The sequence below is a fragment of the Triturus cristatus genome, chromosome 5_2 (assembly GCF_964204655.1).
Source record: "Triturus cristatus chromosome 5_2, aTriCri1.1, whole genome shotgun sequence".
NCBI lineage: Eukaryota > Metazoa > Chordata > Amphibia > Caudata > Salamandridae > Triturus > Triturus cristatus.
The window spans coordinates 956530763-956674941 of record NC_140588.1 but is presented as its reverse complement, the minus strand read 5'-3'; positions in this window follow the sequence as shown (position 1 = coordinate 956674941).

Sequence of the window (144179 nt, the reverse complement as noted above, 5' to 3'; positions counted from 1 at the left end):
TTTCCTCAAGATATGGGAACTACAGTTTACAAATAGACAATCCGACTTTCTTATGCTCTTTGTTTTATCCAGGTAGAAATCTAGAACCCTTTTAAGGTCAAGAGAATGCAACTCTCTCTCAGGAGGGGTGGCAGGGTTTGGAAAAAAGGTGGGGAGAGTTATTGATTGATCAATATGAAAATCTGAAACAATCTAAGGCCGAAAACTAGGGTGGGTTCTCAGGCCACTCTGTTAGCATGGAAGATGAGATAAGGTTCTTTAGAACATAGCGCCTTGATCTTGCTCACTCTCCTCGCTTCTTTCAGAATATTCATACAGTCTGACGAGAGAACTAGATGTCCATATTGGCGGAACTCAGGAGCCATGTCGTTAATCTCAGAGACGGAAGGTTGGGGTGGAACACCCTCCTTCCGAACTTGGATTGTAGGTGAGGACGGCATGGTAACCTACTGTGTGGTATGTCGGAGAGGTGAAGAAGGTCCGGATACCACCACTGGCGAGTCCACTCTGGTGCGATCAGGATCATCTTTGTTCTGTATCTGTAGCGTTTGATGATCACCAGTGGTATGAGCTGAATTGTTGGAAAAGCGTTGAGTAATGTATCTTACCAATTTATCAAAAGTGCATTCCTCGGGTAGCCTGGTTGGGGATACCTGGATGCAAAGTCACGTATTTGGTATTTGTGCGTTTGCTGCATACGCAAAGAGATCGATGTCTGAAGAACGCCATTGTTGAAAAATATTCTGTGTGACTTTTTCATTTAGCACTCAACAAAGTTGCGGTTTAGGGCCTCCGTGGGCATATTAAGAGCACCTGAGAGGTGGATCGCAGAAATGGTCAACTTCCTCGCCAGTAGCCATTTCCAAATAACTTGGGCCTCTTGTGACACAGGTCTTGTCCTTGTTCCTCCCTGTTTGTTCAGGTAGTACATGGTTGTGGTATTGTCAGTCTGCACTAACAGGGAGCGTGTCTTGATGGAAGGGAAGAATGACTTCAGCGCCAGGTGTACAGCTCTTAGTTCCAACATATTGATGTTGTATCCCTTCTGACCACATCCCCTGAACCTGGAGAGGACCCATGTAGGCTCCCATCCCTGGAGGAAGGCGTCTGTGAAGAGTGTCTGTTTGGGAATTCCTGCTGGAAAGGGACCCCTTTCAACAAATGATGACATTGCATCCCCCATTTCAGGGAGTCTTTGGCTATCTGAGGAAGAATTATAGTGTCCTCCCAGAGGCTGGAGATTTGAGACCTCTGATCCTCTAATGCCTGCTGAAGAGGTCTCATTTGCAGCCTGGCATTGGGAATGATGAAGATGCAGGAAGTCATTGAGCCCAGCAGAGAGGATACTTGTCTGGCCGTCGGATTAAGTATACGGAGGAGAGTGTGACATTTTTACTTGATTTAGGATAACCTCTCCTCCAAAGGACACACTCTTGCATCTGCTGTGTCCAAAACCACACCCAGGTAGCGAATTCTCTGAGTTGGATTGAGAATGGACTTTTTGTAGTTGACGTACAGACTCAATTGATTTAACACTTGAATGCAGGATTGCAGGTGTTTTTGCAGAAGACAGGGTGATGCTCTCTTGAGCAACCAGCTGCCCAGATATGGATAGATAAAGATTTTTTTGCTTTTGCAGAAAAGTCGTTACCACCAGCGTGTGGGGGGCAGACTTGGGCCCGAAAGGATGGACTTTGTACTGGAAGTGTTCTGATGCCACCTAGAACCGTAGAAATTTTCAGGAAATCAGTATATGAAAGTAAGCATCCTGAAGGTCTATGGATCACATCCAGTCTCCATGATGAAGATGGGGTTGTTTAAGAGCCTCAGATCGAGTATCAATCAATTAATCAATCAATGAATTTGTAAAGCGCGCTACTCACCCGTAGGGTCTCAAGGCGCTGGGGGGAGGGGGATCCGCTACTGCTCGAAGAGCCAGGTCTTGAGCTATTTCCTGAAGGAGATATGGTTCTGGGTCAGTCGTAGGTGGGTGGGGAGGGAGTTCCATGTATAGGCCTGTACTGACTGGCTGGGCCTATCTTTAAAACCAGGAAGTAGCGGGAGTAGATCCTCTGCCAATGTTGTGGCCAGGGAACATTTTCAATGGCTTGTCTTTGCAACAGGATGGTTACTTCCGCCCGAAGCAGCTTTTTGATGGACTGATGATTTCTGAGGTGGGACTGCCGGCGGAGGGGACTTGAATCTGATTGAGTACCCATTCTGCACAATATTCAGCACCCACTTCTCCTTTGTGATTTTGTGCCACTCGTCCAGATGTACCATGATACTTCCGCTCACCGGAGTGGGGAACAGAGCTGTGGCAAGTAAGCTGTCATTGTTTTGTCTGCTGATTAGCAGAGGAAGCTGATTGCCTGGAAGCACCTCGTCCCCGTTCTGATCTGATCCACGCTGATGATAGTGGGACCTGCAGTGATAAAGCGGTTGCAAAGCCCAGTGAGGGGTTTGAACCTCCTGTTGGTATTGGTGATGGTCGTAAGGACGGTATCGGCATCTAAAGCACTTGCGTTTCTCCAGGCCCACCGCCTTCAGGGTGTTGAGCTTAGAGTTCATCAGGGCATCTCATCATCGGCATGAGTGCCGAAAAGTGAAGTTCCGCTGAAGGGCAGGTTCAGAATCCTGTGTTGGGCCTCAAGTTTCAGACCCGTAAGCTGCAGCCAAGAGTAACGCTCAGCGCAGATGCCATGTGAGTATCCATGGGCCGCCAGATCCGAAGCATCGGCTGCTGCACTTATTACCTGGTTCGCTACAATCCTCCTTCCTTCCTTTGTTGTAGAAAAAAGATGTTAGTAGCACAACTGGTACTCAAAGACATCGAAGGAAGTAAAAAACTCAACTTCAAAATATCAATTAATGACAGAAAGTCAAAAACTGACAAGCTCAATGCTCCAGGATCCTCACAGAAGGAGCCGGAAAAAAAGAACTGACCTAACTGTCACCTGTAGGGCATGATGGGAGTGTGGAGGTCTAAAAGGCACAGGGCCAGTTTTAGTCTGTTGTTCTTTTCTCTATGCAGCCTATGGGCTAACTGCCTGCTACTACCTTGCATTTTCCTTGAAAATAAAGGCTATGTTGAAACAGTGAAAAGTGCATGTTTCTATTTCACAGAAATGTTAAATATATATATCTTTTATTTTAAATAAAAATACAATGCAATTTTGGCAATTTAGCCTATTTTGTGGTTTAGGCTGCATGTATTTGTATACAAATATATAAAGCCTTGAGACCATCACGGGTGAGTAGCGCCCTTACAATTCCCTTATTGACTGATTGATATATCCATATCTGTATATCTGTATATTTCTTGGTACTGCATACTAGATTTGGGTTAAACATACATTAATATACATGTATTTTTGTATATGCTCCCCGGTCCCCGGCACGAGGGCATGACTATTCAGTGCTCGTGACTTATGTATGACGTTACTATGCATACATTCACCATGCATGGCTTTACAACGTGGTTGTTACACCGACCGCGTTGTTACCACACGTGCCATTACATCGGCTTCCGGTGATACTGTTTATTCTATGAACCCCTCCTTCGAGTTTTACTTATAACTAGTGATGCAGCTCACTATGGTTTAATCTTTTGGTTGAAACATCTGTCTAGGGTTTGGATTTATATGCACCTTGTAAATCTCATCTGATATACCCTAGGTAAAAAACATGTATGTGTCAGGACCTGGTATAAATGTTACCTTTTCCCCCCCAACAGTAATTGTATTTTAGTTTCTGTCATCTCTTACCTGCCTTTATCCTGTTAAACCTCCAATAGGTTCACTGGGCTTTAAAGTCCCTAGTGGAACAAACTTAAACAAACAGTGGCACAGATTTCAAATCCTGTTGCGCTGAAGTTTCCAGATTAAACAGTATGGTGAAATTCACGCACTATTTAGAGCCCTTTTGCTCGTAAGAGCATTAGTATGTTTTCAAAGGGTCATTTCTTATCTCAACTGCACCTTATCTGTGACATCCCAATCAAAAGCAAGTTAGGATAAAGATAATACATGCTGATTATATTTGTGCTCAACAGCATAGTGCTTGTCACCACAAAAACCAACAAAATATTGTTTCTCAAATACTGTCTTTAAATGAGTTCCACAAAGTTACAAGTGCATGCTCTTGGTTTGTCTGCCTTGGAGATAAATTCACACTTGCTGCTGTGGTTTCACTTTCAGGCAGGCTCAATTCTCATGCAGGAATCCGATTTAACCCCTTCGGTGCTCACGACGGCCGGGAGCCGTCATGTGTCACAGTGGGGCTGTGCTCATGACGGCTCCCGGCCGTCATGACACCCACCCACGGGGGAAGCGCTGGCGCTCCCCCCGTGGGACATCGATCGTCATGCCTGCACCGGGGAAGGCAGGGAAAGCCCTTCCCCTGCCTCCCCCCACCCCTCCCTCCACGTCACAAATGACGTCAGCACGCGAGGCGCGCTGACGTCATTGAGGGTTTCCCTTTGTTTCCCGACGCGCAGGAAGCCATTTGCTTCCAGTGCGTCGGGAAACAAAGAGGTGAATTTCTAGTCGTGTAGGGTTGGGGGTATTTTTTAAAAGGTATCGGAAGAAAGGAAAGAGTTTTCCATTCCTCCGATGTCTTTTAAAAAGCATTCCTGCTGCACGATCGCGCCTGAGGCGTGATTGTGCAGCAGGAATGCTTTTTTTGTAAGTGGTGTCATAATGGCAGCCTACTTAGTTAGTGTTTTGAGCATGAAATTCTTTGCGATGTGTTTTGCATTGACTTTTGTGTAATTTTCTTTTCTTTTTCTTTTTTAGTGGAATGTTGTTGGTCCATACTGTGTCTGTACAGAGTAGGTGGTGGTGAGTCTAGCTGCTTCTGGCAAGTGAGCGGTATCGTTTTGGAGTATATAGGTCTTTCTGATAAAGACGCATTTTGTCTATTACTTATTTGACAAAGTGTTTGTCGTTGGTGACTTGTTTGACAATTTACTTTTATTAATAATGATTATGGCTAGCCGTAGAATGACTGCTCAGCAGGTTGTGGGTATGCTTCTTGAATCTTCCTCTGAGCAGGATTATGAGACTGACAGTGCGTCTGAGGGAGAGGAGGGAGGGGAAGATTCAGGCAGTGAGTTTTCTCTCCACGTGGAATCATCGGATGATGAAGATACTCTCAGTGCGGATGAAGGTACTCACAGTGCGGCTGAAGTGCCTGTTTTAGAGGGGGGCACTGATGTGCCAATGGTGCAGCAAGAGACATCGGTATTGCAGCCTGAGGCTGCAAGGCTTCCTACTGGAAGTGCTGGACTCTGGGTTGATCCAAACATGGTGCAGCTGGTGTTGCCTGCCTTTAGTGTGGATGCAGGGTGTAGAGTGGACTTCGAACATTTTATGCCTATACAGTTCTTTCAGTTGTTTATGGATGATGTATTTTTGGCTGAGATTGTTGAGCAGACTAATTTGTATGCTGAACAGTGTTTGAGGGACCACAGTGCCACACTTAAGCCCCACGCTAGAGCTACCCGGTGGACTCCCACAAATCTGGATGAGATGAAGTAGTTTTTGGGTTTCACTTTTTTGATGGGCTTGATAAGGAAGCCGTCCATGGCTTCATATTGGTCTACCAGTCCCTTGTTGGCAACGGCAATACTTCCTGCGATTATGACCCGTGATCGGTATTTACTTTTGCTTCGGATGCTGCATTTTGTTGATAATACTTTGGAGTTGCCACAAGATCACCTGACTGTGACTGTCTTTTTAAGATTCAGCCTGTTCTTGATCACTTTGTAGATCGATTTTCAGAGATCTATACTCCAGGTAAAGAAATAGCTATTGATGAGTCTTTGGTCCTGTTCAAGGGCCGTTAGGTTTCTAGGCAGTACATCCCTAGCAAGAGGGCACGTTATGGAATTAAGCTGTATATGTTGTCTGAGAGTAGGACAGGATATGTTTTTAATTTCCGTGTGTACACTGGTAGGGATTCCACTATTGACCCCCCTGGTTGTCCGTCCACTTTTGGAGTTTCAGAGAAAATTGTGTGGGATCTTGCTAGAGGACTGTTTAACAGAGGCCACCATTTGTACCTTGATAACTTCCTTTCTGCTGTGCAATTGTTTAAAGAATTGTTCAAAGTGGACACTTTTGCTTGTGGCACAATCCGCTCTAACCGTAAAGGTTATCCAAAAGAGCTTGTTTCCAAAAAACATAAAAGGGGACAGTGCAGTTCCTTGCGTAGTGATGAACTACTAGCTGTGAAATTTGTGGACAGGAGGGATGTGTACATGCTGACTACCATCCATAATGAGAGTACTTCACCTGTGGCTGTTTGGGGTCAGTTTGCTGAAGTACGCAAACCTGTGTGAATGTTAGACTACAATAAGCACATGGGTGGTGTTGATAGAGTAGATCAGAGGTTGGAACCTTACACCGCTATTGTTAAGGCTTACATTTGGTATAAAAAGTTGGCCATCCATCTCTTCAATTTAGCAACTTTCAATGCTTTTGTTGTGTACAAGGAGTGTTCTCCTGAGTCAAAGTTGACTTTTGTTCAGTTTCAGCAGTCTGTGATAGGCAGCCTTGTTGTTGTGGAACAGGCAAGTGTTCCTAGAGTTAGAGCGGTGGAGGATGTGGCTAGATTGAAAGATCGCCACTTTTCTGATTTAATTCCTCCCACGCCCCAAAAAAACAATCTCTGTAAGAGATGTAGAGTCTGCTTGCGAAGAGGTGTGCTGAAGGAGAGTCATAAGCACTGTGCCGATTGCCCTTCTAATCCAGGGCTGTGTGTGCCCTCATGTTTCAGATTGTATCACACTAAAAAGAGTTTTTGGGAGCAACCGTGAGTCTAATAGTGTACTGCCTGGTCTGTATGGTTTTATATAGTTGTTCAGTTTCACGTTTGGCAATAGAATGATGTCTATAGTTACCGCTGTTGTTTTTGTAGTTATAGTTTGGTATCTAGTTGCAATTGGTTTGGGTTTTCTTTCTTGTTTAAAAAAATGTTATGACGGTGTGCGTGGGCTGGCGGTGTGCGTGGACTGGTGCTTGGCTGGCAGTTTGTGTGGACTGGCACTTGGATGGCGGTGAGTGGACTGGCGCTTGGCTGGCAGTGTGCGTGGACTGGCGCTTGGCTGGCAGTGTGCGTGGACTGGCGCTTGGCTGGCGGTGAGTGGACTGGCGCTTGGCTGGCAGTGTGCGTGGATGGGCGCTTGGCTGGCGGTGTACATGGACTGGTGCTTGGCTGGCAGTGTGCGTGGACTGGTGCTTGGCCGACGGTGAGTGGGCTGGCGCTTGGCTGGTGGTGTGTTTGAACTGGCGCTTGGCTGGCGGTGTGTTTGGACTGGCGCTTGGCTGGCGGTGTGTGAGTAGTGACTAGCTGCTGGTCACTACACACACTGCTAGCCAAACGCCACTCCACGCAATCCGTGAGCTGGTGTGGTTGCTGTGTCAGGAATGTGGGCATGTGAAGTGAAAGTGATGGGCCCTTGAATGGCGCTGTCTGCTGGTGTGAGTGTTGTAATGTGCTGGGCCCGCGGCTGGCGGTGTGAATGGTTTTGTATGTATCACACGTATGAAAGGTGTATGAATGGCCTATAAAGAGGTTGGTGCCTTGTCGTTGCTTTACAGCTCACGAGCTGTGAGTCAATGGTTCAGTTTCTCGTCCTTTCAATTATTAACAGTGCATTTCTTTTTTGTGAAATCTCTGGTTAATACAACTATTTATACTGAACCATCGCTCACCCTCGTGCCAAATCCAACCAGTATGTATGTGTGCTTGAGGAATAGGTGGTTGTGTAGAAAATATTTTCTTTTCTGTTTTTGTCAAGCAGGGTGTACCTTGTCCCTTTTTGAGAGTGTTGTAATGTGTTGGTTTTGTGCCTGGTGGTGTGAACGGTCTTGTGTGTATCATGTATGAAAGGTGTGTGAATGGCCTGTAAAGCGGTTGGTGCCTTGACGTGGCTTTACAGTTCACGAGCTGCGAGTCATTGGTTCAGTTTTTTGTCCTTTCAATTACTGACAGTGAATTTCATATTTGTGAAATCTCTTGTTAATAAAATTTTATATACTGAACCATCACTCGCCCTCGTGCCAAATCCAACCAGTATGTGTGTGTGCTTGAGGAATAGATGGCTGTGCAGTAATCTTTGTCTTTTTAGTCTCTCTGCCAAGGTGTACATTTCATCCTAGAATAAACTACCAACTGTACATTTTGTCGTGAACTAAACACCCATGGGAGTACATGGTGATATCTCTCTTGTGGATCCCAACAAGTTATCTTACCCACAATGTCCTGCAAACCTCAAAATGTGACTGTGACATTTTCCTTGCATTATTGTGCTCAAATGTTCACGCTGCAGAAAGTAACACCAAATTTCCAACCTCTCAGCATTTCTCAAAGTATCCCAATAGAAATGGTACCTCACTTGTTTGGGTGGGCCAAGTACCCGCGGCAGGGAAGGGCCCAAAACCTATTGATGCAACATCAAAATTACCTATCACAAACCGACCTGGTTTTGCAAGGGGGGGTCCCATGTATTTTTGGCCTGGGGCTCGGCGGCCATCTAGGGAAACCTACCAAAACCACACATTTCTGGAAAGTAGACACCCGTGGGAGTCCAGCGAGGTATGGCTTGTGTGGGTCCCCCAACATTCTCCTACCCAGAATCCCCTGCAAACCTCAAATTTTGCTGAAAAAATCACTTTTTTCTCAAATTTCTGTGTGGGCAAATTCTGGAATCTGTGTGGATCTACAAATTTCCTCCCACCCAGCATTCCCCCAGGTCTCCCGAAAAAAATGGTACCTCACTTGGGTGGGTGGGTCAAGGACCCGCGACAGGCAAGGGCCCAAAACCTATTGAGGCGACATCAAAATTACCTATCATAAACCAACCTGGTTTTGCAAAGGGGGTCCCATGTGTTTTTGGCCCTGGGCTCAGCGGCCATCTAGAGAAACCTACCAAACCCACACATTTCTGAAAACTAGACACAAAGTGAGGTATCATTTTACTCGGGAGACTCAGGGGAACGCTGTGGGGTAGGACATTTGTGCCGGCATGGTGACTCCGCACAAAAATATGTGGAAAATGTGTTTTTTCAGCTAAATTTGAGGTTTGCATGGCATTCTGGATAGGAAAATGTTGGGGGATCCACATAAGCCATACCTCATTGGACTCCCCCGGGTGTCTAGTTTTCAGAAATGTTTGGGTTTGGTACTTTCCCAAGATGACCGCCAATCCCGGGGTCAAAATCTCAGCTGCCCCCCCCCCCCCCCCCTTAAAACCAGTTTGTTTTCTTATAGGTAATTTTGAAGTCTCCACAGTACGATTTGGGCCATTTCCTGTTGCAGCCACTATGCCTACCCACACAAGTGAGGTACCATTTTTATCGGGAGACCTGTGGGAACGCTGGGTGGGAGGCAATTTGTGGATCCACGCAGATTCCAGAACTTTCCCACACAGAAATTTGAGAAAAAAGTGTTTTTTTCAGCAAAGTTTGAGGTTTCCAGGGGATTCTGGGTAGGAGAATGTTGGGGGAACCACGCAAGCCATACCTCGCTGGACTCCCCCGGGTGTCTAGTTTCCAGAACTGTGTGGGCTTGGTAGGTTTCCCTAGATGGCCGCCGAGCCCAGGGCCAAAAACTCATGGAACCCCCCTTGCAAAAGCAGGTTGGTTGTGATAGGTAATTTTGATGTCGCCTCAATGGGTTTTGGGCCCTTGCCTGTCGCAGGTTCTTGACCCACCCACCCAAGTGAGGTACCATTTTTATTGGGACACCTGGGGGAACGCTGGGTGGGAGGAAATTTGTGGATCCAAGCAGATTCCAAAACTTTCCCACACAGAAATTTGAGAAAACATTGATTTCTTTCAGCAAAATTTGAGGTTTGCAGGGGATTCTGGGTAAGAGAATGTTGGGGGACCCACGCAAGCCATACCTCGCTGAACTCCCCCGGGTGTCTAGTTTCCAGAAATGTGTGGGTTTGGTAGGTTTCCCTACATGGCCGCCGAGCCCATGGCCAAAAACTTATGGGACCCCCCTTGCAAAGCCAGGTTGGTTTGTGATAGGTAATTTTGATGTCGCCTCAATAGGTTTTGGGCCCTTGCCTGTTGCGGGTCCTTGACCCACCCACATAAGTGAGGTACCATTTTTATCGGGAGACCTGGGAGAACGCTGGGTGCGATGAAATTTGTGGATCCACGCAGATTCCAGAACTTTCCCACACAGCAATTTGAGAAAAAGTGATTTTTGCAGCAAAATTTGAGGTTTGCAGGGGATTCTGGGTAGGAGAATGTTGGGGGACCCACGCAAGCCATACCTCGCTGGACTCCCCGGGTGTCTAGTTTTCAGTAATGTGTGGGTTTGGTAGGTTTCCCTAGATGGCCACCGAGCCCAGGGCCAAAAACTCATGGGACCCCCCTTGCAAAACCAGGTTGGTTTGTGATAGGTAATTTTGATGTCGCCTCAATAGGTTTTGGGCCCTTGCCTATCGCGGGTCCTTGACCCACCCACCCAAGTGAGGTACCATATTTATCGGGAGACCCGGAGGAACGCTGGGTGGGAGGAAATTTGTGGATCCACGCAGATTCCAGAACTTTCCACCACAGAAATGTAGGGAAAATGTGTTTTTTTTTAAAATTGTTTAGGTTTGCAAGGGATTCTGGGTAACAGAACCTGGTGAGAGGCAGTCAAGTCACCCCATCCTGGATTCCCTTGGGTGTCTAGTTTTCAAAAATGTATAGGTTTGCTAGGTTTCCCTAGGTGCCGGCAGAGCTATGGTTAAAAAACTACAGCTAGGCACTTTGCCAAAAAAGGGTCATTTTTCACTGCGAAATGGAGGTGTGTCCACGTTGCATTTTGCGCCGTTTCCTGTCACGGGTACTAGGCCTACCCACACAAGCGAGGAACCATTTTTCTCAGAAGACTTTGGGGAACGCGGGGTGGGTAGAAATTTGTGGTTCCACGCAGATTCCAGAACTTTTCACCACAGAAATGTGGGGAAAATTTGGTTTTTTTTGACAATTTTTTAGGTTTTCAAGGGATACTGAGTTACAGAACCTGGTGAGAGGCAGTCAAGTCACCCCATCCTGGATTCCCCTGGGTGTCTAGCTTTAAAAATGTATAGGGTTGCTAGGTTTCCCTAGGTGCTGGCAGAGCTATGGTTAAAAAACTACAGCTAGGCACTTTACCAAAAAAGGGTCATTTTTCCCTGCGAAATTGAGGTGTGTCCACGTTGTGTTTTGCGCCGTTTCCTGTCGCGGGCACTAGGCCGACCCACACAAGCGAGGTACCATTTTTCTCTGAAGACTTTGGGGAAGGCGGGGTGGGTAGAAATTTGTGGTTCCACGCATATTCCAGAACTTTTCACCACAGAAATGTGGGGAAAATGTGTTTTATTTTACAATTCTTTAGGTTTGCAAGGGCTTCTGAGTTACAGAACCTGGTGAGAGGCAGTCAAGTCACCCCATCCTGGATTCCCCTGGGTGTCTAGTTTTAAAAAATGTATAGGTTTGCTAGGTTTCCCTAGGTGCCGGCAGAGCTAGGGCTCAAAAACAAAAGCTAGGCACTTTACCAAAAAAGGGTCATTTTTCACTGCGAAATTGAGGTGTGTCCACGTTGCGTTTTGTGCTGTTTCCTGTTGCGGGCCCTATGCCAACCCACACAAGTGAGATACCATTTTTATCAGGAGACTTAGGGTAATTCAGATTTGTAAAGCAACTGTTATTACCTACGATGCATTTCTGCCAAATGAAAGACATTGTGTAAAAAAGAAGTCATTTTGAAAAATGACCCATAATTCTCATGCTAGTATGAGTATTCCCGATTTCGAAAATGTGTAAATATCTACTGTTTCTAAACTCTATATTTTGTTTCAGAAATACATAGGGGTCTTTCATACCGATTTTTCCATGTATACATTTTCCCACAATAATTGCTATATACCCAGTACATAATAAAAAGCCATTGCAAATTGCTGCTCAGTTTTTGGCTCTGGGTTCGTCGGGTTCTTGGTGAGCCTACAAGTCCTATATATCCCCACAACCAGTAAGGTCCAGCGAATGTAACGGTGTATTGCTTTCAAACAGCTGTCATAATTAGAAGAAGTTACAGGTGAAAATGTTGACACAAAAGGCTGTTTTATTCCAACTAATTTTCAATTTCTTCCTATATTTAACTGTTAGGGCACGATTCACAGAACTAACTTAAGCCAAAATCCTAAATTTACTACCATTTTCGTATTCACAGAATGCACTTACTCATTTTGGTATTCACAGAAGACACTTACTCAGTTCGGTATTCACAGAAGTTAGGAGTCCTAACTTTAGGACTCCTAAATGCCTTCTGTGAATACCAAAAGTCTTAAAATTATGATTTTTCTCAGTTTATGAGTCCTGACTTTACTACTACTAAACTAAGAAAAATCCTAATTTTAAGGCTTTTGGTAGTCACAGAAGGCATTTAGGAGTCCTAAAGTTAGGAGTCCTAACTTTACTACTACTAAATTGAGAAAAATCCTTATTTTAAGACTTTCGGTATTCACAGAAGGCATTTAGGAGTCCTAAAGTTAGGAGACCTAACTATACTACTACTAGACTGAGAAAAATCCTAATTTTAAGACTTTCGGTATTCACAGAAGGCATTTAGGAGTCCTAAAATTAGGACTCCTAACTTCTGTGAATACCGAAATGAGTAAGTGCCTTCTGTGAATACCAAAATGAGTAAGTGCCTTCTGTGAATACCAAAATGGTAGTAAGTTTAGGATTTTGTCTTAAGTTAGTTCTGTGAATCGGGCCCTCAGTTTCTATAAAGAAACCTTGATGGATCTACACAAATGACCCCTTGCGGAATTTAAAATGTTGTCTAACTTTTTTAAATGTATAGCTTTCCAGGATCCATTATTGCTTTCATACCCATTTCTACCATTAACTGGAAGGAGGTTGAAAGCACAAAAAATAGCAAAAATAGGCCAAGTCCCAGAAAAATGCCAAAACTGTGTAAAAAATGTTGGTTTTCTGACAAAAGTCTGTCATTCCCTAAAAGCTGGGAAAATGGTGACTTTTCGCCCCACCAACCATTTTTTGATCCCATTTGCAGGGAAAAACCCAGACGCTTTCATTTGCAGCACTTTTTCCCATTTTTCCACCCCAAAAAACAACATTTTGCTGTATTTTGGCTTATTTCTGGTGTGGAAATATGGATTTTTCTGGTCAGTTATGTCCCCTATCTTGGACCCCAACGGTTCTATGTGCATGTTACAAGTACATGTATGTTCCCTCCAGTTCCAGTTATGAAGACGCAAATACATGTGCGTCCACCGTTAACATGTCCTCTGTTGATCCGCCATGAATGGACCGGATATTCCATTCCTAAGTACGAAAGGCCACCGCCTTTATATGGTTCACTTATGCCATTTTACAGTCCAGGCAAGTAGGCCCTGATTCTGTCGTCAAACTCTTCTTGCCTTCTGCCTCTGAAAACTCCAGTCTGAGCCTGCATCTGTGACCATGAACTTTGTCTCATTCTCTGCGCGGCTCACGAAGCCTGACATCAGCCTATTCTCTGCCAAGAACTGTATTTCACCTTCGAGTTATCTGCTTCACCCCTTAGCCGATGCATTCCTGTCTAGTAGTTTAAATAAACATTCTTCCAGCTACCGAGCAATGGCTCGGCTTCTCTGTCTTTATGCAAGTAATTCATAGTCCTGTTACCATGGAATATTCCTACCCCCTCGCATTTAGTGTAGACACTTAGACGCTTGTACACGCACGCACAGTCAGTATAGAATAGATTCTGTCCGAGAGTCCTTCTTTTGTGGATAACATAGTTCTTTAAACATAGGATGTTAGATATGATTTGGGATTAGGTTGACTTGACCCCCCAGACTTTTCGTCTCCACATGTAGAGCTAAATGTCAAGTCCCCTTCACCCCCTAGTTGCACGTCAATCACACGTCATGCTGCTGCGCGCGCATCTATGCCAAGTATTATCTTATGGATCCACCTATATATGACATCATAACCAATTATGTTCCTTTTTACTCCTTATTACACCCATTTTCGGTTACGCATATGAATCGTCATTTTCCTTATCAATTGTTACGCCTACTGCATTCGCCTCATTGTAATGTATGTACTATAAAAGTCATTTCTTGTCAATAAAGTATGTACTTCACTTCCTGAACCTCCGTGGTGATGGAACTTGGAGCAACCGATTATAATCGTTCATTGGAATAAAGCCCATTCCGAACCTCTGATACCACGGATTCTGCCTCTCATTTTACTGAGCTGTTTTATTATGTTTCCGTATCAAATTAAGTCCCGGTAATGAATTTTATTTACCACATGAATGGCGCCCGAATAGGGACACTTTCTCATCTCACGCGCCGGCGGTGAGTTGCAGGCCCGGTCTCCTGCCACAGCTGGACGGACAATAACGCGTACCAGCAGGATTTCCTGTATCTCCCTCCGGTCAAGCGGGGGCGACTGAGGCTGCGATCAACACCCAGACGAGGCGGTGAGAAGTGCGAAGTATCCCGACCAGAGCCTAGCTGAGAGAGCAAGATCCGAGGTATACAGAGGCCCACCAGTTCGAAGTCGAGTCCAGTTTCCAACGAGTCGAGTCGAGTCCAGTCCGGTCCAAGTTCAGTCTCCGAGGCCTTCCGTTTCCGAAGCTACCCGGTGAGTACCATTGCTGGGGAGGCATTTCTGACGTGCACATAGGTTGTGCCGGTCAAGACGGGTTTGGGTACACAAATCCGGTCTGCACTGTTTTAGCAGTGTATATGTACTGTTTAGCAGTATATCAAGTATTCCGAAGTATCTAGTTATTGTCAAAGAATTATGCTTGGTGATTAGTTATGCAGACGATCATCATTGTTGGTTATTTTAAAGGTTAAAAAATGTTTAATGTTTAATGTTTAATGTGTTAAACGTCCTGCATATTGTGGTATGAATGGTTGTTCATTATTGTGCTTTTGTACTAAGTGTGTTCAAGATTAAGTATCAGATCAGTTCTCAATATGCCGCTCTTTTCGAAACTAAGACAGATCACTACAAGAAAAGGGGTACTCGAAGAAGCCGTTCCTATTCCTCCTAGGGACACTCCAGGGTACTTCATGTATCATAAACATGGCTTAGACGCTATATTATTTCTTGATTTATGGGTAGACTACACCAAGGAATTACCAGAAAGTCAGAGGTGGCCCACAGCGGGAACCTGGGATGCAGAGTGCATCATGAAAGTAGAAGAAGAGTTATGGAAAAGGAAAGTCAGACAGTCACAGAAAGATGCCGTTGAGTTATGGCGTAAAGAATCTCATAGACGTACAGAAAAAGTACGTAGACAGGAGGAGAAGAGTAAAGAGAATTCCAATAAAGTTCGAGAAAATCTATTAATTGAGGAAGGTATCCGAGTGAAATCAGAACAAGTAGACAGACAAAGAAATGCCCTTATGAATGGTATGTATCCCCTTCTGGCCGAAGGATTACCTAAAGCTACTCCAGAAACACCGAAAGACTTGCCGCCCCCATTATTCCCAATAAAGGTACATCCTAAGGGGCATCCTAGAACCGCAGAAGATGTTTTTCTTTCCTCATATTTAGATGACGCAGCTCCCGAGTATGCTAATTCCGCCCCACATAGACCGCCTATCAGGGAGGTTCAACGCCAAGACCCAGTACCCGTATCCCTACAGCAACAGATCGTGTCACAAGTTCCGACAAGCACATCTGTTTCTACATCTGTTCCTACAGCTGCTTCTATAGCTGTGTCCACACCTATAGTTGCTGTGTCACGTTCAACGAATCCTTTCACACCCGACACCCCAGATGGGGCTACGGGAGGTGTTAGTAACATTTTTTCTACGCCACCCAGAATAAATAAACTTACTTTTCAAGAGTTAGCACATTCACGTACCCCCAAACTCATAAATGCCCGTACGCTTAAGGAACTTCTTATAGATTGCAGATATGACCCTGTGCCCGGCAAAGAGGACGAAATGACCCTGGCATCATTGCGTATCAGACGAGCCGCAGTGTACTTAGGGAAGTTACCAGGAATGACTGCGCATCTAGATAAAATATACCATTTTGTCCAAACAGGGCGAGATCCAGAATGTATTAACAGAGCTATGGAATACCAGAAAGTGGAGATACAGGGGGAACTGTTACGTTTCCTCATAAAATTGTGTGATCAGAAATGAAGACCGACCGGGGGTAGACCCGGAAGCAATGCAAATTCTTACCAGATGGAGCCAGAATATATCAGAAGGTAGACATGATAAACAAAATTGTATAATAGCCATGTGCCGAAAGATCCGTAAAGAAAATGAACGCCTACACGAAGAAAGATTAGCGGTAGACGAGTTCGAACAAAACGAGGAGGAAGGGTCAGGACTGCCCGCAGGACAGTCAGACACCATAGCCTATGTAGGTAAAGGAAGATCTTGTAATAGTAATAGATGTCCTATTGACCCGATACGTCCGATATGTCCAGATAATAACAGGAATTTCCAAATACCTATAATTAACATCAGGTCTAACGAGCATTCGTTCCAAGCCGCCGACAAACTACTCCGAGAACGAAGGGGTTATCATTTCCTCGATTCTATGGATGAACAAGATTTAGCTAGGGCAGCTGTCCATTGGGTGGACAGTCCCGGAAAATATAGTGATGATACAGTAGCACGCGCATTTTTGAATCTCACCCCAGATGAACAGCGGTTAGCTGGGATTTATATGATTCAACAACTCATTATACTATATCAGAGTCAGCATTCGGACCCTGGTCCCTTACCTGACATATTGACTGAATTGCTTATGAATAGATGGAGAGGTTCAGGTACTAAATTAATTAAAGAAATACTAGAATCAAGAAAGCAATACATTCTTTTTGTATGTTCAGACCGTGTCTCATTGCCCATCAAGGAAAGAACCACGTATTACATGGATAGACAGAATCCCTTACGAGAAGTGCACCCAATAAAGGGCGAGGACAACGAGTTTAAGCGCGTATTTGTATATACGCCCATATCAAAAATAGAATTGTTAGAAATTAAGAAAGTGGTACCCAGTCATGACAAAGATCCAGCGGGTTTTCACCGAGAAATTAAAGACATGTTACTCATGGGAGAGTATACCTATCCCGACATTATGACAATATTAAAGGTATTGATGCCTGCTGGCATTTATGAGAAACTCAGGGAAAAAGAGTGGGAGGTAGGAGACCAAAAGATAGAATGGTCAGTATTAGAAGCAGAAGAAAAGGCCCGAACTGCAGGAGCAGGACTTGGGGATAAAACTAAAGCACTACCAGGTTTATTAGTACAGGTACTGCCACGTTTACTAACTACAAAAAAGGAAGATTGGGGTACAATTTCAGCCTGTAAACAGAAGCAAGATGAAGACACTAGTGATTACTATGCCCGATTTGAAAAATGTTTTGGTATAAATAGTGGCATAAAAGCGAGTAGCGAATCATACCCACATCTGTTTGTAACAAAATTAGTAGAAAATGCTCTGCCCCAAGTAAAGAATAGAGTATTAAAATTCGAGAGTACCTGGCAAGGTAATACCCCATCACAAATGTTACAAATGTTACAGTACCATCACAATAGAATTAGAGAGGAACAAGAACATGAACACAGACGCATGAAAGACACGAAAATGAAAATGTTAGTTTCTCAGACAGTCCCAGCTGAAGGACATAAAAAGGGTATGACACATTCCGGTGATTCAGCCGGACCTGTAAAAGGGACATGCAATTATTGTAAAAAGCCAGGTCATTACGTACACGATTGTCCAGTTTTGAAACATAATATCGCCATAGGTAAAACACAAGAAAGACCACGGCCACCTAGACAGGACCAGAATGAACAAGGAGCTCCGCAGCATGCACAGTCCATGCCAGCTTCACAACAGTCTATACAGTTTGTGCCAGCTGCACCAGCGCTGCCTGTTGCTGCCACACAAACCACGACACGACAACTGTACCAGACCGCACAGTACGACTATCCTGATTATCAACGATATGCATGAACCAGCCTAGAGAGGGAAGTTGACTTACCCCTTATCGAGATTCCTGTAGATCAAGAAGGACCTTATGTACATAGTGAATTATTAGGCCAAGACAGAAAATTTTTACTCGATACAGGGGCAAGTCGAACAACAATAAAACGTAGTGAAGTTCCAGGGGCACCCCTCTCAGGCTCACAGAATATTTCCCTTGGTTTTTCAGGAAAACCTATTGTTAATGAAGTGTCACAGCCTCTCCCACTTACGATAGGACCTTTGACCCGAACTACAGATTTATTGCTTACTAAATCATGTCCAGAAAATCTGTTAGGAATAAAAACACTGAAAGCTCTAGGAGCTATAATATGTTGTTCTCCGGAAGGAGTAAGGTTGTTTTTACGTGATTTTAAAGGTCATTATGTGTCTAGAGACATGGATCCCCGACTGCAGACTTTACCTACACATCTATGGGCACAAGGCCCTACTGATGTTGGATGCATGAATATTACACCATATCGAGTCACATTAAAGGCAGGAGTGGTGCTACCACGAATGCGACAATACAAGTTACCACCAGATGCTGTAGTGGCTTTACTACAAATCATTGACGAGCTCATTACCCAAGGAGTAGTTGTAGAAACAGACTCCAATGTATGTAATTCACCGATAATTCCGATTCTTAAACGAACAGATCCAAAGGCCCCGCCAGTATATCGATTGGTTATTGATCTGCGCGAATTAAACAAATGCATTGTGCCATAATTTCCTGTGGTCCCAGATATCTCGTCATTACTGACAGCTATTGATTCCGAAGCGACATTCTTTACTGTAATCGACCTCAAGAATGCCTTTTTCAGCGTCCCAATAGATCCGGAAAGCCAATATTTGTTCGGATTTAGTTTAAATGGACGTAGCTTTAAATTCTCACGCGCACCTCAAGGATTTACAGAAAGCCCCAGCATCTATAGCCAAGCACTGAAACGAGAACTCGACAGTATCCACATGCCAGTTAACACTGCTCTGCTTCAATACGTCGATGATCTGTTGATCACCGCGAGAAGTGAACCGGAATGTGAAAAAGCATCACTGACAGTTTTACAATTTCTAGCCGAAAAGGGGCACAAGGTGTCCCCTTCTAAGCTGCAATTCTGTGTCCAGCGAGTTATTTATCTTGGACACTCGCTGTCCAAGGAGGGAAGGCAGCATACACCCGACCGCATTCAGTTTAAAAGCTAACACGCCAAAACCAAAGACACAAAAGGAGGTGCGGGCTTTCATAGGCCTCACTTCATACTGTAGACAGTGGATCCCTCAATATGCATTTCTAGCAAAATCGCTCATTCAGTTGACAACACAGGAGGCAGCCACATCGACTGTTCTCCCTTGGACCCAGGAACATACACAAGCTTTTGAAAGCCTAAAGAAAGCTTTATGTCAAGCACCTGTTTTAGCAACGCCATGTTACAGAAAACAGTTTACACTTTTTGTTACAGAACGCGAAGGTACTGCCTTGTCAGTACTCACACAGGAACAAGCAGGAGCACACAAACCATGTGCTTATTTTTCTAGTACATTAGATCCAGTAGCTCAGGCTCTTCCTGCGTGCCTGAAATCAGTGGCAGCGACAGCTTTAGCAATCAGACAAAGCGATGCCATAGTGTTAGGACATCCATTGACAGTTCAAGTACCACATGCAGTAGAGGTTCTTGTAAATAGAACGCAAACACAACACTTGACTATAGCGCGACTTACAGGGTACGAGCTTACATTGTTTCAGCCACATATAGAAATCAGACGCTGTAATACATTGAATCCTGCCACACTTTTGCCAGTAACCGGAACAGACCCACTAGCCCATGACTGTATTGAAGTTATTACTATAACGACGAAACCCAGACAAGACTTAACCGATGTCCCATTGTCAGATCCAGACCTGACATTGTATGTAGATGGTTCATGTATGAGAACAAATACAGGAGAGTTGGTGGCTGCTTACGCAGTCACAACAGATACTGAAGTCATTGAAACTAATCGTATAAATACTTTGTCAGCTCAAGCCGCAGAGCTCATCGCTCTGACACAAGCCTGTATTCAAGCCACAAATAAAAAAGTCAACATATACACTGATTCACGTTATGCATTCGGAGTTGTACATGACTTCGGCGTGCTATGGCGAGAGAGAGGTTATTTAACTTCCCACGGTGCCCACATTCAACACGGACCCCTCATTCATGCCTTATTAGATGCAATACATCTACCTACTGCAATATCAATTATGAAATGTAAGGCTCATACGAAGGTTATTGATATCATTTCTCAAGGCAATGATCTAGCCGACAGAACAGCTAAACAGACTGCTCAAACCCAAACATCCGACATGACAAAGACAATAGTCCCGATGCCGACACATTGTATGACAGTTAAAGATCCTACCCTTGACGTAATTGACATACAGACACATGCTACACCAGACGAAATAAAGAAATGGACTGAATTAGGAGGGATCCAAACGGACCAAGGATGGATGATGAAGGAAAAGTCTGTGTGGTTCCTTCCTGATTCAATGGTCCAAGTTATAGTTAACACTATACATAGTCCAGCACATCTAGGAGAAAAAGCTATGCTAGACAGCATTCAACACATTTGGTTCAATAAACATTTACGGGCAGCAGCGAAACAAAAGGTCCGTACCTGTATGATCTGTTGCCAGTTCAACCCAGGAAAAAGTGTTCCCGTAGAACAAGGTGGATTTCATCCTCCTAATCACCCTTTTGAAGTACTCCAGATGGATTATATCCAGATGGAACGATGTCGAGGATTCAAATATGTTCTCGTAGTTGTCTGCGCTCTGTCCCGCTGGACGGAGGCATACCCGGTTTCAGATTACACTGCCCCGACTACTGCCAAACAGTTAGTTCGAGAATTCTTCCCACGATACGGTTTACCACGTGTTGTTCACTCAGATAACGGCCAGCCGTTCTCATCCGAATTAATGAAACATGTTTCACTTTTGTTAGGTTATCAGTGGAAATTTCACTGTGTCCGACACCCCGAAGCAGCAGGTCTCGTAGAAAGACATAATCAGATACTGAAAATCAGACTGTCCAAAATATGCAGAGAGAAAGGTGTCGACTGGGTAGTAGCGTTACCAGTTGCACTCTTCTACATGAGAATGGTAGCACACTCTCGAACAGGGCTATCCCCGTATGAGGTGATCTTCGGCAGACCACCAAATATGTGGGGGACGCCTATACCACGCAAAATAACTGATATTGACTGTAATATGCTGACAGATTACTTGGCTTCCTTGATGTCTGCACTACAATCTTGTCGTTCACAGGTAGCTGCAGCCTTTCCCGACAACACTGAGGTGAAACCCCATGACGTAGTTCCGGGGGACCTTGTGCTTGTGAGAAATTTCGACCGAAAGACTCAGCTGGAGCCCAGGTGGAAGACACCCCAGCTGGTCCTGCTGACCACAAGGACAGCCGTGAAGATCGAGGGCAGGAAAGGATGGGTGCATTCAAGTCATATCAAGAAATTTCATGGACTTCCTTCAGATGTAAACAGCCCACCTCGTGTGTCCTCACCAATTGACTCAAAACCACCTCTGGCTGAGGCCGACAGTAAAGAACTTTATAAACTAAAATTAAGGCCTAGGCCGTCGGACGATTTGATTGTTTAAGTCCTCTCCTAGGTGAAGCGGTTGAATCTGTCTCCGACATGTATCGCCTAGACCTGAATCATGGACAGTCGCGACAAATGATGAAACGACAGGCGTATTGTAAATCACTGCGTAGCCATTGCATAGTGACATTATTAATCTTGTTTTTCTTAAGTCTTTTAATAATTACTGCAAGTATATTGTTGCACATATATTACCCTATTGCCAGAAACGTTTACAATGTTACTGCTGAACATTCTTTTAGTGACTTACCCCCGCATGAATTGTCTTATAGACTTGCGCTGCGCAATAACACTTTCATTAGTATGTTACATCATTCCCATCAGACTAGTAATGCAACTAATTGTTGGGTGTGTGGCCGGCTCCCTCCCTATCAGAATTATGAAGGAGTCCTGCCTTTCTTTCCACATCCGTTTACACATAATGGCTCCTGTGGAGCATGGTTTAGTTTAATCAATTCCATAGACTCAGATACAGCCGTTTACCAAGACCAGTGGGTATGGGGAAATCTGAACCTAGTTTTATTCAAAGTCTGTTACCCTGACAAGGAGGGTCGCCCCAAAGGAACAGGAACTGATCTAGAAAATGAAGTATATGGATTAGGTAACTTTACTCCTAATCTCATGGTTCTAAATGTCGAATCCGAAGTTGAACTAGTTTTACCAACAATGTCAGTATTCCCAGCGAAAGGTGAATTGTGTGTAAGAAAGGTTGGTTCCATACATATGGGCCATAGTAAATGCACTACTATAGTAGAATTCAGTGATCAAGGCAAATCCTCATTTAGAGCTTATCGCCACTCCTACTTTATATGTGGTCAGACTGCATATATGCGTCTACCCCTAGATTGGGATGGTACCTGCTACATTGCATTTCTTTTGCCACCTGTTTTTCTAGCTCCTCCTGATTATTATAGAAATATTCATTTAGTACACAACAGAGAGCGGAGAGATCTCCCAATTGTCGATTACACTGAAACAGCATGGGAAAAATACACAGATTTCAATAAAGGCATCTTTCCCTATATAGGTACTGTTACTAATAGTAAGCTGATACGTAGATTAACTAGAACCCTTGAAGCGGTAGTGAATGAAACTATTTCCGCCTTAGGCAATTTAACAGAAGAGCAGTCTGCTATGCGGATTGTTGTGCTTCAAAATCGTCTTGTCCTTGACGTCATCCTGGCTGATAGGGGCGGAGCTTGTAGGGTCATCGGATCAAGCTGCTGCGTATTCATACCAGAAAATTCGCCATCTGTATATAAAGCTATAACTCGCCTTCATAAGATTGTAAGCCAGATACACCAGAACCCAGGCACTTGGACTTGGTCCGGTTGGTTTTGGAGTGTGATATCAGCCTGGGGATGGAGAGTTCTATCATTCCTAGGTATTGGCCTTCTCATACTATTCAGTTGCTGTCTATGTCTACAATGTGGACCAGCGATCTGTGGCCTGTGTGCCACATCGTGTATTCCACCACCAAGATTTTATTCGTCACGGAAGAAGAAAGAAGAAGAAATGATGCTATATGAACAGATCAATGGATTAATGAAGATTGATATCTCTTGACGGGCAAGTAGGGGACAAGGAGGGAATGTGGAAATATGGATTTTTCTGGTCAGTTATGTCCCCTATCTTGGACCCCAACGGTTCTATGTGCATGTTACAAGTACATGTATGTTCCCTCCAGTTCCAGTTATGAAGACGCAAATACATGTGCGTCCACCGTTAACATGTCCTCTGTTGATCCGCCATGAATGGACCGGATATTCCATTCCTAAGTACGAAAGGCCACCGCCTTTATATGGTTCACTTATGCCATTTTACAGTCTAGGCAAGTAGGCCCTGATTCTGTCGTCAAACTCTTCTTGCCTTCTGCCTCTGAAAACTCCAGTCTGAGCCTGCATCTGTGACCATGAACTTTGTCTCATTCTCTGCGCGGCTCACGAAGCCTGACATCAGCCTATTCTCTGCCAAGAACTGTATTTCACCTTCGAGTTATCTGCTTCACCCCTTAGCCGATGCATTCCTGTCTAGTAGTTTAAATAAACATTCTTCCAGCTACCGAGCAATGGCTCGGCTTCTCTGTCTTTATGCAAGTAATTCATAGTCCTGTTACCATGGAATATTCCTACCCCCTCGCATTTAGTGTAGACACTTAGACGCTTGTACACGCACGCACAGTCAGTATAGAATAGATTCTGTCCGAGAGTCCTTCTTTTGTGGATAACATAGTTCTTTAAACATAGGATGTTAGATATGATTTGGGATTAGGTTGACTTGACCCCCCAGACTTTTCGTCTCCACATGTAGAGCTAAATGTCAAGTCCCCTTCACCCCCTAGTTGCACGTCAATCACACGTCATGCTGCTGCGCGCGCATCTATGCCAAGTATTATCTTATGGATCCACCTATATATGACATCATAACCAATTATGTTCCTTTTTACTCCTTATTACACCCATTTTCGGTTACGCATATGAATCGTCATTTTCCTTATCAATTGTTACGCCTACTGCATTCGCCTCATTGTAATGTATGTACTATAAAAGTCATTTCTTGTCAATAAAGTATGTACTTCACTTCCTGAACCTCCGTGGTGATGGAACTTGGAGCAACCGATTATAATCGTTCATTGGAATAAAGCCCATTCCGAACCTCTGATACCACGGATTCTGCCTCTCATTTTACTGAGCTGTTTTATTATGTTTCCGTATCAAATTAAGTCCCGGTAATGAATTTTATTTACCACACTGGGACCCCTCCAGGGGAATCCACAAACCCTGGGTATCTTTAGAATCCCCATCCCCACAGGGGCCTAAGCGCGCACTACCCCCAAAAGCCAAAAAAAGGCTTAGCACAGGGAGGGAAAAGGCCTAACAGCAAAAGGGTTGAGAAACAGAACTTAGGGCCTGATTTAGAGTTCGGCGGACAGGTAACTCAGTCACAAACATGACAGCTATTTAGTCTGCTGTATTCCAAGTGCATTATATCCAAAGGCACTTGTAAGATGGCAGACAGGATATCCATTATGCTTGTGAGGGAGTAACCCATTTGCTGAACTCTAAATCAGACCCTTAGTTCTAAGACAAAACCCTAGGTCCAGCCCTCGAACTGCTCACCAGCGTTGATTTCGAGGACCCCTCAAAGTTCTTGATTGTTTTAGTGCTCACTGCTGCCTCTCTGGTTTTTCAGTGCAAAGGTTCGAGAAATCCCAGCGGCCTAGTTTAAATAGATTGCCTCACAAAACAGCGGTTGAGATTTGAAGCTCTCACGAGAGCTCACTCTCCTGGTGCGTGTACAATCTGATCTTCGCCTAAAAGACACTTAGTAGAGGAGCATGCTAAGCTTTGATGATGCAGTTTTTTCTGTATTTAGGGCTTTGTGTGAATGAAAACATGAGCTTTGACTAACATGCATATTTTTGGCCTCAGACTTTATCTTTTTGTGACGTTTCATTTCACCACGTGGACAAGTTTGTATCAGTTTGTCTCAGCAGAATAAAGTTTGAACATGCTTCATTTGCAAGGACAGTGACTTTCACATACTGTTCTGATGAAATTTGCACTGATTCAAGGTTGCAACTATCTGTGTTAGCAGAATCACACGCAATGTAACAATATTTGTTCCAGTACAGGTGGTGTCAGGGAGAAGCTTCATGCTTTAGTATTATGAGAACTTTACTAAATGTATTAGTTTCCACCTGTTTCTCTCTGTTTAATTGTGCTAGGCTCAGACTATAAGAACACGTTCAACTGTAGTAAATGTAAGAAATCCTTTGTTCAGAACCCCATAAAATGGTACTCTTGCATGTGGGAAGAGACCCCTTTCACTGACCCTACAAGGCGAATCCAAGCTGGCTTGTTCTCCCATTTATACTCTGTATTTTGCTGATCTGAACTTTACTGAGTTCTTTGATGGATTTCTGTACTTTAACTGAGCTTTGCACTTTAATTGATTAACTGATTGACTGTTCCAATCGATTTCTGTAAAACCAAAATAAAGAAAATGAAACCTATAGGGTTTAAGTCTTCCCTGTCTGTCATTTATGAAGGACCGAATGGGTCTACATTCTGAATTGAAATTGTAATTTAAATGCTCCAAATAGAGACACAGGTTCAGTAGGGAGCACCAAAATCTGTATAGGGATTACATTACTCAAGAGTCCAGCTGTGCAAAGGGTAAGAACTGTAGCGCCACATCAAAATCTGGTAGCAGAGGATGGATCTCACTGCGATTGGTTGACCTTTGCGCTTGTCATGCTGGGACTGGCAGAGCCTGCGCTGTGATTGGTTGGTTCCTTGAGAGATCTGCATGAGGGTTGGGTGATTTTTGTGTTTAGCGACAGTTGAGAACAACATGGGAATCTTTTTTTACCTGCCTCAAAATCCGAAACTAAGATGGATGTGTTGACGGATGAGTGGAGATTTAATTAGTTGGAAAAAAAGAAACTGCAAATAAATTTCAGAATGACAGTGAGTGACAAGGACCTGAAGGAAATGAAGTTGCAAGTATTCGCAACTGAGGTTAAGGAGATGATAGATTGTATCACAAAGTGGAGAGAGTTGGAAAAATTCAGGGAGCAATAGATGGAAAAAAGAGAGGTGGAAGGAGAGAAAGAAAAGAGTAACAGAGACCGAGAACAGAGGAGACAGAAGCCAAGGAATACCCTCTGATGAAAGTGCAGGGAGTCCCATGGACTTAAGTAGATCTCTTCCATGTCTCAAACAGTCTCCCAAAACCTAGATAAATGGTATACCCAGGTGGACAGAATTGTTACCATCTCAAAGGTCTTGAGTGAGGATTTAGACATGTGCTTTGAAGTGGTGGTTAAGAGGGATCAGTGGACAGAATGTAAGAGAGCCGTTGACTGGCCTACCCAAGAGCCCTTGTGGGTGGCCAATGCGAACAGCCCATCTCCTTTGATAAAAGTGTAATATGACCCTGTAATTGAACATCTGTAAACAAAGATATCACAAAAAAAGGGGAATGGGTAAACATTTTGAGCAAAAGCCAGGAAAGAAAAGAGTCAGTCCATGCTTTCTTCAAAAGTATAGTGCAGGTTAATAGAGAGCAAGTGGCATGAATGATCAGATTTCTGAGAATGTAAGCAGATTTGTTTTGGGCTTTGTTCTTGGTTTGCACCCGGAGATTAGCTTTCAGATACATGTTAGCAGACTGCACACACAAAACTGTCCCAAAATGGTGGTCATAGAGGTTCGGTTGTGGTAGATTCCGGTATGGACCTTGCTTTTGGTGTGGGTGCGAACACGCAGGCAGTTGCCATTCAGTGCACACAAGGAGGGTATGTAGTCCTGCAAGGGAGAGGCAGTGGGAATGTTGGTGGTATGAACATAGGTGCCTTGAAGGAGGTATCCCTTGTCACATCTGCAATAAGGTCAGCCATTGGAAGAGGGAATTTAAATACAGTCCTGACAGAGTGCAATTGAATTCTCAAGTACAGAATATCATGTCGCAAGAGGGGGCGATGCAGGTGGAAACCCCGATTCCAAAGGCTGCTAGGCACAATCACAGATACATGAGGCTGAATGTGCCTCAAGCTCCTATTACCCAACCACAGATACAGAACGGAGGTCCAAATTTCCCAATCCGGAGTCTAGAATCCGTTCATGATAATCAATCACAGATCTCAGGTCCTAAAGATGTGTGAGAATCCCATTGGACTCAATCAATCATAATGACTGTGTTTGAGGGGGCGAAAGGGACACTGTGGTTCTGTTGCTGGGGTGGGACTAAGTCCCCCAGCAACCACTTGTAAGCCCAGCAGGAGGGGCATGCCAGCACACCCAGTGCTACAAAAGCGCCTTGTTACTCCCACGGGGCGAAAGGGACACTGTGGTTCTGTTGCTGGTATTGGGGCTACGCCTCCCAGGAACCCCCCCCCTCCGTAAGCCTAGGAGGAGGGGAACACCCAGTGCTACAAAAGTGCCTTGTTACTCCCAGGGCGAAAGGGATACTGTGGTTCTGTTGCTGGTTTGGGCCAACATCCACCAGCAACCACCTTGTAAGCCCAGGAGGAAGGGCACAATAGTACACCCAGTGCTACAAAAGCACCTTGTTACTCCTACGGGGTGCACCTGGGCTCGTTCCTGGGGGAAAAGCTGGCGCGTCTTTGCTAGTCATCGGCAAGAAAAGCAGGGCCGGACTACCGCTCTTGGCTCAGTGGGAGAGATTTGCCCCCTGCATTGTAAGGCAGGGCTTTCTGTTTGGTTATGCAGAATTTTAAAGTAAAGTCCTGTTTAAGCTCTGTTGAGTCTTTACAGTCGAGTGGACTATGGGAAAGAGGAAAGCCACTGCATGCAGTGTTGGGAGAGAGCCCCCGAATAAGCTCGCTCCATCCATTACAAATGATGTGTCCTCTGTTATGTGCATCATCGAATCTGAGATCGGCCACGTTGAGAAAAGGATTGATGCTGCTTGACGCCTCTCTGTTCATCCTGTGAATAGTAACACAGGAAGCCCTGATCCTCTAACTATTCCCAAGGTGATATCTAATGTAGTGATGCAGGCGAATTATGGTCACACAGTTAATTCCAGCTCAATAGACCCGCTGATCTTGGCAACAGCAAATCTAGCAAACTTTCTGTGAGTGTAAATACACCATCTGAGGTTTTGAAAGTTATTGACAATATCCATCCACCCTCAACCTAGTTTACCCCCTTTAAAAAAAAGTCAGAAAAACACTCAACTTGCAATGGAAAATCATGTCTAAAACTCCAACTGATCTTCAGAAATCAAGCCACTCCATGACTACCAATGTCCAAGTGGGGGACCTATTTGTGGATCCTTTTAACTCCATTGTAAAGGAACACTGTCACAGACTGCTTGTGAAATTGCAGACCATGCTCAACACTTTTAACTCTGACATTTGTACGCAATTTGTAAAGGAAACATGAACATTTTAGCCTTAACTCAACCTTCTCATGTTCAACCACTTCTTGCTGAGGCTTCTAGGCCCATCCTGGTTACTTCAATTGCAAGGACGGCCAGCATCTCCAGCAGTGGTTCTGCATCTGCATTAGCTCATGGTCTGTCTTTAAAAGCACACTTTACAGCCAATATGGTTCCTCCTACCTGTAGAGCTGTCCAGCATCACAATTATCAGCAATTCCACCTACCCAAAGCCAGATCCTCTTCTCTTCCTGATGATCATCAGCTTAGCCTACACCTATCCCTTGAGGGTACTCCTTTTGTTATTATTGTAGACCAAGTTCTGCCCCTGCACCAAAATAAGAGGAAATCCTGGCTAGTCTTAAAGCATAATTCCATTCATTGGTTTAAGATAAACTCAGGATGCCCTGGTGACCTTTTAAGGAGATGTTGACAGTGAGGAGAGTTCTTTGGGTAGGTCACAAACCAAAAAGTGATTGTGTTGTTGTAAATCTTAGAAGACCTTTTTTTGGTGGGGAAATTACTAGGTGCGCTACATCATCTGAGAGGTACACAAGGAAGAATCAGAGCCTTACCTTTGGGTTTATATTAAAAGCCAAACCATTGACAGGCCAAGTAACAGGTGACCAACAGGAACACCCATGTTAAGACACCCAGTTTGGATCCCAGTACGACCTCCTCTATTTCTTTAAGCAACTGTTTTTCTCCATTGAGCAGTCTTCAGGAGATTGATTGAAATCTAAAGGCGACTGAGCCCTCAATCTTCAATACCCTTTTTCCAACACTTGACACTAAAATTATTAAAGTCATCACGCACCCTTCATAGGCTATTGCCTTCGATCAATCAATATCGGGGGGGATTTTCAAAATCTAAATGAAGAACCACCATGTCTTCCATGCCCCACAACCTGCTTGCTTGGAATGTTGCAGGAATTTATTCTAAATTGTCTAATGAAGACTAACTTTCCTTTATAACGAGTTTTGAAACAATTTGTCTTCGAGAGACTTGCGTCACAATGGACGTTTATGTGGATGATTTTCAATCCTTTTGTACTCCAGCAATTCCATCTCCCTCTAGAAAGGTAAAGGGTGGGTTGGCTAGTTTGACCTTGGTCAATTTTTCTTGCCCTAAAGTAAAGTTTTTGAGCTCGTCCCCTTGGTTTCAAGTATTGCTACTGTCTGTTTTAGGTCCAACAGATTTGATTATTATCAATTTTTATTATAATCTGTTTGACCATCAATCTTCAGATGTGGTAGGCATGTTAGCTGACAATGTTGTAAAAGTGAACAGTAATATGAGTGTTTTCTGTATGTTATGGATGGGCGATTTCAATTGTACCCTGTGCCCTTTAAGTGGGTCTCCAGTCTGTGGCCTGGAGAACCATTCCAATCAGGAGGGGACTCATTTTAAGCATATGGTGTACAGGGACGCACTGAGCAATTTAATTGTAAATAATGACCTCTTCCTCAAATCCTTACCCAACTTTTACGTTAATCGCGAAAGATTATGTTAATCGCGAAAGATTATAGTTTTTTTCAACGTCAGAATTTAAAACTTCATCAAATTGTATGAGTGATCAAAATCCCCTTATTCTTATTTTCAACCGTCAGCCATTAAGAGTGGGTAAAATCCCAGAACTAGCCCCTTTTGCCTTTACAGCAAATTGTGGTCTGCGTATAAAGTGGGACTCAATCACTCAGTCACAGTTTTAATGTCTATAATGTCCTAAAACTTAGATCAAATGAACAAGTGTTTATCTATCAACACATCCTCCAGTTGGATAATAGATAGTTTTCATAAGATATGTCACACAGTCTCCTTAGCATTAACTTCAAAAAGCAAGCCTCGTACTCTTGGTTTAAATTAGCTTGTTCTGAAGCCCATAAGGCGCTGAAGTTGGCCTTAAAATCTCACCCGAGAAAGCAGGAGAACATTCAGTTAGCACAATTGTTTTATAAAGCTGCACTTAGGGAGGGGAAACTTGGACTCAGAGAATCATCATGGACCGACCTCCTCACAGCAAGGAAGTCAAAGTACTCCAGACTTTTCTGGGAGTTTGTCAACCAACCTGTGTTTACATCAGGGCCCCTGACCAAGATAGATTGTTTAATTTCAGCTGAAATTTGGGTTTCTCATTTTTCTCAAGTATTCAATTCCAAGAGTAAGCCCTATACAGGACAATGCCTTTGGAAACCGATTCAGAATGATAGGGAGAGGGCCCTAGAGTTCAGTTTCACCATTGGAGTGGAGAACGACGCTTTAGCTATTAGAAAGAGAAAAAGTGGCAAAGTTCCGGGCCCGAATGGTGTTAATGTGGACATTTTTTAAAGAAAATGCTGAGGTGTGGGCCCCATTGCTCAGAAATGTATTTTGTGCTGCAATAACTGGACCTGTTATACCCACTTGGAAGAAAGCGGTAATTGTTAACATTTTTAAGAAAGGGGACACATCTAGTCCTATCTGCTATCGTCCAATATCTCTCTTAGACTAAACAATGAAGATTCTAGGCAGGGTTCTTTTGGCAAGATTAGAGGACTGAGCATAGACAAACAACAGCATTTCAGACGTTCAGTATGGATTTAGACCAGCGACCGGAACTATGGAGCATTATTTAAATCTTTCCCTTTTAATTGGTACATATGTTTAAGCTAAAAACAGCGCCTTGCACTAGACATTTATGGATTTGTCAAGCGCTTTTGACACTGTAAACAGTTCTAAAGTATGGAATATTTTAAAAGTTTGGGGTGGAAACACCTTTAGTTATACCCTACCATCTACTGCATTAGGATACTTTGATATGGATCTGCTATTCTCCTACTGGAGACTTCTCATCCACTATAAACTACTGCATTTTAGCTCTGTCTTTATTTCGAATTTACATAAACAGCCTTGAGGGGCACCTTCTCCAGATGGGGTTAAATAGTCAGAGGGTGGGTAACAGTCAAATCTCCACACTTCTTTATGCCGATGACACAGTCCTCATAGCTAAGACTGCAAATGCTCTTCAGCGACGGTTTTATGGAATTTATGACCTCCTAAGTATAAAGGTCACCCAGTCAGAATCTTTTATCCTAATTTAGGGGCACAATAGTACCAAACTGAGAAATTATTATATTGAGGGATCCCCAGTTTTAAAGGTGGGCAGTTTTTTTTTGTTTTTTTTTTTAAACCTTTATTACAGAATGCAAAAGATATACAAAGATGGGCCTACAACCTTCAGGCCGGCCGCTAGCAAACAGTGAGAGCATAAAATACAGTCATTAAACACAAGCGGCAAGTGATAAAAGTCACAGAAGTCGAGGGAAGCGTTGGCGGCCACACCGGCCAGACCCCCCAAATGGCGGTTCCATTTTTTATATAAGAAACCACAAACAAATCCACAAGGCAGCAAAAGTCAAAGCAGCATTATGAGCTCCCCTGGGGAGGACCCTACCGATCCACAGGAATAGGGGGGGGGGACAGGCCGGGACAGAAACAAAGTAGACACAATGCCCAGAACCAAGGTGACAAGCAGACTAGGGAGACTGGGCCACTGCCAAGTCAGGCGTCAGCGGCGGGGTACAAATCCCGCCACGATAGGAGTTCCAGGGGCCCCACACCTTCACCCATTTCCCAGGCTTACCTCTCGCCACATACACTACCTTCTCCCGAAACATACACCAATCCATGTTGTCCTTCCACACCGAAACCGTTGGTGACCTCTGGGAGCCCCACAATTGTGCTATGTCACGCTTGGCCACCATATATCCCAGAGTCACCCACCACGTCTGCGGCACCGTATAATCAGTCGGCTCCCAAACATTTAGCAGACATCTCCTAGCCTCGGGAAACAGCGCCACATGCGTGACCGCTTGCAACACCGCATGTACACCACGCCAGAATCGAGCCACCTCCGGGCATTCCCACAAAATATGGATAAAGGTCCCTAACAAACCACACCCACGCTTACACAGTCCATCCACGGCATATCCCATACGCATCAGACCCGGCCCCGAAACATAGACCCTGTGGAGTATTTTGAGCTGGACGAAGCGAAGGCGGGCCGGTATGGCCACCTCTTTCGGGGAGGCCACCGCAGACACCCAGTCCTCGTCATCCAGCTCCAATCCATCGGTGACCCATGCCTCACGAAGGCCAGTCAGCAGTCTGGAGCGATCGTTGATGAGCTTTTTATAAATCAATGAGATAGTGCCATCCGGTACATGCCCATCTAGCACTCTATCTTCCAGAGGGGAGCACTCCGGGATGGAGGCAACATCCGGGAATACAGAACACAGCGCGTGACGAACCTGTACATATAGGAAGTACTCCCTGTCCTGCAACTGGAATTCCTTCTGCAGCACATCGAACGTTTTGAATCCCCCCCTCGTCCAGAGATCGCCCACCCTGCTGATGCCTATCATGTCCCACTTCTCAAAGCCTTTTGAGGTCCACAAGCAGCCCAGTCGCTCAGATGCATACAGTGGCGTCGCCCGGGTCAACCGATCCTTCCACCCCATAGCCAAGTTTGCCGCGTGCCACACCCGTACCGCGACCCGCGTAGGGCCCGTCAAACGTGCGTCGAGCGATGTAGAATAAAGAGCACGATTATAGTCACCACCCGGCAGTAACAGTTTGTCCATTTCAAAAGCCGGGTTAAGGGCGGGCCCATAAAGGCCGTGGTTTATTGCAGCCAGCTGGGAAGCCCAGTAATACCGTTTGATGTCTGGGAGGGCGACCCCCCCGTCATACCACGGGAGCGTCAGCTTCGCGAGGGCGATACGCGGCCTCCCATCCCAAAACAGGTGGCGCTGCAGACCCTCCACCTCACGAAAGTAGCGCGCCGGGACGACGTCCATCGTGTTTTGTAAAGCGTATAAGAAACGTGGCAACAACATCATCTTAAACAGTGCCGCACGGCCGAGCGGCGAGAGCGGCAAGCGCCTCCAACGCGCCACATCCTCCTTCAGGCGCTGGAGGGGGGGGAGTAAGTTCTGTTTATATCGGGCCGCAGCGTCCAGGGTAATAAAGATACCCAGATACTTAAATCCCTGCGGAGCAACCTGGATAGGACAACCCCGCGGAAGGATAGGAGCCTCCCCCGAGAGGACATACACACAGGATTTAGCCCAGTTGATAACTAAGCCGGAGTTGCGGCAAAAGGAACGCAACACATCCACTAACACAATCAGTGATTTGCGCGGGGAAGCAAGGTACAAAAGAATATCGTCCGCGTAAAGGGATACGCGATCCTCATACTCGGGGGTCCATCGGAGACCACGAATCGAAGGGTGCCACCGCAGCCACTCCGCCAGGGGCTCCAAGGCAAGCGCAAAAAGGAGCGGCGACAGCGGGCAGCCCTGCCGCGTGCCCCTGCCCAGTTCAAACGGCGCCGATACTCTACCATTCACCGCCACCTGCGCCAGCGGTCCGGAATACAACAGTTTAACCCAGCCAATGAATCCCGGGCCAAACCCAAACTTAGCCAGCGTCGCCCAAATATATGGCCACTCAAGCGTGTCGAACGCCATAGTGGCGTCCAAGGACGCCAAAATGGCAGGTTCTCGTATGAACGGGACCCTCGCGAGCACCCCGTGCAGACGCCGCAAGTTAAGCGCGGTGTTGCGATGAGGGATAAAGCCGGACTGGTCCTGGTGGATCAGATCGCACACCACGCCAACCAGCCGATTAGCCAGCACCTTGGCGAGAATTTTCGGCTCCGCATTCAACAACGAAATGGGCCTGTAAGACGTGACCCGATCCCGCGGCCTCCCCTCCTTATGAATAACCACAATAGTGGCAAGACGCTGGTCCAGCGGGAGGGAACCCGCCGACCGGGCCGCGAGGAACATAGCGCGGAGATGCGGAGCCAGCGTATCCGGTCGTAATTTGTACAATTCAATGGGAAGGCCATTAGGACCCATGGCCTTGCCAGAGGCGACCGAACGTATGGCGAGGGCAATCTCCTCAGATGTCGGGGCCGCGTCCAACGACAATTTATCCTCCTCCGAAAGGGAAGGCAGCGCAATGTCTTTAAGCAGGTCATGGGAATCCTCTTCCGAGCGGGAAGATACCGGGGAATACACCCCACGGAAATACTCAGCGAAACATTCAACAATTTCCTCCGGCTCAGTGACACACACACCATCCAGTCTCTCAATCGACGGGACAACTCGACTCGCTCTCTCCTTTTTATCCAGCCACGCAATCAATTTACCAGCCTTATCACCCACATCATACAGTCGCCCCTGTTGCTCTCTACTCAGGCCCCTGGCTGCCTCCATGACTAGGGCCTTGTAGTCCGCCTGTTTGAGTCGGAGAGCATGCAGTTTATCATCCGTTACCCCACACTCCAGATCACCCTCCAACTCAGTTATCTCAGATTCGATACGGGTCACCTCCTCCCGCTCGCGCCTCCGGGAATGGGAAATGAGGGACAGGGCCTCCCCCCGGAGTACCGTCTTAAACGCCTCCCACAAAGAAACCGCAGACGACACAGACCCCACATTGTCTTCAAAATATCGCTCAAGAGATTTAACCAAATCAGCGCGAATTGTGGGGTCACGCAGGTACCAGGAATTAATCGGGACCACCCTCCCCTCCCCCCTCGGGACAATGTCGAAGTACAACAGGAGCGGGGAGTGATCCGAAATACCCCGAGCCAGATGTCGTACCTCCCCGACCCTCCCTGCCTGTGCTGCTGGCATCAGAACATAATCAAGCCTCGAAAGACTACCATGAGCCCCGGAATGAAAGGTGTACTGTATCTGCGTAGGGTGTTTCAGCCGCCAACAATCCACCAGCCCCAGGGTATCCAAGAGGCCAGATAACCAAGCTTGGGCACGGGGGAGATCCCTGGGAGGGTGACGATCCTCAGTTCCGGAAATTACAGCGTTAAAATCCCCCCCAACCACTAGAATCCCCTCCGGCAGGCCAAGAAGAAGGCGCCCCAAATCAGCAAAAGTAGTTGTCTGCAACCCTGGCGGGACATAAACAGAAACCAAAACAATCACTTTACCCTCCAATCTACCCACCAGAGCCGTATATCGTCCCCTATCATCATGGAGCACCTCATCAACCTCCAACGGGAGCGAGGTTTTAACCATAATGCCCACACCCCTCGAACCAGGCACGAAAGGAGTTTCCAATGAGGTGTGTTTCCTGCAGAAATACTATATCGGGTGAAATTCGTTTTAAGAACTGCAGGACCACTCCCCGTTTTATCCTGTCCCCCAGTCCGTTGACATTCCAGGACAAAAGGCTCAGTCCCCTACCCCCCATCATAGCCAAAACCGATCAATCTCCCCCCAGAGAGCACTTTAGCGATAGCACAACAATACTTCTGCCTTGTGGTACAAATAAACAATACCCAACCCCAACCCAACATCCCAAACAAAACTCCCCCCTCCCTGCACCCCTGCATGAGCCCAAATAGCCCCCCCAACTTGCAGTGTGCCTGTCGCCCCTGTGTAAACTAAACTACAAAGACCCCCTAGAGGAGGAAAGTGAACCCCCACGAGACACAGCACCACCTCCAACGGAGGGGAAACAAGACACAACAGTCAAGAGACCCTAAGCCTGGCCGAAAGGTGGCATCATCAGGAATGGGCCCCAGTGTCAATACCTCAAACCCGGTCCGGTGGGCACTCTCCTCCCGCCGCCCCCATCCCATCCCGATCATGTCCCCCGGACAAAGTGTCCAACCAGTCCCCGGCCACCTCGGGACGGTCAAAAAAGTGAGTGCGACCATCAGCCTCCACACGCAGCCTGGCCGGGAAAAGCATGGCGTATTTTAAGTTCGTGTCTCGAAGCCGCCGCTTGACGCCCATGAAACTCAGTCTCTGCTTCTGGACCGCCTGCGTGAAATCAGGATAAAAGTTCACCTCCATGTTCTCCAGCTTAAGCGGCCCTTGCAGTCTGGAAGCTTGCAAAATCGCATCCCTATCCCGAAAGTTGAAGATACGGGCAATAAGAGGCCGCGGAGGAGCTCCGACCTTCGGTCTGCCGCCAGGAACTCTATGGACCCTCTCCACCGCGAAGAATTTACTCAGTCCTCGAGGCTGGAGATGGGTAGAAATCAGGTCCTCCACAAAGAGATCCGCCGCCGAGTCCTCCCGTCCCTCGGGCACTCCGATAATGCGAATGTTATTCCTCCGGACCCTGCTCTCGGAGTCCTCCAGGCGCCGATCCGTGAGCGCACTTGCCTGCCGGAGCCGGCGCACCTCCGTCTGAAGGGCCGCTACCTCAGTCGTGAGGCCCGACGCGGTATGGGCCAAGGAGTCAACCCGGTCATTTGTCTGAGATAGATCTGCTCTAACAAGGTTGACATCGATGAGGACCGCATCGAGTTTGTGCGCCAAGGTGTCGAATTGTTGGCCTACTGAGGTCTTCATCTCAGCAATGGCGCCCATGACGTCCTGCAAAGTCAGATCCGTAGGCAAATCCGGGGCATCCGGGGGACACTCGGAAGACTTATGCGATCCACCGGGAGACCCCTTCGGGAGGGTGTAGCGATCCATGATGTTGACTTGAGGTGCGGTGCCATGCCGGGTCGATTTGGCCTTCAGCCGATCTCCATCCTGCTTCGTGGCCATCGTCGCGTATCTCGCACCCCCTCCAGTCACGCAGTGGAGAGCAAGCAATCAAGGCCGTGAGCCCCGGGGGTCACCTCAGGAAGGCGGAGCGGGTCCCCGCAGGCAGGCAGGCAGGGTCCCCCAGCGAGGCCACCACTACACAAAGAAGCGCCGTAATCCCACTCGCGATGACGGCAAGGGGACTCAAAAGCGAAAGTGAAAGTGTGGGGTACGCGACTCGCCAGGCCCGGCCCGCCGTTGTTATTCACTTCGCCACTGGGTCACCCCCAAACTCGAGTCCGGGGTCAGGAGAGAAGAAGGCCGCAAACTTCAGTCGATGCTCACCCCGGCCCCCGGGGTCCGATTCAAAAACGGAAAACGGGTACCACCTCGGCTCAGGTTCACCGACACAGTCCCCTCAACCGATTCAGGATGAAGACAGGATAAACGTAGGAGGTTGCGGAGGTCCTCGGGAGCCTCGCACCTACGCGGCCATCTTGGTTGCGCGCTAGGCTCCCAGGTGGGCAGTTTTAACTATTTAGGTATCCCATTCGACTCTAAGCTTAAGTGGGCACCTTTGCTGTCGTTAAGACCACTTTCATTCTCAAGAACCATTAAAGAAAGTTTCCCTTTGCATCAACATTGGCACATAGGCCTTTAAAGGTGCTGCCAACTTTGTTTCAATCTAAATATGTCTCAGTCATCTCTAATGGGGCGGGTGTGGGTGCATTGCAATAGAAATAACCTTCAGAAATGACAAAATAGCTTTTTGCATAGATTGTTATCAGTTCCCTCAGGCACAGACACTTTTTTGTCATTCTGAGGTTGGCATAACTTATTTAGAATATCTACTAGGGCTGACTCCCCTTTTGCTTTGGGTAAAAATATGGCAATCGTGTGAGCTGGGTCTCACCAGAAGTATAAATATTGATTGCATGGCCCATGATAAGGTGGCTAACATCCCATGGCTAGCCTATGTTTAGAGCACTTTTCTAAGCCAGGAGGTACCAGAGTTATATACCAATCCTGAAATACCAAACCCAGCAGTGACAGCTCGGATAAGGCCTCTTTTTTATGACCAATGCCAGAGCTTTTGCAGAGCAAATGCTTTACAGATGGCCTCTCTAGATCAATATTTTGCTCTAGCTCCTTGTTATAAGGTAGTGCTTGACTTAAAGTTTGTAGATAAACCTCAACACAAACTTTACCTAGACAGATTACGCTTGGGCTCTCTACATTTTTTTCTCGCTTTCCCTCAACAAGGCACCTTGTTTGATAGGTTTCCTTATTGTCCCCGCGACAATCGTTCAGATCAAACTACAGTTCAATTCAATTCAATTCATCTTTATTCGATTCACGCAAGGTGCATCATAAAAGAATACATAAAAAACGATAGTATAAAAGACAGTAGTATAAAACAGATACAATAAGATACAAATCACACTTTAACATACAGCGGGTCAAAACTTTCTTCTCATTAATATAGCCCTAAGGAATCTTGCAAGTAGCACGCATGTATACAGATTTGGAAGAAATTGCAAGTATAAAAATGCCAGCCTACATTGTTTAAAACTTGTAGATTTCATTAAAGGTATAATAAAAGATTTTCTCAGGTCTGTAAAAATTTTTACAAAAGAACACTGAATGGTTGATTGTTTGGACACGTTGTCGCAAGGACAGGGTATTAAATCGTTTGACCAATTGTTGAAATTTTGGAAACTTATTAGGCGGTGGAGCATATTTAACCTAAAACGCGTTAAAACAAATCTGTGATGAACATTAAGAAGGTACTGTTGCATTAAAAAGGTGGTTAAAACCATTTGATTTTATGTTGAACAGATGTTTTGGTCGTTTCCACACACAAACTCAGTTCCTCCAATAAATTTAAACACTCTGTGTTTAGTGCTTTTCCGGGAGATGTGTCTCAAAGTTTCAGGTTAATCATAGAAATTTCAGGCGATTTATATCTGACATAAAACTCCTAATTCATTTTAACCAGGAGATTCTTAAAGCAAACTCTGAATCACAGCAGTCCTTTACTATGGCACAGTTCAAATCCATGTAGTCCGAGGTCCATATTTTGTGCCAAAGAATGACTGGCTGAATCTTAATCAAATCTATTAAATATTTAGCTCCCAGTTCAGAGTGACATACAAAGTTTGAGCAACTTTTTTTTTAAAAGCATTTTTCACCACCTGTAGTGATTCAACATTTGTGTATCCCCATATTTCAGAACCATACATTGCAATAGTTCTACATTTTGCATTGTAAATGGTTAACATTTCTTTCGGTTGACTATTCCCCAGTTTCCTTGCGAAGTTACGAAGAGCCATAATAGATCTAACAAATTACAGCCTTTTCGAATTATTGGTGCTTTTCCAATTCCCTTCACAGTCAAATAAAATTCCCAGGTATGAGAAGCTTGGGGTTAAAGGTAAAATGGCTTTTCTTATGAAAATGTTATGTGGCTCAGATCCCGGCACGGCTCACGGAAGCCGAAACCAGGATTTCTCAATTAGAGGACCAGGTGACATCTACAAATCTCAAAGTAGCCAGCTTTCAGGCCCAGAGAACCACACTGGAATTTAAGTTGGAGGAGTTAGAGAACCATTCCAGGCGCTCAAATCCTCGAATCCTCGGCCGCCCGGAGCAGATTGAGGGTCAACAGACACTACAATGGATTGACTCATTCATAAAGAAAACTGTCCTCCCAGAATTTGATGGTGACCTGACGATAATGAGAGCCCATCGTGTTCCAGCACACCTCCCTCCTAATGCCAAGTTTCCACGGACTATCCTGGTTAACTTTGTGGACTTTAGGGTCAAGGAACAGATTTGATCAAGAGCCATTAAACAAAGACAATTTTCCTCTGCAGACGTCCCAGTATGACACATTTTCCCAGACATGTCAGCCTCTGCAGCAAAAAGGCGGAAGGAATTTGTCAAAATGCTACATTTGTTTAAGGCACAAGGGGCGCAAGCTATGATAGCCCAGCAGAGTAAGCTGAAGGTGCTAGTTAAGGGGAGATTCCATATCTTCTGCAGTGTCCCAGATCCGCAGGAATAACTGCAGCAGATATCTATGGATAAGCCCTAATGGCTTTAAGTTAGTCTTCAGCTAGGTGGCTGTGGGGGCTTTTCTTAGAAAGGCAAAACAGCTACTTGTTTATAGAGGGCTGTTATTGCTTCTTCTAGTTTTGGTTTCTTCCTAGTTGTCTTCTTTTTGATGTCAGAATACTGTTAATGCGTTTTTTTTTTCTCAAGATGGGGGGAACGTTAGGGGGGAGGGCTGATTAGCATCACTAGGCACTAAGTCATTGTGCCAGTTGAAGGGTGGGTGGGTCCGGTTGTCTGAGCAGGGGCGGCCATCTGCTCAGGAGACAATGGGCCAAGGGAGGGAACACGGAGGTGGAAAGGGAGCACGTAGGGAGCATGGGGGAAAAAATGAAATCCATATTTTAAGTTCCTATTTATTTATCTACTGCTATGCAAAAGCAAAAAACAGGAGAGCTTGTTATTTCTGCTACATTCGGGTTGGAGGTCTTTCTCAGAGTTAGTTAAAGGAACATTTTCAGAACATGGGGACATTCAGAAACTTGTTCTGTTATGTAATGGGAAATATGGAAATATTGAAAGTAGTTTCGTTCAATGTGAATGGTCTTAATAACAAGAGGAAAATGCGGGTCATTGAGGCTTGGATTAAAACAGAGAATCCCTCGGTTATTCTAATACAAGAGACCCATATACCAGCGGGGAAAATCTCAGATTTTGCAATGTTTAGATCTTGAGCAGCCTACAGGGGGTTCTCTTCATCCTCAGCAGCTCATAGGGGGAGGCTGAGGTGGTTAATTCCTAGAGCGATCAAAGTGGTAGATGGTGCTTGGTTACTTGTAATGTAAATCATCGGCCTTTGACGTTTGCTATTATATATGCCCCAGTTAAGGATAATCCCTTCCCATACGAGGAACTCTTTCATTCATTAATCCAAGTCCTGGGAGAGTTGATCGTGGGAGGTGATTTTAATCTGCTAATGAGTCTCAAGATCGATTCCTCATCTAACTCAAAAAAACAGTTAAAACAACAAAACTCTTAACACGGTACATAACTATTATTAGTAGGTTTTTGTATTATTAGTAGGTTTTTGTAAAGCACGTAGTCACCCGTAAGTATCCCAGCGCTAAGATCCAGACAAGCCAGAGGAAAACAGGGGGGAGAGAAGAGGAAAAGGAAGTCAGGGAAACAGGTGAGTTTTTAGCCGCTTCCTGAATCGGAGATATTCTGGTTCTGTCCTAAGGTCACGGGGGAGGGAGTTCCAGAGGCGGGCTGTGTTGACTATAGTTCAATACTTGATATTATTGACCCTTAGCGAACGGCATTTCCCACGGAAATTGCTTACACTTGTTTCTCAGGGAGATTTCACACTTTTTCACATATCGATTTTTTTCTTATCTTCAGGAAATTGGTCTTTTTACAGCAGAAAATACTTCAAAATGGATTTTCAGACCATGCACTGGTGGGTTTAGAGTTAGCATTGGGTAAAGGCAGTACATTCTTTAAAAGGTGGTCGTTACATCGACAATATTTGCTAGAAGAAAATTGGGTGTCTTCTAGTAAAACACAAATTTTAGAGTTTTTTAAGCGAAACCTTGGCTCTGCTCCATCCCACGTGGTATGGGATTTGTTCAAAGCTTTATTTCGAGGCCTAGCCATAGGTAAGGATGCAGAAAACTCAAGGAAAAGGAAGGGAGAAAAACAGATATTAGAGCAAAAAGTGCAAGAATCATGTGATAGATTTCTTTCTAATCCCTCGGCCTTAAATAAACGTCAGTGGGATCAGGCTAAGCGGAACCTGACTGAAGTAGATAATGCTAAAAGTGACACCCTTTTCCAGCAGGATAGGCAAAACAATCTATGAAGAAAGCAATTACACCGGGAGATTTTAGGCATGGCAGGCTAGGGAACGGGCCGCAAAGAATCAAATATTGGCTTTGAGATGCTCCACCTCCGGATCTCGTACTGAGGATTTGGGAGAAATAGGAGATATAATGGTCCAACACTACAGAAATATCTATGGCCACAATTACCAACTGATATATCATCTTTGGAAGAATTTCAGCAGGAATATGAATTACCCGGGCTATCTGAGGAGGATAAAGGGCACATGATGAGCCCTTTTACAAAAGATGAGTTAGGGGAGGTCATTAAAAATCTTCCAAATGGTAAAGTCTGCGGCCCGGATGGACTGCTGGCCGAATTTTTTTAAACGTTTTTTGGTGTAATTGGGGATTTTTTATTACTAGTTATAAATTCAATTTTTGAGGGCGGGCCTCTGTCATTTAGAATTAGTTAGAAGTGTAGTTAGCATTTTAAAAAAAGTCAAAAATAGTGAAGATCCCAACTCATATCGCCCCATTACGCTTTTAAACTCTGACTACAAAATAGTAACAAAACTTTTAGCTAATCGTTTTAATGGAATTGCTTCATATTTAATTCATCATGATCAAAACGGTTTTATTGCTGGAAGGCAACTTGGCACGAACACACACCTTTTAGTGGAGGCACTTGACTATTTTGATACCAAGAAGATACCAGCATTAGTGCTTTTTTTAGATGCCGAAAAGGCATTCGATCTGGTGATATGGGAATCTTTATATTGTATCTTGGGTAAATTTGGTATTCCCTCTAAAATTACAGGGTTGGTTGAGCAGTTATAGTCAAATGCTGAGGCCAACATTATTATTAATGCAGCTAAGGCTGCCCAAGTAAAAGTCAAAAGAGGAACCAGACAGGGATGTCCGTTATCATCGGTGCTATTTGCCTTTTTTATTGAACCTCTTGCGATAGCCATTAGGAATAATATGGATATTTGCCCCCGATTCCTAATCTGGATAAAATAAAATTATATGCTGATGACATTATGCTCATTATAAAGCCAGAGAAGGAAGTACAGTCAAAGGCCTTCCAGATTTTTGAACGGTATGAGGCATTGGAGGGTATAAAATTATTTTTTTTAAAACAGAAATATTACTTTGCGGTGGTGGGGCATCGAGGGATTTGCACCCCGATATATTCTCATGTTTAAACACAAATCTGAAGAGATATTTAGGGGTTTATTTCTCACCATTGATTTCGGAATTATATGATTTAAATTGTGTCCCATTATTAGAAAAGTTCCAGAACTGTTTACCCGATGGCATTCTCTCCCATTATCAATTTTAGGCAGGGTGACTTTGATCAAAATGTCAGTGCTCCCACTTTTTAACTTTCTCCTTTCAGCAATTCCATGTGTTTTAGTCAATTCCTTTTTTATAAAACTAGAGTCTATGTTTACATCATTTCTCTGGGGCAAAAAGGTCCCACAAATCGCACTGAGCACTTTATATGAGGAGCGGGCAGATGGTGGGTTACCTCTCCCAATTTGAAGGAATATTACTATGCATACTTTGCACGATATATGTCTAGATTTAAGCAGGAATTACATTCAGGGTTTTTTGTAAAAAATTTTATGAATTTGATTTGTAAAGAAAACCAGATCCATTGCCCACTATCAATTTTTAGATCTCCTAAATTAGTACGTTATAAGTGTCTACATTGGTTCTATCATAAACGTCAGGCTTTCTATAGAAGATACTCTATCTTAGCAATTAATAGTTCAACTCCTATAGCGGGTCTTATTTCCTCCACAGGAATTAAAGATTTGTCTACAATCATTCAAAATTGCACTAAGGCAGGGTTCCGGAAACTTTCAGATTTCCTGCGGAACGATAGATGGTTGAATATTGATGAAATGTCTCGTTTAATTCCCTGTAATTTTCTTTTCCTGGGGTCATATAATGATCTTAGGAAGTTTTTTTAATAAGCTGGACTTGGTCAGATTATCAATCAGAAAAGTTTAGTTCATGATTTATTAGAAGATACGGGTTTCAAAAAAAACGGGGAAATGGAAAAAAGTCTAGCCTCAATCAAGGGGATAGATTTAGAGGCTAAGGCTATTATTAAATGGGGAGTTGGAAATTACGGCAAATATTTGGTCTACAGTAAATAAATTAAATTTCAGCACGGTCAGAGGAGCTAATTAGCGAAGGATGCTATTCTTTAGTAAGTGGCTACTGTAGAAAACAAGCTTTATAGCTAAGGCCTATACAAATCAATCGGGGCAGTGTTTTCGGTGCCACAATCACCCTTCTGCCAATTGGACGCATATAATATTACAGTGCCCCCTGATCCAGAAATGTTGGATCAACATTTTTGATTATTTAACATCAGAAGGTATATTAACAAGTGGGTCCAATGCTCTGTTGATAGTGCTTGGTTACGATCCAGACCTCAGCCTACCTGACAAAACTATTAAACTCCTCTATATCGGAATGGCTGTCGCTAGATCACTTCTTCTTCAAAGATGGCGATCGGATCTAATACCATCAAAATATGAATGGGTCCCGAAAATGGCACAGGTTAAAAGAAGTGAAAGCGTGTATGCCTTTTGAACGGGTGGGCTGAAGAAGTTTGATGAGATCTGGGCTGAGTTTTTTAATGGTGATGCTCAATCGGCAGAATTGGTATGGGAATCTTTCATTGGTGGTATCCTGACTTTTATGATCTTTAGGAAAAAGGTAGTAGCACTATATTCCGTTTAGAATAGTTTTTGCAATCTTAGTGAACTATATTGGATCAAGTTACACTTTTGATATATGTTTTTACTAGGTTTATATTTTAGGAATGTAAGATCCGAGTATATATTTAAAATTGATGAGAATATGAGGCAATGGACGCTGTTTTAAAATAATATGTATTTTATCTCGTTGGATTTAAAATACAGTGTCTGATTTGTCAGCTTGTTGAATCTTTGATTAAGTGTTCCATTTTAAATTATAAGTCCTGCTGATCTAAATGACATTGATGAATTTTGATGTATGAATATTAAGATGCTAATTTGTGTAATATATGGATTTCTATAAAAAAAAATTAAAGAAAAAAAACAAGAATAGAAAATGTTATGACATTTGTGTGAGTTCTGGCCCACTTTCATAACAAATGTCTTGCTTAATTCGTAACCCCAAATTTTCCATAAAAAGGACAAAGCTGTCAAGGAGAAGCTGCAAAGCCAGAGGGGTGCGCTCCATAAGTACCGCGTCGTCCGCATAAAGCAGAACAGGTATTGGCCGGTACTTAATTTCTGGCAAATCCATGCACATACTAGCGAAAGTGTTGCTCAAATTGTTAATGTACAGGTTAAATAAAAAAGGGGCAAGTACACACCCCAGATGTACTCCTTTTTCAATGCTAAAGGGACGTGTGCAACTGACCCTTTATACCAAAACGTATCCTTGCGTAACTGCTTGAATATAAGTATCTTAAAAAGTTAAAAATGATACAATCACTACCCATCGAACTCATTACAGACCAAAGCTTGTCGTGGATTACACAATCGAAAGCTGATGATAAATCAACAAAAACCATATACAGTTTGCCACTCTTAATGTACACATATTTGCCCAGTAGCAGGTTCAAGTTGATGGCTTGTTCTGTGGTCCCAAGTCCCTGGCAGAATCCATATTGTAAATCAGAAATCTTGTTATTACTCTCCGCCCAGCTTTGTAATCTGCCTAAGAGAATGTGGCCCACCACCTTAACTAGCGAATCTAGCAAGGAGATGGGTCTGTAGTGTGCTGGGCAGTTGCAATCACCTTTCTTAAATATTGGTACAATCTAAGACTCCGCCAAAGAAGAAGGGAACCCCGCACTCTGACAAGATCTAAATACATGGGTGAGAAGGGGGCCCCAAAGATCAATATTAGCTTTAAACAGGTTAATTGGGACCCCATCTGGGACTGGAGCTTTATTTCCCTTACTTGAGCTGATTGCAAAGGAAACCTCTTCCACGTGGTATGGGATTTGTTCAAAGCTTTATTTCGAGGCCTAGCCATAGGTAAGGATGCAGAAAACCAAGGAAAAGGAAGGGAGAAAAACAGATATTAGAGCAAAAAGTGCAAGAATCTTGTGATAGATTTCTTTCTAACCCCTCGGCCTTAAATAAACGTCAGTGGGATCAGGCTAAGCGGAACCTGACTGAAGTAGATAATGCTAAAAGTGACACCCTTTTCCAGCAGGATAGGCAAAACAATCTATGAAGAAAGCAATTACACCGGGAGATTTTTGGCATGGCAGGCTAGGGAACGGGCCGCAAGGAATCAAATATTGGCTTTGAGATGCCCCACCTCCGGATCTCGTACCGAGGATTTGGGAGAAATAGGAGATATAATGGTCCAACACTACAGAAATATCTATGGCCGCAATTACCAACTGATATATCATCTTTGGAAGAATATCAGCAGAAATATGAATTACCCGGGCTATCTGAGGAGGATAAAGGGCACATGATGAGCCCTTTTACAAAAGATGAGTTAGGGGAGGTCATTAAAAATCTTCCAAATGGTAAAGTCTGTGGCTCAGATGGTCTGCCGGACAAATTTTTTTAAACGTTTTTTGGTGTAATAGGGGATTTTTTATTACTAGTGATAAATTAAATTTTTGAGGGCGGGCCTATTCCTCTGTCATTCAGAATCAGTTAGAAGTGTAGTTAGCATTTTAAAAAAAGGCAAAAATAGTGAAGATCCCAACTCATATCGCCCCATTACGCTTTTAAACTCTGACTACAAAATAGTAACAAAACTGGGACTGGAGCTTTATTTCCCTTATTTGAGCTGATTGCAAAGGAAACCTCTTCCAGGGTAAAATTTAGAGCAGACCAATCTAAGGGGGGAGTAGGCATCGAGGGAGCAGTGTAAGAATGAATAATATCACATTCTGTAGTAGCTGCATACAAGCTGGAAAAATGTGCTACCCAGTCCTCTTCGGTCATCGCAACCTCTATTTTTGGCTTATCATCTTCATTAAAGAATGGAGAAATAATGACACACCAGACTGCGGTGCCGTCGTTGCTACGGCTAGCCTCATACAATTTTACCGAGGCCTCCGCTTTTAGGGCTTTTTTACAACTTTTTTGCGTAAGCCTGTATAGCTGTCTCCAATGTTGTACATCCCCATGATTCCTAGGTTTGTTTTTCACAGCTCTTATGAGTTGTTTATGGGCATCACTGCATGCATGGTCAAACCAGCCCTTCTTCTTTACCACTCTTGTCTTCTGTTTTGATGCGAACCCCACTTTAATAGCTCTAGTAATTTGTCTGAAAGACTCCATGACGACAGAGGCTTCCTCCGAGTTATCCAGACAAACCTCAAAGGGACTCCTTTGTTGCTGGATTAATTGCTCTAGGATGCTAGTAGGATCAATCAAGGACCATCGTAAAGTATAGTCATTCATGCGAGGGAGCTCTAAGTTCTCCAAGGCTAACGTGTGATGGTAGGCCCTTTGAACTTTAGCTAACCCAGAGTTCAGCTCTAAACTCTGAGGATAATGGTCACTCATGGCACAGTCATGTAATGTAGAGTTTGTGACTAGGGCCGACTAACAATTGTAAAATAACAAGAAAATCGATGAGACTTTTACCAATAGTGCCATCGAAGGTACATGGGCTATCCCCAAATTCATTACTGAAGCCTAAATCATATTTAAAAATAAGCGTGTTAAGTTTCTTACCATAACCTGAGTGTAGGAAGTGAGTGACTTCATTGTTTAATGGTGAGGTCATGCCACAAATACTGTTAGAAGGCAGTTTACAGGGTCGAATATTAAAGTCCCCCCCATGTTAGGATTTTGTCCACATTCCCCTTAGAAAGTATAGATTCCAACTCAGTATCTAGTAGGCCCAATATAACCAGTATGTCAGGATCACAAGCATTGTTGTAAAAATTAACTAAGATCAGCTCAGTGGATACAGAAACCTCAACAGTAACAATGGTAAAAAGCTGCTAGGTGACAATATTTATAGTAGAAGAGGGTAGTTTATTTGACACGTAAATGCAAACCCCCCCACCCCCTTGGGTCTGCCATGCCTTAATGGAATGCCTGGGGATTTAAATGTTTTAAAACCATTCAGGTGGCATGGTTCCGTGACCCAGGTTTCTTGTAAACAGATAATAGTACAATTAGTTGTAAATTCAAGCCATTCTGGTGAGTGGAGCTTACTACGCAGCCCTGCTACGTTCCAACATAAAAAACATGATTTTGTTTAGATCTGGGGTTATAGAGTCCGCAGTTATTTCATTTCCCAACTCAAATTGCTCCATGGTCATTAGGACATTTATACCCACCTCTGGATGGATATTGATAACAAAAGTTGGAATTATGGATGCGGGATTTTAGAAAATGGTTCCCACTAATGATTTGTCCTTCAGTCAATCTACCCCAGTTACGCTTGAGAAACTATCAAACCTGTTGGACGTTGTAATAGAGTACAAAAGGGGATTTACATAATTTGGATTCGTGGATGGTTGTTGCAATGTACATTGTATTTGGGGAAGTCGTTGTGTCAAAGCATTTGGCTGACTGAATAGTTGACTGGGGGGCTTATAAAAGAAGCCAAGTGGAAGAACTGAAATTTGGTTTTGAGTTGGAAACATTAAATTTGCCCAGCCCGTTATTTCGTTTACTAGGCCTGGGGTTTTGAAAGAGAGCACCACACAGTCACCCCGAAAGACTCAGGTACCCTTTCCGATTCACCCAACCCGTCTGTCCATCTTGAAATCTGGAAAAAGTGCTCCCCCAAAACCACTTCAGAGTTTATCCAGTTGAGCAATTTATTTCTCAATGAGTCTCACGTTTCATAGTGCTGGGATTCCATGGGCGGAATGTTTGCCAAAATGACCACATACGGGGTAACATCAGGAGGGAGGTCTAGTCGATCCATAACATTCGGGGGGTATGTAGGGGCAGTTCTCCCTGAATAGGTATTAAACATGGAGACTGAGGAGCGCTAGGTGGCGCCAATCAAGATGGCCGCACCGAGGTGAGGCTCCTGGATGCTTGCCCCTCGCATCCGTCCTGTCTCCTGCGGAGCCGTCCTAGGGTCGATCTAATGTCCGCCGATCACTGAAGACTTGCTGCCCCGCCTCCGGTGAAGATTTCGGCCGCCTACGGGCCGCCGGAGCCGAGATACGCGGCCCGGGAGAAGCACCGGTGACTGGATCGCACTCGGCCGGTTCCTCGGCCGGCAGTGCACTTCAATAGAGCCCGCGGCGTGCCACGAAGGATGTAGGCCGCGACATGGCCTGAGGCTGACCGGGAGGCGGAGGAGAGTGACGGGAGCGGGCAGGAGACCTCAAGTAAGCCGGGGGGGGGGGGACTGCGAATGGTGCGCAGCCCCGGAGCTGTTTCGGGATTGAGGTCCGCGAGGGGTGACGGCGGGGCCCTGTCCGGCGGGCGGATCGGCCCGAGCGGGGCTGGGCTGTGCTAGGAGTGTCTGATCTTGCTGGAGCTGATGCCCGCTTCCCCCCTGGATGCTAAACCTGGGCTGCTGCCGTCTGAGGAAGCTGGCTCCTCCCGGCCCCCCATCTACCTGCCTGGGCTGCCCGCGGGGGGACTCAGACCCCTACCATCGTCCCTGCGTGCAGAGTTGTAGAGTTTCCCTGGAGCCTGCAGCGCCGGGGTGTGGAATCGCTGTGCCAGACCTTCTGCGTTGCGCCACTGCCTGGGCGCCATCGTCGTCGGAGGGGAGGCCCCCCCCCACCACGCCTCATATCCCTTGCCCGGTGCCGCACCTGGACTGACGGTCATGGAACTCCGTGCTGTGTGGGCCGTACGAGTGTCCTGGAGCGGGGGACGGCGCTTCGGAGGCCCGTGGGCGGCGTGCTGTGGGACGAACTTTGCGGGCAAGGGCGTCAAGGCGGGACCTGGGGTGCGATGAGGGCGGCTCGGCCCTGACCTGGCTGGAGGGGGTGCGTGCCCAACGGACTTGGGACGCTCCCGTGCTGGGGCCGGGAGGCTTTGCCCCCCTTTCCTTCTCCGCGACGTCTCTGTTCTTGGCCCGGAGTGAGGAGCTGTTTCACTTGGCGGGGGGGAGCAGTCTGCTGGTCCACTACACAGGCCTGCGTGTCGGGCGCGTGCCCCGGGAAGCCCACCATGGGCAAAGAAAGGGGCCCCAGGCCGCCGGCGGCATCCCACCAGACGAAGATCGACCAGTTTGCGAGCTCGGAACCACCGGGTGCAGGCGGAGGGGGGGTGCCGGCCCTGAACAAGGACCTGGCCACCATCCTACAGGCCATTGACACCTCTCGCACATCCTTGGAGGGGATGGTTGGAGAGGTGAAGGTGGACGTTGCGCTCTTGCGGCAGGACCTCCGCAATGCCATGGCCCGCATCACCGAAACGGAATCCCGGATCTCCACGGCGGAGGACGACATTCGCCAGCTGCAGGACCAGGTCCGGGAGCTCACCACCCATTCCAAGGAGCTGCACCGACGGGCGGAGGATGCCGAAAATCGTGCCCGTCGCAACAATCTCCGCCTGGTGGGCTTTCCGGAGGGGGTCGAATCGGGCCGTGCCGACGATTTCCTGGAAGCCTGGTTTAGGTCTTGGATACCGGCGGCCAATCTGTCAACTTGGTTCGTGGTGGAGAGGGCGCACCGGTCACTCGCGGCCAAGCCTCCTGTGGGAGCCACCCCGCGCCCCTTTATTCTTAAAATCCTCAATTTCAGGGACAGAGACGCTATCCTGCGGGAGGCGCGGCCCTTTGACCTTCCACAACCATACTATCATGGTCTTCCCGGAGTACACCCGGGAGGTCCAGGAACAACGCCGCTCTTACACAGAGGTAAAGCAGAAACTGCGCTCCCTGGGCCTCCAATATCAGCTTCAATTCCCGGCTCGCCTGCGCGTGGTTTTCCAGGGCAAGACTCTGTTCTTTGATACTCCCAGAGCGGCTTGGACTTGGCTCACCGAGGAGAGACCTCTGCATCAGCCCGGAGGGGGGTCGCCCACCACTGTGCCCCGGGCCCACGGTGCAGCTGCGCCCCCACGACAGCGGCGTATGAAGCGCACGCACTCCCGGCAGAGACGGGGCGCGACGTTGGCCCGGACCCGGTCTGCGAGCCTCTCTGGAAGGACAGTGAGAGACTCCTCTGTCTCATCTGGAACATCATCTCAGGCGGCTGGGGTGTCCCGGCGCTGTCTGTCATCTCGGCCGAGCGAGCCTCTTACCCCCCACAACGCGCAGATTGATTTGTCAGACTTATCCCGCAGCCCTGCTATATGATTCCATATTTGTATCCCGTGTCTGCCTGGGGAGGCGACGACCTTGCCCGAAGGCGGGGGTGGGGAGGCTCAGCAGTCTCTCACTTTCTCCCGTAACAACCTAGGACGCTTCAGTGGAATCCGTGCCTCAGGAGGGGTCCACCACGCTCTCTATACCCGAACATCCACGTTTGGGGTTCTGTGACTACTGGTTTTAGTTAGGGCGACAGATGCTTCCGTTCTTGAAGTGTAGGGTGGGGGTTGGGGGGTTGGTGTTGGGGTTTTGTTGGTTGTTCCTCCTTGGGGGATTGTTTTGTTGGGTTTGGGTTTGCTTTCCATTGAGCCTCCTATGCAACACTGCGCATCGCATGTCACCACTGTGCCCCGCGCAGCCGCCCCTGCGCGCTCCACCGCCGCTCGCACTGAACCTCTTGTACAACGCCGCGCTTCGCGTGCCACCCCACTGCCCCATGCAGCCGCCCCTGTGCGCTCCTACGCCGCTCGCTTCCCCGCGCTGCCCGCTGGCTTCCCATAGAGCGGGGGCCGTAACTCCGACGTCCCCTGGCAGCTTCACTCCCGGCGCACTCTCCTCCTGTCGTTACCATGGATGACATAGCTCCCAAGGCCCAGCTGCGTATCTTGTCCTGGAACGTGAATGGCCTACTGGACCGGCACAAGCGCACCGCCGTCCTTAAATATGCCCAGCGCGCGGAGGCAGACGTGCTCCTGATTCAGGAAACCCACCTGCTCGGCGAGAACTGTCTCTTTCTGGCGCTATGGGTTTGATCGGGTGTGGCACTCGGGGTTCGCACGCGGATCGCGGGGGGTCGCAATCCTGCTGCGCCGCTCCCTCCCTTTTGTGTTTGCTCGGGTCATCCATGACCCCCTTGGCATGGGGATTGCTCTCTGCGGCGCACTGGAGGGCCGGCCGCTCAGCCTCATCTCCCTCTACGCGCCGCCTTCCGGGCTGTCCCAAGCCTTGTCGCAGGCCTCCTCTCTGCTTGCGACTCTACCGCCGGGTACTGTTGTTCTTGGGGGAGACTTCAACGCCGTCATGGCCCCACAACTCGACTCCTCGGGTATGGTTTCGGCGCCCCGAACCGCGCGGGCGAGGCAGCTGGCGGGCTGGGCGGAGGCTCAGGGTTTATGCGATGCTTGGCGGACCTGGCACCCGCGCGCACGGCAGTACACTCATACCTCGGCCGCCCACCACACCCACGCGCGCATTGATGCGATCTTTGTCCCCCCCACTGATTGTGTGAGTATTCAGGACGTCCGCATCCTCCCTAGGGGCATATCCGATCACTCTCCGGTCTTTCTCGGCCTGGGACCCCCGCCCCGAGTGGCTCGTCAGATGTGGCGCTTCAACGCTTGGTTCCTCCAAGACAAGACGCTCCGTAAGGAGGTGGGGTCCGCGTTGGCGCACTACTTCAGCGACAACGATGGTTCGGTCTCCTCTGCGGGCACCCTTTGGGAGGCCTGCAAAGCCACCATTCGGGGGGCAGCCAAAGCCCATGTGGTACGGCACCGACAGAAGCAACTCCAGTGCCTCACCGCTTGTGAGGCCCGAGCGCAGCGACTTAAACGCTCTCTCTCTCTGAGTCCGACGACCCGGCTGGGACCCGGCAACTGCGACTTCTGCGTGAAGAGATTCGGCAACGGTCGCTGGATGCAGCTAAGCTCCTTTGGCAGTCCTCGGTGGCGAGGGTATACGGGTGGGGCGATAAGAATGGGGCGCTGCTGCATCGGCTGGCTACTTACCCCAGAACATCGCGCATCATCCTGGCGGTGGCCGACTCGGCCGGAGTGCTTCACTCCTCTTCTGTGGCAATAGCGGACGCTTTCGCGCAGTATTATAAGCAGCTTTATTGGGCTCGGGCGCCAGATCTCTCCCTGGCCTCCTTGCTTGCCGCTAGTGACCTGCAGCTCCCCCGCCTTCGGTCGGACGAGTGGGAGAGTCTGGAGGTGCCCATTTCTCCCGAGGAGATTGGGGAAGCGATAGGGCGTATGTCCGCCGGGAGGACCCCGGGACCGGACGGCTTCCCCCAGGAGTTTTACGCCACCTACAGAGAGCACCTGGTCCCGCGGCTGGGTGCTCTCTACGCGGAGGCGGTCGCCAAGGGTTCCTTCCCTCCGGAAGCCGACATAGCCACTATTGTGGTCCTGCCTAAGTCTACGCCGCCTCCGTGTGATCGGTCGGCCTATCGGCCGATCTCCCTTATCAACACTGACATCAAGCTTTACGCAGCGGTCCTGGCCCAGAGGCTCCGGCCCCTCTTGTCGTCCCTGGTGCATCCGAACCAATGCGGCTTTATGCCAGACCGGAGCACTCGTCATTGCCTCCGTCGCCTTCACGTCGCCCTGGCCCATCGTCAGTGTATAACTCCCTATCTTACCCTTCTGCTCGCCGATTTTGAGAAAGCGTTCGACTCGGTTGGGTAGCCCTACTTGTTCGATGTCCTGGCTCACATGGGTTTCGGCCCCAAGTTTGTGGGAATGATACGGGTCCTTTACGCGCACCCCTGTGCCAGAGTGCTTGTTAACGGGGCATTGTCGAGACTGTTTCGGATCGGCAGAGGAACACGGCAGGGGTGTCCGCTTTCGCCCCTCCTCTTTGCACTTGCAATGGAGCCCCTTGCCGCCTTGATCCGAGCGGACCCTCTCCTCCGGGGTTGGGAATGGCCGGGTCTGGAGCCGGACAGAATAGCCCTCTACGCGGACGATGGCAATCGCTCCCGCTCAATCCGCTGGGGCGGGTGGCGTTATACAAAATGATGATTCTCCCCCGGTTCCTTTATGTGTTGCAGAATGTCCCCGTTTCCTTCCCGCGGCCTTGGTTTCGCGAGCTCGATAGGTTGGCGACCAGATTTCTTTGGGGTGGCGGGAGACCGCGGCTAGCCCTGTCGGTCTGTCGCATGCCTACCTTTGATGGAGGGCTAGGCATGACCAATCTTTACCTCTACTACCTGGCCACCCGCCTCCTGGTCGTCCATGACTGGTTCGGGAGGGGATGGTCCGATCCGGCCTACAGAGTGGAGTTGGATGCCCTGGGTTTTTCCCGTCTACAAGACCGCCTGTACGGCGCCCCTATCCCCACCTCCTGCCCCGACATAACTAAGGCGGTCTTTCTGGCTTGGCGAGCGGCGCTCCGCCATACCCGGTGGACTGGGAGGCTGACCCGCGCCACCCTGCTCTGGCATGGGGCGTGGATGCGGGAGGTCGCGGAGCTGGAGGGTTTTAAACCTTGGGATTTACTCGGCATCTCCCAGCTGGGAGATGTCTGGCGGGGAGGGCGCATGTGCTCATTTTCGGAGCTACAGGCACGCTTCTCCCTCCACTCGTCTCAATTTTACAGATACCTGCAACTGCGACACGCTATACGCACCTACACCCCACTGGACGTTAGATTGCCGGACCATAGCCCCCGGAGGCACAGGTCCTGCTGGGCAACCTGAGGAGGGGGGGTATCTCCAGGATACACCGTTCCCTTGTCAACAATACCCCCACGTCCCGGGAAGGCCTGAGGGAAACCTGGGAGGAGTGGGTGGGTCCCCTGGACGAGGTCGACTGGCGAGATACCCTCATGGCCCCCAGGCTGGTCACGGCCTCGGCTAAACTGAGGCTCATTCAAATCTATTACCTCCACACTGCATATCTCACACCGGCTCGTCTGCACCGAGCGAGCCTCTCAGTTGACGCAGCTTGCCCCCGTTGCGGCTTCGCCCCGGCGGACTTTATCCATATGGTGTGGTCTTGCCCGGACTTGGGGGGCTATTGGAGTGGCATAGAGGCTGACCTCACGGACGTTTTGGGGTTGGTGGTGCCACATAACCCCCGTCACAGCCTACTGGGTATCACGGATGGCCTAGACGGCACGCGCGCAGAGAAATTGTTTCTTATGACGGCACTCATGGTGGCGAAGCGAGACATTGCAGCAGCCTGGAAGAGCCCACAGCCGCCTAGCTTGGCCAAATGGAGTGCTGGAGTGGACTGGTTCGCGGCGCAAGAACGGGCTCTCTACCAGGCGAGGGGCTGTCTTAAGAAGTATCGTAGGGTCTGGGGGAAATGGCTGGGCAATGTATTATGATCATGCTATTCGGGGGGGAGGCGGGGGAGTGCTCGGGGGGTGGGGGAGGTGAAAGAGTAGACTTGGGCTGTGTGGTTGTACGCTGGGGGTTCGACAGGCTCACTGTGGTTTTTTCTGTTGTATCAATCAAAACAATAAAACTTGTTTATCAAAAAAAAAACATGGAGACTGATGATGCCCCCTGGTTATGAACCCTTACTGCATCCGTAACAGGAATGAGTTGAGGCTGGGGCACTGTAGTTATCACTGGTTGTAAGGGTTGAGGGGGTTGAAGGGACACCTCACTAATCCCAGGAACAAGTTGTAGAACTGAGGGGGTTATAAAAGTTCTCGGGACAGCATCAACGGTACTGCAGTAATCATTTGGCCCTTCCCTCCCGTTATCCAAGTGCAACTTGTCCAGACCTAATCTTTCTGCACATGCTAAAACAGCACATTCAACAGCTTTAAGTTGATCTGTAAGACTACACACAGAGGATTTGATAAGATCTATCAATGTTTGCAGTGAGGTTGTTAATAAAGAACAGTCCGGGGAATCAGAAAGTACAGGAGGCAGTGATTTACTAACTTCTCTCTGGGGCTTAGAACTTGAGCCCGGTTTTAAAACAGATGCCCTTTCTGAACTTTTATTTTCCCATCACATGATACTATGTTGGTATTAACAGAACGGGTTTTGGGGATTTTGGGCCATTTAGGTGGAGGGATAGCATTTGGAGTACCCGATGAGATGAGGGTGAGGTTATGAATGAATGATCTTTATTCGTTATATCTATAATCGTGGGCTGCAATTCAGGCAATTGGTTGGCATTTAAGGCAGTTATAAATGTATTTGAAGGTTCAATGCCACTCTCAGAATAATTACTTAGGGTTTCCTGCACACTTAAGATTTGCTTCTCGATGGCCCCCATTGCCCCTGTTATATAATTCATGATGGACTGCAGCGATTTTGGAGGTGATTGTGCTAGGGTAGAGCTCGGATGTTTCCTCTTCCCCATGTCCGAAAAGAGACACGCCACTGATTAAATCCAGAAACCAAACGTACAGACGATAGGGCAGTGTAACTATAGAACTGACAACCGTAAGAGAAGATCAAAGTTACAGTACCATAGAGCCGAAGTGGTCGTTGAAGAGCGAGAAGGCGGACGACTAGGGGTTGCTGCCAGAACACGTGTCAAAGGGGGCGGGGGGGGGGGGCAACCCTGCCTCCTCCTGCCGCTGACAAGCGCAGACCCGGGCATGCTCGTGCGCGTCCGGCTGCGGGAGCCTCGAGCTATCTTTATGAACCTCCAGGTGCTGGCTGAGTACGTTGGATACGTTGGCGCCTCCTGGCGCAAGTGCCTCTGGGGATTGGCTGGTGTGGCGGTTCGGCGACTGTGAAGTGCTCCCCTACAGTTCATCTAGTGCTTTTTTGCTCTCTTTATAAATCAGCACGATCCCTGTATTTAGTGCCAGTTTTATGCCCCATGAATTTTAAATCACATAATTTGGTTTTTCAGCATCTTCAGCAGTTCACTCTGTTGAGATGTGTTGTGCACTTATGAATTTTATTAGAGGCACACTTAGAATCAAAAAAAGATATTCTTGATCAGGCCTACCTGCAGTTTATAAGTAGAAAATGTTTTTGCACTTTCTTCACTTCAACATACAGTTTGTTTTGTAATTCAACGATGTAGTTTTTGTTTTTAAAATGTATCATGACTTGTTTACCTTTATGTGCTTTTAAATCTGTTATAATATATTGCTGCTAAATCATTTATATGGAAACAATTTTTAATGATGTATTTTATGGCATTACTTTGCTGTATAAAGCTTGTTTCGACTGTGCCTGAAGACGGAGGAGGGTTGTGTACTTAACACAATTCTAGAGGTACCCCAAAGCAGCCCTTATGTGCAAGAAGAGGCGAATGGCCACCACGTATCACTTCTGATCAATAATGAAGCTACCCGCTTGCCCGTTAGAATGGTCGAGGTTCCAAACCTGCTACTCTTGGGAAAAGAGATCCAAGGCATTAGAAACCAGCAGTGCACAAATAAGGTTTCAGCTCAAGTCTGGGTATAAATAAGTTCAATCAGAGACAATCACTAATTTTTTTGATTCATGATTCAAGTCCTGTGAACCTACTGAGAGGGAACCTGCTTTGCAGGCTCCTCTGTGTGATTTGCTGCTAGCTAGAAAGTGTGGGGATGGAAACTCAGGCAGCTGATGCAGAATTCAAAATAATTTCCTAAAGAGTTGATAACCAGGTTATACCCTGTCCTCACAAAGGAGGATTTGCTACCTAACTTAAAGGAGACAGTGAAGGAAGAGGTGTGGGACTTCACAGGAAAGGAAATTGGGCTGATCAGAATCACAAAGCCCTTGAAGATGAATGTGTACCAAGAAGCAGTCTTCCCAAACACTCCACTACAAGCTCTCATCAGAAGCGATAGTTGGCATAACACCAATCATCGAAAGCATGTTAATATAGGGCATTCTAAAGGAAGTTCTCAGAAGTCAATGTGACTCTCTGATCACAACTCTTTAGAACTCAAACAAAAAAATAGAAAATAGTAAAGGACCTGAGAAAAATGAACAAAATAGTTGTTCCCTGCAAACCAGTGGTACTGTACCCTGCTGTAATTCTTTTCCAAATTCACAGGCAGGGTGAGTGATTTACAGCAATTGACCTGTCTCAGGCATTCTTTTCCATCCCGCAACATGAGGAAGCCAGTACATTTTCGTGGTCAGATTCCAAGATAAAACTCTTGTGTGGTGTTGAGCTCCTGAGTGGTACACAGAAAGCCCATCATACTTTAATCAGACACTAAAGAAAAACCTAGAGACCCTACAGGTGCTTTGCAGTTTGACATTAGTCCAGTACATTGATGATCTGTTGGTGGTATCTGTAAATCAAGAGGCCTGCAGACAGGACACGATAACCCTGCTCAACCACCTTGCTGAGGTTAGGCACAAGGTCTTCTCCAACAAACTTCTGTACTGTCAGAAGGAAGTCTGTTACCTAGAAAACTAAATTGAAAAAGGAGCTAGAACAGTGATGCATGAGCACATCTCTATAGTCTTCAAAATGAAATGACCTTCCACACAGAGACGTGAGGATGTTTTAGGTATGGTGGTCCCTGTTGTCTGTTGATTCCCAACTTTTACCGTGTGGGGAAGCGCTTACAGAGGCTCACACACAATGACATCAATGACCCGGTACAATTTGATGAAGAATGCATGGAAGTCTTGCTAGAGCTCAGAATGCACACCAGCTCTAGTAATGCCGGACTACAACAAGAAATTCATCTGTGTTGATACAGACGCAGAAAGGTGAAGTGGCATATTTTTCAGCTACACTTGTTTCAGTGATGCAAGAAATATTCATTTGACATTTAGGTGTCAAACTAAAATAAACCAGTTCTGCCCATTGCAATGTTGTGAGCTATGATCTGACACTTACGTGACTGGAACCCATGTCGGTCGAGATGGGACGGTGAGGTCCTATTGGAACCACCTACATTTCCATGTCATGGCCGAAAGCTTATGTGAACAATGTATAGTGTGTCAGAAAATAAACACAGAAAGAAGAACTGTTGTGACCATGAGTCGTATAGGGAAATCAGATGGCCCCTTCAATCAGCTTCAGATCAACTTCTTGGAGATGCCCGCTGTAATCAGCTGTGGTATATTCTGCTTGTCGTGAGCTTGTTTTCAAGTTGGGTGGATGTGACAGTTAGACGGTGGCTAAACTACTCTTGAGGGAGATGATCCGGAGGTTTGGCATGCCAGTTTATCTTGAAACAGATCAAGGCAGTCACTTTAAGTGTGTGGTGGTTCAGCTGTTGTGTACAGATACATGCATCGACCAGAAATTCCATTGCAGTTACAGACCAAAGGAGTGGTAGAGAGGGTGTAATGGACAATCAAGACTAAACTAGCAAAAGCATGTGTCTCAACATCTCTTAACCCCTAGAGTGCTAAGGACGAGATGGTGTTGTCTTCAGCACCATTAAAGCTGACTGTGCTGAGGATGAGATCATCTTGTCTGAAGTACTTAAGTGGTTAAATGGCCAGATGAACTATTGTTGGTATTTATGAGCATCTGAAGCACCCCCTACAAATGAGATACTGATGGAGAGACAGATGACAATTCATTCTGTTCCTGCGGGGAGGTGTGAATATTACAGATGACAGAGTCCTTTACTACTGCAAATGACTGGCTGATGAGGTGCATTCTGTCTCTCAAAAGATCAACTTGGCAACACCAGCGGTGAAGTCTGGCCAGTGTCATGACCCGAAGCCAGGGGACTTGATCCTTATTAAAAAGCGAGTACAGAAGTCGTGCTTGGAAGAGCATTGGGGAGGATCTCACCAAATAATCCTCATGAACAACACCGCTATGAAATTTGCAGGCCTTCCTAACTGGATCCATCCCGTGCATGCTAAGAGAGTGATATATGCAGAAAACGAGGTGGGAAAACACCCACTGGTTCTCCAAATCCAGCTTGCTTAGGAATTTCTGAGGCATCAGACGAAGAAGGAAAAGAGGCTCAACCTCAGAGCCTGGAGAAGCACGCACCTGAACAACATCCAAAGCAGAGCGAAGGCTTCAAGCACAAAGGGCGACACAGAAAACCAAACTGAAACTCTGTATCCGCTGAGTCCCTGGAAAAACCTGGAGGAGCAAGTCTGATCACACAGAAACAAGTGAATTGGCAGTTGGAAATGATGCTTGAGAAGCAACAGAAGTGAATTCTGTAGCAGAAACTGTACTCCATTTAACCGGAAGTGACAAGTACCTCGAAAGGAAGAGTGCATCAGGAAGATGGATAACCAAAGAATGAAAGCAGGAGGAGGAGAGTACTGATGAAAGCAAGGAGGCTAGAGTGTATTAAGAAAGGAGAGGAAGCTAGAAGAGGGACCAGAATAAGGGGCCAAATGCATCAAGAAAATGTTTTGTGATTCCCTAATTCCAAATCTTTGCGATTCGCAATTAGGGAATCGCAAAACGGCATGCATGAAAGTGTGCAGTACACTTTCTGCGATTCCTAAGGGGCTGCAAATGACCTACCCCATGAATATTAATGAGGTAGGTCACAATTTGCGAACCCCTAGGAATCGCAAAAATCACAGGGATGGTGGCCTGCTGAGATCAGCAAACCACCATGTCTGTGATTGCTTTTAAATAAAGCATAATTTTTTTTTGCAAAGCAGCCCGTTTTCCTTCAAGGAAAACAAGGTGCTTTACAAAAAGAAAATTGAAAAGTTTTCTTTTCATTTTTTAAGAGCAGGCAGTGGTCCGTGAGACCACTGCCTGCTCTTGGGGACACCTTCACATTTGCGAATGTCTTACCACCTACTTGAAGTAGGTGGTAATATGCAAATGATTTGCGACCGCATTCACGGTCACAAAACATTCATGCATACTGTTAGGACTCGCTATTTGGCAGGGACGCCCTAAACACGCCCCTTCCAAATAGTGAATCGAAAACCCATTTTACGATTCGGTAACAGATTACCGAATCGCAAAATTGGGTTTGATGCATTGCAAAAGCATTTTTTGTGATCGTAAACGGGCCGATTCTGCGAATTGGCCCGTTTGCGAGAAAAAAATGCTTGATGCATCTGGCCCAAGGAGTACTAAATAACAGTGATTCTGACCAACCAGAGTTAAGCCAACCAAAAGTACTCAGGCTCTGACTGAACTTACATAGACTCAGACGACTTTAAAACAGATGCTGAGGAGCCTTCATGAAATCCAGAAACAATAGATGAGCAAAGGAAATGTTGACTGTGAAAATTCTGAGATTTGCAGAGCCTCACTGAAGAATGGTTGACTTCTGGGATAATTTTACCCAGGCCAGCATTTACAGGATTAGAGTGCATGGGTATCCAGCTGACTCATGCTCTATAATCAGCGTAGATTTCGAGATAGGGTAGAGATGGCAGGGTAGAGTGCTTGAAAATCATAAAAGCGAAAACTAAACTGAGAGACAAATCTATCCTTTCCTGCCTTGAGCTGTAAATAGATTAACATGGCATTTTAGGCAATAGTGCTACAAAAATGTCCAAGTAGTTTTGGCCATTGCCAAAATGGTCTCTGTAGTTGGCTTGCTAGTAGACTTCCATCTCCTGGAGGGAGATGCCTGACCAGATAGCAGAGTAAATCACACACTCATAATTAACAAAGAAAAACAAAAGGAAGAATTTCACATAAAGCAAATTCTGAAAGCATTTTTGGGCACAATGTTTTTTTTCAAATGTTAGCTGAATATGAGAGGCTTGTACATGTAGAAAATTGTTTTGTTTGCTCTTATCTTCACACTTCTGCCGCTGAGGACCCTACCTATTTTAATCTTCCTTTATTGTATGCCTTTTTGTGCAGTGTGTTTTTGTAGATGTCTATAATCAAGATATGATTAAGCCGCCTTATTCTGAATATGAATTGACCTTGGAGAAAGTACCTGTTTCTAATTCTTCAAACCTGTACACATGGATGGCAAACCCTACTTCTAGATTTTCGAAATTTTACAAACATAAAAAGTAAAAAAGATTACATGGTGAAATATTTAAATCCTTGTGCAAGCTCTAATCCAACTAACCCAAATGATGATGCACTTTCATGCAAAAGTAATCCAGAAGAAAGTGTCTTTATAGACAAACTTAATAAGATAATAAGGACGCAAAATTAGGTTTTGGAGGAAAAAGCAATGGAAGACCCAAGAGAAGGGGCAAAAACAAAGACTTACACACAAAGTTAAATTTGGGTCTGGCAAACAGAGAGAAACTATGCCTCATTTGCGAACAGGAATGAAATGAGACGGCAGAAATGGTGGGTTGGAGTGACTGTGACCAGAACTATTTAGTGAAGGATCTAGCACTAACCGGGCACAAATCCAATATAAGGGTAATATATTATGAGTGGCAAAGCTGCTTATTTCTAGTGGCCGCATAATTGGGTGGAAAGCTGTAATGCCGCTTTAGTCTTTGCAAAGGATATACCCTACAGATAACCTGAATATAGGAAACAACACTTTCATTAGAAAAGTAGACGTAGGTTTGAGCAAATATTGGAAGATACCTTTGGCACTTTGAAGCCTTTGGTAGGAGTGGCTGTAAACGATGTGGAGATAGGGAAATTATCCAACCTGGTAGATCGACGCGCAACTAACAGTGCCGGTTATTAACAAGGAACTGCTTGATATGAGAACTATGACAATGCAAAACAGGCTTGCATTAGACATGCTCCTCGCAAAAGAAGGTGGAGTTTGCAAAGGGCTGTGCTTGAGGTAATGTGGGGGATGGCTTCCTTAGCTAGCTCAATCGGAAGACAATCTTCAAAAATAGGCAGGTGGTTTGGAAATATAGGAGGAAGAATCCTCAAACTGATCTTTACCCTTGTTTTAATAATATTAATTGGAGTTGCATGCATTTTTCTATTCCTAAGAGGGTGTGGATATATTTCATCAAAAGGTGGGTCAAATTGTGTGAGAAAGAAGCTTTCAGTAACAAGCGGGGAAAAAAGGAAAAGAACTGAGACGGAATTGGAAGACCTACAAAGCCATGTGTTCCACGAGATGAAGGAAGAATCCAGGAGAAAGTGTCCATAGCTGATGACTACTGTCTTATGAATTTTCTAGACAGAACATTTGTGATGATTCTAGTGAATCATCAAAGGGGGGTGGGGGTGCTGTTTTTCTGAATGTAATACTTTGTGCGAATGAAAACACAAACATTGGCTAACAGATATATTAGGCCTCAGACTCATCTTGTTGTGACGTTTCATTGTACCAGGGGGCCAATCTCGTATTATAGCTCAGAAGAATAGAGTTTGAACATGCTTCATGTGCAAGGGCAGTGACTTTCACACTTTGTCCTGAATATCATCTGCATTGATTCAAGGTTGCCAACACCACCTAACAATGTTTCTTCCAGCACAGCTGGTGTCCGCGAGAAGCTTCATGTTGTAGTATTATGAGAAGTTGTGTAAAGATATTAGTTTGAAACTTTTTGTCTGTGTTTAATTGAGTTTGGCTCAGACTATGATAACCACATACATCTTTAGTAGATGTACGACATTATTTCTTCAGGACCCTGTAAAACTGTACTAATTTGTATGTGTAGAGAGACTCATTCCCACTGACCCTCGGAGGTGAATCCATGATGAATTGCTCTCCCATGTATAGTCTATATTTTGCTGCCCGGAACTTTACTGCGTTCTTTGATTGATTTCTGTACCTTAAACAAGCTTTGATTAATTGATTTGCTGATTTTGACTATTCCAACCGATTTATGTAAGACTAACATTTTGAAAATAAAACCTTTAAGGTTTACGACTTCCCGGTCTGTCATTTTTGTAGCACCAAATGTGTTCTAAGTACTGAATTGAAATTGTCATTTAAATACTCCAAATATAAACACAGGCTTGCCGCTTCCTGGTCCATCTGTCGCGCAAATGGTAAGAGCTGTAGCAGGACGTCACCTTCTATCGAGGGCACTTACAAGGCACCCCATCCCTGAGCTAGTGAACATTTAAAGACCTCAGCTTACACTGGGATCACTGCCAAAGTAGTGTGCTCAAGCAGAGCTGGCTCATAAAAGATAAATACAGAATGGGTTGTTTCCCACGAACTGGACGGAGAAAAAAAAAGGGGGCCAGCATCCACAATAGGACTAGCTAAAGAAAATCAAACTAACTTCAAAACAAATTCATGTTCTAAAATGACCTTAACCAGATGCGGAAGGCGACGTGTAAGATGTCCTGAACTACAGTCGGATAGAGACTTCTTCACAAATCTTTTTAAACACGTGAGCCACTGTACCAGCCGCCAGAGCACCAGACCTCGAGGCTGGAGAGCGCAGCCATGCAGGTGCTCAGTGGTCTGTTTTTGACCCCATAGTTTGAGTGCAGTCTGATGTGAGAACACAGAAAGGAAACAGCTGCTGCTTTATTCCACTTCGAGAAACAGATGTTCTGTTTCTTGAATTTAGAGCTTCTCGTAGAGTTGTCGTCACTCCACATTTTACTTCTGAGATCGCATTTTTTAATTTGCAGAATGTATTGAGTCAACTTTTCCATAAAAATATAATGCCAGAACTTGCTCATTGATTAGAGGCTAGCGTCGAGAAAGGGGAAAACTAAAGACATCTGTTTCACGCACTTGTCACATTTTAGAATGATTTTTTGATCGAAAATAAAGGTGATGCGCTGCTTTAATTTATTTTTAACGTATTGTCTGATTAAAGGTTGTTAACTGAATTTAAATGTCTTAGTTTATGAATGCTTAGCTAAATAAAACTGAAACTTTATGTTAACTTCTACTAAGTTATGTTTTATTTCGCTTTACATTTTTCCTTAGCATCACCAGGCGTCAGTAGGTATGTACGGGTCGGATGTACTATTTACTGTTCTCAAAATACTGGTCATAATATGTGACCAGTATTTTTGCAGCCCAAAAAATAATTTTAAGAACTGATCCATGTAATAAGAGGCCAGATCCTAAAATTCCAAGTCACAAAAGGATGGTCATCCGACCACCATGTCTGTGATTGCTTTTTAGGTCTTGCCTAAGTGTTGCAAGACATAATGTTAGCTTACAATGGGCCTCCACTCCCCACTGTCAGCTTGCTGGCTCTTGTGCCAACCTCCATTGTCAGCTTGCTTCCCTGGCCCCTTCCACTCACCCTCTGTAGTCAGCTTTCTCTTCCAGCCCCCCCCCCCGCTCCCTCCATTGTCAGCTTCCTGCCTCATCCCCTCCAGCCCACCCTCTGTTGTCCATCCCACCCTCCACTGTCAGGTTGCTCTCCCGGGTGGCTCTCCCAGTCCCTCGAATCTGCTTGTTTCCCCAGCCGCTTATGCCAACCCTCCAAAATCAGCTTACTTCCCCAACCACTTCCAGCCATCCTCCAATGCAAGCTTATTACTCTAGCCCCACCAGCTCACCCTACATTATGTTGTCAGCTTGCAGCCCCAGTCCCACCTGCCCACCCTCCGTTGTTAACTTGCTTCTCCTGCCCTCATCTCCTCCATTGTCTGTGTGCTCGCCAGCATCCATTGTCAGCTTGCTTGCCTAGCACCTCCTGCCCATCCTCTGTTGTAAGATTTCTGCCTTTTGCTCTCCCGCCCAACCTTTGTAGTCCGTTTGCTGCCTCTTTGCCCCCACCTACCTTCTGTTGTCTGCTTGCTGCACTGAAAGAATCTCATTTTTGCATGTAGAAGTCATTTTGCTAAATAAACAAATAATCCCTACTGTGTTCACCAAACCCACAGATCGCAATAATCTATTGCCTTTTTTAAGCTTCCATCAAATGTCGTTAAAGAAACACCTACCATACTCACAACTTTTGAGGTTGAAAAGAATTTCCTTCAATGAAGAATTGTACGAAAAGAGTCGAGATAAGATGATGAGTAGGTTTAAACAAAGAGCGTATCCTCCAACAATCATACAGAATGCTGTTAACAGAGTTGAAACTAAAGATCGTTTACACCTATTGAAACCAAAAAATGCACAAGAAGGAAGATCAGTGTTTGTATCTAAACTTTCAACAAAAAGTTAAAACCATCATTCGAAAATACTGGCCTATACTTCAAATAGAAACCGAATTCAGAGGCATATTTCAACATCAACCCACCTTTGCATACCAAAGAACTCACAATCTTAAACAATTACTTAACTGAGTGACAAATCAGTGTGATTGTACATATAGAGGGACACTACCATGTTTAAATTGTAGAAATTGCAACAACATAATAAAAGGCACTACTATTATGCACCCTACCCAGGGTATACCAATCAAGCTAAGAATCACGACGACTTGCGACACAAGCAATGTCATCTATTTATTAAAATGTCCCTGTGGTCTACCATATGTTGGCAAAACTGAGCGGAAAGTTAAAACACGATTGACAGAGCACAAAAGCAATATAAGGACCAAAAACAAATAGTCGACAGTTTCTGTGCACTTTAACAATTTCAATCACAATATCAATCAACTCAGATTTTTGGTTCTGGAACACATACCCATAAAAGAAGGATGAGACAATAACACATATTTGCTTCAATGAGAAATTTATTGGATGAAATGACTGAATTCCATAAACCCAAAAAGACTGAATGAACGCATGGATTTGAGATGCCTCTTATATTATTCACGTTAACAGTATGAGGTTGTTGTAGAATATGTATTGTTATTTACATTGAAGCTAATCCATTTATACCCGGGTTTTATTTTCATTTTTATTTTTGCCTAGTGGTAATTTAGACAATTACCCTTGATTTATTATCACAGTTTCTTTCCCATTTGTACACATGGTTTTATTTCCGGCTTCATCAAGACCTTCATAGAATGACTGGTGGACGAGGCTTTAAGTCTTCTTTTTATGTTCATGTCCGGAACGTTTATTTACTTCCGGCATTCACCGTTTGTTCACTTTTTTACTTGTAAACGACACACTACTTTACGCGGCAAGGAGTATGGGCCAACTGCATACGGACAAACAGGTACGCGTCTTTAAAAAGACGTTAGTGTTTTTGGAAAATTAACTTTAGATTTATTATTGTACTCGTTAATAGAAACAATCTTTTCACCCGGTACTCACTACTTTTCACGCGTTTTAAAACTCGGACACATATCTCTATGTCTTTGGTGATCATTCATATGGATTGTCTCTCACCACCCAGGATGTACATAATCTGTTGCGCTTATCACTTTGATACTAAACGGTTTCTTTGGTACTATTGGTTTTTACATAGTTTCTAGTTCAGCGCGGGAAACTAATTATGCACTCTTTCATTTTGGTCTAATTTTTTCTGTTGAATCACACCACCGTTTTGCTTCCTATTTCACGATTTAGATCTATGGTGACCTAGGCATTAGCATCATTTAAGGTGGCAGTCAGGACTTGATTATGAAATGAGTGATATTCCTTCTTTTAGGAATCATCCCCTGATGAAGGGCTATGCCCGAAATGCATCGGGTTTCTATCAATATGTGAAGAAGCCATTTCAAATTGTAATGTGAAGATAACATTACCTCTGTGAAGTTTAAAAAGAAAGAAGAAAAAAAGAATGAATTAAAATAAATTAAAAAGAAAATTGATTCACATCTGGATGCATTGTTTTCACTGTATCAAAAATATTGACTAAAGGAGTGCCATGTGGGTCAGTTTTTTCCTGGTTGGAGAACATTCTATACCTAGCGCTTGCTGCACCATGCCATCCCACCCACCGTCCATCATCAGCTTGTTTCCACAGTCCCTCCTGCCCACCCACCATTTTCTGTGCACTCCCCAGCACCTCCTGCCCACCCTCCACTGTAAGATTGCTCCCACAACCCCTCAAGCCCACCCTCTGTTGGCAGCATGCAGCCTCGTCCCCTACTGCCCAGACTCCATTGTCAGCTTCCTGCCCCAGCCTCTACTGCCTACCCAGTTGTCAGCTTGTTGCATCATCCTCGACCAACCATCCTCTCTTTTCAGCTTGCTTTCCTAGCCCCTCCAGCCCACCCTCCATTGTCAGATTGCTCCGCCAGTCTCTCGCGCACACATTCCATTGTCAGATTGCTTCCAAAGCCCCTCCCACCCACTTTCCATTATCAGCTTGCTTCCCCATCAACTCTCACCCACGCTCTATTGTCAGGTTGCTGCACTAGAGGCTCCGGTCCACTCTCCGTTGTCAGTTTGCTTCCCCAGCTACTACCACCCATCCTCCATCGTTAGCTTGCTTCTTAAGAAGTGGCTGAACAGTATGGCTAAAATTCTTAGGCAAGACCTACTGGCTTTGCCAATGCTTGATAGCAAAGATTTTTTTTTTTTAAATGCAGATTATTTTCTTGAAAGGAAATGGAATTGTATTTAAAAAAGAAACGTTTACTATTTTTTGTTTGCTTAAGACATGGCAATAGACCCATGGAAAACTGCCCACGTTTCAACAAACGTATTTCTTACATTCACAAAAAAGAAAGCGTCGCAAGAGGACCCCCTTCCCTTTTACGAATGCATTACCACTTCCTTTGAGTTACTGGTAAAATATCAAGGTTTTCTGTTGCAAATCATAGATAAATATATTACTGAGTCTATATTTGGGATTGACGCCTACAACCCTACCAGATACCGAATCGGTAGTCATTCGGTATCCAATTGTAGTATTTGGAAAACCGTTCTGATTCCTAAAATGGGATTAGTACATTAGAAAAATCTTCTAACAGTTGCAAGAGCTGAATTGGAGCATCTGCAGCTGTTAAAATGCTCAGTATACTTGGCCCTAAGGGCGTGGCAATGACTAGAGAATACAAACAACGCAATAATGCTTTCCACTTAGGAAAGAGTAACACCTGTAAGGGCAGGGAGAGCACTGGATGTGAGGGTGTTTTATCTGTTCTGATGGCGGTGGAGGAGGACCAGTAATGAGGCCCCTGTTTCATGTTATGCAGCTGTACCATGAGTGGCCATAGGTGAAGCCAGCGTAACAGTTGAGCAGTAAGCTATGTAGAAAGTTCTGGTGCTCTTCAGGGTGACAGTTGGTTGAGCAATTAGCTCGCATATGAGGGAAAAGTTTAGGGGTTCTCATTTGAGGATACAGTGTCTAATTAAGGGGCAAATTGTGTGTTTGTTATTATATTCGCCCAATAACAATTAAACCATGGAGAAAACAAATGTAGGACAGCTAGCTGGTGTGTCATGGGCTATTGCATTAAAATGACTGTAGTTAATATTTCGAGGGATATTAAGCTCCTAGAAACACTGTCTTGGTAGTGCTGGTAAATATCAAACTGGGTTGGCCTGCAAGTCAACAGGCAGAAGATGGTGCTTTTCCCCATGGCGTCCTTGGCTCGCTTTGAGGTGGCTGACCTTCCAGAGGTCTCTCCTGGCAGATGCTCCAGTTCCGCTTCATTGGCATTTGGATAACTCATGATCCATGATTAAAATACGAGTTCAATATGGGGAGAGTTGAGGACGGTCTTACTGCCTCTGCGGCGGTTTGGAACACATTGCCTATGTCTGTTATGGGCAGAGAGGCACTGAGCAAAATTGTGTTATTGCCTAGGTGTCTCCATGCCATGCAGAATTTGTTCTGCGTGCTGCACAACTCCCTAGTCAAACAGCTTAATGGGCTCCTGATGTCCTTGGTCTGGGCGGGCAAGTGTATCAGGATCCGGCTGGAAGTCCTGAAAATAGATCTGGTTGAGGGTGCATTGGGACTTCCGGATCTCAGTTGTACTATCTGGATGGACTCCTTCAGTTTGCAGCAGTGTGGTGAGGTTCTGGCCTCAATTGGGATAAGAAGCTTCTGGAGGGTCTTGTGGCGGAGGATGAACTCACAGAGTGCCCCCCCAACACTCCTTTTGTAGTAACCCAGGTTACACTGGCATAGAAGAAGGCGGTGATGTGCATCTTGAAACGTGCGCCTTACTCGCATCTCCCTTCCCATTTGGAGTCTCAAGCCCATCTTGCGCATCCATGCGTCCATGGATGTCATGAAATGGGTAGACGGTGGCTGTCAGAGAGCTGGAGATTTGTATCTAAATAATTTGTTTGTGACCCTTGCGGAGGTGAGGAAGCTTTTTGGCGTCGTTCCGGGGCAGTTTATGCAATATGCTAGTGTATCCTGTATGACCCAAGAGGTGTGGGAGGGCTTCCCTGCAGAGCCCACTGAGTCCAGAGTGTTGGCGGTGTTGCTGGATCCGAGCTCTCAGAGGGGCCTCATTTCCCGATTGTATGTTGCCTCCAAGGACGATAGACAGATTGATGTAACTTTCATCCGCGCTCTTTGGGATGGTGATCTTGGCGTCCCACTTGTGGCTAGCATTGTGTTGTACATGCTGCTCAGTCAGTGTGAGTGTGGTGTGGAATGTTGTTGTGTGGATGATGTTGCGGAATATTGGATGAGTGAGGCTGGCAGTTGGAGAATGGGCTGAGCAGCAGGAAGGCTACTCCTGGCAGGGCTCTCTGTACCTTTTATCTAGAACCATCAACTTGAATAAATACTACCTTAAGTTTACCTGGAACTGAATCTTCATTTGTTTACAACATATTGGCTACTTTACTGGAAAGAACCTGCGTGTGCCACCCGTTTGGACTATAACTTTCAAGCTTGAAGTAACTGGATGTCCATGAAGATTGTTCTTTAAGAAGCTGGCAGCCCTGAGCCCCACCAGTGACCAGAAGACCGGTCGGCCCCAAAACGGGCATGCCAGTTCATGCTGTGGCCTCTTGTGGAGTGGAGCTGTGGTGTTTAAGGTGGCTGTGGTGTTTCAAGCTGCCCCACATTTGACCAACTACCGGTCTGCCGCAGCCTGTATTTGGGACATCCTGCAGTGCGTGTCATCTTGGGCCTCTTCACTGTGTCCGGTGTGCAAGGCTGCCCCGGGGGGTTGCGCAGCAGCCCCCCTAACAGGGCGGCCGCCTTAGTGCCGCATGAAGGCACTGGGGGCAGCCGGTCTAGTCCCTGGGCTCAGCCAGGGAAGACGTCCGGCGAATGGTTACTTCCGGCGGTGGGGGAGGGGGCCAGGGTATTTAGGCTGTGCCCGCCTCTTCCTCGCCCTCTTGTCCCTCTCGTCGCGCCTTGCCGGTCGTCCGAGTCCCTCGCCGCCGTCTGCGTTGGGGACAGCGAGGTTAGTGTGAATTGTATCGCGCCAAGCGCCTGGATGACGTACTCCTGTGCTGCGCTGTGGCAACGGGCTGCACTAGTGGATGTGGCACGTCAGCTTGGCCTGCCGACTTCGGTGCGGGAACCAGTGTTGGTGCCTCGGGGGCGCGTCCACATCGGTGAGTCTGTTTGCGACTAGTGTAGCACCCCTACAAATGTATTTGTCTCGCGCTGCTCGGTGGTCAAAACGCGAAGGGGTGTAGCTCAGTTGGTAGAGCTCTTCGATTGCGTGTGGGAGGCCCCGGCAGGGCCGGATTTAAGGTCATCGCACCGAGTGCTGGCTTCTTGGGGGCTCCGAGTTTGTAAGTTATTATGCCTTTTGAAGCACCGGATGCTGCGTTTCTTTCTTTCCGCGGCAATTAGCAAGCCTCACATAATTGTCAAGATAACTGGTGTGATTAATTATCTTCCTGGAGAGCGAGCAGGATTTTTGTATAGTGCATTGTGCTCTGGTCGTGGGTTCGATTCCCACCTTCGTTGGTGTCTTTTCGTTTGGTGCAGTGTTGGGGGGGGGGGGGGCGCGAGATGATTGCCCTGCGGGGTTTCTCCCCTCCCCCAGTCTCGTGGTGTGATAGGCCTTGCGTCTTTAAGGCAGATTGCGTGAGGCGGCTTGTACTGCATGCATGGGACAGTGCTGCTCCTTCAGGGATGGGGCGCTAGCTTCAAAGGTGTCTTCAACTGCCGCTCGTCTCGCCCTGGTTGTCTGGCGTCGGATTCATCGCCGTGCATCAGGCATCGTCGCGTTGGTGGGTGCCTGCTTGGTTTTCGCGGTGAGTCCCCCCGCAATATGGGTGCCACTCTGCCAGTTTGCGCAAGTTCAATTGACCCCCTTTCGGTCCCTTGGGGCACGCCATCCAGCAAGCTGAAGCCGCGTGTCGTTTTCATGGCGGTGGGTGCACGGTAGGCGTGAGGGTGCAGGTCGAAGACAGTGGGGGAGTCTTCCTGGAATGTCGGTGCCATTAACGATCATAGGTGCTGGGTGTCACTTTCATCAGGAGCTTCGGAGAGAAAAGGGACGCGTTGTGGGAGCATAGCGTGATGCCTATGGCGTTGTATGGGGTGTAGCACTGCAATCTATGGCGATTTTAGTGCAGACAAGAGGGGTGTCGAAACAAAACAACTTTTGATGCTTGCATTTAGTGACCATGATGTGTGGGTGCGATCGGCGCTTGTGTGCCGCAGGAGGTAGTGTACAGCAAATCTTTTGTAATGGAGGCATTACTTCATTCGTTGAAACTGATTTCACTTGCAACTTCGTTCATATAACGAATTACTCCATTGGTTTAGCGCACGGCACGGAAGTCTCGCCGCTGGGGTATGGTATTCAGTCCCCATTGTGTCAGGCACGCTTAACGTCACGGGGTAGCACCACCCCTGTAGGCGGGGGTAGCGGTATTGGCGGCACGGATTGCTGTCATGTCGCGATCAATGATGTGTGTGTGCTATCAGCGCAGAAGTACCCTGGGAGGCAGAGTACTTACGAGTCCTTGGATTTCTTAAATTGACTTGCCCTACAACTTCTTTGAGTTAAGGATTTATTTCAACGGTTTCGCGCCCAGCTAATTGAGGGCGCTCCAGCAGGCGAGTGCAGCAATTTAGATTGTAGGTATACTGAGGACGCCCCCCTATATGGTGGTCCGCTGCAATGGCAGTTAGTTTTGGTTTTCAGGCAGTTATACGGTCATGGGGCCACGTTGGAATGAATCCGCTCTAGTATGAGGGGGGAGTATGCAATTAAGAACTTCCGGCATTAGGAGGCCGCTCTCATAGGCGGGTACGGCAGGCATGGGGCACGGTCGGGGTTAATGTTGGCTCCACCGTCGGCCTAGCAACTGAGTGCTTATGATAAAGCAGGAATGTTTGGTGTCATGTAGTACACGCCGAGATGGGGTAGCACGATCCGGTGAAGTCAGCCGGCGTTTCCGGAGTGGGGAGCTGGCCAGACCGTAGCGGGAGGCATGGCGACGTCTTCAAGACACCAACCTCAGTAGCAGCAGACCTGGTGCAAGGCTCCTGTGTTACCTCTGGTGTAGGTTGGGTCTGAGCCAGCACGTGCACATCGTGTTACATGCTTTCTTTCTATCTCTTATTTTAGGTCAGGGTGATACTGCAGACTTCGCTCGGTAAGAGAACGAGTCCAGCTGGAGATTGAAGAATGGATAGGGCATTAGGGAATACCCACGATTATACAAAGCACTCCGTTGTCATCCCTGCTTAGTGATACGGTTATTACGTACGGGGATCGATCTGTGTGTTTTGCACAGCTCATGGCTTGGCAGCGCCTAAGCTAGGGTTTAAGGGCTAGTACGTGACAAGGGTGCCACATTATGCGTGCTTCAATTTATATTTGCACCGCCTTACTAAGCCAAAGATAATGGAGTAATTGCCCAACTATATCTAGGAGTGTAGTGCTGCTGGGAGGTGCTGGAGTTTTCTCTTGGGTGTTACACTGTTTGGGGGGAAATTCGCCAGTTGCCACAGCATATGAGGCAATCCTTCTATAGACCCTGGACTCTGAAGGCTCTTGTCTTTAATAGGTTTGCTCTTGATACAAATTAGGTAGGCCGCCAGGGAAAGGGTGTGGCATAACGGCCCGGCTGCTAAATTCATGGCTAGGGGTATCATGTTTGGTATGTGCAGCAATATTAGGCAGGGGCCTGAATCCTAAGCAACAGTCAGCGCCCTAAGCGTACGTTTGCAACATTATTCACTAGCTGTGTTATGCAGCAAGTGCTGCTAAGAGCCAAAAGCTGAACTCAATTAAATACAGCACATGGCCTCGTACTTCGCTTTTGGGACCTTTAAGGAATCACCTGACCTCTTGGCAAACTTGATGCACAGCTTCTTCTACTTGCATGTGGTAGATGGCCAGATGCTCTTGGGATTTTAACGTCGATTTTGTCTTGACACTTTCCATTAATTAAGGAACGGTTTAGGTCTATGGTGCCTCTATTCTAAATTAGTGGGCTGGTGTTGAATGTACAATAAATATGCCTTTAAAACTTGTTTTTACCACATGTGCTGTGCATTCATAGCCAGGTCATATGTCCCTTGTGGCGGTTTGGGTTAGCGTTGGCTGCTTTGCCTTCCTCCCATGCATTGACATGTCATGGCATTGTTGCTTGTCTTAGAGATTGGGTGACGTTGCTTGAGTTCTACCGGGCTGAAAACTTTCGGAGTGCACGTGGTGAGTCGGCCACCTTGGAGGCATGTTCCTGAAGGGGCAATGTGTATACAGCATCCATCAGGGGTAGGTGTCCTCCGCCACTGTAGATTACCTCGTGGGCCCGAGTCGGTTAATGGCATAGGGTGAGGGGCCCGTTTTGGTTGGGTCCGTCAAGGTCCCTTGTCCAGGAAGGAGGTGTGATTTCCCGGTTATTGCCCGCGGTGGGCCAGGCAGGTTGACCTATTGTGTGAGTTCTTGGTGGCCAAGTGCAACATCTCTCAGTGTCCACTGCTTTACCAGCCTTTTGTGTACGTCGTTCATCGCCACCGGCCCAACACCATATTCTGGTGGTTATGCATTGCAGATGTCCTTAACGTATTTGGTAACTCAGTAAATGTTGTAAATAGACCTGGGGAAGCAATGAGCTGCATGACTTTGCCTGGGGTCACCAGTAATGACTACGGCTCTCACTGTTGGTAATGCACACCCTTCATCGGGATGGGCTCGGGGCCCGTAGGTATCCCTTGTGCCTTCTGATTCAAATAACATTCACACTGAAAGGGCCTAGGAGTGTAAAACTTTAGTAAGTTTGGCTAGTAGTGTTGGTGACCCGGCCTTACCATGCCTGAATGGAGGGAATTTTCAAGAGGATATGCCTGTTAGCCACAATGATGTCTCATTATCCTATGCACCAAAGAGGCATAGTCTAGCCAGTACGGATGATGAGAGATGGGAGGTTGATTGTTAGTATTTCTGCCGCAGCGGGGGAATGGGCCTGGTTTTGGGGGGCTTGGTTGCAATGCTTTGCTCATTAGCAAATCAGGCCGTGTGGACTTGGAACACCTATTAAATGCGCGGTGTGTTGGTGGCCGGTCTGTATGCCATAGCCAGTGCCGGAGCATGCTGGGTAGCCCTGCAGTCCAGTTTTACTCTGGATAACACTTGTAGCGGCGCAGGGCTCCCTCGGTTCTGTTGAGGTCTTTTATATTAGCCGAGCACTCCTGGGACACTTCACCACTATGGTCGGGAGCAGGGGGAGGTGTCACTTTGCATCCAGCACCTAGGCTAAGCAAAGAGTACGCCGAGGTGGAGTGAGTTTGGGGTTACTGGTGAATTGTTTGCTCTAGGGCTGAAGCGGGCGCTTCTAGAACAGGGCAAGATTGCTTATGCCGGGCAGCAGGACAAAGGCCTTTTCGGCACTGGCAGAATGGTGCAGGCTGCGAAGTAGTGCCATTGCAGAACATAGATTTGTCAACATTCTGCTAGGAAATGATGAGCAGCGTGAAGGTATTGAACCATGGTGAGAAATTGTTGTGGGTTCCGTGCTCAACAGGAGCAAGGGAATTGCATTCGGTTCATCAAGCTACAGGTACGGTCTACAGCAACAGAAACTGTATAGCTGCTAGGTTCGCCCGGGACTGGGCTGCCAATGTCATCTAACTTTACATCCAGCCACTGAGTAGGCAAAGACATACTTGCGATGGTGCAACGGGCACTCAGCAGTAGAGTTAGTTGAGTGTCATCATACCCCGATATAACGTCAGTGATAAAACGTAGGTTGTGGCCACACACGACCAGGCACTCTAGGACAGCTGGGGCGGGAGTGTGCCAGTGCCAAGAGGGTGCGGGTTGCCTGGTTAGGGCGGCTGGTTTGGAGGGAACACTAATATGGATCGCCACAAGAGCAAATTTTGCGTTCATAGAAGGCAGAATGGATACTTTTATGGCAGGGTGCCAGTTGCTGTAGTTATGCGCATGTTTCTTGGCTGTGTCAGGAACATTCAGAATGCAATGCTGGTGCTGAGCCTTGTAGACCATATGCATTGCGGGGCCTGGCTCACACTGAAGTGGGCCTCGATCACACACACCACAGGTGCGGAGGCCTGCACTGTGCCTGGCCCTGGGTCCCCAGGTCACTTCTGAAAGGGCTAGGCCTTCAGACGCCGAAAGGATGTCCGTTGTTATTTACGCAAGTCTTATTGGTTGTTTCCTGGGTTATCCGCGGGTGTAGAGAGTTAGGCTCTTGTTGTCTTTCCATCGGGTCTGTGATATGCGGGATGGTGGTTTTTGGAGCACAGCCGCGTGGTGGGTCTTTCTGTGTCACACAGGGGTTAGCCTGCCTTTAATCTCCCGCTTTGTCACACGCGGTTTTAAGACGATGATTGAGTTGTTAGTACTGTTATTAGTATTGAACACACCAGGTATTTGTGGTACGGATATTTGCACCCAAACAATAGGTACTCTAGGACACATGTCCTGCATTACACTTCGAAGTATGGTCGGGTCAAGTGACGGAGTAGAGCAATCATCGCATGGTATATCTGGGCATGGAGGATTGCCAGGCAAGATTGTAGCGTAGGCAGGTAGTGGTACTTATCGGGGAATGGATGTTTGTCTCAATGGCATGCCGCCATGCAAAGGGACCATGTAACTAGGTCACGTACATCAGGCAGTGACAGGTCAACAGGGACCATATGTACTGGAATAAACAGGAGTGGTTCCTACCTCGGTTGGTCAGATGGGAGGGTCGTCTTTATTCTCACTAGATACCCTTACTCCAACACTCCTATTGTAAGCTTAGGATGCCTGTTTACGCTGTTGGACCTGCTATTAGTTATTAAAATCTCCTATGTGCCGTGGCATGGTTTGTCTCGGTTCAGGGCCAGTTGGGGGTTACTGTTCAGGACACGGTTATACTTCTTGAACATAGACTTTTCAACATCCTCCTAGGAAACCATGATTAGCATGAAGGTATTGTACCATGGAGAGCCGATGGTTGTGGGTTTGTGCACAACAGTAGCAAGGGAATTACAGTCTGCTTCATCAGGCCACGTGTTCCATCTTTAGCACCTGCAGCTGTACAGCTCCTATTTTCACCCGGGACTGGGACTGGCAATGTCTAACCCTTACAGCCAGACACGGAATAGGCACAGGACATACCTTGTTGAGGCAGTAGCATGGTCTGTTTCGCTTCGAGGCAAGTTGGGGTTTACCGTTCTGGGTACGGTCCGACTTTCTGGTTGCGTTTGGATGCTTGGACAGGTGCCCGCGCACCTGTCCTAAAGGACAGGTAGCACGGCGATAAGGGGTTCAGCTGCTCCAGTTATTTGTGTTAACGGGCAGGTGAAGCAGCAGAACTTAGAGGGGCTTGGGTCTGACCTCTGGTTCAAGGGTGGAGCCTGGTTAGCCCACTTAGCAGCCCGTCCTTGAGTTAGACGAAACAGGTACCATTGATGGGAGTAACGGTAAAGGCCAACTTTTCCCGCCCTCCAGCACTGGCTGGCAGCTATGCAGGTTGTGGAAGTGGCCTTCCAACAAGGGCGATCTGGTCCATATGATTGGGGGAAACTCCTGGGAAACATTTTGGGCTACTAAGTAGCAGGAGAACTACTGGCATTCCCAGTATTCAACAGAGAGAGGTATTTACGCTCTGGTTCCCCCCTGGGTCACGCTGTCCTGTCTGCTCCCTGGTATGCTAGCAGAAGTTTGGGAGGGCAAGGCTTCACTTAGGGTGGTGACTGTCGGACGGTGATGGTTATACTCCGACTAGTGCTAGACTCAGCTATCTGAGGTAAGAGGAGGTAGAGCGGGCTTGTCAACTCTTAACTACACTCGCATTGGCACTTCCTGGCAGGAGTGGCTTGGAATAGGTCTTGCTCTTCAGCCAGGCAAATGTATCATTGGACCATCGCCTATTTTTTAGGCAGGTCATAAATCCATGGGGAGTTTAGAATGGATGGGGGCACCTGTCCTGATGGGGCATGATGGCCTCTGGTCCGGTATTGGTTAAGACTTGTTTTGGCTGGACCTGGGAAAAGCCCGGCAATAAGTGGTTTCTGGCTTCATCAGGCATGGTCTTATACACGCCGAGTCCACAGGGTGCTTGGAGGGAGATGGGGTGCACCTCTCTAGTTTAGGCATGGATCCTTTCCACTGGACCGAGGGGAAGCTTTGGCTGCAGCAGGTTGTAAGGAAATAAGGCTACCTTGGTGGGGGGCCCTGGTAGTGACGGTGGCCACTCCAAAGGCTGTGGAGGAGTTACAGGGTGATCCAGAGTCTGCAGATACCAAGGGGTACTTCATGCAGCAGCACAGCGTGGTGTTAAGCCAGGATACCCAGGGATGTCTAGAGTGTCCCCTGGAAGAACTACGGCGCCCCGTTTAGTCCTACGGGCGGTTGTGGGTCTGAGCAACCGGGGGCTGCCAGCATACGCTCCGCCCACCTCTTTCGGGGGGGGGGCGTTGTGAGAAGTTGGCCTAATGTATGATGTCACTAGTTCTAGTGTACACCTTATATCAGTCTAAACAACCCTTATGGTGATTGGTTGTAAAGTCAACCTTATAGACCAGCTATCCTAGTGGTAGCATGGACAAGAGCAGTCTTAGGCTAAACTATGAATGGCATGTGAAGCCAGCTGTGATACCATATATAATCCCTTGAATACCAAATGAAAGGACACCACAACAGATATATATATAAAATAAAGTGTATTTATTCTAGTCAAACCCTCAGCACTCTTTATGAGATTAGAGGTAAGTACAACACAGTCTTATTTAAGCATACATTAAGTCACACAGGTAAGTAATACAGTTAGGCCCTAGGGGCCACGCAAACCATATACTAAAGAAGTGGTATAAGGACCACTGTCACGGAAATAGGATAGGCCTAGGCCTAGGGAATCGCTGGGGCTACACTACACTAGCAACAGTTAGGAAGTGGGAGGCCCACGGGATTCAGGTGCAGAGTGGAAACACTCACGCGTAATGCGTATAGTCGATAGAAATAGTACAGTTTAGAAATAAACAGTTTAAGGACACTTCTGAAGCAGCTAGAGAGTCGAGACTCGGAAACTAGACCCTAGGATAGTCACTACCCTTGTGAGCACCGAAGTACCCCAGTTACCTAGCCCACGGGCTGCGGGTGCATAGGTGTGAACTTGCGTCGGGTTTCGTCGTGGACTTCTATGGATGCCTGAAGTAACGTTGCTGACAGGCAGTCAGTGAAGAGTGTCCGGTGGATCCCAAGGCTGGGATCAAGAAGAGAGGAGACCTGCAAGCAGAAGGGTCAGAGTCAAGGTCACTAGCCAGTGACCACGTGGAACCAGGAGGGAACCAGGCGATGTCGTGAAGATTGCAGGTGAAGGTGAAGCTTGTCGCTGCAGCCACGAGGACCAGGGAATGTCGAGGACGACCAGGACCAGGAGGCGAGCTGTCCCACGAAGGCTCTTGCTGTCGGCGGCGTCGAAGTTGGACTAGGACTCACCAAGCCTTGGCAAGCGGAACCCACGAAGAACGGAGGACTTGCTTCTGGTGCAGACCAGGAAGGTCTGGGGTGCTTCTCTTTTGCATAGAAGCGGGAGCCAGTCTGGAGGAGCCAAACCAGCGGTGAAGATTTCAGGATGCGTCGTCACAAAGGCCACTAGCCAACGGGCAAGCAACCGGACAGACGCGGCAAGCAGGAAAATGCAGAAGGGCCCCACACAGGACTCGTGGAGTGTGGGGGGCTGATCTTCGGTGCAGATGGTGCTTGGGGTTGGGGCTTCTCAATCCCCAGTGCACAACTTCGAGGGTGCCTCAGAAGCTGCGCTTGAAGATACTAGCCACTTTTCCCAGGTAGCCGGTCCCACGTCTCTCGTCGCCTCCACGGATCTCAGCTCGGCTGTGGATGTGGATCAGGGTCGGAGAAGTCAAGAAGTCAAGGCTCTGGTCGGGCTCTGCAGTCGATCCCTCATAGAACTTTAGCAAAGCAAAGGGTAGTCTCTTGATGGTGCCTGTTTGCACAGGGTAGCCACTCCTTGGCCACAAGGGAGATTCTTCAGTCTTCTTCTTTGGTCGAATGTCGAAGGTCCAGAGTTTCTGTTCAAGTTGCAGGTTCAGGATAATCTAATCTCCTGGGGCCCAGCTACCACTCTTATACTAATCTGGGGGGCTGGGTTGCCTGCTAGGTCACGCCTTATGGGTGGGACCTGGGAGGGGGGTGGTTACACCCCCTTCCCTTTGTCCAGTTTCGCGCCAGGACTGGGGCTGGAGTGCCCCAGCACCGGTTTGACCTGGACTATGCATGGGACACCTTGTGTGCCCCAGGCATGTCTCATTCCTCTCAGCCCTCCCTGCCCCAATACACTAAAGTCTGTCTGGGGAGGTGCTAGCACCTCCCCAAGCAGGAAACCTATTGTCCAAGCCTCCCTTGCCAGGATCACTCCCAGCAGCAGGAGGTCAGACTCGTGTCTGTGGCAGCAGCATCCATTTTGTGATGCTGAGGCTTTGGTTAGAGTTAAACAGCAAAGTAGGATTTTAACATGTCTCTCCCTCTAGAAGGGAGGAATAATATCCTCATCACCAGAAATGGTATGGGGGTATTATTTCAAAGTGTTAGACACCTTACACGACATGTTTTGATAAAGCCAAACCATAGTTACCATAACCGTTTAAGATTATAAGGCACTTTAAGAGTATACGGTAGGCTATATCATAGAACAGCTATAAGGACATAGTTCCGAAAGCTGCAGACAGGCTCAGCTCATGCTAGAGCACCATCTCACATGTTACCAAGCACTCTGCCTCCAGGATTGTTAAGGCCTGCCATAGGAGTGGCTGATAGGTACACATGTGTCTATATATAAGGTAGATATAGGTATACTATATCTAATCAAGGGGTGATTACACGACCTTGCCCCAGCTGAGTGATCAGCCAGTTGTGTCTGATTGGAAGGCCAGACCAGGGGTGGCATAATACATGCTGCAGCCCCTGGGAGGCCTAGGGTACACCTATGCCCTGGGTACCTAGGGTACACTGTACAGGGTCCAATAAGGTGATCCTTACCAATTGTGTATGTACCTAGGGTACATGGAGTCCATTTTAAAGAGAGAGCAGACAGCCTGAGACCCTGAATGGCAGGATCTCAGGCCAACTAAGTCGAAAAACCAGCTAGACACTAGGCAAAAAGTTGGGGGTAACCATAGTCAGATATCCGCCTTCCTACACAACCCCCCCCCCCCCAAACGAAAGGAGATAAGGCTGGCCTTGACAAGGCAAGCCTCTATTGCCTAAGTGGCCATATAAGGAAGAACCAGCACTGGCATGGTCACCCCCTGTCTCATGGTCCACTAAGCAATCCCTCACCCTAAAGGTATCATAGGGTCTCCACCATAGGGAATCTCTACCTTTGGTGTGTCTTTGCAAAGTAAAAGGCTGGTGTTGAGATGGAGTACTGAAGTGAGTGTCCTCAAAGTGAGGCCTCAGCTTCCTCCAATCATCCTCCACCATGGATGCCTTTCTTTCTTTCACTGAGTTGCACTGTGCTCTCAGGGTCAGCCTCTGGCTACCTAAAGCTGGAGGCTGGGTCCCTTTTGTGGGCTTACTGGAGGGACAGGTCATGTTTGGGGCCCTAAGGTCCCATGTTTGCCTGTGTCCAACAGAATCCATCTGGGGGAGGTCCCTAACTACCTGTAAAGGAGATCCCTCAGGAATGTTTTTAACCATCACCTGGCTAGGGCTACTAGCCAGGCAATCCTCATTCTTTTGATTGGGGGGTTCTTGTGGACAGGGGCCCTCTTGGGGTCCACTGGCCTCCCTGACCTCTGCAGCCCTGGGCTGACTGAGGCAGGGTAGAGAGAGGCAGGCTACCTGCACCAGACTGGGTCCCACCTTGGAAGGGGCCGCTGACATCAGAGGCTCTGCCAGGCCAGGCCTGGCTACCTCTGGGGCAGTTCCTTCACAAGGGGTGAGGTCAGATCCCTGAGGAGGCTGACCTTTTCCTAATGTCTGGGGAGAGGGAGACTTTTCTTCCTCCCCACTACTCTCTGTTTGTGTGGAGTGATCCATAGTTTCAGGCTTCACTACACCTATGTCAGTCTGAGTATGGGCTGAGACCATTACAGCCTTGCCAACCTTTTCAGGGAGGCACTCAGTTTGGGTTTGAGCTGTGACTGTCACAGCTCTGCCAATCTCTACAGGGAAGTCTGTCTTTGCCTGGGCTGTGGCTACCACCACCCTTCCAACCTTTTCAGGGAGGAAATCTACTTGGACAGGGGTTGTGGCTGGCACAACCCCACTACCCTTTTGTGAAAGGCCTACCATTTTAGAATGGGTGTCTTGTTCAACTCCAGCCCAAGCTGAGAGTTCTAAGTCATTCCCCAGTAAGCAGTCCACAGGCAAGGTTGGAGACACTGCCACCCTTTTAGGGCCAGTGACACCTCCCCAGCTGAGACATACCTCTGCCATGGGATGACTGTTCTGTTTGCCATCAATGTTAGTTACCTGGTATGAGAAACCAGGCAAAAGCTGCTCAGAGGGAACTAGCCTATAGGCCACCATAGTGATGCTAGCTCCAGTGTCTCTGTAGGCCTCAGCTTTTCTACCATTGATGTAGGGCTCCTGTCTGTACCTACCCAAAGTGTTGGGACAGGCAGTGAAGTTGGCAAACCCCATGCCACCATCACAGACAAGAGTAGCTGCTGTAGGGGAATTGGCTAAGCCAGGGTCCCCCTGTGTTCCCCAAGAAAACCCAACTAAATTTTTGGGGACACTCCCACCACCTGGGGGATTTCTGCTGACAGTAATAGGTGGTGTGACAGGAGTAGTTGGAGGAACAGTTTTGTTTTTAGCCTTTGGGCAACTGCTGTCAGTTTTCCAATGCCAAGGAGTTTTACACTCATGGCAGTAAGGCTTTTTAACTGTGGTAGAGTAGGGAGCTTGGGACCCACCACCCTGTGTGGAGTTTTGGGGCCCTGAGGAAGCTTTCTCTTTTGTTTTGTCCCCACCCTTCTCTTGAGGCTCGGTGGTATCTTTCTTTTGGTCACCACCCTGATTTTTAGGCCTAATCCTGGTCCTGACCCATTTATCTGCCCTCTTTCCCAATTCTTGGGGAGAGGTCAAATCTGAGTCTACCAGGTGTTGATGGAGAAGCTGGTTCTGACAATTACTAAGGATCTGCTCCCTCATAATCAAGTTGTACAATCCTGTATAGTCCTGCACCTTGCTGCCAGTTAACCAACCTTCCAAAGCCTTAGTGGCACAATCCACAAAATCAGACCAGTCCTGTGGCTGTGTCTTCTGGGTGTCTCTGAACAACAACCTATATTGCTCAGTGGTTAAGCCAAACCCATCTATCAGAGCACTCTTCAGGACTTTGTAATTGTTAGCATCCTCATCACTGACTGTGAGGAGCTTGTCTCTACCTTTGTCAGAAAAGGAGAGCCACAAGATAGCTGCCCACTGACTTTGGGGTACCTGCTGTACTTTGCAAGCTCTCTCCAAAGCAGTTATCCATTTGTGGATGTCATCCCCACACTTGTAGGGAGGGACAATCTTGCTCAGGTTTCTATTATCATAGTGCCTGTCTCTATCCTTAGGGATATTGCTGCCACCAGTGGGTTCTGACCCACTTAACTTTTGCTCTCTAGCCAGAGCAAGCTTCTCCTTGGCAAGGGCAAGTTCTTCCCTCTGAATCCTCAGATTAGCTTCCCTCATTCTGGCTTCATGCTCCTTTCTCTCAGGTGAAGTCATTCCCCTGTGAGAAGAGGCATTAGAGATGCTAGAGACATGGGAGTGGATGGATTCCCTTGAAGGGGATCTGTCTCTCCTGCTTCTCTGGTTAAGCCCACTTGGGGGTCTGTATGGGGGGATCCCATGCAAACTCCCATGTAAGCTTAGGTTAGCCTGGCTAAGTCTTCCTACTTGGCCCTGGCTGTCTACCTCTTCATCTGAAGCCCCATCTGACTCCTCTGTGGTGGGTAGACCCTCCTTGGTACCTAGGGTACTGGCCTGTGAGGCCCTAAGGGCATCATACTCCTCTAGGAGTTGCACTAACTGAAGGAGGGTAGGGTTTGCACCCTGTTTTAACTTTCTGGAGGTACACAATTGTCTCATCTCCTGAAAAGTTAGGGTATCATATCTAGAGGGGGTCTTCTGCAGACCTGCCCCTCCTGAGAGAGCATCTTCTTGATCTCTTCCCAGAGACATGATCTAGTGAGGGTGTGGTGTGTGCACCTACCTACACTAGTTGTTTCTACTAAACCTCTCTGGTAGTTGTAGTCAGGGTGTGTTACTCCCTATAACCTACAACCACTAAATCCAGTAGGACTTAAGTATTATAATCTATGTTATATGTACCTAAACAATATCTGTGTGATCTTTCAATATAGTATCTCAAGATTACAATGGTATTACAACAGCAAGCTCAGATCCCAACCGCTGCTCACCAATGTGAGAAGTTGGCCTGATGTATGATGTCACTAGTTCTAGTGTACACCTTATATCAGTCCAAACCACCCTTATGGTGATTGGTTGTAAAGTCAACCTTATAGACCAGCTATCCTAGTGGTAGCATGGACAAGAGCAGTCTTAGGCTAAACTCTGAATGGCATGTGAAGCCAGCTGTGATACCATATATAATCCCTTGAATACCAAATGAAAGGACACCACAACAGATATATATATAAAATAAAGTGTATTTATTCTAGTCAAACCCTCAGCACTCTTTATGAGATTAGAGGTAAGTACAACAGAGTCTTATTTAAGCATACATTAAGTCACACAGGTAAGTAATACAGTTAGGCCCTAGGGGCCACGCAAACCATATACTAAAGAAGTGGTATAAGGACCACTGGCACGGAAATAGCATATGCCTAGGCCTAGGGAATCGCTGGGGCTACACTACACTAGCAACAGTTAGGAAGTGGGAGGCCCACGGGATTCAGGTGCAGAGTGGAAACACTCATGCGTAATGCGTATAGTCGGTAGAAATAGTACAGTTTAGAAATAAACAGTTTAAGGACACTTCTGAAGCAGCTAGAGAGTCGAGACTCGGAAACTAGACCCTAGGATAGTCACTACCCTTGTGAGCACCGAAGTACCCCAGTTACCTAGCCCACGGGCTGCGGGTGCATAGGTGTGAACTTGCGTCGGGTTTCGTCGTGGACTTCTATGGATGCCTGAAGCAACGTTGCTGACAGGCAGTCAGTGAAGAGTGTCCGGTGGATCCCAAGGCTGGGATCAAGAAGAGAGGAGACCTGCAAGCAGAAGGGACAGAGTCAAGGTCACTAGCCAGTGACCACGTGGAACCAGGAGGGAACCAGGCGATGTCGTGAAGATTGCAAGTGAAGGTGAAGCTTGTCTCTGCAGCCACGAGGACCAGGGAATGTCGAGGATGACCAGGACCAGGAGGTGAGCTGTCCCACGAAGGCTCTTGCTGTCGGCGGCGTCGAAGTTGGACTAGGACTCACCAAGCCTTGGCAATCGGAACCCACGAAGAACGGAGGACTTGCTTCTGGTGCAGACCAGGAAGGTCTGGGGTGCTTCTCTTTTGCAAAGAAGCGGGAGCCAGTCTGGAGGAGCCAAACCAGTGGTGAAGATTTCAGGATGCGTTGTCACAAAGGCCACTAGCCAACGGGCAAGCAACCGGACAGACGCGGCAAGCAGGAAAATGCAGAAGGGCCCCACGCAGGACTCGTGGAGTGTGGGGGGCTGATCTTCGGTGCAGATGGTGCTTGGGGTTGGGGCTTCTCAATCCCCGGTGCACAACTTCGAGGGTGCCTCAGAAGCTGCGCTTGAAGATACTAGCCACTTTTCCGAGGTAGCCGGTCCCACGTCTCTCGTCGCCTCCACGGATCTCAGCTCGGCTGTGGATGTGGATCAGGGTCGGAGAAGTCTGGAAGTCAAGGCTCTGGTCGGGCTCTGCAGTCGGTCCCTCGTAGAACTTTAGCAAAGCAAAGGGTAGTCTCTTGATGGTGCCTGTTTGCACAGGGTAGCCACTCCTTGGCCACAAGGGAGATTCTTCAGTCTTCTTCTTTCGTCGAATGTCGAAGGTCCAGAGTTTGTGTTCAAGTTGCAGGTTCAGGATAATCTAATCTCCTGGGGCCCAGCTACCACTCTTATACTAATCTGGGGGGCTGGGTTGCCTGCTAGGTCACGCCGTATGGGTGGGACCTGGGAGGGGGGTGGTTACACCCCCTTCCCTTTGTCCAGTTTCGTGCCAGGACTGGGGCTGGAGTGCCCCAGCACCGGTTTGAACTGGACTATGCATGGGACACCTTGTGTGCCCCAGGCATGTCTCATTCCTCTCAGCCCTCCCTGCCCCAATACACTAAAGTCTGTCTGGGGAGGTGCTAGCACCTCACCAAGCAGGAAACCTATTGTCCAAGCCTCCCTTGCCAGGATCACTCCCAGCAGCAGGAGGTCAGACTCGTGTCTGTGGCAGCAGCATCCATTTTGTGATGCTGAGGCTTTGGTTAGAGTTAAACAGCAAAGTAGGATTTTAACATGTCTCTCCCTCTAGAAGGGAGGAATAATATCCTCATCACCAGAAATGGTATGGGGGTATTATTCCAAAGTGTTATACACCTTACATGACATGTTTTGATAAAGCCAAACCATAGTTACCATAACCGTTTAAGATTATAAGGCACTTTAAGAGTATATGGTAGGCTATATCATAGAACAGCTATAAGGACATGGTTCCGAAAGCTGCAGACAGGCTCAGCTCATGCTAGAGCACCATCTCACATGTTACCAAGCACTCTGCCTCCAGGATTGTTAAGGCCTGCCATAGGAGTGGCTGATAGGTACACATGTGTCTATATATAAGGTAGATATAGGTATACTATATCTAAGCAAGGGGTGATTACACGACCTTGCCCCAGCTGAGTGATCAGCCAGTTGTGTCTGATTGGAAGGCCAGACCAGGGGTGGCATAATACATGCTGCAGCCCCTGGGAGGCCTAGGGTACACCTATGCCCTGGGTACCTAGGGTACACTGTACAGGGTCCAATAAGGTGATCCTTACCAATTGTGTATGTACCTAGGGTACATGGAGTCCATTTTAAAGAGAGAGCAGACAGCCTGAGACCCTGAATGGCAGGATCTCAGGCCAACTAAGTCGAAAAACCAGCTAGACACTAGGCAAAAAGTTGGGGGTAACCATAGTCAGATATCCGCCTTCCTACAGGCGTGAGTAAGCACGTGGACTGGTGGTCCACGGATGGGAGGGGTGGCCCCTCCCAAGGTTTGGGATGCACCAATCGGCGACTGCCATGGTGTAATTTAGGCTTATCAGACGGGCAGGCTGCTAGGGGTTGGCCTGCCCTGGGATCGGATCGCCCGTAAGATAACCCATCATGTTTGCATATTGGTTATGCTAATAAACCTGCAGCAATATTTCTCCACTTACAAAAAGTGTTGTGTCGTTTATTTATGTATTTACTATGTGTTATGTGACAACAGTTGCCGATATTGGCACTATGCAAGGCTGCCCCGGGGGGTTGTGCAGCAGCCCCCCTAACAGGGCGGCCGCCTTAGTGCCGCATGAAGGCACTGGGGGCAGCCGGTCTAGTCCCTGGGCTCAGCCAGGGAAGACGTCCGGCGAATGGTTACTTCCGGCGGTGGGGGAGGGGGCCAGGGTATTTAGGCTGTGCCCGCCCCTTCCTCGCACTCTTGTCCCTCTCGTCGCGCCTTGCCCGCCCCTCCGCTTACCCAGCAGACGGAGGTACAAGGAAGGGGGTTAGGCTCTCTAACATGTTATTTTGTGTTGCAGGAGGAGTTACAGGGCGATCCAGAGTCTGCAGATACCAAGGGGTACTTCATGCAGCAGCAGAGCGTGGTGCCAAGCCAGGATACCCAGGGATGTCTAGAGTGTCCCCTGGAAGAACTACGGCGCCCCGTTTAGTCCTACGGGCGGTTGTGGGTCTGAGCAACCGGGGGCTGCCAGCATACGCTCCGCCCACCTCTTTCGGGGGGGGGCGTGAGTAAGCACGTGGACTGGTGGTCCACGGATGGGAGGGGTGGCCCCTCCCAAGGTTTGGGATGCACCAATCGGCGACTGCCATGGTGTAATTTAGGCTTATCAGACGGGCAGGCTGCTAGGGGTTGGCCTGCCCTGGGATCGGATCGCCCGTAAGATAACCCATCATGTTTGCATATTGGTTATGCTAATAAACCTGCAGCAATATTTCTCCACTTACAAAAAGTGTTGTGTGATTTATTTATGTATTTACTATGTGTTATGTGACAACAGTTGCCGATATTGGCACTATGCTGTCTGCTGACTTCCCCATGTCTTGTGCCAAGTTGAGCTACTAGTGGGAGGTGTCCCGTGCAACTGGACAGAGGGTTTCACGTTGTCGGCGTTTTATGTTGCGGCTGGGAACTGGAGTCCCCTGTGTCCCTGTCAAGAGGAGAATCAAGTGAGGGCAGTCCTCGGAGCCCTTGGCGCAATGAGCGCTGAGTGAGGGGAGTTTCCGCAGTCCCTGTTTGGTGGGCAGATGAGCCCCTGTGTTCGTGCCAAGTAGAGCTACATGTGTCCGTGTCAAGTGGAGCTACATGTGTCCCAGCCAAATGGAGCTACAGTAGGGAGGTGTCCCTGTAGTTCGTGACATGAGCGGTGTTTGGGAAGTGGAGTTTTAACCAGGTTACATTTTTTTCATTAACCGACTGTCTGTTTTGGAATAGTGCAGTGTTTACCCCGTCTAGACTGTCGCTCGCTACGCCAGTTTCTTTTAAACTTTTAAATCTGTTGTCTCACCTGTCTCAACATCCATTCTCCATCCGTGGACTCCAGCGTGAGCCCTGTCTTCTTCTCGGGCAGTGGCTTGCATATTCTAAGTTGTCCTTTTACGGACGTGCCGGGAGCCACCCGGCTCTCAGTCAATTCTGCGTGCCACCATTTTGCGTTCTGGCACTCTATGCTGAGGAAGTTTTCTGTTTGAGTTTCCTGCCTGTAAGCGTCTCTTCTCATTTTAAGGAAAGTTGGTGAGCCGCTTATCACTCCGGTGAGAAACTCAGTGACGCTATGCTTGATATTCTCCGTCTGTTCTGCCCGCACTGTCATTGCCATAAAGCGTCTCAGCTTTAATTTAAATGCCCTAATGTTGGAATAACTTTCTTGGGAATTCTGCCTACGCTGACATCTTAACAGGGAAAAACTTGATTTCCGTTGCTTATGACTTTTGTCTATGGGAAATGTTTCCTTCAAAAATGAGAACTTCGGGACTTCACTAAATGGTGGTTAACCTCATCGAAGGGGTGTCATTCTTTGCTTCAACCCCTTTTGGTGCTGTGTTTTTGCGAAGTTTACAGTCAAAATGTTAATTAAATATAATTAGTATTGTGTGTGAGTGGCCTGTCTTTTTGGTATACAGATGTGTGTAGGTGTGGGAGGAATTATCTACAGTGTTAAGCCTCTTTGTTCCCTCACCTTTTTGGTGGGTATGGTTTGTTGTGAGCTGATTTTCACGCTTGAAGTCACTCTGGTTTATCCCCTTGTCGTTGTGAGAGTGTGTGTATCTTTCTGTTGGGGGTGTGTGTGTGAGATAGCTCCCAGGTTCCGAGCCTCTCTAGCCTACCACTATTTTTGTGGTTGTGGGTTGACATAGGTTTGTCAGCTTTTTGGGCAGTGTTTTTGGGTTGAACCCCTTGTTGTTGTCGTGGGAGTCTGTGTACCTCTCACTGTTGGGGGAGGGTGTGTGTGAAGGCTCCTTGTTGTAGAGCCTCTCTTGCCTACCACTATTTTTAGGATTAAATCGAATGTTATTATTAGCAGAACACATCACTTCAACATACAACGTGTTGTCGCCTACAACCCGGCGGGCCGGCTACTACAAAATCCTGTAAGCAGATAACAATTCCTACACCATGGGATACTTATATGGATGAAATACACAGCATGCTGCCTACCACCCTTGATGGGCCGGCCACGTACAGTTGGACAAAACAATGGAGGATCCATAACTGTGTAAAATATGCCCCATCTCAACTATATACCACAACATGACAAGAGAGGCCGCAGGTCTCAGCAATAGCTAAACGGTGTTCCAACATAACTCCCCTCACCCCCCCACCCTCACCCTCCCACGAACTGGTGTGTCGTATGCCCAGCCTCTCACTGAACGAGTGGTCAGAGCGTGCTTGATAGTCAGAGTCAGGGGCCATTTTCCGATTCTGCAGGTGTGTGTTGAAGGAGGCGGAGGTATTGTGGGCATGTGATCTCGTTGAATTCGGTGGACAGGAGGGATACCATCGGTCGCCAAATCTCCCCAAATCCCGATGCGTAGTTTGTGAGTGAGGCCTGTATCCGCTCCATCCCCAGTATGTGCCAAAGCCTATGCAACCACCCTGTGTGCGACGTTACTGTCTGCATCCCCCAATGCGATAAGATATTCTGGAGTGCGGCCCCCAATGCTAGTCCCATCTGCTTCCCTTTGCGGGATCTCAGAGGGAATGTTAACAGATTGGGCAGCCCCAGTACTACATAAGCTGGAAATCTTGGGATCTGTGTCTCGAATTGTTGATCTATTTCATCCAGAATTCTGGGCCAGTAGGCCGCCAACTCCCTACATTCCCAAAGTAGGTGCACCAGCGTGCCCTCCTCCCCACACCCCTTTTATTGAGTCGGACCGGTGTCAGATACCAGTACGTGGCGATCTTGAAGGCGGTTTCCCTGTTGGCGGTGTTTCGCGCAGTGTGTTTGGCCCTAAAGTAAATCTCCCTCCATTCTTTCTTTGAGAATTATCCCTCCCAAATTAGTGTGCCCACCATTTCTGACTGGCCGTGGGTTGTGTAGGGGCAGGCGAACGTAGCATCCCATAGAGTTCCGGAATCAGCTTCTTAACGTTGCGCTTTGTCAGCAACCATTTCTCATAGGGTGTCAGTTTCCTATGAACCTTACCACGGACCTCTGGACGGAGGAGCCACTGTCTTATCTGGAGATAATGGAACCTTTCTGACTCCAGCAGGGAATAGTCATGTTGTGCCTGGGAAAACAGAATAATCCCCTATACGTGAAACAGGTGTCCTGCCGCTTTGCATTCCGTTGTCCTCCACCCCGGGAACGCCCTCTCATCTAACCCCTGTGTAAGTTCCCTGTTGTCGAATAAGGGTGTCATTGGGGAAGGGAAAGTTGTCAAACCCTTTCTGCTGGCCACCCCGTCCCACACCTGCAGTAACGTGTTTGTTATAGGGGAGCCCTGAAGATTCTGTGGCCGGTCCGCACGTTTCAGAAAGGGCACTTTCCATAAGGAGAGTTTCGCAAGTGCCCTATCTTGAAACAGCCATCTCTTTTCAGATTACAGCCTGCCCCATTCCACCATATATCTTAGTTGGGTCGCCATAAAGTATTCGACCAGGTTCGGAATTCCCAGTCCTCCCTCCTCTAGTCTCAAATGTCCCAACTCCCTCGGCATGCATGGGCAAGCCCCAGCCCAGACAAAGTAGGATATCGCCTTCTGTTGTGTTTGGAGTGTCCCTTTTGGGGGACAGATTGGTAGTATTTGGAACAGGTAAAGTGCCTTGGGTAGGATAGACATTTTAACCGCCGCCACTCGGCCCAGCAGTGACAATGGGTATTGCTTCCAATTCTGGAGCTCCCTTGTGACCTGTCGGGTTAGTTTAGTCGGAGACAACTCAATTCCCAACTATGGAATAGACTCCATGATCTTAATCCCACCAGGGGTGACCCCTCCCGTTTCGGACTGTGCTCGATCCTGATGAAGTCGTAGAATCATGGACTTCCCCCCGTTCACCCAGAATCCGGAGACCTGCTTGAATGTTTCTAGTTCCTGCAGGAAAGCCGGTACTGAGCTCCCTGGGGACTCAAGTGATGCGATGATGTCGTCCGCATAGAGGCTGATGCCTCTCCCCCCCAAAGGGAATTCCTGTGATGTTTGGGTTGTCCCTGATCTTCTGGGCCAGCGGTTCGACGTAGAGGGCGAAGAGGAGTGGCAACAGCGGGCACCCCGGTCGCGTCCCTCTCTGGATAGCGATGGTTCTAGACGATATCCCATTCACCCTAATGATCGGGGTAGATGAGCTATAACAGCTCGTTACCCAAACCTTGAACCGTTCCCCCAGCCCAAAGTGGACCAATGCTTTATCTAAAAAATCCCAGTCGACCCGGTCAAACGCCTTCTTGGCATCAACCGACAATAGGAGGGTGTCCATGTTCGATGGGCTTTATCAACAAAGGGCCCGATGTAGGTGGGTGATTAGCAATCGCTAACGCTGAAATTCGCAGAATTTCATCGTTAGCGATCGCTAAAAAAGTATGTGAAATGTAGGAGCAGAAACACCGAATCGCTAAATAAGGAATCGCTAAAAATAACGGAAATCAACTAGCAATTCTTTATTTAGCGAATATGCCACACCGACTCACTATTTAGCGACACGCAAAATAAGGAATTGGTAAAAAAATTTGCAAACCTATGTACATAAATTCACTATTACGAAATCCTTAAGAAATCGCTAATTAAGAGTTGCAAATTACCATGGACTTAAATCAGGTGGTAACCAGGTGCACAGCATTTAAACAGCCCCAGAATGCATCATCTTGAACACAATGGCGGCCCTCCTCGTCATTGCAAGGCGGTTAAGGATACGAGCTGCAGCACAAAGGATATGGAGACGACAGGAACGCATCTACAGATTGCGTATCACCTTATTCCAACTCACAGAGGCTGAAATCCATGAGAGGTACAGGCTACACCCAAACACTATCCTGGAACTGATACGATACATGCACCCATTCCTGGAGCACCAGACACCAAGGGCGCACGCAATACCTACTCATGTACAGGTACTCTGTTGCCTGCACCTCCTGGCATCTGGCAGTTTCCAAGGGGTAATAGCTGCAGCAGGTGGAGTCTCACAGAGTCGCGTTTTCTCAATACATTCCTGGACGCGATGTTGCAAAGGATGCCACACTACATCCAATTCCCCAGCACACAGGCAGAACTGCAGAAGACCAAGATGGACTTCTACCAGAAGACCCCGTTCCCACACGTCATAGGTTGCATTGACGGGACACATAACCAATCTGCTTCCCTGCTGCGACTGAGTACATCTACCGCAATTGCAAATCCACACATTCTATAAATGTACAGGTTATATGTGATGTCTCTTCCATCATCACCGACATAGTTGCAAAATTCCCAGGGAGCACGCATGATTCATACATATTCAGGAACAGTGGGATCTATACCCGTCTTGTTGCGGTTGAATTTGGAGAAGGCTACCTGCTAGGTAAATACATGTGATACCGCCTGAAGTATACACCTGTTGCTACGATTGTTGACTGTGAATAACGTACTTTCTTCTCACACTTAGGTGACAGCGCCTATGCGGTGCGTTCTTTCATCCTGACTCCGTACCTGCACCCATCCACCCCAAGTGAAAGGCGATATAATGTTGCACATAGATCTACGCGCAATGTAGTTGAGCGAACATATGGACTCCTCAAAAGCAGGTTTCGCTGCCTCCACAAAAGTAGAGGTGCACGGCAGTACCGGCCCCTGGTCTGCTGCAAAATCATAGCTGCATGTGCCATGCTGCATAACCTTGCCACTAAGAGGGGGACACCCATGGAAATCAGTGAATCTGAGGAGGAGGATGAGGAGGAGGAAGGTACACAGCCACAGCACAGCGCTGCAGGCAGCGCAGCTGCAGCAGATGGGAGACAGAGACGGTCAGAGATCACACAAAATTATTTCTGAGTAAGTAATGAGACAAAGCCAGTTAATGCAATTGTGTCAGGGTGTTTAATTGACCTTACATCAGGCAATTGTACAGCACACTGTAACACCAATGATGGCCTCACAGTGCCTGATCAAGCACAACATGGCATAGTCACTCCCCCATGCAAAATCACTAGTCCCATCATTGTGTCCAATGGGTTACGTCACCCACCACACAATGAAATGTGATGGCAGTGCTTATCTCCTGCGCCCACGCGCACCACTGCTGCGTTCAGCAGGCACACTGTCCTCACCAGTGCTGTGTCCTGCGGCAGAACCATGCCTAACACTGCGCCTCCTGTTCTCTGGCAAGGGGGCGGGGGTTATGCTGCTGCGAGTGGTTGCCTCCTCACTCTCAGCACCATCCCCTGTTCCAGTGGCAGCAATTTGGTTTGTCTGAAGCACCTCTAAAGCACTGGTGACTGTTACCAGGCCCTGAGTGACTTCACGGCTGCTCTTTGCCATTTCCAGTTGCATGGCCACTGAGCGACGACTGAGCACATGGGTTGCATTGCACAGCCTGTTGACAGACTTGGTGTACCCTTCAAGTTTCTGCCTGTCTGTCTGTCAGCACGGTCACTATCAATTCTGCCACATAACAGCCTCACTGCATCCAACATCTCCTTTATGCCCTCTGCCACAGTATTGTTGAGGCAGTATATGGCCTCCTTCATGTTGTTAATATTTCTGTTGTTTGCCACCATCTGACATTGAATGGCCCTCATTGTCTTTCCCTGCAGGCACTGCACTTTGAGCATCTGCCCCTCCAGACCAGAGAAGACACTGGACTACTCAGCATCAGGACTCTGTGCCCTTTGTCGCTGTCTACGGGCACCTGTGTTGCCATCCTCCACGGGGGACTGTGTCACAGATGCCTGTGTGTCATCGTCCGGCAGGCTCCCTGGCTGTCATCCTCTGTGCCATCTATCTCCTGGAGGCTAGCCACTGTATACCTCCTTGATCGTGCTGGTGGTGGTGGTGGGGATGGTGGTGTGTTGTCAGCAGGTGATAAGGACTTCCTCCTCAATTGTGTTTTCCTCCCTGGAAGCCTCGCCAGTCTCCCCTCTGCAGCCAGGGGCGATGTTCCGCCTGTGGATACAGAATGTAATATTACTCACTTGTCTGCCAGCATTTGTCTGCAAATAAATTTAATGACTGACAATCTAGCTGTCTGTCCTCCGCTAGCTCATCTATTGATGTGTGTGACATGCCTATGCTTTTTGGGGACTGACTGATTTGTTAATAGTTGATAGGGACTACATCTCCCATGTTGCATTGCTGATTTTAGACAAAACATGTTCTGTAGTGGGATTCTTGCAGGGGGATTGGGGTTAGGGAGGGGAGACAGCATGCTGTGCATGCATCTTACCTTGTCTGTTGGATGCTGTTGCTGTGCTGTCCACCTCCTCAATGCCACTGACGCTCTCCGGCTGGAGGGTGGACTCAACCATTTGCTCTAGGGCAGTCGGAGCAGGCGCTGTTGATGTTCCCCCGCCTGTCTTCCTGGCTTGTTTCAGCCGGTCAGCCACCCTCTCCTTGGCACGTTTCCTCAGATCATACCATCGCTTCTTTAGGTCATCTGTTGAGCGATGTGTGACGCCAATCGCATTGATCTTCTGCTGGATCCCCAGCCAAATCCTCCTTTTTTGTGCCTCAGGGACGTGCAGAGATTTCTTGCCAAAGAGCTGGTTGTGATCTTTGACAACCACCTCTTTGAGGACCTTCAACTCCCTCTCACTAAACTTGTGCTTGCGCTTTCTTTCGCCAGCATCCTTCCCCTTTTCCTGTGAGGCCATGGTGCAGTTTCTCTGTGTTAGCTAGGTGGTAGATGTGCAGCTCCTGTGCTCTTGCTCCTGCTCCCTGCCTCTCCAACAGCTTCAGGATCAGTGCAGCTGCATGGGTGTGGCCACTTCCTGGTTGTGATGTCATCAGGAGGCACAGGATTGGCTGAATCTGGATTTTGCGATTTTTCAAACTCCCGGAATCGCTAATTACTGAATCGGTATTGCCGAATCGGTAATGTGGATTCGGTAATGTGGATTCGGTATTTGTAATAGCGATTTTTACCGATTCGGTGATTTTTAATGGATTTTTTCCTACATCAGAAATAGCGAGTTCTTAATTGCGAATCGGTAAAATTCGCTATTAAGGACTCGGTATTTCGGTTTCACCTACATAGGGCCCTATGTGGAGAATTCTTTTGGTGTTATCGCTATGTCTATTCTGTATGAATCCCAATTGACTGCGCTCTATGATGCCCGGCATCTGGGGACCCAACCTTGCCGCTAAAATGCTGGTAAACAGCTTGAGGTCTACATTAAGAAGGGACACTGGACGATAGGAACCACAGAGGGCTTTATCCTTCCCAGGTTTAGGGAGAATCACTATAGACGCCGAGAGCATCTTAGGAGGGACCGATCCCAACTCCTCAAAGGAGTTAAAAAGTCGCGTCAGGAGCAGAGCTAAGATATAACAGAAGGATTTGTAGAACTCCGCCTGCCCGCTATCTAGCTTTGACGTGTTTGCTCCCTGCAAATATGTTGTCATGTGTGATCATGAATGGGCCTCTCTTTTATAGAGGTCGGTGTAGAAATTCCGAAACGTATCTGCTATTTCCTCATCTGCCTCGATCATCCCCCACATGTCATTCTAAAGAGAGTGGACCTTCGTCTGCTAGTAGTGGGCCCTAAGTTTATTCGCTAACATACGCCCTGTCTTGTCCCCCCCAATATTGTAAGAGTGTTTAAGACGAAGCGCTGCGTATTTGGCTCTATCAATGTCCAGCCCCGCGAACTTGCACAAGCCGCTTTCAGCTGTCTCCAAACTCTCGGCGCCACGGTCCTACTATGCACCCGCTCAAGTTCTGTCACTTGTGCCACCAAGGTGTCCCTCTTCTCTCTGCGCTCCTTGTTCTCTGCCTCTGAAATAGAGATCAGCTCCCCTCTCACCAATTTTAGGGCACCCCATAAAGTAGACAAGGAAGTGTCCGCTGTGTCGTTAATCTCTAAATAATCCGTGATGCATTTGTGAATCTATCCCTTTACTGATTCCTTATGGAGCATGCTTTCTTTGAGGCGCCAGCCTCCATGCTAAGGGCAACCAAAGGGAAACTGTCACTACGTCATGGTCGGACAGCGCAGTCAGTGATATGTCCACTTGCCCCACCAATGCGTTGAGTTCTGTTGTGCCTATCAGGTGATCGAGTCTGGCATATGTATCCCGTGCATGTGAATAGAAGGAGAATTGGGTGGGCCACTCGCCACATGTCGACCAATCCCCTAGAGCGAAGCCATTCCTTCCCCGCACTACACAATTCCCCGGTCTGAGAGAATCGGTGGCCTGATCTGTCTGCATTGGCGTCCATAACTATATTAAGATCCCCCTACTATCGTCCACCTCTCTTGTTTGCCGAGGACTTCCGATAAGGCCGCCTTCAGAAATTTCTCTTGTCCCGAATTGGGTGCATACAACGACCCCACCGCAAGTGTGTGTCCCTCTAGGTGTATCGTGTAGGCCAACAGCCGGCCCTTAATCTCCGCAATCTTGTCCCCCACCTTCCCGGGAAATTGTTTAGCAACTAAGATTACCACCCCGCCTTTTTATCCAATGTGGAAGAGAAAAATTGTTGGGGGGAACGTTCTCGATCTCATCCGGTGCCAATCCCTGTAGAAAAAGAGAGTCTCCTGATTGAGACTTATATCGGCTTTCAGATTTTCTAAATAGGACAGTATGGATTTCCGCTTAATGGGGTTGTTAAGGCCCTTCACGTTCAGCGTAACAATTTTCACTGTGGAGACTGCCATGGCGTCGGGTCAGTAAGTGGTGTCAGCCCTCTTAAGTCCCAGAGACCCCTTCCCCTCCTAGTGCCTCACCCTCCCCAGTTGCCCCTTCCTTGAACCTCTGCCCCGTAGCTACATCCCCCAACACACCAGTTCATTCCTGCCCCCTCCCTAAGCCCAACTTAACAACCCTGAACCCCCCCCCCCCGAATGTCAAGGGCCCGTCGCATAGGCGCGCGAGCCCTTAGGAAAAAAGGATATTAGAAGCATATCGTGGCTCAAGGTTCCCCGTCTCCCCGCTCCCATTAACCGCCTCCCCCAGCGCCGCTAGTGTCTATTCTCTGCATGATATCCCACCAGCACTTAGGAGCTATCTTGGGAGGCTGTGTCCTTGAGCACTGTCTCGAGTACTGCTTGCCTTTCCTGAGCTATGGTGGAGGGGTCCGGACCCCCCGGATGTTCTGATAGGCACCTACCCCGGGCTCTCTGCCATTCATCGCGGGTGGGGGGGTTGCGATCTGGCGTGGGCGCAGTCTCTTCACTTGGTTGATCCAGCCCTAGAACATTGCAGGTATCTTGCAAAGATTTGAGCTAGTGTAGTTTGCTGTTCCATTTGAAAATCATCCTGAATGGATGGCCCCAGGAGTACGCCACCCCCTGATCTCACAGATGTGCGGTCACCATCCGAAACTCCCGCCATTTCTATAGAGTTATCAAAGCCAGGTCTTGGTAGAGGGCTACAGGGTGGCCCTGATAAGAGATTGGGTGTTTCGCCCTGGCTTCCTTCAGTATACGCTCCTTGAGGGTGAAGACCGGTAGAAAGGCCAGAATGTCAGGCGGGTGCCCTTCTTCTCAGCCCCACCCTATGTGCTCGGTCTATTCAGATGACAAAGTCCTCCGGGGCCCCAGGTTGTGGCAGAACAAACCCTGTAGATAGTGAACCATATCCGAGCCCTCTTTGTCTGAAGGAACCCCCCTCACGCGTATGTTGTTCCGCCTGGAGCGGTTTTCCAGATCTTCCACGTGTGCTTGGAGGTCAATCTGCTGGTCTCACAATCTCAGCACTTCCTGCTGGAGCTGTTCTATTTCCCCCCCTGGCCTGGTCCTGGTCCTCCATGGTATCTAAGCGCTCTCCAATTGCGTTCACATCTCTCTGGATCTCCTTCACCTCCCCTACGAGATCTCTCTTCAGTGCCTAGAAGTCATCTCGTAGGGTATTGAACAGTGCCTCAAGGAAGGATCGGGTGACCGGGGCCTCCGTGCTTTCCAACCTCCTGGTCCGCCTGTTTGGACGGAGACAATCTACTCTCCCCCTCCTGATTGCGGGTGTTTGGTCAGCATATCTTTCAGTGACCGCTCCTTTTTCCCATGCAGCAAAGACATGCCGGCCCGCACCTGAGTGCTCTGCCACAACGGTGCCCTGTCTCCTCTCCTGTGCATTGGTGTGGAGCTGGTGGCCCCATATCATGTCTTGTTCAGCCCTTGAGCACTGTCTTCAGCAGCTTCAGATTAGCGCAAACTTGCTCCTGCACTGATACCTCCTTATCGTCAATGCTGCGCCCCTCGTTGGCAGCTCAGGGGGTATTGATGCCCACTCTTCCACTGCCTGTGCCCGACTCACATGTCCAGTCCCAGTGGTGGCCTCTCCTCTTTCACTGGGCTTACCTGCTACCGGCCTCCCCAAAGGCCCCTTGTTGTAGCCGGGAACCCCGACGAGCCTATGGGAATCCAGGCACCTCCAGTGACTCTCCTGCTTCAGTAGCTCCCTGCCAGTAGCCTCAGATGTCCGCCCCTAGTTGTTCTCTGAGCCTGGTTACTGTGAGGCTGGGCAGCTCCAGTCGCTCTGCCCGTCTGCCGTCTGCGCTCCCCCAGCGTTTGCCCTCACACCTCTTCTCCAGCTGTCTCACTGTCGTTTGTCCCCGCCAGTGTGGACGCTCCTCTCACTATCGCAGGCCACTTTGCATAATCCCCCAGGCCTCTGCCGCACCGGGTCCCCTCAGAGCAGCAGCCTTGGTTCCGTGTCACACCTGAGTCGCCTCCACGGCCTCGCGGCCCATCCATGAGACCTGTCTCCCGAATACTGCTCTCCCTCGCCGCTGGCAGGCTTGGTCTGCCCCCCAGGCTCCAGGACTTGCCTGGCGCTCACGTGGGCTATCACTGCCTGTGCCAGGGACCTGCTTGTGATCTCCTCTGTGGGTCCTCTGCGAGGCTCACCCACCGGTCCCGCGTTCTCAGTGTTGTCTGTCTCACCGTGCAGGTCGTACCCGCCAGCCGATGCCTCTGGCCGACCTGTAGGTAGACACGCTGATCACCGTTCACCCCCCCCCCTCGCTGCAACAATGGGATTCCCACCACTCATCGGAGACCCCTCGGGACTCCTATTCCCTTCATGGGGCCCGCGTGGCAGGGGTGATACCCATCGGAGATGCAGCCACACCCTCAGTCTTATGGGCCTCAGCCCTCTCTGTGCTGACAAATGCAGCGAGGGCCCGGCGCCCAGACAGGCCTTCCTCCCTCCACCACACTCCAGGCAAGCGTCTGCTTACTGCTCCGGCAACGCCGCAGCCTCTGGCCGCCCTCTCCAGTCAGTAGATCCGGCCGCGGCTCTGTTGGCCCGGGCGGCCATGCCGCGTGTTGCTCTCGTCCGGCCTCTTCTCCAGCTCATGCCGCTACGGGCCTCGGCTCAACAGGCTTCGCATCTGAAAGCCCCTCGTTGGGATCGGCTCTAGGCGCCTCTATCTGCCAGGTGGTCCGGTTACTCTCTCTCCTCCAAATGCGCCTGTGGGCTCGCGGTCCTTCTTGCCCAGTCGCCGCAGGGGCAGCAGCCCCAGAGTGTCTCAGCCGCCATTTTCGTCTGCGGCCTCACGGCGGGACCGAGCTCGCTTTCCGCCCACTTCGGGTCCTCAATGCTGCGCCGCCCTGTTCCTCCGATGCCCCCAATGGTAGCGTTTGCCCAACTGCTCGTGCGCAACTTGTGCAGGGCAAAAAAAGTGGTGATTGGCGCCGGATTGGGCTCCGGGAGGGGGGGAGACAAAGGGAGACACGTCCTACCCGCTCACCATCTTGCCTACTGTTAGACCTGGCATAATTGGCATGAGTATCTCCTCCATTTTTTTCTGTTGGCCTCCTCTGTTTACGATGTTTTGCTGGAATATTGCTTTGGGCACTGTGCCACTGCTGATCAGTGCCACAGTGCAAGTGCTCCCTATGTTAAATTGATACATTGATTGGTGTTACCATGATTGGCTTGGTTGACTTACTGTTCAGACACTAGTCTAGTGCACTGCGTGTGCCAAGGGCATGTAAGTTAACTGCTGCTGGTGGGCTTGCAGCACCGGTTGTGCCACCCACAGAAGCAGCTTGTAAAATGTGTCCCAGGCCTGCCATCGCAGAGCCTGTGTGCAGTCCCTGACTGCCATGTCGACTTGGCAAGGAAACCTACTTGCCAGTCTCTAAAACCTTTACTTTGCCACATTTCAGACACCTCTATGGTAGGCCCTAGGGCTGGGTGCATTGTTGGTAAAAGGTAGGTCATGCCCTGATGTGTGTGGCATGACCTAATAGTGAATTACCGCCATTTTTGTTTTTCACTATTGAAGGGCTACCTGCCTTCCATAGGCCAGAATGGGCAGACTGATTATTACCTCCATTATAATCTTATCTGACTCAGGGAGCATGGTAGCGGTTTGAGTTTAGTATCCCTGAACTCAGAATTTAATAACACATCCTTTAGGATGGATGTTTTTTAAATTCTGTGTTTGAAAATAGCCCTTTTAGAAAGTGGCTATTTTCTTGTCCAACTATCCACCGGTCTCTGCTGGTTTGGTGTGTGTGTCAGGGGCTGGGTGGCTCCAGAGGTCTGAATGAGTCAGTGGGGGGTGAATGAGGCATTTAACTTTAGAGTGGGGGAAGAGTAGTCCCTGGTAGCCTGTCCTGCCTGACACAATGCTGGCTCCACCTCCAGCCGGGCGACTGATGGCCCTGCCCCTGCCAGTGACATTACTGGCTCCGCCTCCTGCTGGGCGGCTGATGACCCTGCCCTACTCAGTGAATAGGCCAGGTGCCTCGGCCTGGCAACACCCACAACAAACCTGGGATGGGGGGAATTTCCCTGCTTGGACAAAGGGAACAAAGCAGAAAAGGGGTATAAAAGAAGGACCCCTGAACCAAAGAACTTAGATCACTTCTGACAAGGAAACCTCTACCAAGGACAAGAAGCCTGCTGATCCAAGGACTTGCCTCCCCCTTCTGCCAGTGTGCTGTTTGCTGGGGGGAACCTGAAGCTGCTTCTTTATTTTTGCCAAGGGACAAGGAGAGAGGAACTTAGTGTGTACTCTCAAGCTTGCAAGAAAATCTCCAAGGGCTGGAAGAGTGCCAGCCTCCTGTTGAAGTCACAGGGCTAAAGGACTTCACCCTCTGCTGAATTGCTGGTTTCTGGAACGTGGTGTTTCCAGTGCACAGGGGAAATCTGCAATCTCGACGTCGACGGACGCCGCCGAATCCAGCTCGACATCGTGAGTACGGCTCCAGTGTTCCGAGCCTTCGACGCCGGCCGCCGGGCCCGATCGACGCCAATAGCGACGCCAGTGAGTAGTGAGTTAGGCTCCAGCTCCAAGTGACCCCGTCTCGACGCCGCTGCTGATCGCATCGACGCTGCGCCCTTCTCGACGCCGTGAGCGCTGCTCCGGCCCGACACCTCTCGACGCCGCTGCGGATCGCCCCGACTCCAAGGCACGATCGACGCCGACCTCTCGACGCCGACCTCTCGACGCCGTGGATCATCGTGTTGCTTCATTCTAAAGGTACTGTGTTTGTGGGGTCTGTTGCGACTCCAGACTCGACGTAGCGCTCCTCGCGGTCGACGCCGAACCTTGGGAATATCGTAACCTCGACGTCGTGTGACTCCTGTGGGGGTCACATTGTTGCCAAGAACTGTGTTTTTAGGAGAATACTTACTTTTGTTGCTAAAGAACTATTTCCTAAGAAGAAACTTTACCTGAACTATTATTTTTACTTCCAAAGAGTATTTATTAAGATTGTGGTATATTTTTATCGTTATTTGGTCTTGTGCTAAGCCTTATATAAAAATACTTATTTTTATAATAACTCCTGTGTTTTGTCCGTTTGTAGTGTATTCACTTTATTACTGTATGTGGTCATAAATGCTTAACACACTGCCTCTGAGATAGGCCTGTCTGCTCTGCCAAGCTACCAAGGGGGTGAGCAGGGGTTATCTGAGTGTGTAAACCCCTTGCCCTGACTAGAGAAGGTGGGTCTCTATTTGTCAGAAGTGTATACCTCTGCCAACTAGAGACCGCCGGTTCTAACACCTACCATTATTTTTGTGGTTGTGGGTTCACATAGGTTTCCCACCCTTGTGGGCATGGTGTTGGAGTTGACTTGTTTTTGAGTCACTCGTGTCTACCACCTTTGTGTGGTTGGTAGGTGACTTTTGCTTCACCTTTAGCTTTGGCATTTAAGTTGAGGTTTTTCTGTGTGCATGTCCTCTCTTTCCTTCCTCCCTTTAGTTTGGAGGTTTGTCTTAGTTTGAGCATGTATTTGCTGTGGTGTGGTTCCTCTGCACCGTTGTGGTTTGTTCCACTCTGTGTTCACGTCATTTGGGCCTGGCCAACTGGCATGTTTGTGGCTCAAGGGGTTGGTTGGTTGTGCGTGGTGCAGTCTGCTGGTTTGTTTGCTGTGTGTGGAAAGGGAGTGGATGTGAGTAGGGGTTGTCTTTCTTCATTAAGATTGCTGTCCCCTGTCTAGTTTGTTAGTTTCATCATTGTAAGTATGTGGGTGGGCTTTGCTGTTTTTACTATTGCATTGCCTTATGTTGACATTCATGCAAATTGCCATTTTCTCCTGTGCTTTCCTGCATATTTTATGTTAACTTGCAAGCCCATTGTACTGTGTTTTCCTTGCTTTTCATCCTTTCTGGTTTGCCCTTAACCATCTTCAGATCGTTGCAATGGATCCTTTCAGTTTTCTGTACATGTTATTCTTTCCAATGTGTTCTTCTTCCTTGGACCATTGCATTGTGTTTTTGTTTACCATGAGGAAGTGTTGTATCTGCTGCTCAGCCAGTGTGAGTGTGGTGTGGAATGTTGGTGTGGATGATGCTGCGGAATGTTGGATGAGTGAGGCTGGCAGTTGGAGAATAGACTGAGCAGCAGGAAGGCTGCTCCTTGTGGGGCTCTCTGTACATTACACATTGCAAGTGGAGATGTGCTAGTGCACAGGTTCAGGAGTCTACTAGCAATGCTCGATTTAAACTGACACCGTTTTATTACCTCCATAGGGTGCATCTGACGTGATCAGCTGGCTGTTCCCGCAGAGCTACGACTCTAGCAGATTTCGTCCACATCATATGGACATGTTGCGAACATTTTGGATGTAAGTGTTAGGCACAGACAGTGAAGCGAATTTTGGGAGTCAGGGCTGAACTGAGGATCCAGCACTTTTTCTGCTCCTTAGAGAGGGTAGGTGCATGGGAAATTTGTTTGCCCTCTTGGGCCTGGTGCTTGCCAGGGGCTGTTTACAATTCTTTGGGCGCAGGCCTTGCTGCTGACGTGGGACAGCTGGAGAGTTGACTTGCTGTAAAGGGCAGTAGCGGAGGAGTGTAGACGAGATTGCGGAGGAAGGCACATTGGCTCCCGAGTCTCCTGTAGATGCGGTGCCATCTAACCCCTCAGTTAGTGTGATGGCAGCAGTAGGTAGAGGGTAGGCGATGTCATAGCTTGGTTGACTGGCTTACCCGACCCACTTGCTGAGTGCTCTTTATCCCTGGATGTGTGATAAGGACCCCCCTCCCTAACTCAAGGATTTCGTTGTAGAGGTCTGCCTTCCAGGTTGTACTGGGTGCGCCGTGCCTGGCTACCCCACCTCCATCCCTCCCTTCTCCTCCCCCATGCATGACATTGGCCGTGCACTTATACTGCACTTATGTTTTTTTGTTTTGTCCTGGAATTGGACTGGGCAATTTGTACTGTATGTTATATAGTTTATGAAACACTAATGAAGAAATTTGGGGGGAAAAATATCAAGCTGGGTTTAACACAGGGTCAACTTTTATAATAGGAGGCATCACTGAAGAGTGCCTAAAGATTGATTCAGTCCATCCACGCATAAGCTATCAATATGTTGTTCCAGGACTCTGCTACTAAGCCATTATTACCCGCAGATGCCTTAGCTTCAAGCAAGATTTATGCCCACATACATTTTGTGAGGGCCCAATGTAGTAGATGAATGGATGCATTCATGTTGTACTAGGTCACTGGTTAGAGTGTAAATTAGAAGAATTAGAGTGCCTCAAATAAGTTCCATGGTGAGTGCCGTGACACAATCCAAGAGAGGTAGGGTAACCACATATTTCCCCCAACGGTTGTGTGTCAGAATATCGTATATGGAAATATAGTCTGACATAAATATTGAGCCCTAACTTTTACTTTTACAAAAATATCGTCCCATTGGCTGTAGGTTTTCTTGTATTAAGCCCTTAGCTGATGAGGCTTTTGCACTGCAGTTCTGAGCTTTATTTGATGTTTAAGGTCTTTATAACTTTTTTCCACTTAAGGGATCCAAGCAAAAACCCGGAGATACCACAGGGGGCACTGTGCCTGTCCTCAGAAACAAAGTAATACCTGGCATAGAAATTGCCTCAATCCCTGTCGCCACAGTAGACTCTGTGAACTAGAAACAGTGGTAGCATAGAGAAGCCTCGACAGCGGAACTGGAAATGTGGACCAAGTCCCATAAGCCCATAGGATCTTCTTGCCCCTGAAATACCACTGGCACTGGCAGACTCAGACTTGATTGAGAGATTGTGCTTGAGCAAACCACATGCTGTGGCACCTGACCCCTGCCCAAGATGACTAAAGACAAGGAACCGAAACCCCCTAGGCAGGGAAAGATGGACAAATACACCAAAGTGGTGACCCTGCAAGACCCCGTGCAGCCCCTACCTGATGCACCCACCATACTTCACGCCATACAGACCTCCAGAGAAGAGCTAGAAAATAAGATTAGGGAAGTACGTTCTGAAGTTACACTACTAAGAAAAGATGTCTGAAACATATCCGAGTGAGTGACAGAGACAGAGAACTGAGTCTCAGAAGTCAAAGATACAGTTAAGACCTACAGAAGGAGGTAATGAAACAGTGAATTGCAATGGCACATCGATGATGCCGAAAACAGGGCACGCAGGAACAATCTACGATTTGTGGGATTCCCGGAGAGGGTCGAGGGACACGACCTACCTGTATTTTTAAGCAACTGGATGAAAACTATCATCCTACGTGAACACTTCTCTCCCTGCTTCGTACTTGAACGGGCACATCGAGCACTGAGCGCAAAACCGCCACCTGGAGCCGATCCAAGGCCAATCATAGTGAAATTCCTTAACTTTGTACTCCGGGATATGATCCTATGTGAAGCACGCCGTCTGGGAGACGTCAGGCATGAAAACTCCAAGATCATGATCTTCCCAGACTACAGACGAGATGTACAATGCCAGAGGAGAACCTTTGACTCAGTAAAAGCAAAACTACAGACACTGCAGGTACACTACATGCACCTCTTCCCAGCAAAACTGAAAGTCATATACAAAGGGAAGACGCACTTCTTCCAGAGACCCGAGGATGCATGGGCGTGGATCGAGGTGAGACCGATCCGCCTACGTCCTCCCGGGATGCAGATCGGAGATGGTAGGCTGCCTGGATCCACTGAAAGCAGACCAACAGACAAGACATGTACGACCAGAAGGAACAAGTCTAGATCGAGAAGAACAGGCCAAGGGACACCATATTTTCTTAGAGGTTCCAGTTAAGGGACTGATGACCCAACAAAAGGGAAGGTCCACACTGAAACTGTAGAAGATGAAGAGAAGGACAAGTCCAGCCAGCAGAATTCATATGTAGACTCAGAGGGACAGAGAGCCTCCTCTGGAGATGAGAGCACACAACCCCTGGTCGCAGAAAAGTAGCTCTGGAGGGGGGAAACGGAGACCGGCCAACCGCTGCCGATGAGAGACGAGTGACAGGACAGACCCCAATAGCCTGACGCTTTAATCTAGCATTGTTTCACTGGCCGAGGGCCGGCAAACATTAAAGTAATATACAGAAACACACAGCCTGACACCCCAGCAACAACACCGAGAACAGCAATGAGGTCCGCTAAGGAACTGTTCTGACATTTTATCTAAGCTCACATGTAGTGGGCGTTCGTAGGGTTTTATTTACAATTTTAGGGGGGTGGGCAACAGACATCTCTTTCTTTTGCTACACATAGTTGTTGTACTGACATGGGTTCAAGTTGTTAGTTTAAGACTCCAGCCACTCACCTGAAGTCCAGGGATGTTTGCAGGGGCGATGATAGTTCTCCAGTCCTCTTGGAACAACTCTCAGCGCTACTGAATGGGAACAAGAGCTCTGGCAGATGTTCCAGGAGGGAAGGGGAATTGGGAAGACAAAGAGATAGAAGACAAGAGACAGCAACAGTCTGGGCCAGCCAGGATCTGGATTCTCACCAGGGTGTGTTGCGCCTTTTTTGTCAACCTGTAACCAAGTAGGAAGCTTAGTAATTTGTCGTTGTTTACAACATGTATTCTAATGTAACATCAATAATTCTTGCAATTAGATTTACCTCAAATGTATTGATGATCACACTCAGATGTCACTCTTTAACCTTTAGAGCTTAGCTGAGACTGAACTGGGTTTTTGAGGTTTTCTCTATTGGTACCTAGATTAAACTATAGAAAAACAGGACATATATGCATTAAACAAATGTATTCCTGATCAACTCTATTGACCAATTTCTTTTACATGAGTTCAATACCTTGGTGTTTGTGACCAGAGAGTTATAAATGGTTTCATCATATTCCAACCTGAAAAGTCTAAAAAGGTCCCAAAGTCTTAATTACTCCAAGTCTTGCAATCTGCGCAAGCCTTTTGCATAACTCTCTTTCAATACGAATTAAAATCCAATGTGTGGGACCAAGTTAATGCACCTGCGATATTCCGTTCATATGCGGTGCATCTCAATTATCCAAATGTTCCCAAAAGGTTTCTTAAAAGAGAAAATGTCCATACACCGTTTACAAACACTCGCGCTGAATAACTAACTCTGTTTTGGCTGAAGTGCGGAAATCTGTCAACACGCTGTTAAACAAACAAGCTAATCTGTACTTAGCTTGGAAGCGTAGCGGAGATGTCTTCTGCTTGACGCGAGCTCCGAAGTCCAAGACGGCCTTGAAATGCACGCAGGGAAGTCCTGAAAGCGTCGGGAGGTTTTCCTTGATGACGAGACGCCTGTTCTCTCGGCGATGAAGGAAAAAGCCAAGCACTCGTAACATATTAGGTGTGGTTATTTATACCCAACAGCAGGGTGTTGGCTGTTACGTTACATATGCGCTTTGCTAGAAGATTCTCTTAACTCACAGTTCTGCTAAAAATCAACAAGCATTGGCCAAGCAATAAACAAGCATTGGCAATGCACGAGCAACAAGGAAAACACTTAGGTTTTGGTTAGTACAAATGAGGACTAAACATGATAAAATATTTGTAAGCTAGGCACATAGCAAGACATGACCATGATAAACAATTAAGTAGGAACAGAGATATGATTTGTAAGAACACCAAAAGGGTGGCAGCAGATTATACATGCCTGATGTGAGTTCCTAACAGTCCTCCACCCCATAGGTCCCAATACTGGACGTGGTTTAGAGGGATTCTGTTGATGAAATCGTCTGACCAATCGTGGGACATGCACGGAAAATGCTGGTTCCCATGAATTTTCTTCGGGACCATAACCTTTCCATGCCAGAAGGTAATGTAGTGTACCTCAAATATGAGTAGAATCAAGCACCTTGGCTACCTCAAACTCCCGGTGATCATGAACCTTTACAGGAGGGGGTGGAGGACCTACTCGAGTATTGTTAGAGAATAGTTTTACTAGGGATTCATGAAACACTGGATGAATTTGCAAATCCGCAGGAAGATCCAATTCTATAGTAACTGGGTTAAGTAACCTTTTGACCGGGGAGGGTCCTAGATATCGTGGATGCAACTTGCGGGAACCACTCAACCTAAGATTCTTTGAAGAGAACTACACCTGATCTCCTACGGTGTAAGAGGGAGCTGGTCGCCTATGTTTGCCTGCTTGCATTTTCATTTGTTGCTGATATGTTTTCAGGTGTTGTTTAACCTGTGTCTGTATATCTACCAAATTATCATGATGTTTCTGTACTGCTGGCAACTTTGAATGAACTGGTGTGTGTATAGGAAGCATGCGGGAATGACAACCCAAGAGACAGCAAAAATGAGAAACTCCTGTAGCTGTGTGTATCGTGTTATTATAAACAAATTCCACTAAAAGTAGAGCTTTATCCCATTCTGTTGTCCAGGTAGAAATTAGACAACGCAAAGTTTGTTCCATAGTTTGGTTTAATCGCTCTGTTTGACCATCTGTTTGAGGGTGATAAGCAGAGGACAAACGAACATCAATGGCATTCCATTATATTGGTGGTCGTTGATTATTTGACCAAAATGGCTCATTTTTACCCATTGAAACAAATGCCATCTGCTAAGGAACTAACAACGTTGTTCATACAGCATATTGTAAGGGCACATGGCCTGCCAACCACCATAGTTTCTGACCGGGACCCGCAATTCGTCTCTAAATTTTGGCAAGACGAATTGTGGGCCCGATCAGAAACTATGATGGCATTTGTTTCAATGGGTGCAAATGAGCCATTTTGGTCAAATAATCAACGACCACCCATTTAATGGAATGACCATTTGATTTTAGTAAGTCGGTGATGAAATCCATACTTAGGGTATGCCAGGGCATAGGTGATATGGGCATATGTTGTAATAAACCGGCAGGGGCAACATGGGACGCTTTGGATTGTATGCAGGTGGGACAAGATTGCATATAATGTCTGACACCATCAGATAATGTAGGCCACCAAAAGGTTCGTTCACATAGTTCCAAGGTTTTCTCAAAACCAGGGTGACCAGCGTGAACGGTATCGTGATTCCAGTGCAAAACCGTATTGCGTACGTTTTCAGTAGGTACATATAAACGATCTTTAAAGTATACCAGCTCTTCCTTTTTAATGGTATCAGGTGGTATGGGTGCAGTCTTTAGTGCTTGTTGTAAAAGAGTGAGAAAGTTGTTAGAATCGCATAAAGCAACGATTTTATGTTCAGGAATGATGGGAGTGGAGGATTGTATTTGTTTGTCAGCATTAGGGTAATTTAATCGTGATAAGGTGTCTGCCTTTTGTTGTTCTTTACTGGGTCTGTAGGTGATTATAAAATCGAACTCATTGAAAAATGATAACCACCGTAATTGTCGTGATGTTAATGCCTTTACATTCTGATAAAACTGGAGCTTACGGTGGTCAGAATAAATGGTGACCGTGTGACGGGCTCCCAATAGATAAAGCCGCCATTCCTGCAAAAGGCCAGTTTAATAGCCAATAGCTCCCGTTCAGCCACAGTATAGTTTTTTTCAGCAGCTAAGAGTTTTTTAGAGAAAAAGGCTACAAGATGGAGGTGTACAGAGTCGGGGTCTCTTTGCGAAAGAACTCCCCCAACAGCAACTTGGGAGGCATCTGCTTCTACAAAGAATGGTTGTGAGGGGTCTGGATGATGCAAAATGGGGGCTTCAGTAAAAGCTGTCTTAAGTACCTGAAAAGCATAATCAGCCTCTGGAGTCCAATCGAACTTAACTCCCTATTTTAATAGTCGAGTAATAGGAAAGACTATGGAAGAAAACTGGGGAATAAAACGCCGGTAGAAATTGGCAAAATCTAAGAACCGCTGAATGTCCTTTGCAGAACCTGGAGCGTCCCAGCGCAGGATGGCTTGCACCTTGGAAGTATCCATGGCAATACCTTCTGGCGAAATCACATAGCCTAAGAATTCGATCTTGGTGGCGTGAAAGATGCATTTGTCTAATTTGGCGAATAAATGATGTTCTCGCATTCTCTGTAATACAGCCCGAACATGGCCAACATGCTCCTCAGTAGAGGAGGAATAAATCAGGATATCATCAATGTAACAAATGACAGAGACATCCAAAAAGTCCTGCAACACCTCGTTGATAAAAAATTGAAGTGCTGCAGGAGCATTGCAGAGTCCAAAGGGCATCACGGTGTACTCAAACAGGCCAAATTTAGTCCGGAAGGCGGTCTTCCATTCATCTCCGGACTTAACTCTGATTAAATGGTATGCGCCTCGTAAATCTAGTTTAGTAAAAATGGTTGATTTTTAACTTGATCCAATAAGACGGGTATTAGAGGGAGGGGATACCTGTTCTTTACAGTGACTTTGTTTATTGCGCGATAGTCAATACAAGCACGCAATTCTTTGTTCTTTTTAGGCACGAAGAAGAGTGAAGAGCTTACTGGAGAAGTAGAATGGCGTATGAAACCTTTTAACAGTAGATCATCAAGGTATTCTTTCAAGTATAAGTGTTGTATTCTTTTGTTTTGTATGTACTTTCCCTTTAAAATGTTTCCTCCATCTTCTCCATTCCTTTTAGAACTTGTTGTATTCTTAGAATTATTATCTTATGTGAGAGGTTCTAGGTTCTATTTTATTTTTTACTTGCAGCCTCTCGGGTTACAAGTTGTGCTGTGCTGGATTCTCCAATAAACTACTATTTTTATAATATTCTTGCCTTCTTGCTACTTGGATTCTACAATTTGGCGACGACTGAAGACTGCAGACACTTCTGCCACTGATTTCTATGTTCCAGCACAGGAGCCAGTGTCTTCGTGAACTCAACAAAATAAATCTGCTGTTTACTACTTTATGGACACCTACGACTTCTGTGTGACGGCGCGTGCAATACTAGATTTACTTCGTTTTGAATATCGACTTTTGTGAGTAAACAAACAAAAAACTTTTTGTTAAACTTTGACAGCGCGTTTGATAACGCATTTTCTAAATGAGTGCCTGCAAGTGCATTAAGGAGGATTGAACAAGATTTTGGAAGCGGGAGGTATTCCTAGAACATTCATCTCTAAAAAAAAATGTTTTACACAATTTCAACAGAACTCTCTTACTGACTGAGTTTCAGTTTTCAGCACTTGTATTAATTTTATCAAGAGCTTTATTTCAGAACTTGTTCTCTTAGATTATCACTATATATGGACATTGTCAAATTAGTAATACGAATTGCACATGGTGATGTGTACACCTGTGTGAAGTTTTGTCATCATTTTGCTTTGAATGCTAATTTTGACTCTTTATGCATTGTTTAGCAATTTATTGTGTAACCTTCTCTAAATATTTGTAAGAGATTGGTACTTTGAGTTATCGTTTACTGCAGTTTTTACAATGCAATTTGAGCCACCTGCAATTTTTTTTTTTAAATAAAGGAGATCCTCCTATTCCCTGGTCCAGGTGGAAGGAGGAGTTTCCGAGCTACCTTAAAGCGATTGATAGTGAAAGACTTTCAGCTGAGAGAAAAAAAAATATTTTTTTACATTGTTTAGGGTCCGAAGGACAACTTGTATTTAAGACTCTTCCTCAAGTTGATGGAGGTGGTGACAGGAATGTATGCGAAGATGTGTTACACAGGATTGAAGATAGGTTTAAACCCACTTTCTGTGTTGCGTTAAACAGATATAATTTTTATACAAGGGCTCAAGAAGAAAAGTTTGATGATATTCTTACAGGGTTACGAGCTCTGTCAATACATTGTAACTTTGGTCCCATGACCGATGAGATGATTCGTGATCAAATTATAGTGCACATTAAAAGTAAGAAGATCCAAGAACAACTTTGGATCATGGGTGATCCTAACTTAAGTGACGTAATCAATACAGCTAAGGCAATGGAACAATCTGAAAAATGGGTAAAATGTGTACATAAAGATAACAAAGGAAGCATTGATGATATATGTGCTGTTAAGGGTGATGCACCACGTGTTAATACAGAACCATTATCACCATATTTGGGTGCTGAATCTAATCAGTCATACCCTACTAGTCAAACTAGTCAAAGAAATTTTAATAGATCTGACAAAAGCTTTCGTTGTTTTAGGTGCAGAAGTCCTAACCATGGTGCTTCATTTCCTAAATGTCCGGCTTTGAATAGAGAGTGTAAGAAATGCGGAAGGCATGGTCATTTTGCATCCGTTTGTAGAGATCCCTGGGGTCGAGAGACTGGAAACACTAAAAATAAAGTGTCTTTTATCAAAAGCGATTCCAATGAGAGAAGTGGTGGAGACCCTGAGGGGGGTATGCTTCTATATGTAGCTAATGTTGGAGGAAGTATGGATGTTCTAAGGCCCCCAAAGTGTATTGTGCTTATAGAGAATGTAGAGTTGGAACTCATGGCTGACTCCGGGTCTCCTTGGACCATAATCACTTGGGAACTGTTTTTGGACCGTTTTAAGGGAAAGTTTTCTATTGATGGCTTGAAGGAATCTGATATTGTTGCCAAGGGATTTGATGGGTCCGTGATTGATATCGATGGTTTTGTTGAGACTGTTGTAGAATTTAAAGTTCGTGTTGCAAATATTAAGATGTATGTTGCTGTCAAAGGTGTGAATGTCTTGGGATGGAGAGACCAGTGGTCCTTGGGGATTATTCTTAATCCCAGAAGTTCTGATCCTGTTTTGCTTGTGTCTCAAATGAGCGATTCTATGGATTTCAAAAGTTATATAAGTTTTAGGAGTGAATGTGAGAATATAATTAATCTTTTTCCTAATGTTTTTTCGGATAAATTGGGAAAACTAAAAAAAAATTCTCATAAGATTAAACTTAAACGTGGAGCATGTGCTGTGAGACAAAAACTTAGATCTGTACCCATATGTGTGAGAGAAGATTTAAAAACACTTTTACAAAATCTCATTGATGAGGATATTATAGAGGAGGTAGAGTCCTCTGAGTGGGTTCCTCCCATTGTTCTCGCAAGAAAAGCAGACAAAAGTTTGAGACTGTGTGTTGATTTGAGAGCGCTTAATGCAAATTTGATAGTGGACTGCCATCCTTTACCTAACATAAATTAGGTTGTTTCCATGCTCGAGGGAGCTAAAATATTTCCTACATTTGATTTGCGTTCTGCTTATCACCAAATTACTCTTACAGAAGATTAAAAAAATTGAACTGCGTTCTTGACGCCACAGGGGTTATTCCAATTTAAGAGGATGCCTTTTGGATTAGCCTCTGTGGCGTCGGTCTTCCAGAGAGCGATGTATCATATTTTTAAGGATTTGGAGGGATTTGTAAGGTGTTTCCAAGATGATATCCTGATTTTCTCTCCAAACCCTGAGAGACATGCTGAACATATTAAAGAAGTGTGTAATCATTTAGAGCAAAATGGTTTGACTTTGAAGCAAGAAAAGTGTAAAATGTTTCGTGAAAGTGTTGAGTATTTAGGACATACATTGTCCGGGAATGGTGTTGTTCCAAAGAAATCCTTGGTTGAAGCAATTGTTAATGCCCCAGCTCCTGATAACAAGGAGAAATTGTTATCCTTCTCGGAACTTTGTGAATACTACAGTAAGTTTATCAGGGATTTTGCTACAAAATTGGAGCCGTTGAGGGAGCTTACTAGGAACAAAGTGGAGTTCCGCTAGACACAGAAACAAGAGTGCTTTCCAACTTATCAAGAAGGAAATTGTTCAAGCCCCCACCTTAAAACCGTTTTGCATAAACAACACTTGTGTTGTCACAGTAGATGCCAGCATGTATGGATTAGGGGGAGTTTTATCTCAGAAAGCTGGGAAAGATGTGTGGTGTGTGGCTTTTGCTTCCCGGACCCTCAATGAGACTGAAAGGAGATATTCTGTAATAGAAAAGGAGCTATTATGATGTGTTTGGGGCATTGAGCATTTTCAAAATTTTATCTGGGGAAATAGGTTTGTACTCCAAACTGATCACAATCCTCTTGTTTCTATTTTATCTTCTGGCGAGGGGTGGAATGCTACTGCGAGAATTAGTAGACTTATGTCCAGGTTGCAAGAGTACAGTTTTTCTGTTGACTATGTTCCAGGTAGACAAAATGCTACTGCAGACTGTTTTTCCCGCTTGCCTAGTCCCAAAACAGAGGAAACAGAAGTTTCCCGAGATGTTGAAATGATTGCTTCTATGACAGATCTTGTTTCTCAAGAATTTTCTGGAATTTCTGAGGATGGATGGAACAGGAGTATAATTTCTGACAAAACTTGGAGCACTCTTAAAAATGTCATTCTTAATGGATGCCCTGATGATAAAAATGTCCCTGTTGAACTCAAGTCCTTTTCACAAGTTTCTGCTGAGTTGATTGTAGAAAATGATTTGATTTAAAAAAATGGAAAATATGTACCTCCTGAACCTATGCAAGATATCAGTTTTTAAATTAGCACATGAGGGGCATCCTGGGATGTCGTCCATGAAGAGATGGATCAGGTCTAGCTTTTGGTGTCCTGGGTTGGATAAAACTGTAGATAGAACTGTTAGGGAATGTTTTGAATGTATTAATAGTGATAAAATGTTGGAATCTTTTCCTGCTCCCCTCAAACCTGTACCATGGCCTAAGTATCCTTGGCAGAAGGTTGCTTTTGATGTCTCTGGACCTTTTAATTCTTTGCCTCAAGATTCTCGTTTTGCTTTGGTAATCGTTGATTATCATTCTAAGTGGCCAGAGGTTAAGTTTGTTCATCATGCCACCACACAAGCTGTCATAGAATTTTTTAGAGAAATATTTGCTAGGGAGGGTTTTCCTGAGGTACTCGTGACTGATAATGGGTTACAACTTAAATCTTGTGAAATGGAAAAATTTCTGAAGTTGCATAACATCAAACACTGTACTACTGCTCTTTATGAACCACAGGACAATGGTCAGGTTGAAAGATTCAAACGAGTGCTTAAAGATGGGATTGAGTCTGCTAGGAAATCAGGGAAGGAATGGAAAAATGTTCTTAGAGAGAGACTCTGGGCATACCGTATTACTCCTTATTCCACCACTGAGCAGAGTCCTTTCCATCTTCTTAGAAGAAGGGAACCTGTTTCTAAAATGTGTCCTTGGTGGATTAAAGGAAAAATGGTTGGAAATTTTATGGATGATGATTCTGAACAAAACCTGCAAAGAGTGTCAATTAAGGTTCAACAAAAGCAAGAAAAGATGAAGGAATTTTATGATTCAAAAATGAATGTTAGAGAACCTTCTTTTGAAATTGGAGAGTGGGTAAGAATACGGAAACCAGGCTTCAAAAGAAAAGGTTCTTCTAATTTTGGGCCTCCTATTAAAATTGTTAAAGTCAATTTCAATAGTGTTGTAACACAGGATGGTAGAGTGTCGAATGTCAGAAGAGTTGCTAAGTGCGTTTTTCCTTCACGCTTGTCTTAGCTCGTCTGGCATTCTGCAGTTTGTTATTATCCTGTTTCTTGTTCCAAGTCTAAACTTTTAGTTTAGTTTCAGATTTTTAGTCACAATGGAAGTTTGTTATGCTACACTTTAATTTGTTTCAAGGAAAGAGATATGCTGTATTCTTTTGTTTTTTATGTACTTCCCCTTTAAAATGTTTCCTCCATCTTCTCCATTCCTTTTAGAACTTGTTGTATTCTTAGAATTATTATCTTATGTGAGAGGTTATAGGTTCTATTTTATTTTTTACTTGCAGCCTCTCAGGTTACAAGTTGTGCTGTGCTGGATTCTCCAATAAACTAGTATTTTTATAATATTCTTGCCTTCTTGCTACTTGGATTCTACAATAAGGTTTCAGGTTCCGACAGAGCATAAATTCGACTGCATGGTGGGGTGGCCCCTGGGATCAAATCAATTCGGCAGTCGTAGGACCGATGAGGTGGTAATTGATTAGCTTGTGTTTCAGAAAAGACATCTTGGAAATCTTTATACTGGATGGGTATTGGTATCGTGTCAGTCTTTGTAGTTACGGATTCTGTAATTTCTCTTTCTAGTGTGGCAGCAAAGTGTGAAGGTAGTACAGGTTGTGGCCTGTTGGTGTAGCAAGCATGCCAACAATGTGTAGAGCCGAGAGTTACTGTACATTTTACCCAATCAATTTTTGGGTTATGCACCTGTAGCCAAAGGTTGCCAAGGATGGCTCCAAACACAGGAGTGTCAATTAAATCAAACTGAATGTGTTCCGAATGACCATCTGCACAAATCATAGTCAAGGGTTCTGTCTGATGGAGAATTAAACCTGAAGACAGTTCAGAACCATTGACAGCTCTCACAGGTTCTGGCATATCTTTTTTAATGGTGGGAATATTTAAGGTGTTGGCTAACCCCATATCTAGAAAATTCCTGGTAGCCCCAGAGTTCAATAAGATAGTTATTACTTTTCTCACCTGGTTAGAAAAGAGCAAGGTAACTATCAGAGTTAGATGACGGGGAGTGTCTGTAATACCATTAGCCAAATAATGGTATGAGACCGTGTCGCCCGAAACATCTGATAAGGTGGTCTCAAACCTTATCGGGCCAGGGAGTTTCCAGATTGAGAGTCTATTGAGGGGGATTGTGGAATGTCAGTGACACCGATTGCCTTACGGGTATTGCTTTTGATTAGGCATTCCCTAGCGAAGTGTCCCGAGCAACCACAATACATACATAGATTGAGTCGACGTCTACGGTCTTTCTCCTCTTTTGACAGAGGTCCCCTGATTCCCCCAATTTGCATTGGTTCTGGAGAGTCGGATGTGGGTACCTCTTTTTTCTCGGTTTTAACTACCACACGTGTAAAATCCCCACGAGTCTTTTCACCTCGACGTTCACCTAAACGATGATCTAGACGAACCACCAAATCAATAAAGTCCGTGCAATCTGTGGGAGGGTCAACAATTTGTGTAATGACATCTTTTAGTTCATCTCAGAGGCCACGATAGAATAGTGACGTTCTTTTTTCCTCTGGCCATTCCGTTTCTGCAATGAGTCTATTAAAGGTGGTAATGAATGTTAATAGATCTTGTTTTCCCTGTTTTAAACTCAAAAGCTCATTGTCACTAGCCTGAACAAAACGATGTTTGGCAAAAATCTTTTGCATAGTATCCTTGAATCTTTGAAGAATATGTAGAATAGGATCATCTCTTTCTACATATGGTATCGACCAGGTTGCATCTGTACCACCCAGGTATGAGAGGATAAATGCTATATTAGTAGAATCATCTGGGAAAGCTAAAGGGCGACAAAGAAAATGCAATTGGCACTGGTTCATAAATATACAAAATTTTGACTGATCATCAAAGAACCGCTCAGGAGGTGCCAAGGGAACAGGAGTAGGCGTGGTAACTGAAATATTGACCGGCTGATTACTAAATGTAGATGTGTCAGATAGACTTGATGTAAGGTGAGAAGTAGTAGTATATGGAGGACGTGGTGTAAAGTGAAAATGTGGTGATTGGAGAACCTGTTTAGGATGAACTGTAACATCCTCCCAAGGTGACTCTCGTGGTTTGTATCGTTGAAGTTCACACTGTAAATTATGATTAGTTTGTTTAAGAACCGCTACTTCATGTTGTAAAGCCGCGAAGGCCTTTGACAATTCCTGTAGGGAAATGTCTTTATCTTCTGGGATATCCATCGCCCAGGCAAACTCAGATTTGTGTGGCTTGGCTTTATGTTAGTTTAAGACTCCAGCCACTCACCTGAAGTCCGGGATGTTTGCAGGGGCGATGATAGTTCTCCAGTCCTCTTGGAACAACTCTCAGCGCTACTGAATGGGAACAGGAGCTCTGGCAGATGTTCCAGGAGGGAAGGGGAATTGGGAAGACAAACAGAGAGAAGACAAGAGACATCAACCGTCTGGACCAGCCAGAATCTGGATTCTCACCGGGGTGTGTTGCGCCTTTTTGTCAACCTGTAACCAAGTAGGAAGCTTAGTAATTTGTTGTTGTTGTAACATCAATAATTCTTGCAATTAGATTTACCTCAAATGTATTGATGATCACACTCAGATGTCACTCTCTAACCTTTAGAGCTTAGCTGAGACTGAACTGGGTTTTTGAGGTTTTCTCTTTTGGTACCTAGATTAAACTATAGAAAAACAGGACATATATGCATTAAACAAATGTATTCCTGATCAACTCTATTGACCAATTTATTTTACATGAGTTCAATATCTTGGTGTTTGTGACCAGAGAGTTATAAATGGTTTCAACATATTCCAACCTGAAAAGTCTAAAAAGGTCCCAAAGGCTTAATTACTCCAAGTCTTGCAATCTGGGTAGTGAGCAAGCCTTTTGCATAACTCTTTCAATATGAATTAAAATCCAATGCGTGGGACCACGTTAATGCACCTGCAATATTCCGTACATATGTGGTGCATCTCAATTAACCAAATGTGCCCAAAAGGTTTCTTAAAAGAGAAAATGTCCATACACCGTTCACAAACAGTCACGCTGAATAACTAACTCTGTTTTGGCTGAAGCGCGGAAACTAAGTGCCATAAATCTGTCAACACGCTGTTAAACAAACAAGCTAATCTGTACTTAGCTTGGAAACGTAGCAGAGATGTCTTCTGCTTTGCGCGATCTCCGAAGTCCAAGACAGCCTTGAAATGCGCGCAGGGAAGTCCTGAAAGCGTCGCGAGGGTTTCCTTGACGACGAGACGCCTGTTCTCTCGGCGAAGAAGCAAAAAGCCAAGCGCTCGTAACGTACTGGGTGTGGGTATTTATACCCAACAGCAGGGCGTTGGCTGTTACGTTACTTATGCGCTTTGCTAGAAGATTCTCTTGGCATATTATTCTTAACTCACAGTTCTGCTAAAAATCAACAAGCATTGGCAATGCATGAGCAACAAGGAAAACAATTAGGTTTTGGTTAGTACAAATGAGGACTAAACATGATGAAATATTCATAAGCTAGGCACATAGCAAGACATGTCCATGATAAACAATTAAGTAGGAACAGAGATATGATTTGTAAGAACACCAAAAGGGTGGCAGCAGATTATACATGCCTGATGTTGTGAGTTCCTAACACAAGTGTGGTGAGAAGGGTTAGGGAGTGGGGAGGGGGCATGGAGGGGTGGCGGGACTGATATAATGGAAGTTCAAGTTGATAGTATCTGGTCAGAGGAAATTACACCTGAAACTAGGGGGGCCCACACCCAGATTTGGGCACACACAAGAAAGACCACCCCTCAATTCCTGATGCACCCATGTCCGCCCCCATAGAAGAACGGACCTTTTTGGTCCTAACTTGGAACGTACATGGTGTGAGAGATAGGATAAAGCGGGGGCTGGTTGCCCAATATATAAAGCGCCTATGCCCAGATGTAGTGTTACTTCAGGAAACGCACCTCCCCCTTTCTTGGGAGGGCAATGTACACAGTACTGGCAGATGCCGGTTCCACATCCGGAGCCAGAGGAGTTTCAATGCTGATCAAAAATTGGCTCCTTTTGAAATACCAGCAGCAAAAATGCAACACACACACCACCGGCCCTCACTGTCATGAGCATTGAAAAGCCAGAGTGCTACCTTGCCCAATCCATGTCACCATGGAGAACACTGACAAGTCAAATCACATATGCACGTACAAAACTCAGCACCAGACTCATTATCGATGGTGACATCATCACTTGTATGAAATGAGATGGGAACTAGGAACACTGTAAAAAACACTTCCTCCAAAGAGATCACAGGCATACCGGACTTTGACCATGTCGTACCAATACACCAATGTGGCACACAAAGACTAGCAACATCTGCTACCACACATGCGCCAATAGTACAACATATCCTCAGTGGAATAGCACGTATGTCCTTGTTAAAGCTCACATGTGTCAGCAACGTGATGGCCCTTGAGTAGTAATGGTCATGTACAGACACATCTATACATGAGCTGGGCATGCACACACTTCGACATGCACATTGAAATGTTTTATTTTTGCTAGGCAATGTGCAATAACAATATCAATCTCTGTCCGTGACAACCCTGGACAAAGCAGTGTTCAGGCAGGCATCCGGACGTACAGTAGGAAATGTCATGTATGTGAACCATTGATGCCTGTAGAAACCTAACTTACATTGTGTGTCTCTTCCAAACACAGGTGGTGCTGGGGACACAGCACCAAATGAAGAGGAGTCCCGGTCCCAGACTCTGGTGGACCCTCAGCTCTCTGGTTTGAATCTGTCTCTGTCCTCTTCGGATGACGACGAACAACCTGGTACCTCTGGTGTGAGTCATCATACAGCATCAGCAGCATCAACATCTGCACCCCCTGTACCCATGCCTCCAGCATCTGGAAACAGACAGGGCACCCCCACCAACACGGACAGACCAAGGCCACAGAACACCGACAGCACAGGGACACAGGACCCCCAGGAAGCTACAGACAACACAGGCAACACCACCCAAGGGGTCCCAGTGTCACCCGTGCGTGCTGCCGCTTGTCCTGCCCGTGTGGATAGGGGTGCTGGGAGGGGTGGGAGGCAGAGGGCACGCCTTGCAGAGGGGTCTGGACTGCATGATGACCCCCAACTGGCACGCATCATAGATGAGTACCAGGATAGCACAGGAGGATTTGGCCAGGTAGCGGGGTTCCTCAAGGACATTCAACAGGAGCAGGCTACCCATCATGCCCGCATGGAGGCAAAGTGGGATGCACTTACTGTGGTGCATCGGGACATACTCCTATGCCTCCTCCAGATCAGCACAAACATGTCCACACATCCCTGTGTGGCCACAACATCTATTGCCACACCATCTACCAGAACTACAGGGAGGGAGGATGACTCTGGGGGAGAGTCCCCTGCACCGCAGACGCCTGCACCTGAGGATCCCCCCCCCAAGAAGAAGAGGGGTCGTCCGAAGAAGGACATGGGAGACGCAGATGTCCCTGCACATCCCCCAGTGCCTCTAAACCTGTTCTGGACAATGGTCTTTGTGCGCAACCCGTTCACCTTGTCGTATCTGACACAACTCGCCTACATGACATAGAGGGTTCATGTTGGTCCAATGTAGCAGATGACTGTGGACTTTACTCTGGACATTTCAGCTACCAACACTTCCAACTCTACTGTGAACTTTGGATTTGAAACCCAATGTACAGCACCCACCATCCTGTGCACTATCCTCACACATGTTTGTAAATAAACTCACCAGTACACCGTACTTGCCTCTGTTGTGATTCCAACTTGTCATGTGTCATGGAGATGTTGATCTGCTAAACAACACAGTGCATGCCAAATACTACAACAATGTGACCACCGTTATGTCAGTCATGGTGATGTGACACATGTGAGGGAGACACACCACTATGGCACCACAACACATACTCACCAGGTCCATGTAACTCATCGCACACAATGATGTTGACCTGAAACACATTGGTATGCACAGACACAACACCTATCCACAGTCAGTGGTAACAAGTCCACAGGTGAGGTAAGCAAATGTCACTCAGATGTGGGAAGACAGACAATGCACCTAACAAAACATAGCACAGGTTCATTACACATCAGCAACATGTTTATTCCAAAATAGTTGCAAGGAAATTGTAAGTTACAGTGGACACACAGTCACAAAGTGTCGGAGAATTGAAGTCCTGGAGTGTGTGCCACATCACTAGATGGGAATTGACAACTCCCACACTGGTGTTGGGGGTCAATGTTGACCAAACAACAGGCAAAGTACCCTGGGAAGGACAGACACAAGACACAGTCAAAAGCACAGCAGAACAGGAGAGAAATGCAATACACATGCACAACACATGTCACAAGAAACCTACACAGAAACAAGTTAGCAGTTCTACACTATTGTGGAGTACAGACCACCTAAATGGACACATCACTGCACGCATCCAGTCAAGTGGCACACAGACACACTCAAACAGCAACAGAGCAACCACAACACATTTCAGGCTAACTCCATACATTGACATAACAACCCTGTAAACTCACATTCAGGTGAAGAAGTTGTTGATGAGCTGTGTGCGGGCGTCACCCTCATCATCATCATCACTGGCATCGTGTCCCAGGCCTGGATCCCCCACAGGTGGCGGAGGTCAGTCATCGTCATCCTGGATGAGAGGCAATTTCTTCCGCACTGCCATGTTGTGTAGCATGCAGCATACAAGAATAATTTTGCACACCTTTGCAGGCTCATATGGGAGGGCCCCTCCGGTCTTGTCCAGGCAGCGGAACCAGCTTTTCAGGAGACCAAATGTCCGCTCAATCACCGACCATGTGCCTCATTGTAGCGCATCTCGGCTGGTGTCACAGGGTTCCTGAGGGGTGTCAGCAACCACGGCATGTTGGGGTATCCGGAGTCACCTACACACAAACAATTGAACAATTAGCAGAGTTTTGAAGGAGGGCAGAATACAACATTGCCAAACACACACAATGGTAAACAGTCAGTACACACCGACAAGCCAGGCACGCTGGTCTGGCATCTGTGACATCAGCGTTGCAATGCGACTACTCCTCATGATGTAGGCATCGTGCGCAGAACCGGGGAAACGTGCACACACATGTGTGATACACATGTCTGCAAGACATACCACCAGAGCATTGATGGAGTGGAAATGTTTCCTGTTCCGGTATGCCTGCTCATGTGCCTATGGTGGTATCAGGGCCACATGTGTACCATCAATAGATCCGATGACGTTCGGCATCCTACCCAGTGTATAAAAGGCATACTTTATTTCAGGGAGTTGACCTGGGCTAGGGAACTTGATGTACAGGTCAAGGAAATGCAACATCCCCTCCAAGACATCGCGTAGCACACGACTAAACATAGTTTGCGACATACCACCAGCAGTAGTCACAGTGTACTGGAAGGTACCAGTAGCAAAGAAGTGCAGGGCTGCCATCACCTTCACCTCTGGGGTCAGTGCTGCAGGGTATGTCTGGCCAGGTAGCAGATGTGGCGCCAACTGCCCCGCCAACTCCTGAATCAGTGGCCTGGTGAAGCGGTACCGTCGGATGTAGTCGCGTTGCTGCTTGGTTTCAAGGTCTGGGAACGGTCTATGGACAGCTGGTGCCCTGCACAACAGAGATGCACAAAGGACGATTGTCAGTTCATCCACCCATGTGGCTATGACCAAGCAAAATATCACATGATTCATCATGCCAATACACAATGTACTGAGGTGTGTGCTGTTGGGCATGGACACATATGTCACCTACATGGCCATCACCTCACATCTCAAGTCCACATGTCCACATAAGTCCCATGTAGTGCAATGGCCAATCATTGGGCTGTGTCTCCCTACCTATGTACTGCTGTGACGTTACAAACACACACCACAGTGACAAGTGAGGCCTGATGTCTCCCAGGCATCACAGATCTTTGACATGCAGATACCCAGGGTCCCTGTATTGCCACATCGACACTGGCATGACATGGCATATCATGTAGACGCCACAAGGCAACCGTGAGTCCCACAGGTAGGGGCCACTGTTGTCTCTGCTGGCCCTACATGTACATCTCTTAGACACACACACAACGTCAATGTTGATGCACAAACCACATGCATGTGGAGACTGTCTCCCATTGGGCACATTTGATCAGCCACATCTGAGACACAACATGCACATAGACTGTGGGTGTACATCAGAATTGTGGCTACAGGTCTCACTGTGACGTACATGCCATCACCCCCAGGACTCAGGGTGTATGTGACATGTCCTAAACATATCCAACCTGCAACTGTGTCCATGACTCATGACCATAACTTTACAGTTGCACACCACAGTGGTAATGTGCACAACACACAAAGGATTCTGTCCCCATGAACACATGCACAGCCTGGGAGTGGCTGCACAAAAGTGCCACACAACAAACCAAATGTTGCCCCCCTCAAACACACAGGGCATGCAGCCTTACATGCCATGGGACACTGTATGGCCAATGCTGTAGTGTGGTAGGTGTGCACCTGAGTCCCTGGCAAGTAATTGTGTGTTGAAGCAGTCAAATAGTCACACCAATGAGGCCCGATGGGGGTGACAATGCATATGCATTGCACAGTTCATGACCGAGCCGTGCGTACACTTTGCCATTGACTGCAATGAGGCCGATGCGGGTGACAAAGCGTCCGCATTGCACAGTTCATGACCGAGCCGTGTGTACGCTTTGCCATTGACTGCAATGAGGCCCGACGCGGGTGACAATGCGTACGCATTGCACAGTTCAGGACCGAGCCGTGCGTACGCTTAGCCATTGACTGCAATGAGGCCCGACGCGGGTGACAATGCGTACGCATTGCACAGTTCATGACCGAGCCGTGCGCACGCTTTGCCATGGACTGCAATGAGGCCCGATGCGGGTGACAATGTGTACGCATTGCACAGTTCATGACCGAGCCATACGTACGCTTTGCCCTTGACTGCAATGAGGCCCGACGCGGGTGACAATGCGTACGCATTGCACAGTTCATGACCGAGCCGTGCGTATGCTTAGCCATTGACTGCAATGAGGTCCGACGCGGATGACAATGCGTACGCATTGCACAGTTCATGACCGAGCCGTGCGTACGCTTAGCCATTGACTGCAATGAGGTCCGACGCGGGTGACGATCCTGCATACGCGTCGGGCAGGCATGGTCCGAGACCAGCGTACGCCTTTGCCATTGAATCGTATGGAGACGGGTGCATGTGTATTTTCAAACTACGCGTTGTACAGTCAGTTGACCAAGCCGGGCTCACCCATTGGCTCTGGACTGTCATGGAGACGGATGCAGATTCAAAACTTGTACGAGTTGTGCGCTGGAAATTCAGTTGGATGCCTACAACAATGTTGCAATTACTAGAGTTTTATGAAGGTGAAGATTTGAACGATGCGGAAGACATGTACGAGTCGTACATTGCCATGGATTGGCCAGATTCATAGAATGCAACCGTGTTGGACCTTTCACTTGGGACACATGGCACAGAGTCTGCCTCTGCAGCACAGATATAAGGCTGGCTGGCCCCCAGGGAGCTCACTTGAATGCACAACATGCTACTGGACCACATCCCTGCTTCCACTACTGCTATCTCTGCAACCTCTGGCTACTGCTATGGCCCGTACTCTGGAGAGGGCCCCACCCTTCACTGAGGAGGAGAACCAGGCACTGCTGGATGAGCTCCTTCCACAGTACAGCAAGCTGTATGGGAAACCAGAGGAGCAGGTGAGTGTACATTCCACTGCCTTCCTAATTGTGCAAGTTGTCTGACTAGCAGTACTAGCAGTGTGTACACCAGTGGCAAGCATACTCACTGAGTACTTTCATCCCCCAAACTGTGCAGGTACATGTTACGAACATGTGTTCTGCAGCTAAAGTGCATTTGTGCAAGCTTAAACTTCCCAGGCATTGTTAACATGCCAGACATGCAGGGCATTTGTCCTTTTCCATGGGTGCACAACCTGTGTAACTCATTTTCCTTTGTGATGATGACATTTATATCCAACTGTGTGCAGCACAAATTTTGGGCATGTGTGTTAATGGACTTTTAACTTTGTCATCCTCACAGGTTGATGCCCACCAGAAGCAGGAGATATGGCTGACCATCGCCCGGGCAGTTCGATCGGTGGGGGTTTACAAGCGCCGGATCCGCAACTGCCAGAAGAGGTGTCAGGACCTTCGGGGCTGGACACGGAGGATCGCCAGGGTCCAGCTGAAGCTGTCGCCTCCCCGCAGAAGGGGCGGACACCGGACCCTGACCCCCCACATGCACAGGATCCTGGCATTGTCTTCCCGGACCTGGATGGGCAGCTGAAGGCTAGACAGCAGCAAGGAGGGGGTAAGTCTATGCCTAATCTGTGTACTGTCCGACATGCTGATTGCAGTCTTTTGGCCTGGTCACACTTCCACATTACGTAGGTCTTGTAGTCCAATACTCATGTCCCTCAATTGTGTGATGCACCCTCCTCATCTGATCCACAAGTGTGGACCCTACAGTCTGTTGCTTGTGTCACTAGGGCACTGTGTCCCTGCAGTCAGCTATGCTTCAGCTTCCGGACAGCATCTGTTACCGTGACTCTGTTGTGGGTTTCATGGGTGGGTCAATTGTTTACATAATGGCTGAGATCTGACATGTGATCTTTGTGTGCCCTTGATATGTGTTACAATTGCTGGTCTGACTCGTCACATGTGGCTGGGGTATTTCAAACAAACACATGCAGCAGGGGACTCCAAGTTGTGTGTCTCAGGAGTATGTATATCACTTGTGTCACACTTGCTTAGCCACCTGACTACTGTCCAGGGCAAAACACTGTTTCACGTAGACCTGGGCAGTCATGCCTACTCAAGGTCATTTAGAAACACTCTGTAATCCCACTCCTGTGTATCAATTTACAGGTTGTGCTTAGTGACATGTGCCTTCAGGTGACTGCCTCTGTGTCATTGTGGTGTGGCTTCCTTTTACGTACAACTGTGGTGTTCATGAGTTTCAGGGTCAGCAGGACATCTGAGATGTGACTATGAGAGACAAGACCTGTGTGACATAGATGTGTGTGATCACTTGACAGTGCACAATGGTGTATGAAACTGTGCACTTCAGGCAGCTGTGTTACATGCACAGCAGACTGTGATGTGCTAATGTACAGGCAGTTGTGTTCGCAGAGACTCATATGTCTGATTTGTATGATGCGGGGTCTTCTGGGTCCGGGATATGTTGTTTGCTGGCTGAAGACGGCTGAAATGCCAGAAACCGGTCCTAGGAAGCTTGGTTCCGGTCCAGGGAAGGCATGGCTCGGCAGTTCGGGCTGGACTGTTCCCATGAGGCACAGGGTAAGACTGATTTGCATATGGCCATGTCTGAACTGGGGTGGCATACTGGGCTAAAGAACGGTGATGGATGAAACCCAGATCTGTTGACTGGGTGTGAGTGTTTGATTGGTTCTGATGCTCCGTCCATCACCACCCCCTTTTGTACCGCTTTGTTCGCCATAAGTTGGCAGGGTATGCTCAGACGTGAGTCCCTTGCTCACTTTGCCACTGGATTCAAGCAAGCCTGGCTGAAGACGGCTGAAATGCCAGAAACCGGTCCTAGGAAGCTTGTTTCTGGTCCAGGGAAGACATGCCTTGCCAGTTCGGGCTGGACTGTTCCCATGAGGCACAGGGTCAGACTGATTTGCATATGTCCATGTCTGAACTGGGGTGGCAGAGTGGGCTAAAGAACGGTGATGGATGAAACCCATATCTGTTGACTGGGTGTGAGTGTTTGATTGGTTCTGATGCTCCGTCCATCACCACCCCCTTTTGTACCGCTTTGTTCGCCATAAGTTGGCAGGGTATGCTCAGACGTGGGTCCCTTGCTCACTTTGCCACTGGATTCAAGCAAGCCTGGCTGAAGACGGCTGAAATGCCAGAAACCGGTCCTAGGAAGCTTATTTCCGGTCCAGGGAAGGCATGGCTTGGCAGTTCGGGCTGGACTGCTCCCATGAGGCACAGGGTCAGACTGATTTGCATATGGCCATGTCTGAACTGGGGTGGCAGAGTGGGCTAAAGAACGGTGATGGATGAAACCCAGATCTGTTGATTGGGTGTGAGTGTTTGATTGGTTCTGATGCTCCGTCCATCCCCACCCCCTTTTGTACCGCTTTGTTCGCCATAAGTTGGCAGGGTATGCTCAGACGTGAGTCCCTTGCTCACTTTGCCACTGGATTCAAGCAAGCCTGGCTGAAGACGGCTGAAATGCCAGAAACCGGTCCTAGGAAGCTTGTTTCCGGTCCAGGGAAGGCATGGCTTGGCAGTTCGGGCTGGACTGCTCCCATGAGGCACAGGGTCAGACTGATTTGCATATGGCCATGTCTGAACTGGGGTGGCAGAGTGGGCTAAAGAACGTTGATGGATGAAACCCAGATCTGTTGACTGGGTGTGAGTGTTTGATTGGTTCTGATGCTCCGTCCATCACCACCCCCTTTTGTACCGCTTTGTTCGCCATAAGTTGGCAGGGTATGCTCAGGCGTGAGTCCCATGCTCACTTTGCCACTGGATTCAAGCAAGCCTGGCTGAAGACGGCTGAAATGCCAGAAACCGGTCCTAGGAAGCTTGTTTCCGGTCCAGGGAAGGCATGGATTGGCAGTTCGGGCTGGACTGTTCCCATGAGGCACAGGGTCAGATTGATTTGCATATGGCCATGTCTAAACTGGGGTGGCAGAGTGGGCTAAAGAACGGTGATGGATGAAACCCAGATCTGTTGACTGGGTGTGAGTGTTTGATTGGTTCTGATGCTCGGTCCATCACCACCCCCTTTTTTACCGCTTTGTTCGCCATAAGTTGGCAGGGTATGCTCAGACATGAGTCCCTTGCTCACTTTGCCACTGGATTCAAGCAAGCGTAGGTGAAGACGGCTGAAATGCCAGAAACCGGTCCTAGGAAGCTTGTTTCTGGTCCAGGGAAGGCATGCCTTGGCAGTTCGAGCTGGACTGTTCCCATGAGGCACAGGGTCAGACTGATTTGCATATGGCCATGTCTGAACTGGGGTGGCAGAGTGGGCTAAAGAACGGTGATGGATGAAACCCAGATCTGTTGACTGGGTGTGAGTGTTTGATTGGTTCTGACGCTCCGTCCATCACCACCCCCTTTTGTACCGCTTTGTTCACCATAAGTTGGCAGGGTATGCTCAGACGTGAGTCCCTTGCTCACTTTACCACTGGATTCAAGCAAGCCTGGCTGAAGACTGCTGAAATGCCAGAAACCGGTCCTAGGAAGCTTGTTTCCGGTCCAGGGAAGGCATGGCTTGGTAGTTCGGGCTGGACTGTTCCCATGAGGCACAGGGTCAGACTGATATGCATAAGGCCATGTCTGAACTGGGGTGGCAGAGTGGGCTAAAGAACGTTGATGGATGAAACCCAGATCTGTTGACTGGGTGTGAGTGTTTGATTGGTTCTGATGCTCCGTCCATCACCACCCCCTTTTGTACCTCTTTGTTCGCCATAAGTTGGCAGGGTATGCTCAGACGTGAGTCCCTTGCTCACTTTGCCACTGGATTCAAGCAAGCCTGGCTGAAGACGGCTGAAATGCCAGAAACCGGTCCTAGGAAGCTTGTTTCCGGTCCAGGGAAGGCATGGCTTGGCAGTTCGGGCTGGACTGTTCCCATGAGGCACAGGGTCAGACTGATTTCCATATGGCCATGTCTGAACTGGGGTGGCAGAGTGGGTTAAAGAACGGTGATGGATGAAACCCAGATCTGTTGACTGGGTGTGAGTGTTTGATTGGTTCTGATACTCCGTCCATCACCACCCCCTTTTGTACCGCTTTGTTCGCCATAAGTTGGCAGGGTATGCTCAGACGTGAGTCCCTTGCTCACTTTGCCACTGGATTCAAGCAAGCCTAGCTGAAGACGGCTGAAATGCCAGAAACCGGTCCTAGGAAGCTTGTTTCCGGTCCAGGGAAGGCATGGCTTGGCAGTTCGGGCTGGACTGTTCCAATGAGGCACAGGGTCAGACTGATTTGCATATGGCCATGTCTGAACTGGGGTGGCAGAGTGGGCTAAAGAACGGTGATGGATGAAACCCAGATCTGTTGACTGGGTGTGAGTGTTTGATTGGTTCTGATGCTCCGTCCATCACCACCCCCTTTTGTACCGCTTTGTTCGCCATAAGTTGGCAGGGTATGCTCAGACGTGAGTCCCTTGCTCACTTTGCCACTGGATTCAAGCAAGCCTGGCTGAAGACGGCTGAAATGCCAGAAACCGGTCCTAGGAAGCTTGTTTCCGGTCCAGGGAAGGCATGGCTTGGCAGTTCGGGCTGGACTGTTCTCATGAGGCACAGGGTCAGACTGATTTGCATATGGCCATGTCTGAACTGGGGTGGCAGAGTGGTCTAAAGAACGGTGATGGATGAAACCCAGATCTGTTGACTGGGTGTGAGTGTTTGATTGGTTCTGATGCTCCATCCATCTCCACCCCCTTTTGTACCGCTTTGTTCGCCATAAGTTGGCAGGGTATGCTCAGACGTGAGTCCCTTGCTGTTAGACCTGGCACCTTGGCGTGAGTCTCCCTTCCTCTTTTTGTCGCTGTGCCTCATGTGATTTTATGGTGTTGGCCGCTCAGAGCGCTGTGCCACTGCCAACCAGTGTCGCGGTGCGAGTGCTCCCTTGTAAATTGTATATGTTGGTTGGATTCCATGATTGGATTGTTTGATTTACTATCAGGCCCCAGTAAAGTGCGCCAGGAGTGCCAGGGCATGTAAATGCAAACACCGCTGGTGGGCTTGCAGCACGGGTTGTGCCACCCACAGAAGTGGCCGGTAAAATACGTCTAAGGTCTGCCATCGCAGAACCTGCGTGCAGTCTGGTACTGACATGCTGACTGGCAGGTGCCCACACTTGCCGGTCCCTAAAACCTTCCCTTAGCTGCATGTTAGTTACCCCTCTGGTAGGCCCACGGGCAGGGTGCGTTGTAAGCCTAAGGTAGGACAAGCCTGGATGCGTGGCATATCCTAGTAGTGAATGACCGCCATCTTGTTGTTCACTACTGCAAGGCTACCCTGTTCTCATAGGCCAGTATGGCCGGCCTGGATTGTTACACCCTATGATCCTAACCGACCCAGGGAACATGATAGAAGATCGAGTTTAGTATGCCTGAACTCGGAATAATAAGGTACATCTTTTCGCAAGGTTTATTTTAATATTCCGGGTTTGCAAATGCCGCTTTTAGAAAGCTGGCCTTTGCTTGCCTAAACATTTCAGCCCGCCTCTGCGTGATGTGTATCTGATGTCTGGCTGGTGTGAGTGACAGGGCTGGGGGAACCCAGATGGGCAGGGCTAGGTAGCCTGGTGGTGAATAGGACGATCGACAGGTAGATGGGTGGGAGGAGTACTCCTAGGCTCTGAATAGGACAGTGCTCTGCCACGTCAATGCCGGCTCCGCCCCCTGTGGAGCGTCTGAGGACACTGCCCTGCACTCTGAAAGAAGAAGCCTGCATCGCGTAAACAAAGTGCTCAGAAACCGGACTGAACTAGGCAAGGGCCCCCCTGGCCTGGGAGAACAAAAGATTTGCTGTATAAATGGAGGAGCCCTGCTCCTAAGAAACTAGATCCGCTTTTGACCAAGAAGAATCTCTGCCTGAGGAGGAGGCACCGGGAAAGCTGTAGGAGGAAGACTGTCCCTATCCTGGGGGATTGGCCTGCAGTGGTGACCTTGCTGCCAAAGGGGAGAAGAGAACCTGTTGCTGAAGACTTTACTTTACTTTTACTTTCAAGACTTGTGCTTTTCCAAAACGATCTCCAAGGGCTTGGAACTGAGCTTGCCCCCTGAACTGAGCCCCAGGACCATTGGGCTCTACCTGATCTTCACTCGCCTGCCGCTGGACTGTGGTGTCCTTTCCCTCGCCGGAGCTGTGACCCTCGTGCCCCAGTCCCTCCCTGAGCCGTGACCAGGACTGCTTAGCCGCCCCCGCCTTGGGACAAGCCTCGCTCGATCGGAGCCGCTCCCCCTACGCTGTGCTGGGCTGCCCCTGTCACCTCGCTCGTTGGAGGCTCGCTGTGCACCTTCACCCTCCCCCCCGGAATCGGCGTTTGTGAGCATCTCCAAGCCTCGGACGGCCCGGACGTATCTGCGTGCCCGGCTGCCCCGCTTTGTTCACCCGCCACCTGCAACACCCCGCTCTTGTCGTGAGCCTGAAGATCAGACCCCCATCGTGAAGTGTGGGAGCCCCGGACGCCGCCTCGCTCTTCTGTCGAAGAGCCGCTGAAATCCCGCACCCGCCTTTGCATCAAGAAACAAGGTACTGTACTTACGAACTCGACCGCGAGCTCGCATCGGATCCAGGGTCCGCAACGTTCTGATTTCCCTGTCATCTGCCGCGTACTTCCTGGACGCCGCCTCAGCACGAAGTGCGCTGAGGCCTACAGTTACCTTGTGCCCGCCTAAAGAACTTTCCGTAACAAAGAGAACTTTACCGTATTCCTAAGAATTGTGGCCCCATCAGTTTAACGTTACTGGGCCTTGTATTGAATCTGCTGAATCTACATAAAAGCTTATTTTCATACACTACCTGATTGGTGTCCGTTTGTGGTGCATGCAAGGGGTTTACTGTATGTGTAATTGCATTTGCTTAACCGTGTACGCCTGAGACTTAGCCTAGACTGCTCGCGCCACGCACCTAGAGGGTGAGCAGGGGTTATTCTGGGGAGTCATCCTTCGCCCTGACAAGAAGTAAAGGGTCCCTGCTTGTTGTGGGTTCACACCTGCGTCAACCAGAGCCCCCTCATTTCTAACACTTGCTCACTTTGCCACTGGATTCAAGCAAGCCTAGCTGAAGACGGCTGCAATGCCAGAAACCGGTCCTAGGATGCTTGTTTCCGGTCCAGGGAAGGCATGGCTTGGCAGTTCGGGCTGGACTGTTCCCATGAGGCACAGGGTCAGACTGATTTGCATATGGCCATGTCTGAACTGGGGTGGCAGAGTGGGCTAAAGAACGGTGATGGATGAAACCCAGATCTGTTGACTGAGTGTGAGTGTTTGATTAGTTCTGATGCTCCGTCCATCACCACCCCCTTTTGTACCGCTTTGTTCGCCATAAGTTGGCAGGGTATGCTCAGACGTGAGTCCCTTGCTCACTTTGCCACTGGATTCAAGCAAGCCGGGCTGAAGACGGCTGAAATGCCAGAAACCGGTCCTAGGAAGCTTGTTTCCGGTCCAGGGAAGGCATGGCTTGGCAGTTCGGGCTGGACTGTTCCCATGAGGCACAGGGTCAGACTGATTTGCATATGGCCATGTCTGAACTGGGTTGGCAGAGTGGGCTAAAGAACGGTGATGGATGAAACCCAGATCTGTTGACTGGGTGTAAGTGTTTGATTGGTTCTGATGCTCTGTCCACCACCACCCCCTTTTGTACCGCTTTGTTCGCCATAAGTTGGCAGGGTATGCTCAGACGTGAGTCCCTTGCTCACTTTGCCACTGGACTCAAGCAAGCCTGGCTGAAGACGGCTGAAATGCCAGAAACCGGTCCTAGGAAGCTTGTTTCTGGTCCAGGGAAGTCATGGCTTGGCAGTTCGGGCTGGACTGTTCCTATGAGGCACAGGGTCAGACTGATTTGCATATGGCCATGTCTGAACTGGGGTGGCATAGTGGGCTAAAGAACGGTGATGGATGAAACCCAGATCTGTTGACTGGGTGTGAGTGTTTGATTGGTTCTGATGCTCCGTCCATCACTACTCCCTTTTGTACCGCTTTCTTCGCCATAAGTTGGCAGGGTATGCTCAGACGTGAGTCCCTTGCTCACTTTGCCACTGGATTCAAGCAAGCCTGGCTGAAGACGGCTGAAATGCCAGAAACCGGTCCTAGGAAGCTCGTTTCCGGTCCAGGGAAGGCATGGCTTGGCAGTTCGGGCTGGACTGTTCCCATGAGGCACAGGGTCAGACTGATTTGCATATGGCCATGTCTGAACTGGGGTGGCAGAGTGGGCTAAAGAACGGTGATGGATGAAACCCAGATCTGTTGACTGGGTGTGAGTGTTTGATTGGTTCTGATGCTCCGTCCATCACCACCCCCTTTTGTACCGCTTTGTTCGCCATAAGTTGGCAGGGTATGCTCAGACGTGAGTCCCTTGCTCACTTTGCCACTGGATTCAAGCAAGCCTGGCTGAAGACGGCTGAAATGCCAGAAACTTGTCCTAGGAAGCTTGTTTCCGGTCCAGGGAAGGCATGGCTTGGCAGTTCGGGCTGGACTGTTCCTATGAGGCACAGGGTCAGACTGATTTGCATATGGCCATGTCTGAACTGGGGTGGCAGAGTGGGCTAAAGAACGGTGATGGATGAAACCCAGATCTGTTGATTGGGTGTGAGTGTTTGATTGGTTCTGATGCTCCGTCCATCACCACCCCCTTTTGTACCGCTTTGTTCGCCATAAGTTGGCAGGGTATGCTCAGACGTGAGTCCCTTGCTCACTTTGCCACTGGATTCAAGCAAGGCTGGCTGAAGACGGCTGAAATGCCAGAAACCGGTCCTAGGAAGCTTTTTTCCGGTCCAGGGAAGGCATGGCTTGGCAGTTTGGGCTGGACTGTTCCCATGAGGCACAGGGTCAGACTGATTTGCATATGGCCATGTCTGAACTGGGGTGGCAGAGTGGGCTAAAGAACGGTGATGGATGAAACCCAGATCTGTTGACTGGGTGTGAGTGTTTGATTGGTTCTGATGCTCCGTCCATCACCACCCCCTTTTGTACCGTTTGCAGGGGATGGGCAAGTGCACCTGTCAGCTGCAGAGTTTGCTTTACCCCTGAGCTATGATTGTGACACAGTGCATACTGTTGTTGCCTGGATGCCCTGCCCCTGTGACAGGAGACAGTGTTGACTGACATTTCCAGGCATGCCAGTGCCATGGCATTTAACTTGCTATGCGTGATCCTGCATTGTGTTCAAGTGTGCTCCATGCACCCCATTGTGGCATTGACTATCAGGACATGAGAACATCATAGTGTGTGTTGCTGGCATGCATCACAAGCATGTGAAATGAGACTCTGCCCATCCCTTCAACCTGACACCTGTGCTGAGTCAGTGGCAAGAGATGTGATGTGTGTATAGTGACATACTCCTACATGTTCACTTGCATGTCCAACAAATGTGTGGGTGGTGCATGTCGGCACATTGGGGTATTAGCATCCAACATGCAACAGACATATGGGTGCGTCCAGGAGGTATATGAGTGCCATGGATGATGGTGAGACTGACGACTGACAACTGGCTTGTTCTAAACAGTGTGAGCACTTTGAGCAGTGTTCACCTGATGATGCCAGGGCTTGCCCTGTGATGTGATGTACTCACTGCGGTGTGTGCAGTCAGTGCAGGTAACTGATGTTGTTCTCTTTTTTCCTAATTCTATCCAGATACATCTACGGCTACAGGAGGGGACAGCTCCACGGACCAGGAGATGCCACACAGCCTGACTGGTACAGAAGGCGAGGAGCCAGAGGGGCCCAGTGGCACGGAGGGCGAGTGGAGCCACAGCGAGAAGTCCTCAGGACCATCCACCCCAGCTGACAGCAGAGGGGCCCTCCCCCAACAGTCTCACACCCCTCCTACCTCCACGATTCCTAGCACCCTACCTGTCCCAAACACACACACACCTGCACATTCTCACAAACCCACAGACACGGGCAGCACACAAACACCCAAACCAAGGGCTAGACGTGCACACAAGCATGCGCAGGGGACTGATACCACACTCACAGGGGTGGGTTTGCAGACACATACACAGTCATCCACAACCACTCCACAGTCCTTCGATACCTCTCCCTCCCAGCCCCCTTCCCTTGCCTCACCTGCAACCCCATCTCCACAGAAGCTCTTGCTCTGTGACCTTGGCCTCTTCCTCACCGACCCAGCAGATCCATCTTACAAGGGGAAGAGGTAGTCCCCACACACCGGACACCCTCCCCCAGGCGCAGTCAGACTGAGGCCCCCACCCGCAAGTCCCCCCGGAGCCGGAAGAGCAAGACCCCACCCCCGCCCTGCAGCTCCACGACGAAGTCTCCATCCTCCATCCCCCAGGCCGCCACTCCACAGGTTCCCCTGCCACACCCTGCCCCAGGTTCCCCCACCCACAGATACACCATCCCCAAAATGCTGAGGCCCTCCCCCCCCTACCACTTGGTCTTCCACCCCCGGTCAGACAGTTTGTGCCACTGATGTGGGGACCGTGTGCCCCCTCTGTCCTGCCGACCTCACCTGAACCCCATTCCGCTCCCATTGAGTTAGGCACTGCAGAGGAGTCCACGACCACCCCGTCTGACTTGGGCACTGCAGTGGGGACCCAGTCCACTCCATCTGACCTGCCCACTGCAGTTGTGCCGGCACACACCCCATCTGACTTGTGCCCCACAGTTGTGACTACACCCACTTCTTCAGTCATCTCCACTGCAGTTGCCAGTGACTCTACTGCATCCACCACCCCTTCACTGCCTCCTCCTGCTGCGCCCTGATCCTGTCCCTGCGGTGCCTGGCCTGCCCCCATGTATGCCCCTCCGAGTGGATGTCCCCTGTCCTTACCAGTGCAGGCAAGCAACGTGTGACAGTTGTCACTCAAGTTAACTTCTTGTCATTTGGATATGGACTGGCCATTGGCTTTTGTTTTGAAAGGACTTAGCATTTTTCAATTGCTGAATAAAGCTTTTTTCTTTATCCTTGTGAATTTGATTTAGCTGTACATTATGTTGATGATGTTTAGCATGACCTTGCAGTTGTAATGCTGGATTTCAAATGTTGAATTCTGAGGTGTTGATGTGAGGTACTCCATGTGATCCATGAAATTTGTATCCTATTCTGGTCGTTTTCCATATCATCCTTTGCAGCTAAATGGGTGTGTCATGATTAACAATTTGTGGACATCTCTGTAAACATTTCATTTGCATGGTCACATCTGTGGCTTGCACACATGCACATGTGATGTGCTTCCCATTGTCCAATTTGTCTATTTCCCTGACTGTGGGCGCATCTCCACTGTACATGTAAGTGTGGGCATCATTGGTTTAGAAGCAACTGGGTCCTCTGTGCAACTTGCTGGACATATGTATTGAGTATGTGCAGATGACTTAAGGGAGACTCCCGACCCAGGCTGTTGTGACCAGAGCCTTCATTGTGTGGTAACTGATGGCTGACTGACCAAGTGTTCTGCTGACATGACTGAGACCTGCTGGGGCTATGTTTGGCACAGCTGAGCTTCCACAGGAATTGAGTCCCCTCAAGTAAGTGTGTTGTTCCGTGACACTGCCTGGGCCCATGTTGTGTGTTGTGTGGGCATGTGTGTGTGTGTCCACATCCCTTTTCATACACAGGCAGTGTTCCCTTGATGTGTTCCTGTTGTTGATGCTTGCTGAGCGGTACTGTGTTCATCCCACAACTTTGCCATAGGCTACCAGATGTGTGGGTGCATGACACACTACTGTTAATTAGTGTTTCATCATTGGGATTTGCCTGTTCTGAGTGGTGATTATGTGGTCAGACGCAGATGGGACACAGTCAGGGGTCCCCAAGGCACTTGTTTGTTCGCAATATCATGCCGTTGTCCCCATGTGGTACCTTTCAGTGATTGAGACATGCGTATGTGTGTGTGACTGCTCCCACTTGTCCGGTTCAGGGCTGCAATGTTTGCAGGTGTCAGCATGTGTGCCTTGTGATTCTCCTTGGCTTCTGGATTGTCCTGGGACTGAGGCAGGTATTTGGAAGGTTACGTGAGCTTTGACGTCATGGCCATGTACCACATACTGTGCAGTATGTCTGTCATTCACCAGGGTTGTAAACTGTCCTTGTATGATGAGTCTGTGCACCTTAGTTCCTACCAACATTACTGTTTTTGTCATGAGTGCATGTGCAATGTCACCTGTCCATGTGGGCTTCACAGATGCACATTGGTGCTGTTCAGGGTGTGTGGTGTTGAGGGTGGACTGATGTAAATGTTTGCATGGATGGGCCCCTAGCTCCCGTTTGTCCATGGATGACGGGCCATGCTAAGTGGTTTGTGTTTGTGTATGTGTGATGTACGTTTGTGGCACAGGAAAACATTTCTGGGTTTCACAGTTTGTACGACATCTACCTTTGTCAGCACAGTGGACGTGTCATGCATGCTTGTGTCACCCCAATGTCTGTTCCCTGGGGGTAGTGCTGTTGTGTGTCAGTCTCTTGCTGTGTTAGTTGCTGTTCATTCCAGCTTGTGTCACATGTGTCTGTTGTGCTCCCTCTCATCTCACAATGCCTGATTGCCCACTAAGGGGGAATCATTGATGGTTTACTTTTGCATGGCACTGTGTCCACATCTGCCTCACTGTGGTTCAGCCCCCCTCATGTGTTGTGTAGTTGCCTGGGGATACCGAGACACACACACACATGTTGTGTCAGATGTTCAGTGTGAGGTTGCCTGTTTGTGTTTGTGCATCTGCACCAGTGCATTGGTATTGCTGTTGTGGACCATTGTCTGGATGTTGTTTTTATGATTTACCCTGCTGTCCCTGTGAGTCATATCACATCATTCTGCACATTCATCCTGGTTGTTAGGTCCCATTGCTGGCATGGAATGGGAGTTTGTGACCTGACACCTACAGTCTACACAGGTTGTTTTGATTTGTGTGTCTATTTTCGAGATGTGTGTATGCTTTGTGATGGTCACTGCTTTTGTGCCATTGTACACTGTATGCATTGTCAGCCCCCATGGGTGGTGCTTGTCTGCACATGGCCGAGAGTATGTTAGGTTTTCACAGCACTGTTAGCCTCACCACATCTCTGTGGGTATGGGACACAACCACTACTTTGCCGCAACAGTGTTTCATGTGTTGGGCCCAGAAATCATTCATGCTGTTTGGCATTAGCAGCTTTGACCATGATGACACTTAACCTTTGGTCACTGTGATGAGGGGGGTTTTCGACCCCATCACCACAATGCTCAACATTTGCTGCAGTTTGGAAGCACACACTTAACTTTTGTTCTACACAGTGAGGGGGTGTTATTTTTACATTGACACAGTGCTAGTGGTGCTTGCCTTGTGTAGGCCAGTTTTAGGTCACACATGTTCTGGTAGTTACATTGTATGTTCGAAGTCATAATCACTGTTGTGGGCATTAGTCACAGACTACACACTGTTGTCATGATGTTAGGGGGGATGTATTTTGTTGACATACCTAATGTTGGTGTATGATGGATGTGTGGCGCATCACCCATCCTATGAGTGGGGGTGGCATTAGTGATGGGAAACATGAGCCCTATGGGTGGGGGTAGCAGTCGTGATGGGCAACAGGTCCCCTATGAGTGGGGGTGGCAGGAGTGCTAGGAAACAGGTCCCCTATGGGTGGGGGTGGCAGGAGTGCTGGGCAACAGGTCCCCTATGAGTGGGGGTGGCAGGAGTGCTGGGCAACAGTTCCCCTATGGGTGAGGGTGGCAGGAGTGCTGGGCAACAGGTCCCCTATGGGTGGGGGTGGCAGTAGTGATGGGCAACATAGCCCTATTGGTGGGGTTGGCAGGAGTGCTGGGCAACATAAGCCCTATGGGTAGGGGTGGCAGGAGTGCTGGGCAACAGGTCCCCTATGGGTGGGGGTGGCAGGAGTGCTGGGCAACAGGTCCCCTATGGGGGCGGGTGGCAGGAGTGCTGGGCAACATAAGCCCTATGGGTGGGGGTGGCAGTAGTGCTGGGCAACAAGTCCCCTATGGGTGGGGGTGGCAGGAGTGCTGGGCAACATAAGCCCTATGGGTGGGGTGGCAGTAGTGATGGGCAACAGGTCCCCTATGGGTGGGGGTGGCAGTAGTGCTGGGCAACAGGTCCCCTATGGGTGGGGGTGGCAGGAGTGCTGGGCAACAGGTCCCCTATGGGTGGAGGTGGCAGTAGTGATGGGCTACATAAGCCCTATGGGTGGGGGTGGCAGTAGTGCTGGGCAACAGGTCCCCTATGGGTGGGGGTGGCAGGAGTGCTGGGCAACAGGTCACCTATGGATGGGGGTGGCAGGAGTGCTGGGCAACAGGTCCCCTAAGGGTGGGGTGGCAGTAGTGCTGGGCAACAGGTCCCCTATGGGTGGGGGGGCAGGAGTGCTGGGCAACAGGTCCCCTATGAGTGGGGGTGGCAGGAGTGCTGGGCAACAGTTCCCCTATGGGTGGGGTGCCAGGAGTGCTGGGCAACAGGTCACCTATGGGTGGGGGTGGCAGGAGTGCTGGGCAACAGGTCCCCTATGAGTGGGGGTGGCAGTAGTGATGGGTAACATAAGCCCTATGGGTGGCGGTTGCAGGAGTGCTGGGCAACATAAGCCCTATGGGTGGGGGTGGCAGGAGTGCTGGGCAACAGGTCCCCTATGGGTGGGGGTGGCAGGAGTGCTGGGCAACATAAGCCCTATGAGTGGGGGTGGCAGTAGTGATAGGCAACATAAGCCCTATGGGTGGGGGTGGCAGGAGTGCTGGACAACATACATCCTATGGGTGGGGGTGGCCAAAGTGCTAGGCAACAGGTCCCCTATGGGTGGGGGTGGCAGTATTGATGGGCAACAGGTCCCCTATGGGTGGGGGTGGCAGAAGTGATGGGCAACAGGTCCCCTATGGGTGGGGGTGGCAGTAGTGCTGGGCAACAGGTCCCCTAGGGGTGGGGGTGGCAGGAGTGCTGGGCAACATAAGCCCTTTGGGTAGGGGTGGCAGGAGTGCTGGGCAACAGGTCCCCTTTGGGTGGGGGTGGCAGGAGTGCTGGGCAACATAAGCCCTTTGGGTAGGGGTGGCAGGAGTGCTGGGCAACAGGTCCCCTATGGGTGGGGGTGGCAGGAGTGCTGGGCAACAGGTCCCCTATGAGTGGGGGTGGCAGGAGTGCTGGGCAACAGGTCCCCTTTGGGTGGGGTGGCAGGAGTGCTGGGCAACAGGTCCCCTATGGGTGGGGGTGGCAGGAGTGCTGGGCAACAGGTCCCCTATAAGTGGGGGTGGCAGTAGTGATGGGCAACATAAGCCCTATGGGTGGCGGTGGCAGGAGTGCTGGGCAACATAAGCCCTATGGGTGGGGGTGGCAGGAGTGCTGGGCAACAGGTCGCCTATGGGTGGGGGTGGCAGGAGTGCTGGGCAACATAAGCCCTATGAGTGGAGGTCGCAGTAGTGATGGGCAACATAAGCCCTATGGGTGGGGGTGGCAGGAGTGCTGGGCAACATAAGCCCTATGGGTGGGGGTGGCCGAAGTGCTAGGCAACAGGTCCCCTATGGGTGGGGTGGCAGGAGTGCTGGGCAACAGGTCCCCTATGGGTGGGGGTGGCAGGGGTGCTGGGCAACAGGTCCCCTATAAGTGGGGGTGGCAGTAGTGATGGGCAACATAAGCCCTATGGGTGGCGGTGGCATGAGTGCTGGGCAACATAAGCCCTATGGGTGGGGGTGGCAGGAGTGCTGGGCAACAGGTCCCCTATGGGTGGGGGTGGCAGGAGTGCTGGGCAACATAAGCCTTATGAGTGGAGGTCGCAGGAGTGCTGGGCAACAGGTCCCCTATGGGTCGGGGTGGCAGTAGTGATGGGCAACAGGTCCCCTAAGGGTGGGGTGGCAGTAGTGCTGGGCAACAGGTCCCCTATGGGTGGGGGTGGCAGGAGTGCTGGGCAACAGGTCCCCTATGGGCGGGGGGCAGTAGTGATGGGCAACAGGTCCCCTATGGGTGGGGGTGGCAGTAATGCTGGGCAACAGGTCCCCTTAGGTGGGGGTGGCAGGAGTGCTGGGCAACATAAGCCCTATGAGTGGGGGTGGCTGTAGTGATGGGCAACATAAGCCCTATGGGTGGGGGTGGCAGGAGTGCTGGGCAACATAAGCCCTGTGGGTGGAGGTGGCCGGAGTGCTGGGCAACAGGTCCCCTATGGGTGGGGGTGGCAGTAGTGATGGGCAACATAAGCCCTATGGGTGGCGGTGGCAAGAGCGCTGGGCAACATAAGCCCTATGGGTGGGGGTGGCAGGAGTGCTGGGCAACAGGTCGCCTATGGGTGGGGGTGGCAGGAGTGCTGGGCAACAGGTCCCCTATAAGTGGGGGTGGCAGTAGTGATGGGCAACATAAGCCCTATGGGTGGCGGTGGCAGGAGTGCTGGGCAAAATAAGCCCTATGGGTGGGGGTGGCAGGAGTGCTGGGCAACAGGTCCCCTATGGGTGGGGGTGGCAGGAGTGCTGGGCAACATATGCCCTATGAGTGAAGGTCGCAGGAGTGCTGGGCAACAGGTCCCCTATGGGTGGGGGTGGCAGTAGTGATGGGCAACAGGTCCCCTAAGGGTGGGGGTGGCAGGAGTGCTGGGCAACAGGTCCCCTATGGGCGGGGGGCAGTAGTGATGGGCAACAGGTCCCCTATGGGTGGGGGTGGCAGTAGGGCTGGGCAACAGGTCCCCTTGGGTGGGGGTGGCAGGAGTGCTGGGCAACATAAGCCCTATGAGTGGGGGTGGCAGTAGTGATGGGCAACATAAGCCCTATGGGTGGGGGTGGCAGGAGTGCTGGGCAACATAAGCCCTGTGGGTGGAGGTGGCCGGAGTGCTGGGCAACAGGTCCCCTATGGGTGGGGGTGGCAGTAATGATGGGCAACAGGTCCCCTATGGGTGGGGGTGGCAGTAGTGCTGGGCAACAGGTCCCCTATGGGTGGGGGTGGCAGTAGTGATGGGCAACAGGTTCCCTATGGGTGGGGGTGGCAGTAGTGCTGGGCAACAGGTCCCCTATGGGTGGGGGTGGCAGGAGTGCTGGGCAACATGTCCCCTATGGGTGGAGATGTCAGGAGTGCTGGGCAACAGGTCCCCTATGGGTGGGGGTGGCAGTAGTGATGGGCAACATAGGGCCTATGAGTGGGGGTGGTAGTGGTGCTGGTCATGCAACCCCTATGGTGGCCTGTTGCTAGTAGCCTGGATATGGATCCCCTGTGTGTGAGTGACATTTTGCAGGTACGTGTCGTTTGTTTGTGTGGTGGGTGTCTGACTTACCGTCTGCACCGTCCGCGTCTGTTCCTGATCCGGTCATGATGGTATTCATGATGTGTTCGTCTCGTACATGCTGCTTGTTGCTCCGTCTCATACCCATTGCAAGCTGGTCCATCTCGTAGCCGTGGATTGAGTTCTGGCCCGATTCGTACCTGATATGCTTTTTTTCCGGATGCTGTGACGTGACGTACATGGTGACCCGTCCGGCGCGTATGATGTGCGCATCGTACTTGTCCGGCCGGAAACTGCTGTGGATACTGCTTCCGGGCAACTCGGTTTGGCGTTCGGAGGTACGGCTCAGACGGAGAAAGAAGCTTGAATCACAGCCTACGTGTCGGTCGGATTTTTGTCAGTTATGCGCATCGTACTTCATCTCTCGGACGGACCGGCTCCGGGTATAAATCGGTCGCAAGGTAAGGCTACGAACAGCTCTCGGAGAGCTGTCCGACCTGGATCGGAATCAACCCCTAAGTGGTGTTGGGCCTCTGTTTCTGCTGCTTTAAGTGCTGTTACCGACTTTGATGGATTGCCGTAAGCAAGGTGGACAAATGCAGTCTGCATTGCCCCGGTAACTTAATCCACAGCTCATAAGCTTCAGCTGTGTGTTTGCTGGGTCCAACAGGAATTCACTTAACTGCTAGGCCGAAGGAGTGGTGTTCAGCATTGGCTCTCTGTTAGGAACACACAAACACGCCACAGCGACTTTTCGTCATTGGTGGGTTTCCAGTTCGTTCTTGGGGGATGTTTTTCCCATAAGGTTGGGAGATATTGTAACATTGTAATGTAGCAATTGCAGTGATGTCGCCTGCTGCAGACATCAATCACAGGTGGCAATACCATCAAATAGGGCTTGAAGGCTCAAATTTAAGATCATAGATATTTCTTTTTTTCCATGCACACTAAAGTGGCAAAGGCTCTGTGTGACGCTTTATACAACTCTATCTAAATAAATACATAAATAAAATGAAGACAGAAACTTGAATGCCAAAGGATGCAAGGTGCGCTTCACCTCCAGGATTTTGCAGCATTACTGCGACACCACTTTATTTTATTTGCAGTCTTTCCTTTTCAACCTTAAATCAATGGAAACTGTTCACTCAGGCTGTTCCACCTTGATATAGATATGTTTTAGCAACCGGAGAGTGTTTAATTGCTATTGCCATTCATTTATCGACATCAGAAGGTTGAAAGCCTCAACTGATTGTGCCAGGATCCAAACGTGTAACCTGCTAGTTATACTAAAATGTAAGCAGCAAGGGCTTAAATCCTCAAGTCACTTGGTGCTGAAACACCTGGTAGTATCTCTAGCCTCCAGCTAATCCGGAGCTGAGAACAGTGGGCTGGTTATTGCCTGCCAATGGACCTGGGCCCCCGGGAATGGCTACCACCGGCTGGAGTTTGAGACTGTCCTTCCTGACATCGAAAGACGGACACTTCAGGGCAGCCCGACGCTCGCTGCAGCACAGAATTGTGAGACTACACAGGCCTG